This window comes from Ceratotherium simum, chromosome X, assembly GCF_057802395.1.
Source record: "Ceratotherium simum simum isolate JZ-2026a chromosome X, ASM5780239v1, whole genome shotgun sequence".
In the NCBI taxonomy this organism is placed as follows: Eukaryota; Metazoa; Chordata; class Mammalia; order Perissodactyla; family Rhinocerotidae; genus Ceratotherium; species Ceratotherium simum.
In genome coordinates this window covers 89,368,508-89,491,003 of record NC_141940.1, presented here as the reverse complement: position 1 = coordinate 89,491,003, position 122,496 = coordinate 89,368,508, and the positions used below count along the sequence as shown (strand labels likewise).

Sequence of the window (122,496 nt, the reverse complement as noted above, 5' to 3'; positions counted from 1 at the left end):
GCGGTGGCGGTTGCCATGGCAGTCGGAGGGCAGTTGCCGGGGCAACAGATCTTGCTCTCGCCTTTGCAGACAGACAGAAAAAATGGACTCGGTGGAGTGGAATGGGGGTCTGGTCCCCACCTCTCCCTCCTTGGGGAGGAGATATACGACTTTGTTCTTTGGATAAACAGTTACAGATCCCCTACTATGGGCCAGGCCCTTTACAGGCGATGGGTTCAATCCAGGTGATGTGACCATGGAAAGGTCAGTTCACCATTCTAAGGTTCAGTCCCGCACCTGCATAAAGGGATTACTAGTAACTGCCCCTCAGAGTAGCTTTGAAGGTTTAATAACAATGACGTTCGGTAGAGCTCAATAAACGCTCCTTTCTGTCCTCTCGTTTATTTGCCAGTATCGTCATCTCTCCATGGCTCTCTATTTCTCTTTCTGCCCTTATGTGCCCATAGCTCACGCTGTCTTTCTCTCCCATCTGTCTCTCCTTGCCTCTGACTCTTTTTCTCCCTTCATCTCTACAACCCTCCTCCTGTCTCTGTCTTTATTTTACTGTCTGAATCTACTTGTTTTTCCATAGATACATGGATAGATACATAGATAGATTTTACCCATATATTGTTTCAGGGGAGATTTCAAGCCACTTAAAATGATACATCAAAAGAAACAAAACTTTGTTAAAATTTATGTATCCATGGGGAAAAAAATGTTGGGAAAGGAATGTTAGTGGTTATTTCTGGGTGGGGAGATAACTAATGGTTTGTCACTGTCTCCTTTACATTTTTCTGTTTTCTGAAAAAAATGTTGCAATAAATATGTATTACTATTATAATCAGATAAAAAATAAAGATATTTTCGTTTTGAAATTAAAACAAAGTATGGTAACACCGCATCAATTAAAAGTGAGGAAAAGAAAGATCCATTTATGTTGCTGTGAGTATATCTAATTAATTGATTCTAACGGCCTCCATCTCCTCAGTATTATAAACAACTTTACAATGAAAATTCTTATACGTATCTCCTCATGGACTTAAAGATCATATACCCAGGGATGGTGTAATGGACATACACTTAAGGTGGCTCCCATGACCCTTGCCTCCTGGTGCTCACATCCTTGTGTAATCCCTTCCCCTTGACTGTGTGCATGACAGAGGTGACCAGATGTACGTGATTACATGTACATGATTATGTTAAAAATGAGACTGAAACAATCATCTTGTGAGGCGACTCCCACTCCCTTTCTGGCTTTGATGAAGTAAGTGGCCACTTTAGGGAAACTGACATGGCAAGGAATAAAGGGTGGCCTATAGGAGCTAAGGGTGGCCTCCAGCTGACAGCCAGCAAGAAACTGAAGCCTTCCGTCCTACAATCACAAGGAATTTAATTCTGCCAACAACCTGAGTGAGCTTGGAAGCAGATCCTTCCCCAGTCAAGCCTCAGATGAGACTGCAGCCTTAGTCAGCACCTTCATTTCAGCTTTGTGAGACCCTAAGCAGAGAACCCAGTTAAGCCATGCCCTGACTCCTGACCCACAGAAACTGTGAGTTAATGTTATTGTAAGTATGTTGTTTTAAGCTGAGAAGTTTGTGGTAATATTGTTGTAAAGCAATAGGAAAGTAGTATAGGGGCAAGCCTGGTGGCATAGTGGTTAAGTTTGTGTGCTCCTCTTCAGTGGCCTGGGGTTCACAGGTTTGGATCCCAGGCACAGACTTATGCACCACTTATCAAACCATGCTGTGGCAGGCATCCCACATATAATAGAGGAAGATGTGCACAGATGTTAGCCCAGGGCCAATCTTCCTCAGCAAAAAGAGGTAAGGATCTTCCTTACCAAAAAAGGAAGGAAGGAAGGAAGGAAGGAAGGAAGGAGGGAAGGAAGAAAGAAAGAAAGAAAGAAAGAAAGAAAGAAAGAGAGAGAGAGAGAGAGAGAGGGAGGGAGGGAGGGGGGGAGGAAGGAAGGAAGAAAGAAAGAAACTAGTATAAATGGGATAAATAAGACCTCTATAGAGAAAACGTTAAAACTTCATTAGAAGTTGTAAAAGATGATCTGAATAAATGAAGACATGTTTCATGCTCTTGGATGAGACTATTTTATATTATAAAGATTTCAATTACCTCCAAATTAATATATAAATTCAATATAATCTCAACTTAAATCCCAGCTGAATATTTTAAGGGAAATCAATAAAACTTATTTTTAAATGTATATAGAGTCCACACAAAAATTTGTAGGCAAATGTTAAAAGCAGCATTTTTCATAATAGCCAAAAAGTAGAAACAACCCGAATGTCCATCAACTGATGAATGAATAGAGAAAATGAGGTATATCCATACAATGGACTATTACTCATCCATAAAAAGAAATGAAGCAACGACACTTGCTGCAATACGGATGAAACTTGAAAATATGCCAAGTGAAAGAAGCCAGACACAAAAATCCACATATTACATGATTCCATTTATGTGAAATGTCCAGAATAGGAAAATCCATAGAGACAGAAAGTTGACAAGTGGTTGCCAGCGCCTGGGGGGAGAGGGAATAGGGAGTGACTGCTAATGGGTACAGGGTTTCTTTTTGAGGTGATGAAAATGTTCTGGTACTAGACAGTGGTATTGGTTGCACAACTTAGTGAATATACTAAAAACTATTGAATTGTACATTTTATTTTTTTTATTTTTTATTTGTGAGGAGATCAGCCCTGTGCTAACATCTGCCAATCCTCCCCTTCTTTTGCTGAGGAAGACTGGCCCTGGGCTAACATCCGTGCCCATCTTCCTCCACTTCTTTATATGGGACGCCGCCACAGCATGGCTTGCCAAGCAGTGTGTCGGTGCGTGCCCGGGCCCCGAACCTGCAAACCCCGGGCCGACGCAGCGGAGCGCACGCACTTAACCGCTTGTGCCACTGGGCCGGCCCTGAGTTATACATTTTAAAATGGTGAACTTTATGCTATGTGAATTATATTTCAATAAATAAATATCTATATAAAAGTATAAAGGTCTGTAAATAGCTAAATCAATTCTGAAAAAGAGGAGTAAAGAAGATGGACTTGACCTACCAAATATTAGGATGTGTTACAAGGCCAGAAAGGTAGATGGTGTCAGGAAAATAAGCTGGAGCCCTACCTCGCACATATACAAACAATAACTCCAGACAGGTTAAAGACTTTAATGGAAAAGGAAAAACTATAAATTAATAGAAGAAAATATACTATGTGACCTAGGGATGGGGAAAGACATCTTGAACAAAACTTCTAAAGTACAAAGAACAAGGAAGAATGTTAATGACAATGTACACATTAAAATTTACAATTTCTGTTTAATGAAAGACCATACACAAAGTTAATAGACATGACAGGCTGGGAAATGATATTTGCTATGTCTGAAACGACAAGAGGTTAAACAACCAGAATATAAAGGTGACTTTGGGAAATCAGCAAGAAAAAGACAGGAACCCCAAAGAAAAATGGACAAAGGATAGGAACAGACAGGTCACACAAGAGGAAACCCATGAAGCTACGCAGGCATATGAAGACATGCTCAATTTTACTAATGATTAGAGAAGTGCAAACTTTTTTAAAGGCAGTAAAATATTACTTTAGATCTATCATACTGGCAAAAGTTAGAAAACCAATCACACAAGATGTTGGCAGGCATGTGGGGATATAGGAAGCCTCATGTACTGTTGGTGAGAGTCTGGGCTTGAGCAGCCGTTATGGACAGTTGTCTCGCAGTACTTAACCAAATCAAGCCTCTACACCAGCATTGTCAAGGCCCCAGTGGTAAGAGAGTCTACCACCCATAGTGGAGGGGGTCTGGGAAAATTCCCCCGAGAAAGGGTATCTATGCTGAGAGCTAGGGGTCAAGGAGGAGCTACCCAGGGAGATGAGTATAAGGGAAAAGCATTTCAGGCAGAGGGAACTGCACAGGAAAAGCATCTAAGGTGAGAAGCAGTGTGGCATATTTAAGGAAGTGAAGTACAGCCGGGGAGGCTGAAGCACAGCAGTGCCATGTTCTCATTTGCTGTATTTTTAAGCCTTCTGGGAGAGTGTAGCAAAATGATCTGGTGAGCGCACACATCTATCTTCCTTTCTTCCCCAAATCCCCTCAAAGCAACCCCAAAAATACACTGAAAAAATCCTCAGTGGTGCTTTTCAAGAAAGGGAGCCATCAGGGGACCAGACATTCTGAGACATTCTCTAGCAGAGAGATTGTGGATGGAATCAAGCCATATGGAAAAATGAGCTAAGGGAAGCACACCCAAATGCAGGTGCAGCGGGTGGGGGGTGGGGGAAGCAGCTTTTGCAGAAGTAAAAACAAGTCCATTGACTCTTGGTGGTGGTCATTCATGCTGTGCGCCGGTCTTTTCACTTCTTCCTCCCTTTCAGCACCATGGCACATGGTAGGATTGCACTTCCTCATGACTGAGTGGGGCCATGTGTTGTGAGTGGAAGTGGCATGTGTTGCTTCGGGCTGGAGCATTTACTTGCCAGTATGAGACCCTCCAGAGCTCTCTGTCACTCTAATTCATTCAAATAACATTTATTCACTCTTACTCCCAAATTCATATCTCTAGCCTGGGCCTCTCTAGATTCAAACTCCAACTGCCTCCTCAACATTTCAACTTGGATGTTAACTTCCCCCAAATTGAACTATTGATTTACTGCCTCCAAGGCCTGCCCCTCCACCACGAAAGGAAACCTACTCCTCTCTCAGTCTCCCCCATCTCAGTAAATGGTCTATCATTCACCCAGCTTCTCAGGTCAGAAACCATGAAACATCCTTGACTCCTCTCTTCTTTCTCACTCCCACATCTAGTCTCTGAGGAAATCGTGTTGACTCCACCTTCAAAATAGATCCATAATCCAACCACTTCTCACCCCATCCACTGCCAGCACTGTCATCAGTCCTTTGGACCCTTACAGTAGCCTCCTCAGTAGTCTCCCTGCTTCCTCCCTTGCCCCCTTACAGTCTTTTTTCCTCATAGCAGCCAGAGGGATCCTATTCAAGTAATGCCCCTTATCTACTTAGAACTTTCCCCTGGCTCCCATAAGAACAAAAGCTAACATTCATGGTCCCACATAAAGCCCATGGTCCACAAGGCCCTATAATCTAGCCCCTGTCACCTCTTCAACCTCACTTCCTACCACTGTCCTCCTCACTCACTCTTCCCTCACCACAGTGGTCTCCTTTCTGTTCTTCATACATGCTGAGTGTGCTCACAACTTCAGGGTCTTTGGACTTGCAGTTCGCTTTGCATGTAGCTTGTTCTCTCATTTCATTCTGGTCTGTTTAGACAGCACCCCTTCAGAGAGGCCTACCCTGATCTCTCTACCTAAAGTCTTCTGTCTCTGTAGTATCCTTTATTTTCCATTGTAGTGCTTATCACTGCCCTTCATAATATCATCCCCATATTTCTTTATATACTGTCTTCCCAACTACAATGTAAGTTTCACGGGGACAGAGTCTTTGATTTCCTCCCCATTGCATTCCCATGCCTGGCATATAGTAGGTGCTCAATAAGTATGTATGACGTATTGAATTAATTAATTCAAGAAAAAAACAAGGGCACAAGACAGAAGGACTAAGAATAAATGCAACAAGAACAAATGAGAAGAAACAAAGATAATTGAACAAACATGGACACTTCTTAAATATTGATACTACACTCATGAAATAAGAGAAGGCCATGTGTGGGGGTAGGAGGTATTGGGAAATCTCTGTATCTTCCTCTCAATTTTGCTATAATCCTATAATTGCTCTAAAAAAATTAAGTCTTTAAAAAAAGAGGCTGCTTGGGCCGGCCCGCCCCGTGGCTTAGCGGTTAAGTGCGCGCGCTCCGCTACTGGCGGCCCAGGTTCGGATCCCGGGCACTCACCGACGCACTGCTTCTCTGGCCATGCTGAGGCCACGTTCCACATACAGCAACTAGAAGGATGTGAAACTATGACGTACAACTATCTACTGGGGCTTTGGGGAAAAAAAAAAAGGAGGAGGATTGGCAATAGATGTTAGCTCAGAGCCGGTCTTCCTCAGCAAAAAGAGGAGGATTAGGATGGATGTTAGCTCAGGGCTGATCTTCCTCACACACACACACACAAAAAAAAGACAGAATTAGCAATCTGGAAGATAATTTTGAAGAAGTATCTTAAATATGAGGATCCAAGAAGACCAAGAGATAGACAATGGAAGAGGAAAGTTAAAAGCAATGAAAGATTGATGTTGAAAATTCAACATGCAGCCTTCCTTCCTTAGTGCATTTGCACATGCTGTACTTATTTAGAATCACCTGCGCCCTTGAGCACTTTATGTAAATAGTAGCCCTGTCCTCCAGACATTAGTCTCTAACATTAGACCTTGTTCATTCCCTTTATTGCATTTATTGAAACGTCTATTTATGTATTTGTTACTTGTCTGCCTCTTTCCCCCATTAGAATGGACGTTCTATAAATAGGACCAGAGTCGCCATCTGTAATGTTCATGGCTATATCCCCCTGTCACTGTAACCAACATAAAGTATGAGTGTAATATTTGATTGACTGATCCTGGGGAAATTTAGAACTCCAAGGGTAAAGAAGAAGCTTCTAAAGGCATAAAATCACCTAAAAAAATTAGAGGAGCATCAGAGTTTTCTCAGTCGATGCAGGTACTAGAACACAAGGGTGCAATATTTTAAAAGCTATAGGGGTGGGGCCGGCCCAGTGGCGAAAGCGGTTAAGTGCGTCCGCTCTGCCTCGGCGGCCCAGGGTTCACAGGTTCGGATCCCAGGCACGCACCGACGCACCACTTGTCAAGCCATGCTGTGGCAGCATCCCATATAAAGTAGAGGAAGATGGGCACAGATGGCAGCCCAGGGCCAATCTTCCTCAGCAAAAAAAAAAAAAAAAGAGGAGGATTGGCATTGGATGTTAGCTCAGGGCTAATCTTCCTCAGAAAAAAAAAAAGAGGGAGAAATTATACATTATGTGTATTTTACCACAAGTAAATTTTTTTTTAAATGAGGAAGAAGTGAAGACATTTCCAGGTAAACAAAAACATCACTAACAGACTTGACCCACAAGAAATACTAAAGGGAGTCCTGCAAGCTGAATTGAAAGGACACTAGATGGGAACTCAAATCCACACGAAGAAATAAAGAACAATGGTAAAAGTAACTACCTAGGTAAATATACAAGACACTACAAATACATATTTTGTAACTCTTTTCTTCTATTATCTGATTTAAAAGACACTTGCATAAAGTAATAATTATAAAATTGTTTTGGTGTACTCATAATGTATAAAGATGCAATTTGCCAGATAATAATAGGGCAAAGGAGGAGAGAAGGTACAGAGCTATATTTCTGTACACTGCTGAAATTAATTAATAATAATTTAAATTAATTATTAATTAATAATTTTAAATTATTATTAATTAATTAATAATTTATAAATTGATTAGTAATTAATTAATAATTTTTTAATTTAATTAATTAATTTTTTTTGGTGAGGGAAATCAGCCCTGAGCTAACATCCGTGCTAATCCTCCTCTTTTTGCTGAGGAAGACTGGCCCTGAGCTAACCTCTATTGCCAATCCTCCTCCTTTTCTTCCTCCCCAAAGCCCCAGTAGATAGTTGTATGTCATAGTTGCACATCTTTCTAGTTGCTGTATGTGGGACGTGGCCTCAGCATGGCCAGAGAAGCAGTGCGTCGGTGCGCACCCAGGATCCGAACCCGGGCTGCCAGTAGCGGAGCGCGCACACTTAACCGCTAAGCCACCAGGCCCGCCCTAATTAATTAATAATTTTTAAACTTCCCACAGAGATGCTCAGGATGAGATGGGTTCACTGGCAAATTCTACCAAGCATTTAAAGAAGAATTAATAGCAATCCATCACAAACTCTTCCAAAAAACTGAAGAGGAGAGAACATTTTCCAACTCATTCTATAAGGCCAAAAGTAAAATCATACAAAGGCATCACTAGAAAACTACAGACCAATATCTCTTATGCATATAGACTTAGAAATCCTCTAAAAAATCCTGGCAAACCAAATCCAGCAACATATAAAAAGGATTATACACCATGACCAAGTAGGATTTATCTCAGGAATGTAAGGTTGGCTTGACATCTGAAATCTATTATTGTAATAGACCATGTCAACAGAATATAGGACAAGAACCACATGATCATCTCAATAGAAAAGCAGTTGACAAAATTCAATACGCCTTCATATGTTTTTATCATTAATCAACATATCAACAAACTAGGAACCTGATAAAGGACAGAAACCCCACAGCTAACATTATACTTAATGGTGAAAGACTAAAAGCTTTTCCCTCAAGGAGCAGGAACAAAACAAGGATGTCCCCCTCACCACTTCTATTCAACATTGTACAGAAGGTTCTAGTTGGGCAATTAGGCAAGAAAAAAAAGCATCCGTGTTGGAAAGACATAAGTGAAATTATTTCTATTTGCAAATGACATGATCTTGTACATGGGTAATCTTAAGGAATCCACAACAAAACCATTAGAGGTAATAAATGAGATCAGCAAGATTTCAGGATACAAGACTAATGTTACAAAACTCAATTGTATTTCTATACACTAGCAATGAACAATCCAAAAATGAAATTAAGAAAACTTCCATTTGCCATGGCATCAAAAAGAATAAAAACACTGGGGCCGGGCCGGTGGTGTAGCGGTTAAGTGTGCGCGCTCTGCTGCTGGTGGCCCGGGTTCGGATCCTGGGTGCGCACCAACGCACTGCTTGTCAAGCCATGCTGTGGCGGTGTCCCATATAAATTAGAGGAAGATGGCCACCGATGTTAGCCCAGGGCCGGTCTTCCTCTGCAAAAAGAGGAGGATTGGCAGATGTTAGCTCAGGGCTGATCTTCCTCACAAAAAAAAAAAAAAAGAAAAGAATTAAAATACTTAGAAATAAATTTAACAAAATAAGTGCAAGACTTGTGCACTGAAAACTACAAAACCACCCAACATAAGCTCAAATCCAATGAATTATTTCTAACACCCCTTTTTCAGATACTCCATGGTTCCCCATGGTGCGTGGTCTCCCTCATCGCAGCAAGCCAATAAACCCAACTTGGTTTGACTACAGCTGTGTTCCTGATGGTCTTTGACCAAATGGAGGTTTCACTGAGATTCAGCTGAAGCTCTCACTGCCCTGGACTGTGACCTTCAATTAAGTAATAGTGCACGTATCTGAAACTCCTTATGTCTCCAGGTAATTGAGTAACCTCCCTGGGAGTAAGTTCACAGTGAATTAAATACAAACATTTCAAGTTTCAGTGAGGCTTTTCTGCACTGGATTTGTTTGTTTTTCCTAGGAATAAGCGACCCGGGACTTTGTTTATCTGATAAGATAAGTATTGGTACTTCGTGAAATTGTTTTCTAGCTTTGTACCACCTGCTTCTATGGTCTTTCCACTTGTATAGTATGAGTGTTACACTTAGTTACATAGTTAAGTGTTATTTTGCCAACAAAAGGAAAAGTCCATAGGGAGAGAATGAGCATAGCCCTGATGTATCTTTTCTGAGCTGGCCCTGGGGGTGTGGAGTTCAGAAGGTCTCCTCAGACCAGCGTCCTTTGGACAAAGATGCCTTGAATCACCATTAGAAAACCTTATGTGGAAGCAGGGTCTCAGAGAGATTTTTTTTTCCTTTTTCTCCCCAAAGCCCCAGCAGATAGTTGTATGTCACAGCTGCACATCCTTCCAGCTGCTGCATGTGGGACACCGCCCCAGCACGGCCAGACAAGCAGTGCGCCGGTGCGCGCCCGGGATCCGAACCCGGGTCACCAGCAGCAGAGCACGCGCACCTAACCGCTAAGCCACAGGCCGGCCCTCAGAGAGATATTTGTACACCCATGTTCATAGCAGCATTAGTCACAATAGCTAAAATATGGGAGTGTCCATCAGTGGATAAGCAAAATGTGGTATATACATATACTGGAATATTATTCAGCCTTAAAAAGCAAGGAAATTATGGGGGCCGGCCCCCTGGCTTAGCGGTTAAATGCGCGCGCTCCGCTGCTGGCGGCCCAGGTTCGGATCCCAGGCACGCACCAACGTACCCGCCTCTCCAGCCATGCCGAGGCTGCATCCCACATACAGCAACTAGAAGGATGTGCAACTATGACATACAACTATCTACTGGGGCTTTGGGGGAAAAATAAATAAATAAATAAAATTATTAAAAAAAAAAGCAAGGAAATTCTGACACATGTTACAACATGGATGAAACTTGAGGACATTATGCAAAGTGAAATAATCAAGATACAAAAAAAATACTGTATGATTCCACTTATATGAAGTACTTTAGTCAAATTCATAGAGACAGAAAGTAGAATGGTGGGTGCCAGGGGCTAGGGGGAAGGGAGAAGGGGGAGTTGTTGATTAATGAGTACAAAGTTTCAGTTTTATAAGATGAAAAGAGTTATGGAGATGGATGGTAGTGATAGTTGAACAACATTATGAATGTATTTAATACCACTGAACTGAACACTTAAAAATAGTTAAGATGGTAATTTTTGTGTGTGTGTGAGGAAGATCAGCCCTGAGCTAACATCCACGCCAATCCTCCTCTTTTTGCTGAGGAAGACTGGCCTTGGGCTAATATCTGTGCCCATCGTCCTCCACTTTATATGGGGCACCGCCTCAGCATGGCCTGACAAGCGGTGCATCCTTGTGCGCCCGGGATCCAAACCCGGGCCACCAGCAGCGGAGCACATACACTCAACCACTACACCATGGGCTGGCCCCTAAGATGGTAAATTTTATATTATTTCACCACAATAAAAAAATTTTGGAAAAAAAATGCTTATGTGAATTTCTCCGTCAGTCTTGTTTTTGTGTCCCTGAGAACTGCTTTGTTTAGTTTCATCTACCCAGAATCAGGAGGGGTTTTATTCCTGGCCCATAATCAGTGATGATTGGCCTTTGGCCAAAATCTGGAGACACCAAGTCACACAAGCGCCACCCTTATGGAACATTGCAATTCTCATGGGATCGTCTCAGTCTGAAACTGTGCCTTTTCCAGGCCAAGTACCTGCTTCCTTCATGTTTTCTCACTGTAATGTCAACACATATGTTTATCTCTCTAACTGGCATAATTTCACCAAGGAAATTTGGGAATTGAAGTAACCACTTTGGGAAACTTTTGCCATGAACAAGATTGTTCATTTGTGAGATGCCTTAGAATAAAAAGGGCAGAAATCCTCATGAAGAGACAGTTTTATCTATCTAAATGAGAGAGGTCAGGGGCCAGCCCAGTGGCGCAGCGGTTAAGTGCGCGCACTCCGCTTCGGCTGCCCGGGGTTCGCAGGTTCGGGGCTCGGGGTTCGCAGGTTCGGGGCCTGCGGTTCCCAGGTTCAGATCCCTGGCACGCACCGATGGACCGCTTGTCAAGCCATGCTGTGGCGGCGTCCCATATAAAGTGGAGGGAGATGGGCACGGATGTTAGCCCAGGGCCAATCTTCCTCAGCTAAAAGAGGAGGATTGGCATCAGACGTTAGCTCAGGGCTAATCTTCCTCACAAAAAAAATAAAATAAAAAAGAGAGAGGTCACCTAAAAGAGAGAGGTCACCTTGTTTAACAAAGGAGACACCCTCGTCTTCACTTCTGTATTTGGGGATTAAGCAGTCCTGACTTTTTAATAGTATGCCTTGATCTAATTGTCAAGGGCCTGAATTATTGTTTAAATCAGATGTAATAACTCTCTTTTGAGTATGTTTATGTCAAATTGTGTTTTCCTGCAGCCAAAATTCTTCTCCTCTCCTTTCGGAGGGAACATAATTAGCCTTTTATGGCCATAATTTCATATTCATCTGAAGCTACTCCAGGAACTCTTATCAAAATGGACAACAAATGAAAGAATTTCCATATAGCTTGCTATTGCTTGAGATATTCATAAGAGGAGTGGAGGTTAGCAAAATGCTTCATATTAGCTGTGATAGCAGAGACAAATTGGCCTCAATACTGAACCAATATTGGTGGGGTAACTTTGAGGGTCTTGCTGAGATGGTCCCCTTGCATGTCATACCTTAAATGACACAATCATGGCAAAGACTGTAAAGGTAGGGCGTGGATAGGAACCAAAGACTTGAGGCCCTTTTGAACACCTCCCAAGGGGCTATGAGCACACTCTGGTTGTGGTTTATTTTCCAGGTGAATTTTTTACTGCCAAAAGGGGTCTTCTACTTGCCGCAAAGACAAGCCAACAGTCAAGAGGCAAAGAGGTAGGGGAGAAAGAGTTTTTATTACAGCTTGCTAGCAGGGGGGAACATGGTGGACTAATGTCCCAAAGAACCATCTTAAAACTACAAAAGTTTGAAGCAGTTATATAGGGCAAATGGGCTGAAAAGGGGTGTCTCAGAATGTTGACCATCCGGTGTAGAAGACCTTGAGACGCCAGATCATCACTTTCTCCTGTCACTGGTGATGGATATCAGCATAGGGCTTTTTCCTGGAGGTTGTTAATTCCTGAGAAAACTTAAAGAACAAAGTTATCGCCTTATCGCAATAGGGAGGTTTACGTAAAAGCCAGGGCTACGAAAATAGAAGAACATCCATATTTCTCACAAGGAGGTGCTTACTTATCTAGGCTATGTGCAAACTAAGGCATTACTGACAAGGAAGGAGGGGGTGTCTGGTGAATCAGGGTCATTTACAGTTCCAACATGGCTTCCTTCTACAAGATGGCTTCCCTTATGCTAACCTATGTTAACCATTGGCTGTATTTATCTCAGCTACTTAGGCAGGGCTAACAATTTCCCCCTTGTCAGTTGTACCCTGGAATAATCATATGCTTGTGTGGGGAATAGGGCCGTCATGTCCAGTCTGGCTATTTCCTGCTGAAGTTGGGCAATGTAAGGGGACCAAGGTGTGGAAGAGATTTACTCTCTTCTTTTTTTTTTTTTGCCAAGGTAGATTCGCCCTGAGCTAACATCTGTGCCAATCTTCCTCTATTTTGTATGTGGGTCACTGCCATAGCGTGGCTGCCCATGAGTGCCCGGGAACTGAACCTGGGCTGCCGAAGCAGAGCGCACCAAACTTAACCACTAGGCCACGGGGCTGGCCCATTCTCTTCTTAAAACAAGCCGGGGGTTGTCTAAGGGGGAACTGTTGCACTATTGACTTGAAAGCCTTGGTGGTTAAGGTGGATATATATTTTATTCCAATTTTAATGGCTCAATGTATTAGTAAACCTATTAATATTAATGTTAGGCCACCTTCTATGATATCCACAAGAATGGATTGAATTCCCACCGGTATCCAGAAGAAAAGGTTAGTAAATCAGTCACTTGTTCCTGACAGGAAAGGGGTCTGATGATCTAAGGTCATCTGTGTCCAGGAGGCTTGTTCTCTTATTTTATTAATACTGTTTTCTATTTGGGAAGAAGTATTGACGTAAGTGCAGCAGGTAGTGTTAGCTACCATGCATACACCAGCTTGTTCAGCAAGGCTGTAACCCAGAGCTATTCTGTTATCCAAGACTACTTTAGCTAAAGAGTCAAGAGAGGTTTGTAAATTAGCGAGAGAGTTAGTAGTTTCACTAGCTATAATTTCAAGAGTACGAGATAAGTTTCAAAGAACATGTTGGTGGGCTGTGACTCTCCACCAAGCTAACAGACTATACCCAAAGAAATAAGGGTCCCCATCAGGAATTCCACCAGGTAAATCTAAGCTGACTCTAGTGAGTAGTTTTAGGGAGTTTGTCCAATGTTTAGTTTCTTCATTAGAATATAAGTTAAAAGGTATTTTTAAGGTGCCCAATAGACATTGTCCTGAGTCCTCTGGGCTCCACAGAGAGTTGTGTGCCCAGGGTATTCCATTATGACTGCATGTGAATATACACTCTTCAGGGGGACAATACATATGGTCAGTGTCTATGCTGATAGCCAGTGCAGCTTTTTCTACCCAATTGTGACCTGGGAAATTTGAGTCTGTAGGTTCTCCAGGGGTGATTTGGATTACCGAAGAGGACGGTTTGGTGTTCATAATAAGTTGTGTACCTATGCCAGATTTAATCATGATATCTGGATTGCCCTTTTGAAACTTTGTACAGAAATAAAATCCGGCATCCAGGGAGGTGACATTTTTAATATGGATTGAAAAGTCCAAATTATTTCTTTCAGTGTTATCTGTGACATTTGTGACCCGAGGGAAATGGTGCCCATTAAAACAGAAGAACAGTTCTAGACCCCTTTCAGGGTCTCTAAACCATATCATGGGACCCACTGGGGAGGCAGAAGTTAAGGCCCAGTGCAGGGTGACAGTGCTGCCAGGTATTACATTGAGCACCATTTTTTTGCTGACTTTTGAGCCTTAGTGTCTGATATTTGAGTCCATGGGTGAGAGTTCTTGTTTGAAAATAACAGCAAGGAATTCCTTCATTCTTGCTGACCAAATCCATATGTGGGGATTTCAACAGGGGAAGTTTCACATATGGGCAACATATTGATTTCTGGAGAAGACATAACATAATTGTGTTTTCTCTTTAAGGGTACAGTAAGGCAGGGAAGAGTTCCCTGTCTTTCAGTGGAGAACTGGGTTATTCTAACCTGGTATATAACTCTTTTGGTTATTGGCCTTTTGGTCCAATCTGGAGGAACCTAGGAAAAATTATATATGGGATCCCCGTGCTCAAGAATGGAAGAGGGCTTCGGATGGCAAACCCAATAGTCTGTGACATTAGTAGAAGATGAATAACCTGAGTGATGCGGACCAAAGCATTATTTTTTCAGGCTAAGGTGACAGTAAGGAAAGAAAACAAATATAAAAGGCTAAGGTTTTTTCTTGAATACATATTGTAACTCTTTAAGGAGCTCGATTTGCTAAGTATCCCTTTTATTATGAGGTATACTTTCCTGTGAATTTGGAGCCGCCTTTATTCGAGAGTGATGTACCCTTGGCTTTATTCTGGCGAGCTTGACAGATGACTGTATGGTCAGCAGTATGTCACAAGGGCCCGTCTACCTGGCAGCTAGTTGATTTTCAGGACCTTGTTCCCTCCAGGTCCTCAGCAGTACTCGGTCACCAGGATGGAAAGGATGGAGGGGCACATCAGATGGGTAAGCTGACCTGTTAGAGGCAAACTCATGAATAGAAGTTAGTACGGCACTTAAAGATTTGACATAAGCCACGGGTGCGACGTCCTTTAGAGCCTCAAGTGATTGGCCTGAAAAGGAGAATCCTGAGTCTGTATAAAATTTCAAAACGGCTCAATTTAAGCCTACTTTGGGAAGCCACCCTAATCCACAGCAGGGCAATAGGCAATGCTTTGTCCCAGGTAAGATGAGTTTCTTGACAGATTTTAGCAATGTTCTTTTTTAGAGTATGATTCATATTTTCCGTTTTTCCAGTGGATTGGGGTCTCCAAGCTGAATGTAGTGTCCATTTAATATTTAATGTCTTGGAAACTCTCTGAGTGACTTGAGAAACGAAAGTAGGTCCATTGTCACTCTGTAAGGTATTAGGCAGGCTGAATCTGGGAATGATCTCCTTCAATAGAACCCTGACAACTTCAGTGGCCTTCTCCACCTGGGTGGGAAAAGCCTCTACCCGCCCAGAAAAGGTATCCACAAATACCAGTAAATCTCAGTTATTTCCAGTAGTGCCGCCGGGGCACTGGGGTGAAGTCCACCTGCCAGTCTTCCGTCGGCCATTCCCCTTTGTGCTGCACTCCTAATTGTGGAGGCCCCGGAGCAGCTGTGGGATTATGTTTTGCACAAATCATGCAATTTTTAGTTACTTATTATACAGTCTTTTTAAAATTAGGTCCCAAAAGATATTTCTGAACCCAATGTAAAGTATTGTCTCTCCCATAACAGGTGCTCTCACGCACTCATCTCAGGAGTGGGTAGAGGGGAGCCTCAGGCACGAGAATTATCCCTTGGTCGCTAATCTTCCAGCCTATCTGTGGGTCTCAGGTAAAATCCCAGTCTTTTACACATTCTAAGTCCCTTTCTGAGTACGTTGGCTGATATTCGGACAAGTTTATTTCAGGAAGCAGAGGGCCAATTATGGCAGAGCCTTTTGTTCTCATTGCTTTCTTGGCTGCTTGATCGGCCAGCCGGTTTCCTTTAGCGACAGGGGCCTCGCCCCTTTTGTGACCAGCGCAGTGCATTATGGCCACTTGCGAGGGCTCATTACCTGTCTCTAATAACTGTAATATTTCTATAGCATGTTTAATTTCTTTTTTGTCAGTGGCTAAGAGTCCCCTTTATTTCCACATTGCCCTGTGGGCGAGGACCACTGAAAATGCATAGCAGGAATCTGTGTAAATATCTACTTTTTTTCCCCTGAGGTAGGTGTAAGGCCCAGGTTAGGGCTATGTTTTCTGCCTTCTGAGCTGAGGTTCCTGGAGGCAGGGCTTTGGCTTCTAAGGTCTCATGCAAAGTCACAACTGCATATCCCATGCTTCTCTTACCTCCGTCCATGAAGCTGCTGCCGGATGTGAACAGTTGCGGTTGAGGGTCTTCAGATGGTTGATCCTTTAAGTCTGGTCGGCTGGAATAAACCATTTCTATAACCTGTAAACAGTTATAATCTGTTGCTTGTGAAGTTTCATTGGGGAGCAAGGTGGCCAGATTCAGAGTTGAAGAGACTTGTCACCTGACATTTGGGTTATCTAGCAGGATGGCCTGGTATCTGCCCATTCTGCCTGAGGTGAGCTGGTATCCTCCTTTCTGCTCCAGTAAGGTGAGGACATGGTGGGGGACACAGACAGTGGTGGGTTGGTCTAGAGTGAATTTTTCAGCCTCTTGTAAGATGTCACATGTAGTAGCCACGGCTCTGAGACAGGGAGGCCAGGATTTCACTGTTTGATCTAATTGTTTGGAGAAATAGGCCACAGGTCTCAGAAGAGTCCCTAACTGTTGGGTGAGCACTCCTAAGCTTATGCCCAGCCTCTCATGTACATAAAGATTAAAAGGCTTTTCCGGGTCCAGCAGACCCAAAGCTGGGGCTGTTACCAGTTTGGTTTGGATGGTGTCAAACGCCAATTGACATTCTTTAGTCCAGTCCAGAGGTTCTGAGTCTAAGCCTTTCAGGGCTTCATATAGAGGTTTTACTATAAGTCCATAATTAGGGGTCCATATCTGGCAGAAGCCGGCCATTCCCAGAAACCTTTGCAATTGTCAGTGGGTCTTGGGAGGGCCCAGGCAGGCAACTGCCCTTTTCCTATCGGGTAATAATTCTCTTTGTCTCTTAGAAATAATGAACCCAAAATAAGTGACCTTTTTTTTTTTTTTCTGTGAGGAAGACCAGCCTTGAGCTCACATCTGTTGCCAATTCTCCTCTTTTTGCTGAGGAAGATCGGCCCTGGTCTAACATCCGTGCCCATCTTCCTTCACTTTATATGGGACGCCGCCACAGCATGGCTTGACAGGCGGTGCATCGATGTGTGCCTGGGATCCGAACCTGCAAACCCCGGGCCGTCAAAGCGGAGCACGTGCACTTAACCACTGTGCCTTGTTGCAGATTTGAGCTTTCTTTTGAGAGACTTTATATCCGCATTCCGCCAGGTGATTTAGAGTTTTGATGGTATTTGTTAAGCATAGTTCATAAGAGGGGCTCGCTACTATCAGGTCATCCACATATTGTAACAGCAGTCCGTCCTTTAGTTTTAAGTGACTTAAGTCTCTAGCCACGGTTTCCCCGAATAAAGTGGGGGAATTTTAAAACCCCTGGGGGAGGACAGTCCAACAATATCGTTGTGTTGTCTGAGTGTCTGGATCGTGCCATTCAAAAGCAAACAGCTGTTGGGCTTCCTCAGCCAATGGGACACAGAAGAATGCATCTTTTAAGTCCAAAACTGAGAACTAACCATATTCTCCCAGTATATTTGTCAGTATGGTATAGGGGCTAGGCACCACAGGGTGCAAGTCCTGAACCACTTCATTTATAGCACGGAGGTCTTGGACAAAACGGGACTCATTGGAGTTAGGTTTTTTCACTGGGAGAGTAGGGGTATTGTATGGAGACTGACAGGGCCTAATCAGCCCTGCCTTGAGGAATTTCTTAAAAGTGAGTTGGTACGCCTTTTTGGGCTTTTAGCTGGAGAATATACTGTTTTAAACTAGACTTGACTGTCTTTTCTTTTAATTAATCGTATTTGTATTGGCTCGGCATTCTTTGCTTTACCTGGGCATCCATTTGCCCATACATTGGGCCTTACGTCCTCGTAGATTTCAGGCGGTAATAGTTCTGGCTCCGATTCTGAGATTCCCAGCAAGGCCATCTGTAATCTTAAGGACTATTCCAGAGGAACTCATATGTCTAGCTGCCCTGGAGTAAAAGTTACCTGGGTGTTTAGTTTGCAAAGAAGATCCCGGCCTAAAAGTGGGATGGAGCATTCTAGCATATACAGGAAACTATGTTTTAGAGTTCGGTCTCCCACTTGGCATTCTAATGGCTGTAAAAATGATCCATCTTGGACTTCGCCAGAAACCCCAGTTATCGGACTTGACCTGGTTGTTTTTTTGGTCAGTTTTGTATTTAAAATAGAATAGGTGGCGCCAGTGTCCACTAGAAAATCAATCAGGTTTTCCCCCACTGACGATTGTACCCGGGGCTCCTGTGGCGAAATAGGAATAGGTTGTTTTAGGTTCAAAGGAGCCCCAGGGCACCTTCAATCTTCGTCAGAACAAATACCTCTTTGCACCATCAGGGGGGCTTTTTCCTTGGTTTTCTCACCCTGGGGGCAGGTTTTGTTTCTTTTAAGACACTCTCTTCTCCAGTGTCCTTCCTCCATACAATAGGCACATTGGTTTTTCCCCGAGGGGGTGCTTAGCATCTTCCTGTTGTCCCGGTTTCTTCTTCTGGTAGTTTACATTCTTGCCGCTTAAGGCAGCAGCCAGGAAGGTAGCACTTCACCTCAAATCCTCTTGTTTACTTCGGCCTTCTCAGCTATTATAGACCTTGAAAGCAATATCTACAAGCTGAGAAGGTTTCATTCCTAAAGCCCCATCCAATTTTCGCAGCTTCCTCTTAACGTCTGGGGCACTTTGTCCTGTGAAAGTCATGTTAACCATCCCGAGGTTTTCAGGGGCCTCAGAGGTGGTGTCAGTGTAACGCCTGTAGGCCTGATAAACTCTTTCCAGAAATTCAGAGAGGTCCTCATCAGGGTTTTGTTGGAGTTTCTGAATTTTATTTAGACTCTTTTGTTTGGGAACCCCATTTTTGAGGCCCATTAGGATACACCGTTTATAATGTTCCAGTCTGGTTCAACCTCCAGCCTCATTGGGGTTCCAATCTGGTTCCACTAATGGGACAGCCACATTAGATTCAAAGGTGTTATTGGGGTCTTCCATATGGAGTCTCATGGCTTTGTCTCTAGCTTTATCTAACACCAGTCTCCTTTCATCCCATGTTAACAGCATGTTTATCAGAATGTGAATGTCTGCCCGTGATGGATGATAGGTGGCAAAAATGAAAGAGAACAAGTCAGTCAAGTGGTGGGAGTCCTCCCGGTAGGGTAGGTTATTATTTTTCCAGTTAAACAGATCAGAGGTGGAGAAGGGGTTATGCATCCACATGAAGCCCGCAGGTTGTCCTTCAGCATTAACTCCTATTGGATATTGCCTTGAGGGAAATTGCCCAGCTCTGGGGGTAGCCCCCTGGCCGAATTATGTTCCCTGTCCAGTCCAGGATGGTGGAACCCAGTTGACTGACCCTGGGTCCTTTTCAGCATTTTCCCCACAAGCTGTTGGAGCCTCAGCTCCCATGGCTAAAGGTGCTTCTGAGGGCTGAGGTGCAGGAGGGGCAGCGGCAGCCACTTGTGCTTGTGCTGCCAGGGGAGGGTGGAGGCTTTGAATGATTGTCATATCCTCCTCATATTCCTGAGTTTCCTATAAAATTGGTCCCTTTCCCCTTTTATTCTATGTACCATAAGAAAATCTTTTCCCTCCCTTTTCTTATCCTGATAGAACAACATAAAGACCTGGATATATGGGATCTCATTATCTTTACCAGCTCGCTTACAAAACAATTTTAGCTGTAAGATGGTGTAACAATTCATTGAGCCATTAATCGGCCAGTTCTCACCTGACCTTAGGGAGTATTGTGTCCAGGCAGTATTGCAATAAAAAATCATCTTTTTCTTAGTCATTGGCTCATAGCTATAATCAGACCATTTGTTGAAAATCTGCCACAAGGAGCTTTTTGGGGAACTGATGGTGAACTTCCTATTATTATTACACAAAGTCGGATGCATCCCACACGTGCACACAGACACAGAAACACAAATAAGCACCAGATAAACCAGACACCAGTCAACCAGTTCCCAGATTTCAGGTAAAGTCCTACAACTGTTCCCACTCCAAATGCTTGCCCACATGGTCCTACCATAAACAGCAAGACTCCAGATGGCGGGGAAGGGAGTTCTTGGGCATCCTTGAGGTGACTTATGCTATTCCTGATTGAACCTGTGGACTTGCCAGAGGTAGCTGTTTCTCTCTTTACCACAGTCAGCATAAGCAGGCAGCCGGCATCGGTACAGGAAAGCAGGAAAGGCAAATCCCTGAGACTAAAGGGCCTCAGCAGCTGCTAGGGACTTACCTATCAGGTTGCCCACCCAAGGTCGACTAGCCACGAGCAGGACTTGAAGTCCCATCTGGGTCGCCAAATTTGTTACTGCCAAAAGGGGTCTTCTAATTGCTGCAAAGACAAACAGCCAAGAGGCAAGGTGGTAGGAGAGAAAGAGTTTTTTATTACAGCTTGCTAGCAAGGGGGAAGATGGTGCACTAATGTCCCAAAGAACCATCTTAAATTTTATTTATTTATTTATTTTTCCCCCACAGCCCCAGTAGATGGTTGTATGTCATGGCTGCACATCCTTCTAGTTGCTGTATGTGTGGGACGCTGCCTCAGCATGGCCGGAGAAGCGGTGCGTTGGTGCACGCCCGGGATCCGAACCTGGGCCGCCAGTAGCGGAGCGCATGCACTTAACCGCTAAGCCAGGGGGCCGGCCCCCAAAGAACCATCTTACAGCTACAAAATTTTTGAAGCAGTTATATAGGGCAAATGGGCTGAAAAGGGAAGGTCTTGGAATGTTGACCATCTGGTGTAGTCTTTCTGCCCCCTTGAGATGCCAGATCATCTCTTTCTCCTGTCACCGGTGATGGATACCAGCATAGTGCTCTTTCCCAGAGTTTGTTACATTCCTGAGAAAACCTAAAGAACAAAGTTATCACCTTATTGCAATAGGGAGTTTTATATATAAGCCAGGGCTACAAAAATAGCGGAGCATGCATATTGCTCACAAGTAGGTACTTACTTATCTAGGCTATGTGCAAACTAAAGCATTACTGACAAGGAAGGCTGAGGTGTTTGGTGAATCAAGGTCATTTACAGTTCCAACATGGCTTCCTTCTACAAGATGGCTTCCCCTATGATAACCTATGTTAACCATTGGCTGTATTTATCTCAGCTACTTAGGCGGCACTAACAAATTGAGCTTTTTCTTGCCGGAGAGTTATCGCTGTAACGGTAGGTGAAATCACTTGCTTTTTTTTTTTTTTTTTTTTTAAAGATTTTATTTATTCAGTTTTTTCCCCCCAAAGCCCCAGTAGATAGTTGTATGTCATAGGTTCACATCCTTCTAGTTGCTGTACGTGGGACTCGGCCTCGCGTTGGATGGAGAAGTGGTGCCTCGGGGCGCTCCCGGGATCCGAACCCGGGCCGCCAGCATCAGAGCGCGCGCACTTAACCGCCAAGCCACGGAGCCGGCCCGAAATCACTTGCTTTTATATTCCTGACTTGGGGAAATCTCAACTTATCTCTCCAGTAGCAGGGACACACATTGCACTTATTTAAATAACTCTGTTATGTAAAAACTCTTTAAAGTTTTAACTTTACCAGAAACTCTACAGCCATTATCATCCACAATCTTCAGAAAAAGTAGAAAGACCTAATGGAATTCTAAAACTAAAATCAACAAACTTCCGAGAAACTCTCAAACTTCCAGAGACTAAAGTATTGCCATTAGCCTTGAGGGCAAAAAGATCTATTCCCTCTGGGGACCACCTCTAGTTAGTTACTTCTGAGTTAATAACAGACTACCCCACATGTTTTGTAATTTCACTTTTCTAATCCTAGATTCTACCTATTACATGCCAATGTAATTTAATACTACTAGAGATTCCTATGATGCTTCCAGAAGTCTCCCTAACAAGTTCAAGCTGCATTTCCAAATTATTTACCTAAACAAAGCCTGCATGACCAAAGGGAAAACCACCCTTGAGCCACAATGAAAACGACCTTATTAACTGGCTTCAAACTGAGGATTCTTAGGAATTTTCTAGAAGCTGATGACAGCAGAGGTGGACAGCTTCTGCCCAAGATGACAGAACGAGATTAATTTCCTGATTCTTCAGCACCCTTTTTTTCTTTTTATTCCACTATTAATCTTGACTATTACTATAACTTGACATCCTCTAGTAACCAACTAAAATATCTTTCAGTATGATCTCCCTTATTCTCATCCTGTTACTTTTGACCTCCCATGGTCTCTCTCTGTCATTTAAGAAAAAACAAAATTCTCTTGTGTATTTTCTCAGTCCCTGGCTACTACTCTGAATTTGATTGCTGGATCTTTCTCCCCTTTCCCCAACGCACACACACATCTTCCTGAAACTCTAACAAAAATTTAATAGCTGTTTCTTTGTATAGGTCCCTTCTGGTACCTACATTTCCCTCAAAAAATGAATCCCAAACTTTGATCTTGTAAAAATTGGATGTTGGCCTCACAGAATGCTTCTGCTGAGGTCATTACAACCCTATCAGCAAGAGCTAGCCCATCAGGACTGGGAGCTAATGCTGGGGCAGTTTGTTCTCTTCAGAGACACTCCAGCCTGTTTTGCTGCTACTGTTTAACTCCACTCAACAAATCTGCCCCACTAGGCCGACCCTGTGGCCTAGTGGTTAAGTTCGACACGCTCCGCTTCAGCGGCCTGGGTTCGGTTCCTGGGCATGGACCTACACCACTCATTGGTGGCCATGCTGAGGCAGCAACCCACATACAAAATGGAGGAAGACTGGCACAGATGTTAGCTCAGGGCGAATCTTCCTCAAGCAAAAAGAGGAAGATTGTCAACAGATGTTAGCTCAGGGTGAATCTTCCTCAGCAAAAAGAAAGAAAAAAAAAAAAAAGAAATCTGCCCCCCTTGAGAGACACAAATCACCTTTTTCTGTTGTGATAAATAATACACATATACTCCGAATACAGTCTGTGGCCCACTAGGATACTTATCATCGCTCCTTAAGTAGACAGTGGGCGGGCCGGCTCCGTGGCTTAGCGGTTAAGTGCGCGCGCTCTGATGCTGGCGGCCCGGGTTCGGATCCCGGGAGCGCCCCGAGGCACCACTTCTCCGTCCAACGTGAGGCCGAGTCCCACGTACAGCAACTAGAAGGATGTGAACCTATGACATACAACTATCTACTGGGGCTTTGGGGGGAAAAAACTGAATAAATAAAATCTTTAAAAAAAAAAAAAAAAAGTAGACAGTGGGCTTACACTTGCCTGTTGCACACTAACTTATCCTGTATATTCAGGGTATTTGTTCCAGTCAGATATTTCCAACCACCACCCTCCTGTGGGCCATGTTTTCCTGAGGATATCCAGAGATCTCCAAAAATGAGGCAGGTGTAAGCTACTCAGAAGACCTCCCAGGAGGGATAGCTGGCTCCCTCTTTGTGTGAGCTGCAATTCCTGCAGTGGTGATAAGACAATTGGAAAAAGTGGTCTTAAACTTGTCTCTGACCTTAGCAGATGTCACAAATGACAACTTCTACTCTAGAAGCCCAACAAACCAGTTTAAATTTAAATTCACTAGCCAGAGTTGTCATGAGCAATCTCATAACCCTTGGTTTCCTTTTGGCTAGCCAAGGGGGAGGTTACGCTTTAGCGAACACTTCTCACTGTAATTATATAGATACTATAGGTCAAGTAGAACAATTTCTGATGAGGCTAAAAGAAAAAGCCACGTGGCTCTCACCAAGAGAGCAGCTGGACTTTGGGACATGTTTCCATGGCCTGGGTTTGACCATCTACTATGAGCACTGATCACCATCCTATTTCTAGTAACTGCCTGTGGTGCATTTGGCCCATGTATCCTGCTCAGAGTCTTAAATGCCACCGTGCAACCCTTGTCACATCAGAGGATTCAACACAAACACATCTAACACAAACTGAAGTCTTGTAATGTTTATTCTAACACCCTTAACTGAGATGCCCATGGTTCTCCATGATATGTATTCTCCCTCGTTGCAATGAGCTAATAAACACAACTTTGTTTAACTACTGGTTTGTTTCTGGTAGTTTTTGGCTGAAGCCCATTGACGTTATTTACTTAGAAAATCCAAGAGAATCATCTAAAAAACTTTTAGGCCTAATAAGAGAGGTGAGCAAGGTGACCAGAAACAAGATTGAATATGAAATTGAATGGCCTCTCTTTACAGACACTTAAAATTAGAAAATGTAATAGAAAAGGATATTGTTCATCATGGTAACAAAATCCATCAACTTTCTGTGAATATATTGAGCATGAAAAGTATGAGCTCTACACATTTTTACAGAAGAAAAAGTGACCTGAATAAATGGGGAGAGATATCATGTTCCAGGCATGAAGAATCAACATTGGATAAATGTGTCCCCTAATTAATCTATAAATTCAATTTAACACCAATATGATTCTTTCTAATCTCCTAAATTATGAAATATTTCAAATTCACAATAATCTGTAGAAGAAAATAATATAATGAATACCTGCAAACTGTCAATATCTTGTCACTTGCTTCAAGTTTTTTTAAGAAACAAAATATTTCACCTCCAGCTGAAACGTGCTAGGTTCCCCTACCCAATTCCATCTTTCTCCTTCCCTCCTCTGAGGCGACTGCAATCCTGAATTTATCACCTATCATTCCCTTGCATATTTTTATTCTTTTATTATGTAATTAGGGATCCATAAACTGCATATATTGTTTGCATGTTTTTTTTTTTTTTTTTGCTGAGGAAGATTTGCCCTGAGCTAACATCCGTTGCCAATCTTCCTCTTTTTGTATGTGAGCCACCACCACAGCATGGCCACTCACAGATGAGTGGTGTAGGTCTGCACCCGGGAACCGAGCCTGGGCTGCTGAAGCGGAGTGCGCCGAACTTAACAAGTAGGCCACCAGGGCTGGCCCTGTTTGCATGTTTTCTTTTGACTTGTTTAAAATACTCTACACAGGGCCAGCCCCGTGGCTTAGCGGTTAAGTGCTCGTGCTCCACTACTGGCGGCCCGGGTTCGGATCCTGGGCGCGCACCAAGGTACCGCTTCTCCGGCCATGCTGAGGCTGCGTCCCACATACACCAACTAGAAGGGTGTGCAGCTATGACATACAACTATCTACTGGGGCTTTTGGGGAAAAATAAATAAATAAAATTATTAAAAAAAATAAAAATATAAATATAAATAAATAAATAAATAAATAAAATAAAATACTCTACACAGCAGTCTTCAACTTTCCATCTTCTGTCTCATGTTGTAGGTTCAGGAATTATCCACGTTGATACATGTGGCTCTAGTTCATATTTAACTCTTTAGTAAGGTATAATATACATATAGAAAAGTGCATGTTTTAAGGGTACAATCTGATAAGTGTTCTCCGACTGAATACATACATAACTGGCAACCAGATGAAGAAACAGAACATGACAGCACCTCATCTCACTGCCCACCTTTTGCCCACTTCCAGTCACTGCCCACTCCAGGGTATCCACCATCCTGACTTACAACAGCATGGTTTCATTTAGCCTGACTTTTAAACTTTTTGTAAAGGGAATCATATGGTATGCATTCTTTTATGTCTAGCAGCTTCTTTTGCTCAACATTATGAAATTCAACCATGTCACACACATGGAATCATTGTTTGTTCATTTTCATAGAGTTAAGTCAGAACTGTGAAGGGTCTGAGGTTTTACCCTACTCTCAAGCTAACAAGTTAGACTGCCACAGTTTTGCACGCACACACACACACAAGACCCATGTGTCAGAAAAATAGACCATTTATTACTTACAGCAAAAAGCACCAACCAGAGCAATACCTTACACTGGTTCCTCACACCCCAATCTGCACAGGGCCAGATGTTTCCCTCGCATGCAGTTGGTTGCACTCCAGGAGAGGAACCTGAAATTAGGAGACTCTGAGCTTTTATGAAGCTGCTGACACATCTGGCTGTCCTCCCCTCTGTAGACAGAGACGACTCATTACCCCAGAATTTCAGCAATCTCCTGGTTGAGGGGTGGGAAGGGCATTTCTAGGTTTATTACCCTGAATTGTCTCTAAATCTTCCCAGAGAGATACACTATATTTAATTTTCGAAACTGCTGTTCAAACATGCCCTCTGCTCAGAAGGCCTGGACCACGCAGGAACATGAGAAATCCGTGGAGACTTGTCTCCAACACATTGCTCTATAGTATACATTCTACATTGTGTGAATACACCACAAAGTATTGGTTCATTCTTTGGTTGATGCAAATTTGGGTAGTTTTCAATTTGGGGTTATTATGAATAAAGCTGCTATAAACATTCTTGTACATGTCTTTGGTTAACATTTGAACACATTCCTGTTAGGTATATACCTAGAGACGGCATCACTGGGTGATAAGTGTGCATATATATGCAGCTCTAGTAGATACTGCCAGTTTTCCAAAATGATTGTTGTCTCCATTACACTCCCATCGGCTGTGAATGAGACACCCTGTTTCTAGAAATCCTTAGCAACACTTGGTATTATCAGATTTTATAATTTTTGCCCATCTCATTGATACAAAATAGTATTTTGATGTTTTAATACACAGCTCTCTGATTTACTGTAAGCATATTTTCATATATTATTGGCCATTTGGGTTTCCTCTTTTGTAAATTTTTTTCCATATCCTTTGTCTGCTTTTCTATTGGGTTGTCTTTTTGTTACTGTTTTATAGGAGCTCTTTATATATTGTGGCTATTCATCCTTTGTCAATTATATGTTTTGAAGCTGACTATGTCTTTTGGGGGTAGATATGTCTGTATGTTGGTCTAGGCAGATGGGCCACACAAAACCATCAAGCTCCCATTATGCTTGGGAAGAGCAAGCAATACTTCCTATTGCCCTGAGGGACACAGATTTAACCAAGAGAGAGAGCTGGACCTGGAGCTACCCTATAGCCAGTTTTAGGGATAAAGCAGAAGCATCGGGCATGGATCAACACCTGAAGACCACACGGCATCTGGCACATCTCAGAAGATGCCTGTGTGAAGAGATGACCTCCAAGGACAGCCCATTCTCCCAATGTTCTCTTTAAGCCTCCAGAAGGTAGACTCTAGCCTGGAGAAAATGAGGAGTGTGCAGAGAGCCTGTGTAGACTGAAACAACTAAGGAAATGGGGTTCGGTGGGGCAGATCCTAACGGAATTGAGATGTCCTTTTGTAGAAGGGAAACACAGCATGTTTATTATTTCACTGAAATTCAAAAAAAAAATCCTGTTTGGCTCTATCCTTCATATTTTGTAATAAAAATTTAGCTGCATGGGCCTAATTGTTTTTTCTTTCTAATGCTCGCTAAATAAAATTCCAGAGCCCAGCCTTATAATCGTCTTCATAATTAACAAGGAAAGGAGATGCTCCCCTCTCCTTTGGCTGTGGAGGGAGAGATTCCATTCTGCATTATCTAGTTCACACCATCTGATTTGGTGAGGTGTTCAATTGAGAAACTTTGTCTTGAGTTCCTGTACGAATACAGAGCCCTGTGTGAATGCCCAGGATTGTTGCCAACTTGATCTCCTGTAAGATAAGTCTGTCCTTCAAATTATTACTGTAACAAAGGGGGCTCAGAAATTGGTGCTATGGGCTGTGAAAACCTTCAAATGACACCTGTAATTATGATTGATAACGTGTTGTCCTGGAAATTATGTTGCCAATGACATCTTGGCAACTCTAAGCACTATAAATAAGGATGCAAACCCCAGCTTTGCCACTTTCAGGCAGTACAATCATGGGCAAGTTGCATGGCCTCTTCATGCTTTCCCTTTCCTCGTATGTATAATGAGGGTAACAAAGGAAGGTTTCTCTGTCACCTCTGAAGTGATCATTGGCACAGCGTTCCTCTTCCACATGCTTGCAGTTGTAATCTGATGACACTGCAGATTCCCCAGAGATTGCCCCCATTGGTCAGCTCCAGAGGTTGGCCCTAAATGGCTCCTTGAGATTGTTCTCAATTCCCAATCTCAGAGCATTGATCTTTAAAGGTGTATCCCAGGGGAGGCAGCCCGCCCACCCCCCTTGATGACCTGGGGTGGAGAGGTGGGGATATCAGAGCTGTCCTGCCTGGTCAGGCCATGCTCTCCAACTGCCGATAAGAGAATATAGGAAATAAGAACACTCAGATCAGCATCCACAGACCGAGGGTAAAGTGTGTGCGCGCCCAGCTCTCTGTCTGGCTTACTTTCTCTCTCCCTCTTTCTGCTTTGACTCTCTGCTCCCTCTCACTTCTCTGTCTTGTTCTGACTCTCTCTGCCCGTTTCTCTTGTTTGATATCTGTCTCTCTAACTCTCCCAATCTCCACCTCTATCTCCTCACTTTCACTCTTTCCTCTCTTTTTTACTTATTGTACTGCTTTTTCTCTCTCTTGGTATCTCTCTTTCTCTGCATCTGTCTCTCCTTTGATGTCTCTGTAAACTCTGGCTTCTCTTTCTCTTGGTATCTATGTCCCTCTCCCTACCCTTTCTATTCTCTCTCTGCCCGTCTTTGATTTCCCCATGTCTTTCTTCCCAGCCTCTCACGGTCCCTGCCTGAGGAAGTGGATAGGGTGATTCCCCCAACCCAGTCAGGGCCAGACTCCCTTGTTCTTCCCTGATTCTGTCCACCTCGGTAATCCTCCTAGTTCACCAAATATTTTCCCTTCCCCCCTATCCGGACAGGTGGATGGCAAACCCAGGGGCCCCAGGGAGAGCCACCAGCCAGGGAGATCACCTGGTGGTGAGAGCCACCAGCCAGGGAGATCAAAGCAGAGAAATGGGGAAGGAGGGCTCAGAGACAGACCAAGCCAGATAGAGGCAGAGTTGAGGCTAAGGCAGGGAGGAAGCAAGAAAGAAGACAGGAAGGATGAACCTGAGGGAGAGCCACTGGAATCCTTGTTGGAAGCTGATGGGATTAAATTAGAGATGAGAGGCCGGCCTGGTGGCGCAAGCGGTTAAGTGTGTACCCTCCGCTGCAGCAGCCCGGGGTTCGCGGGTTCGGATCTTGGGCGCGCACCAATGCACTGCTTGTCAAGCCATGCTGTGGCGGCGTCCCATATAAAGTGGAGGAAGATGAGCACGGATGTTAGCCCAGGGCCAGTCTTCCTCAGCAAAAAGAGGAGGATTGGCAGATGTTAGCTCAGGGCCCATCTTCCTCACAAAAAAAAAAAAGGAAAAAAAAAATTAGAGATGAGAGTGAGAGAGACAGCCAGAGAGAGAGAAAGGACGCAGGTCGGGCATCTCTCTCCTTCTCTGCGGCCCCTCAGCTAGAGAGTAAGTGGGCAGGCGGCCTGAGGAGGCCTGGCCTGACAGCCCTCTGTCGGTCCAGCCCCTCAATCCAGCTCACAACTCTACGTTGCCTCCTCGCCCTCTTGCCTTTTCTCCTGCGTTTGCCTCCATCTGACGATGAGGGTCTTCCCACGTCCCTACCTGCATTTCTGACCCTCACACAGCTGCTGCTTCTTTCTCTTACTGTCTCTGCCCTTTCTCTGTGTCTCTGTCTCTCTTTATTTCTTTCTTGTACGTCTCTCTCTGCCTCCATCTCTGACTTTCTACATCTCCATTAGTGTCTCCATCTCCCTATGTGTGTGTCTCTCAGTTTCTATTTTTCTCTCTTCATGTCTCTCCATCTGTCTCCCGCCTTCTCTCAGCCTCTGTAGTCCCTCCGGTGGAAACCACCCAGGGGCTGACCCCACATTCTCTTCTTTGGGGAAGAGAAGCAGGCGCGCGCTCAGGTGCGGGGGCGGGGCCTGAGGAGCCGGCCCCAGCCCCGGAGACCTGGGCAGCCCCAACCAGGGGCCGGGTGAGGCCCTACAACACTCGCGCGAAGCCCCGAGCCTCGGTTTCTAAGCCCGGTCCTCTGCTACTAAAGCCGCTACTGGTCACACCTCGCGCCAGCCAGCGACCCGAGGAGCCAGAAGAGGCCCTGAAGATAGCCATGAACCGCACCACGGCCCAGCGGGTCGACGCGCTTTCCAGAACCGGAAACGGCGAACGGGGTCCCAGGGGCGGGAGAGGAGGGCGGAGCGCCCGGGGGGTTTAGGTACCTGAAAGGGCGGGGCCTGAAGCTGTAACAAGGTAGGGTCAAGAAGCTGCCGAAGAGGGAACTTGTAGGGTCGGAGCCCATTTGGAGAGGACCAGGGAGATACAGTAGGGACGGCCTCAGAGGTGCCCGAGGCGATATATAAAGGAGGCAGGGCCCGCAAGAACCTTAGAGCGCAAGGCTGAAAGGTAGGAAGAGGGTAGGGCCTGAGGGGGCGGAGCCTGAAGACACACGGGTCTGTGGGCACCGCCGCAGCCTGAGAGCTCCTGGAAGGGAGAGGCCCAGAGGAGCTAGTATTTGATAGGAGCAGGGTGGGGTCTGGAAATACAGGGTGGATGGAACCTGGAGGTGAGAAAGGGCAGGACCAAAGGGAGTGGCCAGGAAATACAAGGGTCGCAGCCTGGGATACCCTGGGTCTGATCGGCGCCCCGGTCCTACACAGGCGTGCGTGTCGCTGCCGCTGGCGTGCTTGTGGAGCCGCGAGTTTGTGGCCGGGGCCCTGCGAGAGCTGTGTGCACGGTGCCCACTGTCCCCAACCTACCCTCCCTGGGGCCCTCAGTCGGGTGGCTCTGCACTGCCTGGCACTGAGTCAATCAAACAGGCAGTGTTGCAGTTCTGCTGCCACTAGGGGCCGCCAGTTCCCCGCTGGGGCCTTAGGAGGCCCAAGGACTCAGCATTTGCAACCCCAGGGAGTGACCCCAGGGCATTTCCACCTTTTTGCAATGGCTTACACAAAAGGGAGTTTTTATGTCTCTCATGAAGCCATTTGCACTGGAGCATCTGCACCCCAGTGGACACAACGTTTGCCCCACACGCAGGGGTTTGCATGGGAGAGACACATTTGGGGCTGACGCCCATGCAGAAAAATCTTTCCCATAACTCTCCCATCCCCAAATGAAAACTCATTTCTGGTTATTTTGTGGTCGCCCTTAAAAAGAATACTGACAACACTGAACATCACAGAACAGAAGCATCTCTATAGTGCAGAAGAGGAAACTGACACAGTGCACCTTCAAGGAAGCCAGGTCTCCCTGACCCTTGCTTCCATCCCAGGTCCATGGTGAGGCCACACGGAGGGGCACTACCTTCACAAATGGGGTGACTGGTACTCAGACAGTTAACTGTGAGGTCAGATTTGTCAGCCTTGGCAATGAGGGCACAGGGGGAGAGGTGAGGGGTGTTGGTGTGCACGTTTGTGGGGGTTGGGAGTGCAACGTGCAGAGCTACCCCCTCTACCGTGGCAATCCTTGTGTTCACTCACTTCTTTCCCAAGCCTGTTCCTCTATCTGCTTATGATTCATCACTTGGCCCCCACACACCATTATTCATGTCCCTATTCACATCTTGATTCATCCTCCCTCCTGCTCATTCATCCCACAAACATATACTAGAGCCCACTCCATGTGTGATACCAAATCCTAGGGCTTCCCAGCCCCTGAAGAGGGCTCTGCCCGTTATCCTAAGGAGGGGCTCCCATGGTTAGCTCAAGGAGTACATACATAGGCATTTCAAAACTAGCTTTAAATACTCATCAGGGCATCACAAGAGGGACTGGGGTGAGAGCTTGTTACATGTGAGTGTGAGGCTGGGGTGCCCTGAGAGAGAAGGGGACCTATCCGTCAGGGCAGCTGGAGTGCCCCACCCCCACCCTGGGACAAGGCAGCAGAGTAGAGGCCCTCTCTGGAAGGTCCCAGGGCAAACTGGGAGCCAGCCCTCCCTTCGAGGTAGATCATCGGGGAGGGAACCGAGGAGGCGCTCCCACGGTGGCGGTGATAGGCGGTCACTTCCTCAGTGGTATTGCTGATAGCTGGGGTAGCCTGGGGCCGGGGTACCCTCCTTAGGGGGCAGCTGGCTGGGGTCCTCCAGGAACGGGGGTGCTGGAGAGGGGAGAACCAGGTAAAGGTGAGTGGAGGAGGCTAGGCAGAGGATTTCCCACCTCTCCCTGATCAGCTTCCCTAGGTACTCACCATTGCGGAACTGCTGGGCAGTGTAGCGAGTGAGGAGGATGCCAACACCCTCGATAAGGGCCAAGAGAATGCCCCCCATCATGGCCGAGCCCACCATGGCCAATGGGCCACCTGGAGGAGAGAGGAGGCAGGGAAAGAGAGGTGAGGGCAGGCAGAACAGGGTGGAAGGGGCTGGGGCCAGGGACTGGGGCACTTACTGCGGGCAGCCAGCACAGCCCCGGTCAATGCTCCACTGGTGATGGAGTTCCAGGGATCTTCCTTGCCCCGCAGCCGTACTAGGCCGCAGTCGATGGTGGAGAACAGGCCCCCCCACACCGCGAAGCTACCTGCAGGGGGACCAAGGCCTAATTAGTGTTCCTGGGGAATCCTGAGAATCCACGGCTCAGGGTCTGGGGACTTCCAAGGCCTGAGTGCTCTGGCAAAGAATGGGGAGCAAAACCCAGACACAAAGGCAGAGAGCAAAGGGGGTGGGGATAGTCCCCATCTGTCCCTGTGGGAGCTCCTTCTTCAAGCTGTCTATAATCGTCATCAACACTCCCTTCCCCTTCAGAGCGAGTTACAAGTGTTCAAAAGAGGTCTATCTTCTATATGGCTTTGAACAAAGCAACTCTGATCTTCACAACTACCACAAAGAGTTGAAATTCTGATCTTGGTTTCATGGAGAAGGAAAGAGGTTAGGAAAGCCCGTTAACAATATGATAGTTAAAATGTTTACTGAGGCCTTACTGTGTGCCAGGGCCTGATCTAGGCACTGCATGCTATTTGACTTCTGAAATTTCAAATTAGTTAATATTATTAAAGTGCTCAGCAGAGCAACCGGCACTTAGTAAGTACCATGTAAATTACATACATTACAAAACGACTGAGGTGGTTATTGTTATCATCATCCCCGTGTTCCAGATGAGGTTCAGTGAGGTTAAGCCACTAGCCCAAGGTCACACAGCAAGGAAGAGCCAGGGCCTGGATTTAAACCCCAGAACTCACTCATATTAAATTGTTGGGAAACATCACTCCCCAAGGAATTCCTAGGCAGAGTTGAGGCTAGAATATGGACCCCCAACTTGCAGTCTAGACCCAAAGGAGGAACCACCCCCAACTTTGCCATAACATCTCCTATGTCTCCCCAAGCCTCTCACCTCCAATCTGGGGGGCTCGGATCCTCACAGCGTTGACACTACCTCTCAATCGGTGCCGGACTCCCTGGGAGAAAGTGAGGAGGAGGGGAGTCAGGGCAGGGTTAAAGCGACTGGCAGACAAGGTTTCTAGCTTTTAACAGAGGAAAGGGGGTGGGAGACCTGTTAGGGGTATCAAGGGTAGAGACATGGAGAAGAGGCCAAGAACAAGGGGACTGGGGAGCACCTCACCATAGGTGTTCTCAGAGCTGGGTTGGGAAGTTCTCATTCATTCATTCAATGATTACTCAGCTCCTATGTGCCAGGCACCATGCTGTCCACAGGGATACAGCAGTGAACAAGGCAGACCTGGCCCCTGCCATCTCAGAGCTCACATCATAGTGGCAGAGACAGATCTTGGGCAAGGGTACAGATAAACAATAGCTTCAGACAGCACTACGCACCCTAGAAGAAATAGAATGAAGAGGTATGGTAGTGGCTGAGGGGTCAGGAAAGACCTCTTTAAGGAGGGGGCATTTGTGCTGAGACCTTGAGGATGAGAGGGAGAAACTCAGGCAAAGATCCAGGAAAGAGAGTTCCAGGAGATGAGGGGAGGGACAGGGCTAGATGTATCAGTTGCAGAGACCCTGGCAAATGGATGGCATTTAAAGCCATGCCATTTGATGAGATCTCCCAGGAGGAAGGGTATCAGTGAAAGAGACAGAATTGATTATGTTAAATTAAAAGCATTTTCTCAACTTTAAGGCTGCCCTCCTTCTGCCAATTTATCTCCTGTCACTTCCCTCTATCCAGGTTTCTGACCCAGAATCTGCCTCTAGGTAAAATCTTTGCACACACATTTAGGATTTAGCGATGACCATTTTGACAGCACAAAATTTCCACAGAGGAGCTCCAGTTGGGTGCGGGGTGAGGGACAGAGGCCATGTTTGCAGTTCTCCCAAAACCCCTCATCCTGGAGCCAAGCCTGGCACATAGCAGGCGATCAGGAACCAGAATGAGTAAGTGCATGTGACTGGCAGCTCCAAGCACTTTTCAGAGCAGTATCCCAAGCGGACAGGGCAGGATCCTGGCACCACCCAGGGAAGGCCAGGACTCACGACAGGGGCGTTGCGGAAGCCCTTGATGGCCTGGAAGACTCCGCCGCCGATGACACCCATAGTGAAGGCTCCACCGCAATCATCCACAATTCGCCATGGGCTGCAAGCGGGAAGGGGAGATGGGGTTAATGTGTGCCCTCCCCCATGCCATGTCACATGGACTCTTTCTAACTGGAAGAAACCAAGTCACCTGAAATGGAAGTAGCACTTCAGATAATGAGATTATTTTTCCCCTCATTTAAGCAAGAAATAGTGCAAAACGGGAAAAATATTAGTCTTTGCCCAGTCCTACCCTCCCCTTCGCAGTCAACCAAGGAATCAGCTTTACTACTATCAAAGATTAAATGAATTGATACAAGCAAAGAGTTGGCACGTTTAAACAAGCGCTATAGAAGTGTTAACTAGCTAGTATTATTATTAAAGCAGTACAGGGTCACAGCCCCTTCTCCGACAACGAGCCCATCCAATCAAGCCCCGCCCTTTCCCCCTTTTTTAACCGCGCGCGAATGGGAAAAACCGAGAGCCGACCGTGGGGAGGATCCAGCACCCCCTCCTTGCCCAGAATAGGCTCATCCAGGCCCCGCCCCCATTAACTACAGCGACCTGGGAAAAACCACGCGTGGTAACCCTGGGGATTTCCGCTCAACACCGCACCACCCCCCAGCTGGAATGGATTCGACCAGCGTGTCTTTTCGTTAACAAAGAGGGGCTGGGAGATACGTAGTCAGGGGAAACGTGGGGTGGCTCGTCCTTCACTTCCAGGCACACAGTTGGGGCCCCTCTTAACGGAGCCCGAGTGGGAGGAATCAAGTGGAGGGGAGCAAAGGAGACAGATTTTAAACGTCTCCCGAGTCTGGGATGTGGCGCTGTGTGGCCGGTGCCTCCCCCGCCCGCCTCCCACAGCTGGCCGTGGCACCACAGCAACAGTCCCGATGCCTGTGCCCATCGCCGTACCAAGGCTCCCGAGCGTACTCCTCCATGGCGCCAGCGTCCGGCCGCGCAGTCTGGCTAAACCCCGGCCGGGCCACGCCCTCACTGTAAACGCACACAGGCGCTCGAGCTTTCCACCTCTTCCAGGGCGACGATTGGGTCGCTTGGCCATACGTCAGGCCAAGGGCGCGCTCTCATTGGTCACCCCGGCTTGCGTCGTCTGTTCACCGCAGCCTGAGCGTCATCCAGTTACTCCAAGGCTCGGGGAGAGAGGACCTCGTTCTGTGCTTTGGGAGAAGAGAGTCGTGGGGTCCTGGTGATCAAGGGGCGACAAGAGAGAGGCGGCCGGTCTGACAGCCTTCCACTACCCGCGTGACTGTATTGGTAACGTCGGAGTGGGCGCATTTTTTGGAGTGGGAGGAAGTACTGCATTCTCCTCCCCCTTCTCAGCGCTTTGGTTCCTCCTACCCGGCAGTCTTTGGGGGACGTTGGGTGAACCCATTTCTGGGGCGCGGGGGAGCTGCGCTGGCCCCTTCAGCTATGGGTGGAGCCTGGGCCTGGGATAGGAACCCGGTCATGGAGCACCCGGCCTGGAGGGGAGGGTTGGTGAGAGTTTTGGTGATGTTGCCATCTATCTCTTCCGCCTTTTCCCGCTTAGGTTCCGTCCACCCAGCTACTGTTGCAGGTGGGTAAGGTGGGGGTCCAGATGAGTACATGCTCGGGGGAGGCGTTTGGTTATGGGCTCCAGATTTGAGTCCTCATCTGAGCTGGTTTTTAGTCTGTCCATCTGTCCCTAGGTCTGTCTGCTACCCGCTATGCCGCTGCCCGTTGCGCTGCAGACCCGCTTGGCCAAGAGAGGCATCCTCAAACATCTGGAGCCCGGTGAGAGCTAAGAGCAGATGGGCCTACCATGTGCCAGGCTTGAGAGGCACTTTGTTGTTGAGACTGCCACTTGATAACTAGCATGGGCCTACTGTGCACCAGGCAGTGGGGTGGCAGGCATTTCACTGTTAAAAATGGGGATTCCTGACACCCATTCCTACCATGTGCCAGGCATGGGGGAGATAGATATTTCATCCTTAATACTGACAGCTGATGACTATTTTGGGCCTACTGTATGCCAGGTTCAATCCATCAATCAATCTATGGAAGTGGTTACAAAGTATCTAATAGTGAAGATAGCTGACATCTGCAGTCTCCTGTGCGTGCGCCAAGTACAGTGGCAGGATGCTAATACTTTGTTCTTTACCATACTAATAACATTATTTCAGACCTCCCATGGTGTCAGGCACTATGCTGATGATACATACCTTATTGTTCACATTAATAGCTGACATGTATTTTGGGTTTACTAAGTGCCTGGCATACACATTATGGTTAACAGTATAAAATAATGATAGGATCTATCATTTAGGCCTACTGTGCTGCTGCTGCTAATATTTATACCTTGTCAATAACAGTAAAAGCTGGCATCTATTTTGAGCTATAGTATGCCGGGCACTGGAAAATACATCTTATTTTCACCGTATTGATAAGTGACATCTATTATAAGCCTACTGTGTGCCAGGCATATATCTTGTGGTAAATAATACTGATAATGATCATTGATATTTATTTTAAGCCTATTGAGTACTAGGCCCTGTGCTGAGAGTATATATATCTTATTAAAAATACTGATGATTATAGCTGATATCTATTTTGGGCCTACTGTGTGACAGGCACTATGCTGTTGCTGACATATACAGGCATACTTCATTTTATTGTGCTTCGCAGATACTGTGTTTTTTACAAGACCCTCCACCAGCAAAAAGATTACGACTCGCTGAAGGCTGAAGAATGGTTAGCATTTTTTAGCAATAAGTACTTTTAATTAAGGTATATACATTGTTTTTTTAGACATAATACTATTGCACACTTAATAGACTACAGTATAGTGTAAACATAACTCTTATGAGCAGTGGGAAACCAAAAAATCCGTGTGACTCACTTTATCGCAATATTCACTTTCTTGCGGTGATCTGGAACCAGATCTGCAGTCTCTCTGAGGTATGCCTGTGCATTTCATTGTTAGTTATTTCTGCAGCTGAAATCTGTGATAGGCCTACTGAAGGTCAGCTACTGGGCTGACAATATACACCCTTTTAATTTTACTGATATGAACTGACAACTGCTGCATGCTTACTATGTGTCAGGAACTGAATAGATTCAGAGCAGTGTTTGGATAAATCCCTTGGTATCCAAACTCTTGCTACTCAATATACAGGCGTCAGAAACCCCATATTTGCCAAGTTTGGGAGCTGAATAGATTTGGACATATTTTCAGATAAACCCCTTGCTGTTCAAACTCATTTGATCCAAACAGATTTGGATAGTGTGGTGTCACATACTACCTGAACTCAGGAACTGAATAAATATGGATACATTTGTTGGTGAATCCCTATCTAAACTCTGAAACCAGATAGCTTTGGGTAATAGCTTTGGGTAACATATCTTATGTGAACCCAGAAACAGAACAGATTTAAGTACAGTTTTTCGTAAATCCCGATATCCAGATAAGTGGCTTTGGAATGTGAGCAGTATCTGCCAGGGCCGGTGAGACCTGGCACACACACGTGGTCTGTGTGAATGCTAGTGTCTCTCCAGGCTCTAACTGTAGGATGAGAATCCCCCTGCTCCTCACTGCTCTCCTCCTCCCCCCGCCATGCCAGAACCAGAGGAAGAGATCATTGCCGAGGACTATGACGATGATCCTGTGGACTATGAGGCCACCCGGTTGGAGGGCCTGCCACCAAGCTGGTACAAGGTGTTCGACCCTTCCTGGTGAGCCTGGGGACCTGGCCAGGGGGGAGGGAACTGACTTCTGACTTCATCCTTCCTGTGCTGTCCCTGACCTCGGGGTAAGAGATCTGGGGGTCCTCCCCACGGGGTCCTGACATGGGCCAGGTAGAGGCGGAGACTGGGGAGACAAGAGTTGAGGCTACAAGGAGGGAACATCTGTGCTGACATTCCTTCTCTATCCCTCCCTCCCTCCCACTGCCCCACAGCGGGCTCCCTTACTACTGGAATGTGGACACAGACCTCGTGTCCTGGCTCTCCCCACATGACCCCAACTCGGTCGTTACCAAATCTGCCAAGAAGCTCAGGAGCAGTAATGCAGGTGAGTTGGCAGATCCAAGGGTGCCTCAAGGGCTTCTAGTAGTTCTCAGAGAGGGATCAGGTAAATGATAGTGAATCCAGGAGCGTCAGGTGCGATAGGCAGGCCCAGCCCCAGGCAAGGGAGGTGGTCAAACGCAGAGGCTGCTGGATCCTGAGATGGGAGAAGGAAGGTCGCTTCAAAGCTTTCCTGTCCCCAGATGCTGAGGAGAAGTTAGACCGGAGCCATGAGAAATCAGACCGTGGTCACGAGAAATCAGACCGTGGTCACGAGAAGTCAGACCGGGGCCACGAGAAGTCAGACCGGGGCCACGAGAAGTCTGACAGAGACCGAGAGCGTGGCTACGACAAGGTGGACAGAGAGAGAGAACGGGACAGGGATCGGGACCGGGACCGGGACCGTGGGTATGACAAGGCAGACCGAGAAGAGGGCAAAGAACGGCGCCACCATCGCCGAGAGGAGCTGGCTCCCTACCCCAAGAGCAAGAAGGGTAAGCTGACAGGGCCAGGACTGCAGTGAGGCAAGTGGGGCGCCAGGGACGCACAATGTAAGGAAGCCCTCACTTCCCTTCATGCGAGTGCCTGAACCTGGGGCCTGGGAGAAGGTGCTGTGGGCCATGGCAGCCGCGGGCTCCATTTCTTCCTGGGATGGGGAAACTCATTGATGAGAGGCTCCTTGTGCCTCCACTGAAGACCTCACTCTGCCACCTACTTCCACAGTGGCAAGCCGGAAGGATGAAGAGTTAGACCCCATGGACCCCAGTTCGTACTCAGATGCGCCCCGGTAAGTGACAACGCCTCATGAGCACTTCTCTTTGCTCGTGACTCATGGTACCAGTGACCATTCCTTTCTTCCTCACTATGTCCTTTCTCTGTTCGTCAGTGTTGTGGGGGGTGCCTACCACATCCCACATTCCCACCCCCGATCCTCTGTTACCTCCAGGGGCACGTGGTCAACAGGACTCCCCAAGCGGAACGAGGCCAAGACGGGTGCAGATACAACAGCAGCTGGGCCCCTCTTCCAGCAGCGTCCCTACCCGTCCCCAGGAGCTGTGCTCAGGGCCAATGCCGAGGCCTCCCGAACCAAGCAGCAGGACTGAACCCCACCCACACTGCCCCAGGGTTTTTAATAAAAGCTTTTCAGTGGATCATGCCCATGAGGCCTGAGTGCTTCCTTCTCTTGCACTTTCGAGGCTTCCCAACCCAAGCCGGCAAGATGCAAAACATTTTATTTGCAAAAACTCACCTAAGAAATAGTGTGGGGGTGGCAGGGACATGGGGGCAGCAGGGGCTGGAAGCCAAAGTGGGTCCTTTCCAGGCCCTCATTACCAGAGAGTTTAGTCGTGTCTGCCCTGCGTGGGGGGAGGGGGGACGACAGGAGGTTCGGTGTCTACCTCCCCCCACCCCTAATACTGATCAGAGAGTTTGGTCCCGGCTGAGCCAGGGCAAGAAGGGAGAACGAGGCCAGGCCAGCGTCTTCAATCCCAGCAGCTACGAACCCTTCACCTTGGTGAGCAACCTGTGGTGGGAATGGGGAGGAAAGAAAAACACAGACAGCTGGGGTGGGCTGGCAGGTGGGCGTCGTGAGCAAGCGAGGGCGACAGTAGTGCAGCTGGTAGTCCTGCGGTTAGTAACAGCCCACGCGGAGAGAGCGGGTCCCCTGGGTCAGAGAGCTACACGTGGACTAGATAAATACAACATCTTTATTTGGCATTGGGGATCCTGACATTTGTTCATTACAATTCCTTAGAAAACAAACCCAAAAATCAGAACAAATTAATCAAAAATAAAGATCCAATGGCCCTATTTACACATAGCAAAGACAGCCCAGGCATCTTCCGTGCACACGCACACACACACATACACACACACCCTGGGAGACAGTTAAGGGGTTAATAAGCTTTGGGGAGTGCAGGGGGCAGGTTCCACATTTCAGCAATTTTAAGACACCCCCCCTCATGAAGAAGGGTGCTTCATATAGCCAGTGGGGTATCAAGAGTGTGGTTGGTAGCTTTCTTCTTCCTCTCAGGACATCTCAGAAGATAACCCTGCATCCAGCAACTGACAGTGTCTTAGATTCAATGAGATTCCGTCACTTCAAGGACCTCCCCTCCCCGCTTTTCCCACACCCTTAATTACCTGATTACACCACAAATCCCCAAACCACTAAAAACCAAATGGCCCTGACTGCACCTTCCCCCTGAATGGGCTGATGCAAAAATCTCAGCTTGCACCCCTTCCTCCCCCTGGGCACTCACAAGAGGCCCATTTTCAAGGGTCTCTGTATCAGGGAAGCTGCCCTAAGGCCACAAAAAGAGCTGCTAACATTATCCAGTGTAGTGGTGAGGGAGGAGAGAAGGCCTCTAGCTGTGGGAAACGGAACCCCACAGGTAGGCGTCAATCATTACCAAAGAGCTGGAGGATTTTTGTCCAATTTGTCCTTACAAAGGTTAAGGGACTGCTGGGAGGGACTCTCCTAGGCATGAGAGAGAGGACACCCCGCCCCGCCGAGGGAGTCAGACACAATACCCCTGACCCGGTCCCCAAAGGGCTTAGACTGGGACAGAGGAGGCAGCTCTAGAAACCCCCTCCAGAGGAGGAGGGTCAGCCTACAAGGAAGGGTTCATGTGACCCCCCACCTAGTCCCACGCCTCTCCAGAAGTCGCAATGACCTGGGAGAAAAAGACTCTTCCAACCCCACAGGGGCCAGGACCCAGTGGTGACTTGGGTCCTGCAGATGCCCAACACCCTCCACCCAGTCCCCCTCCCTGTCTCCCCCCACCACCACCAGCCCTCACTTCACCAACACTGACTTTGGCGGAAAGGGCTCCGTGCTGAGGTCTCCACGGTGTGAAGACAGCTGCGGTGGCGGCGGCTGCCCCGGAGGCTGCTGGTGAGTGCAGGGCGCCGAGGCGGAGGCAGAGGCGGAAGCTAGGGCTTTGGCTGCACCTCGGGGAAGGCTGTAGAGGTAGACGGCACCGATGACCAGCCCAGCGCCAAGGGTAAACAACAGGTCCACGTGGAAGCCAAAGAGGCGAACGGAGGCAACAGTGGACAGCACAATGGACAGGGAGGTGGCAAAGCCCTTGAGGATGTTGTCAGCGTACTTGACGACAACGGCCACCAGTAGCCCACCAAAGGCCTGGTTGAGTACCACACCCCAGACGGCAGGCGTGTACCCGAAAAAGAAGCCACGGCGGGCCACGGCAGTGCCCTCTGCCCACCAGAGCCCCACCAGGCCCAGTGCCGTGCCAAAGAGGCCCAGTTGCAGGTTGCGCAGCCACACAGAGCCTGAACTGCCTTTGAGGATCTTCTCAAAGTAGACACCTGCGAAGCCTGACGAGAGACAGGAGGCCACGACAGCCGCCAGGCCTGCCCCAGGGTTCTGATCCAGTGGCCGTGGGCCCCCGCCACCGGCTTGCTGTGCCTGGACAATGGCGACGCCAGTGAAGAGGAGCAGCAGGGAGGCCCACTGCAGCCGGGAAAGGCTGCGGTTCAGCATGAACACGGAGAACAGTGCCGTGGTCAGGATCTTCAGCTGGTACGTCACCTGTGAGTGGCATGTGGAAGGCACTGAGGGCTGCCCCCAACCCCCAACATGTGCACACGGGGGACAGCACCCACTGTGGGCCCCCAGGCACAATGGAGGGACAGCATGGGGTAGATGACAATAAAAACAGCAGAAGTATCTAGCTACTGGCCACCGACTGAGATGCAGCTAAATAGCTCTGAGATGCCTCCCAGAAGGTACACAGGAGGATGGCTGTGCAAGGCAGTCCCAGGCCACACCCGAGTCCACATCCCAACCCCATTTTCTGGCCGTGTGACGAGGAACAAAGCATTTGCCCTGTCTGAGCCCTGACATCATCATCTGTAAAATACGGCTGATGTATGTGAAACATCTCACACAGCAGGTAATGAATGAATGGTAGACTTAGTGCTGAGGGAGGTGTGATAAATACATGTTGATACAAATAAGTCAGCCACAACAATAATGTCAGCAAACAGTTACATAGTGTTTACTACATGCTGGGTGTGGGTCCAAGCACTTCACATGAATTTGTTCATTTAATCCTCATGTATGAAGTGAGCACTATTGTTATGTCCAATTTAAAGATGAGAAAACTAAGGCACAGAGAGGTTACGTGACTGGCCCAATAATCACACAGCTGGAAAGAGCAGAGCTGGGATTTACACTCAGGCTCTTGAACCATTTCACAAGGCTGCCTGCAAATAACCTAAAGCTTATTTATTGCCAACCAAGGGCTCTTCCAGGTATTATTTCTTTTAATCATCCCAGCACCCCAGTGCACAGTTATTACCATTTCCATTCCCAATTCTCAGATGAGGAAACCAAGGTTGAGGGAGTTCCAAGGACATTCTGAAGATGACACAGCTCCCACTCTCTGCAGCCCCCCACAACATCCTATATACCCCACCCCAGCCAGTTCCTCTGGGGCCAGGCTGGGCTTGGGGCTCACCTGGAAAGTGGCAGCTGGCAGGTTGGAAATGGCAACATACTGGAGGTTATTCTGCAAGGTGTAGATGAGAGAGGGCACTGCGAGCTTGAGTGTGTCCACATACTGCACCAGGACAGCCTCGTGGAGGAAGAGAACCAGGTGCTTCACGTTACCTAGGTGGGGGGAGAAGAGCCCTTTTTAGCACTGACTACCAAAGATGGGGATCTCCTGAGGGCCAGGACTGGGCCTGGTCCTGTGTCTCCCCACCACACTCTGACTCCCTAAGGGTGACAACGAGGTCTGTGCTCTCAATTTCTCCACAGTACAACCACGTCTCCAGTAGGCCTTTCGGATACTCAGTTTAATGGACACAAAAACATCACCCTTAACACTGTGTCGAAGAATCACAGACCATATTTCACCCATCTCAGAGCCTACCTCCCTGGCACAGAGCCCCATTCAGGGCAAGCACTCAACACACGTTTGTACAATGCAATTACCAGCATTAACTAGGAGCTTGTGCAGTAGAAGCCCTAGGAGTGTGGGTGGAAGTCTGTTTACCAAACAAAGGGGAAGTTTTCGACTCGACTTTTAGACTTATCCTAGCTCCTTACTGGCCCCTGAGCTGCCTGAGAGCAGGGGCCATCTCCCACTCGGTGGCATCTTTCTGTCAGCCCTACCCACACCAAGCAGGTGCCCCTGCCACATGGAAGAATGCAGGCTTGACTATTAAGCAGACAGTCCGGTTGGGACCTGCTCCAATCAATCAATAAGATATACTTTCCTATATGATGAGGCCCTTGCAAAGTTCACCCCACTTTTTTACAGTTCATCATTTAAGTCTCAGCTGGGTGTCACTCCTCAGGGAAAACCCCAGAGCCACTGCACAAGGTTATTGCAGGAACTCCTGCGACAAAACCCTGTCCTTGCCCTTCCCAGCATTAATCCCAGGAGTAATTACTGGTCTCTAACCACTTACCCAAAATCCCTGGGCCCAGAGATTTTGGTGTTCAGAAATTTTCAGGTGTTAGAAAGGTAACATGGTAGATATACCATATATTTCACATAAAACACCCCACATATATGGGGCTGCACACCATAATCAAGCACATTCACATTTCTGCAGTGACTTGTATAAATATTCACACAAAATGGGAAAAATAAAAAACACAAACATACCAATAGCTCCACATCAGGTCAGGCCAAGTTTTACCACCAAACTAATTCAGGAAAAAAAAATGGGGGGAGGGGGTTTGAAATTATAGATAAAATATGACAGCCTGTGATTAAGTCTGTAACTATTTCTTTTTCCCCATTGAAATACAAGCCCTGTGAGGGCAGGATGCACATCTGCATTGCTAACACGTCCACCTCCACAGCCAAAGCAGGGCTTGCCACACAGTGTTCTCTCAGCAGTGTCTCAGAATCAATCAAGAACACGGCAGGTGCGTTCCTAAACTGCTGCCTCTCAGGGCCCTGGAGCTAATGAGCGAGTAAGAATGTTTTCTTCGTGCTGATAGCTATCATCAATGAAAACTGAAAGATCTGGTGTGGCACTCCCGGTCTGTAATACCAGAGGGTCAACATTCCTAACCCCCTGCCCTATAACCCACCGGCCTATATAACTGCTGTAAGATTTTGTGCCCCCTTAAGATTATTCTTTTGGATGTTAGTCAGCCATCTTCCCTCTTGCTAGCAAGCTGTAATAAACTGCCCTTTCTCTGCCACTATCTTGCCTCTTGATGCTTGGCTTTTGTCTTGAGGCCAGCAGACCATGCTCTTTGTGTGGTAACAGTTTTACAAGATGTTACCGTTGTGGGGAATAGGTTAAAGGGTTCAGGGGATCTCTCTGTATTGTTTCTTAGAACTGCATGTGAATCTACAATTATCACAAAGTTTTTAAAAGTTTCATTTTTTAAAAAATAGAGTAGGGCCGGCCCCGTGGCTTAGCAGTTAAGTGCGCGAGCTCCGCTGCTGGTGGCCCAGGTTCGGATCCCAGATGCGCACCGACGCACTGCTTCTCCAGCCATGCTGAGGCCACGTCCCACATACAGCAACTAGAAGGATGTGCAGCTATGACATACAACTATCTACTGGGGCTTTGGGGGAAAAAAAAAGAGGAGGATTGGCAATAGATGTTAGCTCAGAGCCGGTTTTCCTCAGCAAAAAGAGGAGTATTAGCACGGATGTTAGCTCAGGGCTGATTTTCCTCACAAAAAAAAAAGAAAAAAAAACAGAGTAAAGATTTCTATTTAAGGGAAAAAAAAAAGAATGTTTTCTTCAATGTAAATACCAAGGGTAGAGCCGCATGCAAGGCCTTTAAAATAGAGAAACAACTGGGCAACATTTTAAAGAAGGCAGCCTTCAGGGAAGTGTTTGAATTAGTAGAAACCCAACTTATAGGAAATATAGAGGACAGAAGAACACGTGAAATGATACCACAAGAAGGCAGTCAGCTCAATGCAGGCTACCCAAAGTATATAAGACAAATAACCTGATTTTTTCCACAAATTAACTGCAGAGAGTAAAAAACAGTTGGAGGGGCACCTAGAGGTTAACAGACCCAGAAGACATTAACCAATCACAAACGCTGAACTTATATAAACCTGACTCAAACCAATTTTTAAACACTTTTATGACATTTGAGAAATCATTATAAAATCTGAACATTGGATATTTGATTATTTTATTAACTAAATTATTGGTAATTTTTTGATATATCGTTTTTAGATATTGCAGTTTTTTTTAAATGTACCAAAATATTTATTCAAGATAATAAGGGAGGATTTACTTCAAAATAGTACTTCCTGTGGGACATAGTTCAGTATAATAAGGCGGGGGGATAGGTGGGCAGACATAGACTGGCAGTGAGTGGATCATCATTGATGCTTTTTAATGGCAGAGTGGCCACGAGTTGATAATTGTTGAATCTGGGTGATGGGTACGTGGATATTTTACTATTTTATTATTCTCTCTGATTCTGTATATGTTTGAAATTCTCCATAATGAAAAGTTAAACAGAAGTAAACAAGTCACCATGTAAGGGTCGCCTGCTGCACAGACTGTCTCAGTCCCACAATCCACACGGGCCAGCCCCCCGGGGGCTTAGGGCTATAAAAGTGTGGCTGCAGCTACTCAGAGCTCAAGGGACAAGGCAGCTTAGCTGCACTTCACACTCCCTAGGCAGTTTCACAGACATAGAAGTACTCCCACAGCAAACCCCACATGTGGGTGTGGGTACGTATACACACACACACACACACACACACACACACACACACACTACGTAGAGTCTCGCCTACAGACCCCAGCGCAGCCCCCCTGCCTGGCTCGTACCCCTCTTCTGTGCGAAGAGCAGCAGCAGGCAGGTGAGACCTTTGAGCACTTCGGCCATGACCACAGCAGTGGTGGCAAAGAAGCGATCCCCAGGCAGCGTGCGGGCATAGCGGATGCTGAGGATGAGGGAGGCATTCTGGACCACCAGCACGGCTAGGGATATGTATTTGAGGCGCCGGTGAGCTGTGGGAATGGAAAGAGCAAGGGGGAAGAAGGAGTCAGAAGCTGCCGGGATATAGCCCCACCGCTACCCTCTCCTCTCCTTTCTCAACCAGGATCCTCCTAGCCACCACCACTTCCTCCCTCGGCCTGCCTATCTGACCCAATGAAGGTCTGATCCCGCCTGCTTGCTTCTACTGCCTCAGCCACAGGCAGGAAGAGCCAGAAAGGGGGAAGTGGGCCCCGCCCTGCCCAGCCCATACCTGGAATCCTTGCTGGGGTATCAGGAAACGGCTGAAGCAGGCACTGGAGACCCACCTCAGCCCCCTCTCTCCCTCTCCTGAGTGAGAAACAACCCTCCTCCAGACAGAATACCAACTATATTCTCGACATTTATTGACTGCTTACTGTGTGCCTATCACTGGGCTAAGGGATTTATATGGATTACCTCAACAGACCCCTATATCGCTCTGATCTCCAAAGGAACTATAAGGATTCTCATTTTATGGATGTGCAAACCGAAGATTTATATGAAATGATGCTTCTATTAAATGAGGGATTGTCCCATGTAAAGAATGATACCCCAATACAGGGAATGGGACCACTGTATAAGACATGTCCACCCCCTAAGGAATGGTCTTTCTCCCATCTAATAAATTATTCCATTCCCTCACACTCAGAATGGTCTCTCCAGCCCCTCTGTCCTATGATGACTGATTCCTCCTGACCTAGAATGGTCTAACAAATATAAGAAATGATTCCCCCACTGTCCCAAGGATTGAATCCTGTATAATGAATGGTTATTCCACCAAGAATGGTCTGGTTCCCTCAATGATATAAGGAAATATTTCCCTACATTCCACATGGTCCAGTCATCCTCCCACCACCGCATCCCCCTACCTCCAGCCAAGGAGTTATTCCTTGTTCCACTCACACTCACAATGAACTCTCCCTACTATAAGGAAGGGCCTAGCACACTCAGAACGTCCTGTCTCTGCCATATAAGGAAGGACCCTCCCACTCCAACATACAACTAACCCTACCTCCATTAGGAAGGAACCGCCAGAACGGTCTCTCCGTATAATGAAGCACATCCCCATCCTCCAAATGGACTTTCTAAATCATGCAAGGAAGGACCTGCCCCACCTTAACTCACAATAGCCTCTGTCCCTTTATAAGGAAGAAACCATCACACTCAGAATAGCTTCTCCCTTCTATAAGGACGAACTCTTCCACTCGCAGAATGGTTTCTCCCTTCTATAAGGACAGACCTCACACACACTCAGAATGGCCTTAGTGGTCTCAGCCTCCCCAAAAGAAAATACTACCCCCAGACTCAGAGTGGTCTCTACTCTCCATATGTGGAAGGGACCCCCCCACCCTCAGAATGGTCTCTTCCCCGCCCCCAACACTCACAATGGTTCATTCCGTACTCCCTACCCCCTCCCCCTCACACTTACACATAGGTCGGTCCATATGGGATGCTGTCTCTCGCTTCAGTAAGGAACCTTCCTGACCCCTCCCCCCCCAGCGATGCCGACCCCCGCCCCGTTGCCGACTGCTCGGCCACAGCCTGTCTCACCCGCACTCGCGGTTCCAGGCTCCAGCGTCCCCGCAGAGACCGCCCCTGGCCCGGCCGCCGCGGTGGAACCGCCAGACCCAACCGCTGCCATGTTGGCATCTGCCTGGCCCGTCCCCTCGGCAACAGCAGGCCACTTCCGTGTCCGTCACTTCCGCTTCCGGGCCTCCGGGATGGGGCTGGGGCGAATGAGGGGCTGGCCCTAGCAGTGGCTTTTCTCCTCCGCTCCTGAACACGGAATCTAAGACAGCGGTCTCGGGATTTCCAAATTCCGTCGAGATCTGGAGACCCGGCACGCCGCCAGCTCAGCCTCCCGCCGTCCTTGCAGCGCCTCATTGGCCCATTCTCGTTAGTAGACCCGCCCTCGTCCTCCTTGATTCCGCTTTCCATATCACCCGCCCATCCCGACTCCTCGTCTCATTGGTTCGGCTGCCCCTCTTCTATCTTGGCTATTTGTTGGCACCTTCTTCAGATGGCACCGCCCTTTCCGCATCAAAACTCGTAGGTCCTTCCCGGTTGGCCTGAAGTTCCTCTTTCCCCTCTTCTGGCGAGGGCCCGCTCCCTGGAGAGCCCGCGGGCATCTGGGAGGGCAATGAGACTTTGAGGGGATGGGGCAGGTGCCAGTCAGGCAGGTAAGCCAGCAGATAAAAGCAGAGCAGCAGAGGATATACTAATGAAAAGGCACAGGTGAGTTGAGACTGAGAGAAGGGAGGACAAGTTAGTCACCACTGAGGATGGAAAAGTGAGAAGGGGACAGGTAAGCCAGCAGGTGAGAGGCTTACAGGTTAGCTTTTGGAAGCAGGGCAAGAAAGGGTACAGCTGAGGTCAGGAAAAGTGAAACCAAGATAGAACATGGCAGGGCAGGTAAGTCAAGAGTTGAGAAAGGAGAGATGACAGGGATGAGCAGGTAAGAAGGCAAGGGAGAGGTGAAAAGGTAAGGGCAAAACAGGAGTACACCTGGACGTTATTAAAAAACAAGGACGGGCTGGAAAGATTCCTCTCAGCGCTCAACCCGGGCCGTCCTCACCAGTACCCTGAAAGTGCTTTTCTTCTCCCATGGGGAAGGGATTTATTTCCTCCCTGGGACTGGGGGAAAGGAGTTTTCTCTGCCTCTGAGCTGGCCATCTTTGATTTGGGGATGTGTCCCAAACATCTTCAGTGTCTACAAAATCTGCAGTGGAGCCCTTCTGCACATACTGGGTGCTACGTAAGAGCTGGGGGGGATCAACAGTTTTTCTTTGTGGTCCTGCTTAAATGAACCCATAAAAGATCTTTAGGATGGCACCACAAGACTGAGGCTTCCTGAAGGCATAGAGATCCAGTCCATCTCGCTCTTGGCTCAGCATACAGTAGATGCTCCACAAATGCCTTGCTACATACATCTACACATGGCCAGTCGCTTGTGATTCTATTACATTTATTAAACAGTGGGTTTCCTTGCTGCATCCACAAATGGCCAGTCACTTCTGATTCTATTACATTTATTAAATAGTGGGTTTCCACACATGGCTTTTTAAATAATCCAGGCAGGGGGAGAAGGGAAGAGGACACAGTTGGAGCTCCCCTCCCCCTAATACATAAGTATTTACATTTCAGCAACTGGACAATCCTGGCTCAGAAGGAGGCAGCAAGAATTGAAAAAGGTGGAGGGGGGAGCCCCAGGAGAACAAACAACAAGACTTATTTCCCCCACCCCATCCCTCAAAAAAAAAAACCCATTCACCCCATCCTAGTGGACTCTGGTGGTGTCCATCTCCCATTCCTTCCCAAATCATGGAAGTAGGGTTCTCCTCACCAGAATAAGAGCACTTGGGATAACAGAGTAGGGTCCCCTCACAAAAAGAAAGAAAGAAAAAAGAAAGAGCCCTGGGATAACAATAGGGCATTACCTCCCCCAGAATAAGCAACCCTGGGCTGAGGTAGGCAAGCAGCTTAACTGAATATGGGACCCTAGGCTCGGGGAAAGGGTCCCTTTGCTAAAATATGAGCTGCTGGGTTATTAGAAGGAAAGCACCCTTGCCCAAGTAAGAGCATTTGAACTAAGTTTGTGTGGTGGTAGCAGGAGGTGCTAGTGTAGGGGTTATAACATCACAATAAGAGTCCTGGGGCTCAGAATGAAAGTAACTTCCAAGCAAATAAACATCCTTAGCAAAATGAGAAGTCCCCGCTCCAGAATAAGAGGCCATAAATTCTGGGAGGAAGGCTCCTTAGCAGGATTGGGATGGGGACTGGGCAGACTTGGCTTATGTCTTCTGACCTTTGATCCCCAATCTCTGACCCTAGTAACACTGAATTTTTAGTGACCTGTAAAACCAGGTCAACATATGTCCATCTATCCCTGCGGCATGGCCATGGGATGGCTATTCCAACTAGTGGGGGCCTGGCCAGGACTAGGGCATCAGGGACCAAGCCAAAGGAGTGGGACCTCCTTTGGGGGCACTGAGGGGTGCATCCTCGGCTGGTGTCTGCATCCAGGGGTCCAGCAGGATCTCCTCCAGTGAGGGTCGGGCAGAGGGTTTGGGGGCCAGGCACCGGCGGATGAGGGCACAGCAGTCTGCAGGGCAGAAGCACACAAGAGATTAGCAGTTGCGAGCACTAGTCACTGGGAGGGATGGAGTCCACTGGGCTGGGGCCAGTGAGGGCCTCACCTGGGGAGACATGGGCAGGGAACTGGAGCTCAGCCTCCAGAATCTCTTGGTCCCTCTCGAAGGGAATGTCCCCACACACCATGTCGTAGAGGAGGATACCCAGTGACCAGACAGTGGCTGGGAGTGCGTGGTACTGGTGATGAGAGATCCACTCTGGGGGGCTGTACACCCTTGTCCCTGCACGCAAGCCAGAGGTTAGACCACTCTCTGTTAATGCCCTTCTTCCCACCCCACTCTCCCCAGGAAGTATGGTCCCCTCACCTGAATTAAGATAACTCACTCTATATGAGGGTCCCCTTACCAGAATAGGAGCTCTTTATAACAGCAGGGTCTCATCACCAGAAAGAGAGCAATTAAGATAAAAGATTACTCTCAACGGATTAAAGCACTTAAAAGTAGGATCCCCTTACCAGAAAAAGAATACCCAGGATAATAACAGGATCCCCTCAGCAGAATAAGAGCCCAGAACAAGGAGAGGGCGCTGTCAGAAGATGGACTTTATCAGAGGGCAAGGCTTGAGAGTCCCCAATATTAAAAATCAAGAACCTTATAAAGGTACATTATAGATCAAGGGTTACAGCACACCTTACCACTGGAAGTCAAAGGTCAAGAGGCCATCAAGATAAAAGGTAAATCCCCCCCCCACTGAGATTTAGGGAAGCCTTACCATCAAAGTCAGTGTAGGGTTCATCATGAAGCAGGGCGCCAGAACCAAAATCGATGAGTTTGGCACAGCCCCGGCGGAGGTCCATTAGGATGTTCTCATCCTTGATGTCACGATGGACAACTCCACGGGCATGGCAGTGCCGAACGGCTGCCACTACCTGGGCAAAGAGGCAGCGGCTTCGGGCTTCACCCAATGGGCCCTGCTCTGTGATGTAGTCAAAGAGATCCTGGGCGGGCAAAGGCCGCTCGAGGACCAGCATGAATCCCTCTGGTGTCTCAAACCAGTCAAGCAGGCGAATCACACCAGGGTGTCCACCACCTGCACCCACCTTCCATAGCAGGGCCACTTCTAGTGGGCATGTGACCGAGTCTGACTGTGGGGGGAAGCAGGGAGAGCAAAGAGAACACAGACATCAGGCCAGCAGCTCTGAGGCTGACTTTTCACCTGAACTTAAATCACAGACCCTCAGCCTCCTGACTGTGTGGCCTTGAGCAACCTGCTTTCCTCCCTGGACCTCAGTTTCCTTGTCTTAAGGGCTCAAACTCACACAGCCACTGGGAAGGTGAATTGAGCCTAAAGCCTGTGCACATCTGGCATGTAACAGGAGCTCACTAAATATTTGAAGAATAAATGAAAGTGGTTCTTAACAAAAGGCCTTTGGCAGAAGCAGCAACTGATGAACACTATTGTGTAATACTTTATCTGTTTTGTTCAATGACATCTCCAAGGAGAGTAGAACAGTACTTTACACGCAGCAGGTACTCAATAAATGTCTGTCCAATAGATGAAAGTATAGCATAGAGTCTGGCATGGAGTCAGCACTCAGTAAATACTATTATTGTATAATGGTGTTGGGGAAGAGGGAGAATCCCCTCCCGCCGCCGCCGCCCTTTCCCTTAAGGCTCTATAGCTGGCCAAATAATTAAAAGACAGGTTAGCAGGAAAAAATAATACCAAGTTTAATAACATGTATACATGGGAGAAACCAGGGAAACGGAGTTTCTCAACAAAATGGCAGAGATTCTCATCTTAAATACTATCTTCACCTAAAGACAAAGGAGGATGTTGGGGGAGGGTGGGAGTCAGTTGTGGGAGATTACCAGAAAAGCACAGTAAACAAGAGTAAGGTTATGCAGATTTAAAGGCCTCCTCTTCCACATTGATAAGTTTCTAGAAATGAGGTCATCTCCCGTCTTCCCAGTAGGGAGGGAGGTACCTTTACAAATGGAGATTTCCCTTATAAATGTAAATGTTTGTCTGGCAACTCTTTGCAGGACCATCTACAGAATGTGGCCTGGGGGAGACAGAACTTTTGATAAGATGGGCTTGTTGGTGCCTTTCCTATTGTAACATCTATTTTACATTATATTACACCCATCAAGAGACAGTGGCTCCTTCCTGAAACAGGTTTTCTATGTTAAATTCTTTAGGCAGTTTGGGGGAGGTCAAATGTCCATCAGAGAAAATAATCAAGGTAAAGAGATATATTTTGGGGTGGCCAAATTTTGATCTCCCACAATGGTTTGTCTGTTTTGTTCACTGACATAGCTCAAGCGCTAGAACAGTGCTGGCTAACAGGGCTCAATACATATTTGTTAAATAGGTGAAAACAACTAGTAGAAAAGGACCTAGCACAAAACGAGCTCTCAATAAATGTGGTATTTTGCGAAGTGCCTAGAATTGTGTCTGGCACACAGCAGGTGCTCAATATACAAATGTTAAATAGCTGAAAGTGAGTAATTGCAAAGGAACTGGCACAAAGTAAGAACTCAATAATGTTATCATGTGATATTTTGTCATTGTCACCAAGCACCTAGAACCGTGTTGAATGAAGGTCTTAGTGGGATTTGGAATACTATAAGCTTTTATAATGAAGCAAAAAGCCTGAGGCATACAGTCAGTGCTCAATAAAAGGCATAAATGTTACTGGCCACAAAGCCACCCCACTCTAGAAGCCCCGCGCGGGCACACAGACTGCCAGAAGCAGCCTTCCTGCCTGAGGTGGAGCCCTCTCCTGGCCAGTCCACTGACTTGCACAGCCCCAGACAGGTTTTCTCACAGTGATGAGAATGCCGCTACTACGCAGGCGCATTTTCTCCCTCTGAGTCTCACAGGCTGCGCAGGCGCAGCTTCCCAGAGCCCGCCAGGGGGCGCTCCCGCCTCTACAACTTACCCAGACCCGCCCTGTTGTCCGTTAGCGCTCTAACGGCAGAAGAGAAGCAGCCACGGTCACCATGGCAACCAGTGACCTCTGCCCCTCTTTCCCCACCAGCATGCCCTGCGGGCAGCCCCTGAAGCAGTGTTTGGAGGGAGCATGAGAAAGGGGGGTTGGAGGGGAGAATCCAGGGCTCTAGGAGAACTGGGGTGAGTCAGAACTGTATGGAGGTGTGGATGTCACCATAGGGGAGTAAACATGGGCTGGTAGGAGTATTCTCCTCACCATTTCAGGGCCCAAGGAGTCACAGGAGCGTAGAAAGGCAAGGGGGTAAGTCCATCGTCAGAGATGGCGTCGCCAGGTCAGGAAGGACTCCAAAGATACTCACCAAGGGGGACCAGCCCAGCACACGATTCCGGGGGATCACTTTGATGGCCACCTGGAGAAGACGGCTGAGGTGAGGGGGCCAGCAAATTACCCCCCCAGACCCCTCCCAGTCTTGACTCACACCCTAGTCTTTCTGGTCCTAAGCACACCACACTCCAAAAGGAGCTGGGGCTTCTCCCCTGCCCTCCAAGTCCCCAGAACCAAATTCACCTCTCTCACCATCCTTAGCCCTGATCTCTCCCTTCTCAGGCTTCAGGACCCCTCACTCAGGACTCCAGGTCTTGAGTTCTGAATTTCCTAACACCCCAAGCCCTCGATCTTCCCATCCAGCTCTAGGACACCCCAACTCTGTACCGGGGTCCTAGTCCTCCTGCCTCCCAAATCCCCAAAAATCTCAGCTCTTAGGTCCCCATCTTCTCACACATAAACACATCCCCTGGATACCAGGGTCTAGAGACCTCATGACCCCCACTCCCAAGTCTCACTCCTTGGACCTCCAGAAGCCCTGCCCTGAAACCCCCCCTCCCCTACATACCCACCTGGACCGCCACACACTCACACACACATACGCACGCGCGCGCGCGCCCGCCCGCGCACTCTCGGACACCCTCAGCAACCCGGATCCTGGTCCTTATGACCCTACCACACACACATTGTAGGCTCATTCCCCGGTCAATTAGCATCCCAGCCCCAGGACTCCCGCCCTCGCCACGCGCACACCTGATCCTCCCAAGACCCTCGTGGTGAATACCTGGAGTCGGTCTGCGACGCGATGCCCTGCGAAGACGGTGCCAAAGCCCCCCTTACCCAGGAGGGGGCCGAGTCGGTACTCGGCCTCGAACGCTTCCCGATTCTTGCCTCCTACGCAGGCGGAGACGAGGAATTCAGGGTGGGGGCGTGCTGAGCCCGGCCGCGACCCTCTCCCCCCTCCCCCTCCCCCCCTCCCCTCCTGCCGCCCTCAACCACTTCAGCCCTCCCGGCCTAGTCGCGGTAGGGGAGCCTCGCTCACCTGGCGGCGTCGTGGGGGTCACGGGGGCCACGGGGAGCCCCTGCAGAGGCTTGGTCAACATGGAGGAGGCGCTGCGCAGATTGAGCCCGCTGAGCCCGCAGGGCGTGGACGCCCCGGGCAGCGAGGCCGGGGAGCCAGGACTGGGGGGCGCCAGGGTGGAAGGCAGAGAAGCTGGTGGCCCAGAAGCGCCCACAAACGGCGCAACGTTAAGATTCGCCGTGCGCGCCAGCCCCAACGCTACTGATCCGGGGCACGCGCCTCCCGAGAGAGTCTCCCTGGACGACAGCCCCGCCTACTTGGCTTTGATCAATCCGGACGCGGCACCTGCTGTCCCCCAGCCAATCGGAGCCAGTCCTTATTTGCATACCACCCTCAACGTTTCAAGTACTCTCTTATGCAAATACATGCCCGGATCTTCCGTGGGGGCGGGGCCTGCATGCAAATGAGGGGGGGCGCGCGAAGAGGAAACTGGTTCTGGGAATCCCTTTGCAGCAACCGCATTTGTTTTGGTTGTTGCGCGGGGTTGTTTTTATATATGTGTGTGTATGTGTGTATATATCGATATAAACTTAAAAAAATAACTGCACCGCCTCCTTTCCTAGGAAGTTGGTTTGCCGCCGCTGCCTCGAGATTAGCGCGGAGATACCACCAGGCCCGGCTTCTAAGAATCCGGGCCTGTGGCTTGGACCCTTGTCTTCGAGGGGTGCTCCTCACCCAGGACCAGAGAGCCTTCTAGGCGACCGGCGGCCTCTGCCCTGAAACTCAAGCCGAGGATCCTGGAAGAACCTGTCCCGCTGCCAAGGAGGGATAACCCCCTGATCGCCACCGCAGGGGACGCGCTGGTCAAAGGCAGTGTTCCCACGCCCGGAGGCAGTGGCCTGTGGGATGTTTCTGGAGCCCCTAACCTAGACAGACCTGGTTAGACGTGGCCGTGACCCCAGTCAGCAGGTCTATAATCTGGAATGGCAAGGGGTGGGGTGGGAGCAAACCAGAGTGTGGTTTAGGGGGTGTGCTTCCGGATGAGAGAGACAGGAATGGAGAGAGCTCAGAGAGGTAAAATACCCTAGTCACAAATTTGGGAAAAATAGGCCTCACGCTGCAGGAAGACAGACGTGCACTCCAAAGACACACACAGAAGTACCAGATGAGATACACATACATGTACTGTCAGACACATTCATATAAACTTGTCCTAGACACACATGCAGACATGCACTGGCACAGAGACTGACATCCACCGTCAGGCAGGCATGCTGCCAGAAAAAGAGTTATGTCCCAGAATGACACTCAGAGATACACTATTACAAAAGACAGGCATTCCGGAGATTCACATACACCTACATCGCCATGTGACAATGCCACAGAAATGTCTTTGTCAGACACACCACCAGAACTTGTCATAAAGACACTGGCACCATCAGACATGCACTGTCACAGAAAGACTTGTACTGTCCCAGAAACGAGACCCAGAATCTGTCACAGGAAGACACACAGATGCTCCAGAGACACACATGCACTGCTCCAAAGGCCAACATATACTTATATATGATAGAGCCACAGAGACGGGCAGCGTCACAAAAACAGATGTGGATACACCCAGTCACAGACACACATCAGCAGACATGCAGCGTTGTCCCTGAAACTGTCCAGAAATAGCTACCCAGAACGGACATTCATTCCATCAGAAAGAAATCACAGATGCACTGTCACAGACAGACCCACGCAGACATGCACTTGTCTCAGAAACAGACACAAACTAGCAGAGTCCCACACTCAGTCACCATCTGACACACCTGGAAACAAGCCCTCATCACACACACGACTAGACACTCCAGTGCATGAAGTGCACGAAGACTTGGACTCACCACAGTCACACATACACAGACAACACTCAAAAAGCAAATACACACATATATTCTCCCTTATTCATCCAACATTTATTAGGGGTCTACCGTAAGCCTGGCAGGCCCTGGTGGGGGTGCAAATATTAGAGATACACAGATAAGTCAGGCATCACAGCCCTCACCCAGGAAGTTGACAGTACAGTTACTGGGGAAGGAGTAAAGACGTATTTGTAAATAGAGGTGAGAATGTGGATGGGGTCACAAAGGGCTTCTCAGAAGGTGACCCTCTACCCAGGTAGTCTTGAAAGACAAGGGTGGGGGCTCGGGACAGGGGAAGGACAAATTCTAGGCAGAGGCCAAGGAAATTGGACAAAGCAGCAAGAAGAGATAGACAGGGGCCAAATGGTACAGAAAATTCAACATTAGGATAATAAATAATAATTGCTAAGATTTGAGCTCTCAGAATGTGTCAGGCATTGTGCCATTATACATTATATTGACCATACGCGTTCTCTCAATGCTCACAACCAGAGAGCGTGAGGTAGGACACATTAATCACCCCTGTCGTACACATGGGATACTTGAAAGTCAAGAGAGCCTGTGATTTGACCAAGGCCACATAGCTAGAAAAAGCCGAGGAAGGTTTCAAACCAGTTCTCCAACGTACACAGGCTTGAGCAGGATTCCACAGAGACATCCCATAGACAGCCACTCAGCCAGCCACGCCCTCACCTGCAGAGCTGGATGTGCATCCTTCCACAGGGGCCCCATTATTGAAGCACAGCAAAAAAAGACATGTGACAAAACTTGGGGGCCAGCCATCCTTCTCTGCCTTGGCTTTACCCCTAGGAAGGGCAGGGACAGAAGTGTCAGAGCACTGAGGGACATGAACAACAAAAAAGGGTTTAGCCATTCCTCAGCTTCTAAAATCCAGTGGGGGAGGCCCCACTGGTAACTTCCACTAAACTCATGTTGCTATGAAGCGTCCGTTGTGCCTTTCCAAGGCATTTCATCATCAAGCAATCACAAGGAAAAGGCGAACATTTATGGGGTGAGGCAGGCAGAGAAGCTGGAAGTTCAGTCCCTGTCATTAAGCTCCCAGTCCTCTGCTCCCATCACACCCCAGGAAATAAGGTGGGCAGGCTACATCCTGTACCAATACTGAAGCAGGGACAGCAGGCAAAGACGGAGCTTTCTTGGTGGTAACAGGACCAGAAGGTGGTTTAGTAAGCAGTGAGTCAAATATGAACAAACTCTGGGCCCCAAGACAGATCCTACTGGAGAGCACATAGCCCTCAGAGGTCAAGCCAAGGCCTATGTCACTGCCGCCTCTGCCCAGAGGCCCACCCACCTCCTGCCCCACACAGAACAGAGGCTCTCAGGGGAAACTGACATTTGGTTTTATTGTGCCAAGGACATTACAGATGGCGGATCTTGTCAACACCTGCAGGGCACGGGTGTCCCATCTGCCGAGGCTGCTCCCACTCCCCACACTCAAATCCTGGGTGGTGGCCATGATCCTCAAAGTTGCCCCCCACCCTGAGATTCCAAACAGACTGGTGGTGATGGTGGTGGAAGCAAAAGGAATGCAGCGAGGTCAGAGTCTCATTGTCCAAAGCCCATGTGACACCTGCCACCCCTGCCCCCCGACCCTGCCCCGGCTCACACTCTAGACCCTGCCCACCTCCACAGAGCTGGAGGCCAGAGACAGCAACCACATCTTTGTGCCCCCTCTGTGCCCCATGGCCTGCCTGCCCCCAAACGAGAGAGATGCCGCCTTCATAGAGCCAATGCTGTTGTCTACATCATTTTTGATTGGTTGATTTTATAAGATAAAAGTATACTTTAATAAAGAAAAAATTCAACATTGAAGGCTCAGACATTCTTGGGGTACTGGGAAGGGGAATTTCCCACTTCTTCCTCCCACCTCCCTGGCATCAATGCAGAGGTGGGCTAACAAGTTTATCTGATCTTGGAAGGAACAGGGGGCAGGGAGACTTTCCTCTGTCTGAATGTGTCTCCTCAGGGCTGCCTGGCTGACAGATGGTTTGTCTCTGTGTGCCTCTCGCCTACCTTCGGCACCCTTGCCTGAGTCCCCTGTGGAATGCAGGGATGGTGCTGTGCAAGGGGCAAGAGGGCACGTCAGCTGGCGAAGAGACAGGTGATGGTGGTGGTGGCAGCGATGAGAGGAGGCGCAGGGGTAGGCCAGCCAGAGTGAAGTGGGGAGGAGGGAAAGGAGGGGAGAGAGGGAAGAAGGAAGTAGGCAAAAGGGAAGAAAGCCACAGAAGGTGGGGTGGCACCGGAGGGCAGGAGTGGCGAGGGTTGGGAGGTGGTCTCCAGTCTCTGGGTCTCCATCAGCTCTTGTCTGGGGGTGGATCTCTGTGCACTTTGTTTTTCTTCATACTGTCTAGGTATTCCTGTTGGGACACGGCCAGCACCGACGCGAGGATCTCATCATCATCCCAGTCGTTCAGACCTGCTGGGCAAGAGGAAGGAAAAAGGATGACGAAGCACTCAGCCTGCCTTCTCCTCACCTGTCGCTGATCTTCGACCCTGGAGACATCCCATCCAGGCCCCTCTCACTCCTTTCTCTAAAGAGAAGGCTCCTCTGGGCCTGTGAAACCCCACTCAGATCCCCTCAGGGACAGATCCCTAGGGCCTGAAAAATTCCCTTTTCTTGGGGAGCTAGCCAGAGGCTTCAAAATCCCCCTCTCAGGACTTGCTGTTTCTTCCATCTCTCCCCAACTCCCAGGTGGCCCCCGGCCCCTGGACAGAGGAGGCTTACCAAAGGCGGAGGGGGACATCTGCTGAATGAGGGCTCGGCACTCCAGAGCAGGGTACAGGGACACGAGGGGGGAAGTAGCTCGGTCGGCCCCTGCCGAGAACTGGCTGCTTGTACCTGGGGCAGATGGACAGTCAGAGGCAAGGCCCAGAACCTAGCCAGTACCTCTTAACCCCTGCATACTCCCTGTCAGTAAGTCACTGACCTGGTGCACAGGGCGAAGGAGGTTTGGCAAGAGCTAAGACAGTGCTTGGGGAAGGGGGCTTGATGCCCAGCTCGGCATGCAGCTCAGGGTGCTCAGGTGACGAGGCTGAACTCCGCTGCCGCGGGGACCGGCTGGTCCACTCTTCCAAGCCACTGGAGGCTGCTGCTGTGGCAGAACTGCATGTGGCGCTGGCTTTCCGGGGCTGCGGTGCGGGGGGAGGAGGAGGAGGTAAGGACCAGTACCAGTCTCGACCCTCCTCTGCTCCATCCCTGAGGGCTTACTCCCTCCCGGAGTCCTGGCTATGATACAGCCTCTGCATAGGCCACCATCATTCCTGGTCACACAGTGTACCACAAGATGAAGGTAAGCTCCTTAACCCTCCCTCACACCCTTAAAGCCAATCTGACAGGCAACCTGTTACCTCCACCTTCAAAACAGATCCAGAATCTATCCTCTTCAATACTGTGAACTCCCACCCTCCCTTGCCAGCATGGTCATCAGTCACTGGGACTACTGTAGTAGCCTCCTCCTCGCTAGTGTCCTGCTTCCACCCCAGCCCCCTAGACTCCACTTGGCACTCAGTAGTCAGGGAGAACCTGTTAAATCCTAAGTCAGATCCAGTCTTTCCTCTGCTCACAACCTTCCCACGGCTTCTGCCTCACTCAGAGTAAAAGCCAAAGTCCTCACCAGGGCCCATAAGCCCCTTCCCAATCTGGCCCCACCACCTCTCTGACTTCATCTACTACAACATTCTGTTCAGTCACACTGACCTCCGGGCCACTCCTGAATCACACCAGGTATGCGCTACCTCAGGGCCTTTGCTCTAGCTGGCCCTCTTCCTTTCCCGGCACATGCACTTAGCTAACTCCCTCACCTTCTGCAAACTTTTGCTCAAATCTCACTTGCTCTGAGGCCTACCGTGACCATGCTATTTAATACTGTGAACTCCCACCCTGCTCAGCCCTACTCATCCCTTTTACCCTGCTCTACAGTTTTCATCCATACCACCTCTCAACTAATTTATTCATTGTGTTCATTGTTTATTTTGTCTCAACATTGTGTTCATCATTCAGTTTGTTCCACTCTGCAAAAATGTAAGCATCACATTGGTGTCCTGATTCCACCCTTGGGTGGGTGGATCTGGACAGGGATCTGGGCCTGCCCAGCTCACCAATGTACCCCCATACACTGAGAACAGTGCCTGGCACGGACCTGCAATAAATATTTGTTGAACCATTATTCAGCTCTTGCCAACATCTAAACTCACTCTAAACTCCTTGTGATTCCTCCAATGCCTATCTGCCCTGCCCCCTCCCTGTCCTAAAAATTCAACCTTCATGTATGAAGACTGACCAGAGCCCACATCTCCACTGGTCTCCTGGCCAGGGTCAAGGGCCCCACTAATGTGTCTGTCTCCCTCAATAGACAGGGGATCATTGAGGGTGGGGGGGTGGGGCGGACCTGATTTTACATCCTCAGCAAAGAGCCTGGCACACAAGGACATTCAACAAAAGCTTGTCTCTCTGAAACTATTCATCAATCCCACATGTCACCACCAGTGGCTGCCCTCACTCACTCCTTAAGAGCTTGTTCTGCACCAATGTTGAGAGTTCTAAGGTACAATGCCAAGACTAAGGCCAAGATGAGGTACAGATAGGGCTGAGAGCTTCCTTCTCTCCCAGATGTCAAAACTGCTTAATTTTTTCTGTCTGTTTGGGGACAGAGCATGGGAAGTAATGGGTTCTTGACCAGGCCAGTGACAGAGCCCAGGACTGACCTGGCTGGGGCCGCGGACCTGGCGGGCCTGTTTCTCCTGATCCCGCAGCCACTGCAGGTAGGATTCCCGAGCCACTTGCTCCTCGATAGCCTCATTTGTGGCCTCCCAGTCTGTGGCCCGCTTCTTGTCTTCCAACATCTGCTGTTCAATCCATGACTCCTCTGATGTTTTTATGGCATTCTTCATCAGAGACTGCTCCGCAAACTGCAAGGTGGGGGAGGAACAGGGATGTGGGGTGACACTCTGGTCAAGAGCCAGAACTGGCTCAGGGATGTGGTCCCACCGGCCCAGAAGAGAGGAGACAGGAAGGCAGGTACTCTTACTAAACCCCCCAGCGTGGGCAGGCTGCCTATTCATCAGGGACTGGGGGAAGGCAGGCTTGGTTTGTAGGACCTGTCATTCCAACCTCCTACACTCAGAAGCCCTGCTCCCAATCCCAAGATTCCTCAACTGGAGTACTAAGTCTGGGGCAACCAGGTGCCCTCCAGCCTAGGCCAGAATTTAAAGAAGCCTTACCCAGCGATGACTCAGTTTCATAATGCTGAGGCCTTTCCCATCTATGCCCAGTTAGGACAAGGAGAAAAGTCCACCTGAGAAGTTAGCTGTGTGTGTGCAGGGTAGAGGGAGTATTCAGGCATTTAAGGGATGAGGGGACACTATGAGCCTGGTACGGGGTGCTGAGTTCTGGGACACTGTATGAGAGTGCTCTTTGTCAGGCTGTGTGATACAACAGCATTTTAAAAAACAAAATAATAAAAAATATCAGAGGATATTCCAGGGAATAAGTGTAAGTATTCTTCAGTGAAACTCTAACATTATTATTATTTTTTTTTGGTGAGGAAGATTGGCCCTGAGCTAACATCTGTTGCCAATCTTCCTCTTTTTGCTGAGGAAGATTGGCCCTGGGCTAACATCCGTGCCCATCTTCCTCTATTTTGTATGTGGGACGCCACCACAGCATGGCTTGATGAGCAGTGCATAGGCCCACACCCAGGATCTGAACCTGTGACCCCTGGGCCACTGAAGCGGAGTGTGTGAACTTAACCACTACACTACCAGGCTGGCCCCTAACCTATGGATAACAGTCCAAAAAGTATGTAAAACTCTGTTAGAACAAGCCAATTTAAAAAATGGGCCAAAAAATCTAAACACAATTTCATCAGAGAAGATATACAGATGGCAAATAAGCACATGAAAAGATGCTCAATGCCATTTGTCATTAGGGAATTGCAAATTAAAACAACAAAGAGGTATCCCAGTTGGAGATATCAGTAAGAACTATAGCTTCATATATATAGATATATAGATGGTTACATATAGAAATATTTCTAGATATGTATATACACACAGATTAGTATACACACATGTATCTCCTCGCTCTGTCAGCTCAAAGGGCCTAGAAGAAAGGACACCCCAGTAGCAAGGAGCACACTCAGCACTGAGATCTTGGTTTCTAATACTATTCTCCAATAAAAGGAACCAGGACTCCTTGGAGAAATGGCTGGTTTTAGGACTGGGGCAAGAAATATACAAGATGAGCCTGGAGCACCTTGTAGTGCCAGAAAGTAAGAAGTGCCCAAAACGAATAAACAAAAAACAAAACAGAATTTTTAAAAAGCCACCACCACAATGATGGGGGTATGTCACAGACATGTAGGAACCTAGTAAGAGAGCTCCCAATAGTCAAAACTGGAACAATATGAGCATCAAAATAAAAATAGTATTGGATTATAACCCAAAGTATAAAAGTATAAAATAAATACCTGTGAGTCTATATTGATATAAATAAATGACTGAATAATAAATGGGGGACAAGAGACAAATTTCCCTTGTAGAAGAATTCCAAATAATTTAGGTAGATACTTTGCCCTCAAGAGATGGAGCTTATATAACCCCCACTTAAGTGTGGGCTGGACATAATGACTTCCTTCCAGATGGTACAGTATGGAAAAGGGGGTGGATGGAGAGAGTAATTTTACAGTGGAGAAAACCTGACAAACACTACTTCTGCCAGGTGATCAAAGTCAACATCAACAGTCATAAATCATGTTCATAGTACATACTATTGATATGATGTGATGAGAATGGCACTTTACCACTGTGATCTTCCTCCCTAAAACCCATAACCCCAGTCTAATTATGAGAAAAACATCAGACAAATTCCAGAAAAGAAACATCCTACAATATACTTGACCAGTACTCCTCAAAACTGTCAAGGTTATCAAAAACACACAAGTGTGAGAAAAGTCACAGACAAGGGAGCCTAAAGAGACATGATGACTTCAGTTAATAATAATGTATCAATATTGGCTCATATATTGTAACAAATGTAGCAAGTCATCTGATAGGTTAATAATAGTGAAACTGTGTGCAAAGAGGGAGGAGGATATATGGGAACTCTGTACTATCAATTTTTCTGTAAATCTAAAACTATTCTAAGCAATTAAGTCTATAAATAAAATAAAACAACTTAAGGCATTCACATTTTCAAAAACAGGAAAAAGAAACAAGCGATCAAACCACAAAAAGTCATGGATCAATCTTAAACGTACGGTGTTATGTGAAAAACATAAACACTCTGAAAAAGCTACGTACTGTATGATTCCAACTATATGACATTTGAGAAAAGGCAAAACTATAGAGTCTGTAAACAGATCAAAAGCAAAAACAAGGAAATTCGGAGAAACTGTCACAGCCAAGAGGAGCCAAGGAGACATGACAACCAAATGTAATATGGTATCCTGCATGGAATCCTGGAACAGATAAGATCATTAGGAAAAAACTGAGGTAATTTGAATAAAGTAAGGTCTTTAATTAACAAATCAATATTAGTTCATTAATTGTGACAAATGTACTATTCTAATATGTTAATCACCGTGGGGTACATGGGAATTCTCTAATCACAATTCTGTAAATTTAAAACTGTTCTAAAATTAAAAGTTTATTTAAAAAACATAACAAAAAAAAACCCTATGTTGGAGGGTGTGTTGGTGTTAGGGTGTGTGTTTCCTAAAATGAGGCAGGAGCACTTTGTTTGTAGGAAGTGAAACCTGAATACAAGATATCAAAATCCCCAGCAGATGACTGTTTTTGAGAGAGAGAATGAGAATCTGTCAGTGTGTGCTGGGAAAATGTACTGCCACCTTCTGAGCACCTACTAGGCACCAGGCCCAGTGTTAGGCGCTTTCTGTATTGGCTGAGCTGCCAGCCCAGATTACTTGTATAATCTGCCCTAGGTCCCACAGTCACTAAGTGGTGGGGCCAGGCCTGCACTCCAAGTCTCTGTGACCACAGCTGTCTGTAACTGCTGAGTTTCAGAGGAGGATCCACGAGGGTGCCAAGACACCCAGACCAAGCCCTGGCTCACAGTTCCCAAATGTGATTCCCTATCCCAAAATGCCAACCCTCAATAGGCAAGAGAGATAGGTGGAGCCAGCTCAGACAGGCAAACCAAGACCACAGAATGAGCCCTGACAGATCATCTTGGGTAACTCCCTAATTTTACAGAGGTGAGACCTCAGGAGCAACTCAGAGAGGGGACAGGCCATTTCTGTGGGCTAGGGGCAGAAGTGAGACCTCAACAGTGGTTTCTGGCCTCTATATCCAGTAGCTTTCCTAGGCAAAGTGACCCACTTACCCCTGGTTTGAATGACGGCAGGCCCAGCCCCACACCAATGGTGGCCTTGTTGGGATTCACCACTGAATTGTAGTGGATATTCCGATGGTAGCTGACGCGGATGGGTTCATCCTCATTTTGATGGATCCCATGGAATGTGTTGATGGGTTCTGCAGAGAAAGACAAGGAGGGAGCATCCACAGTGGGCCAGGTAGGGCAAGCTAGGACCAGGTGCCATCAGTCGCTCACCTACCCACCACAGAAGTACCTGTGCTGTACTGGTACACCTCCACAGGCCGGTTGTACATCTCCGCCATGGCCTGCATCTCAATGTGGTTGCCATGGCAATTGTTTTTCCGCTTCCGGTTGATGTAGGTGGTGAAGTCCTCTGTGACATAGTTGGAGAAGTAGTCAGCATTCTTCATCTGTAGAATAGATCAGAGGGTCAAGGTCCGTGTGGGGAGGAAATCCTCCCACTCTGCCCCCGCCCCAAGGCCTCTGTGAGGTCTCACCAGATAGTCCATGCAGTGCTTTCGCACAACCTCATGCATGTCCTGGTCTCCATACACCTGGTCAGCTGTGGGGACAGAAGAAAGGAGAGGCGGGGGTCAGAGCTGCCACCAGAGAAAAGTTCCGAGTCATGGAACAGCCTTGGGGGTGGAGGGCTGGGGGTCAGGGAAACTCCCTTTCCTACACCAAGGCCTGGAGAGTTCTTGGCCTTGTGGGCTGGAATGGGGTCGTGGAAAAAGAGGCAGGCAGGGATAGTCTTTAAGAACAAGAGAGTACAGGTGAGAGGGACACAACCACAGGCCTCTCCGACAGATGCCTTTGTTTAGGGCTTCCCCAACCACTCAGGCAAGTCAACAAACATTTTAAGTCCCATAAGTGGCCTCAAACACCAACGATTCCACATTCCCCCCTTCACTCTTCACATGAGGAAACCGAGGCTTAGGTAGAGTTTACGGCTTGACCAAGGTCACAGAGAAAGTTAGTCTGTGACAGATTCAAACTCTAGAATTCAGTCTTCCCAGCTCCTAGGAGTCAGCATGGCCTTTGTAGGTCTAAAAAAAAAAAAAAAAAAAGAAAGAAAAGAAAAAGAAGAAGAAAAAAAGAAAAATAACTGGGCTCTAAGCCCAATTCTGTCAGGTACTAGTGAGCTAAATGACCAGAGGCAAGCGACCCAAGTGTTCTGAGCCTCATAAGCCTCACATGTAAATGGTAACAAGCTGGATAACTCCCTGGCAGGCCTTTTGTGGGATTAATGAGATAATGGGTATAAAGTGACTAGCACTGGGCTTGGGACAGAGCAGTAAATCAGAGTTCCCTTCCCCATAATGGGGCGTGAATGTGGGGTACTGTGAAGGTGACACAGTAAAATCCTGCCCCTGCCCACAAGAAGTACATAGTCTAGTAAGCGAGACAAGGCACATTTGCACCTAACTTAAGCTTAATTCAGGAAGGGCAGCCTGCGGCCCAAATGGTCCATGTGTCACGGGGTTTTCGTCAAAATAAGAACCAGGCTCCCTCTGCCTCGCTTGAGGATCTTCACATCTCATTCCCTCTTTTCGGGATGTTCTTTCCATCTTCCTTGGTTGCCTACTTGTCAAACACCAACGTGCTCTTTAACACAGTTACCCACCCTCCCCACCCTCCAGGGCACGTCTATCACCACATTTATCAAAGGTGTGTACTGACTTCATCTGCCTGACACACTGGGCTCCCACAGAGGACAGTTCACATCCAAGTCCACCCCCAGCTCAGGACCCGATACAGTGCAGGAAATAAGGAGCAGTTTGCTGAGTGCATGGATAGGCTGGAGGAGCCAGGGAGTCTTCTCCCTAGGAAATTTAACTGGGCTTGAAGATGAGGCACGCCTGATGTCCACTGGCTAAGATGAAGAGGGAATTTCCCTTTGTTTCCCCGGAGGACCGTTGCTCTGACGGGATCTCCCTGGGGCACTGGGGCAGGGTCAGGTCCTGTAGGAAACACCGCAGAGTTCTTCCATGACAGCCAGTCTACCTCTGTGAAGAATCGCCAGAAGAACGCCTTCACCGCCCTCCCCTTCCCTCCCTGGAGAGTTCTGTGAGATAAGGAGAAAAAGGCTGCTCTGAGATAGAAAACGGGGCCCATGCCTGTCTCATGTCCTCTTGGAGGTGCAGAGACCTAAGGGTGAGGGGGAGTGGAGGTTGTGAAGGCGGGAAGGGGTAGCCCCTTCACTGATGTAAACAAGGATGTGGGTTCTGCGGCCACACTCTCCCCCACCCCCCCAGCGGCACTTCCAGCAAGTCACATGCCCTGCGCACAGGCTGGGGGCCCCCTGCTGCTGTCTTTCTTAGAAGCCAGGACCACAGAGCCCGCTGTGGCTGCCGGAGCTGCCTGAAGAGCTATTTCTGTAGAATGAGCTTGGGGTGCCGGGGAGGCAGTGCTGTTAGCAGCTGCAGTAAACAGGAACTGAGACGGGAGCGAACAGGTTAAATAGGGGTCGGCCTGCCAAGCTCAGGGAGGTGGCTGAGATGTTCCTAGGGAAGGGTCAACTGGCATTTCCAGGCCTGGGAGGCAGATCTACCTGAGCTAGATGCCAGATGCAAGAAAATGGGGGAAAGAGGGGAAACTGTGGGACAGGGAAGGGAGCTGGGGAGAACCCCATCCATTTCCCTTCCATTGACCCCTCTGCCTGGCAGAAAGGCTCTGCTGCCTCCTAGCTGTGTGGAACTGGACAAGGCCTTTAACCTCTCTGGGCTGCAATGTCCTCATCCATAAAGTGCGGAGAGCAACTCTTCTTTCTCTCACAGGGCGCTGTCAAGACTACAGGGGATAGTTTGCCAAACACCTGAGGCACACTAGGTATTCAAGAAATGGGGCTCCATTTGTCATGAGGACGACGACGGCTCCTTCAGCTAGCTAGCTACCCTCAAATCAGCCAGAATGTCACCAGAACCACCTAGTAAGCCCTTCCTCGCTTCTGCTTCCTCAGCCAGAGGAAAGCCCCAAACTCAGAGTCTAGGCTGTCCCTCCTTGTGCAGGCAGGACTGGCTCTCAACCTTTACAGAATCCAAAGGTCCACAGGCCTACCTTCTGTGCCCGTAGTTCAAATCTTTAGCAACCAAATTAACATCAAATCAATAATATAGGCTTCACAAAACAGGGTCCTTAAGTGTGGGCAAGGTATGACCTTCTCTACTTATCTGTAAAATGTAAAATACCACCTTCTCTCCTCAATTCTATGATGCATTGATAGGTGGTACAGTACATGTCACAGCTTTTGCAGGGGGGACCCACCTCACTGATTCTAAGATGTATTCTAGCTTAGGGATCACTGATATGGAAGAAAATGTGCATCTCTGAACCAAGGAAACAGAGCAATAGTACCTCCCCAATGAGGGAGGGTAGAAGGATCTTTTCAATGATAGAAGGTGGGGAAAAATATCCAGCGCAGGGCTAAAAACACAGCAAGTCCTCACTGAGGAGGTGCTTTTCTGACTTTGCTAGCCCCACCTCTGTCCTCCAGAAAGCCCTCCTCCTCCCAGAAGGTTGGCACATGGGAGTAGGGGCCGGACTGGACTTCCCTGTGGGGGCTGAGGTGGGGAAAAGGGCCCAATGGACCTACAGAGGTAGGGGAATTCAGAGAACTTGTTTTGATAGAAACTGAAACTCCTCCTCTTGCTGACGCTGCACTTGTGGGCAATCTGCACCTGCTCTCTCCTCCCAGAGTCCAGCTGGAAGGGAGTCCCCCACTACCTCACCTCTGTCCCCAATCCAAACATGGCTCGGAAATCCTCAGTACAATGCTACGACTGGTTCCACCAAGGCCTTTTCACATTCCAACTCATTCCATCCTCACCCAAAAAACCCTCCTTTACACAGGAGGGATACTGAGGTACAGAAATGCAGCACAGCCGGCCCAAGGTCACACATTTGGGAGGGTGAAGGTGAGGCCAGGATCTCAAGGAGTAACTGGTGACTTTAAGCACTGATGCCCCAGGTGACATTACCATACCCCCCAGTCCAGCTATCACCTTCGCCATTTGACTTCCTGGGGCCAGGCCTGATCCCGTCTGCCTCAGTTTCCCCACCAGCACAAGCAGCAATCAGCTGGAACCCAGAAAAGGTCTGGGAATGGGCAGAAAATACAGATATCAGGGGCTGTACCCTTCTCTAGGGCCACAGAGGTCAGCATGAACCTTACCTCCCCATACCCCACTTCTGTCCTTTCTCTGAGCATACAGAGACACCAGCACAGAAATGCACATGTGCACACCCACACAGCCAGCAGATCCTGCCAAAGAGGTTCCCTGAGGCCAAATACTCACACAACAACCCTCACAACTACAAAGAACTATCACATTCAACATGTAGATGCCCTTGCCACCAACCAGGCAAGACTGAAGGCTGGACAAGATTCGAGGCTGTACGAATGGAGGACCCCCCACCTCCTGCCTAGCCTTTGCCAGGGGTGGGTGGGAGGGGAGAACAGCCAATAGTTCTAACAGACTTGCTCCAATCTCCCTCTCCCCTGCTGCCTGGGGGAAGGTCCCCCAAACCTCTGTAATCTTTTCTCCTCAGCTTCCCTAAAATGTCCTCACTATTTGCCGAGGAGTTATTGGAGAAGCAAGACAGGAGAGCCTGGACTATCTAAAGGAGTTTAAGTACAGAGCCCTACCATTTGTTTTAGAGGCACCTGGGAACTGCCTCTCTGCCAGGCTGCTGCCTGCCTGCCTGCTGAAAGAGACACAGCAAATTCTGCTGAGGACAGAAAAGGAAGCTTGGTGTCTGCAGGGAATCTAAAAACATACCACACAAATGTGTGTACACACAGCAGCAGGAGGAGAGAGGGACCTGGTCTGTTTCCCACTTCCCTCCTGGCCCAGTGGGAACCCTGGCCCCAGTGAGGAGATGAGCCAGGAAAAAGTCCTCACCTGCCTATCAAGCAGCTGTGGTGTATACCTGGCCGGTGGCCCCAAGTACCCCAACTGGCACACTCTCAGTGGGGGGAGACAGAACTCGGCCCCCTCAATAGCCTGGTCTCTGAGATGCCTGCTCCTCTACTCAAGGATTCCCATGGCAAAGACGGGAAAACTGAAGAAAGCAAGGCAGAGAGAGGCCAACGGAAGCTGGTGTACCTGGTGGCCCACGGGAATCTTCTCCTTCTGGCCTGGTTCAACCTCAAACACCGATGTTCTGACACTGGCCGTGTGATCTAGATAACAGGGTCTCGGCTTTCTCTTGAGGCTTCAGTTTCCCCATTTATAAGACAGTCAAAATTGATCTAAGATCCATCCCTCTGATGCTAATGGTCCGTGTTCCAAGACCAAAAGGCCCAGAAGAGTGGGCCTGGCTAATGTCTCTGGACCCCACTGCTGTAATACGCGTAGCCCCCAGCTGCTTCCCCATGGCCCATGCAAACACAAGCACATGCGGCCTCCACTTTTCCCACAGAAGCCAGCGCCAGGGCCAGAGGTTTTTGCTGAATCAAAACCATATGGGGAGGGCCGGCCCCGTGGCTTCGTGGTTAAGTGCGCGCGCTCTGATGCTGGTGGCCCGGGTTCGGATCCCGGGCGCGCACCGAGGCACCACTTCTCCGTCCATCCTGGGGCCGAGTCCCACATACAGCAACTAGAAGGATGTGCAGCTGTGACATACAACTATCTACTGGGGCTTTGGGGGGAAAAAATAAATAAATAAAATCTTTAAAAAAAAAAAAAAAAAACCATATGGGGAGAGGGAGGGAGAAGAGATGCAAACTCACGTTTCCAAGAGGAGGTCATCTGAGCATAGCAGAGGCAGGGTGGACCACAGGATACCTCTGGGACTCAGGCTCCCACTTCCACTCCACCCAAACCTTCACTGATGCTCATGAGTCCCCAGTAGGGGGTAATGGGAGAGATTTGGGCACAAACAGTGGGTACTGGTTCACACAGGGACACCCAGACCTCAGAGGCAAAATAGAGGGTAGAAAGCCATCTGCCTCAGGATTCCCAACAGTAGAGGGCCACAGGCCCCTAGCTGGAGGAAGTGAGGCCCAGAGAGGTCAAGAAATACATCCAAGGGGCCGGCTCCGTGGCTTAGCGGTTAAGTGCGCACGCTCTGATGCTGGCGGCCCGGGTTCGGATCCAGGGCGCGCCGCGAGGCACCACTTCTCCGTCCAACGCGAGGCCGAGTCCCACGTACAGCAACTAGAAGGATGTGAACCTATGACATACAACTATCTACTGGGGCTTTGGGGGGAAAAAACTGAATAAATAAAATCTTTTAAAAAAAAAGAAATACATCCAAGGTCACTCAGCCATTCGACAGCTAAGCTAAGAAACCACGGCTTTCCTAAGGTCATAGAAAGAATGTGTCCTTCAGACACCTCTGAGTTCCTATGCCAGTTCTGCCACTAATAACCCCGAGCATGTCATTTCCCTTTCCCAAGCCTCAATCTTCTCACCTGTCTCATGGGATAATGATCCCAATTTTGCAGATGAACCTGAAGCATCCTGATCTGAATGCCTAGCAATCGGTCAAGGGTCAAGGAACAATGGAGTGGCCCCTATGTCCGCAATCCCTCCCTCCACCTACAACCCTCAGTTATGTGCTCCTTCCACTATTCAATGTGTGGCAGGAAGTTAGAACCTGAAGGCCTTCTCACCAGAGCCTAGGGTGACTACCATCTGTCCCTGTCCAAGCTAGGCTGGAAGCAGAGGGGCAGCAGAAAGCCTGAGGACAAAGGCCCCTTCACAGGCACGCTCTGCCCCAGGGAAACCTCCAGATGAGGCCTAGAGACTCAGGGGCCATGTACTTCTGGGGAGAGACGATGGGGCTTCTGAGGTTTTACAGAGAAAAGCCAAGGGTAGCCCAGTCAGGGGAAATGGGTAGCCATGGTGCTGATAGGGAAAGGCCTTCAACCTGCCATGGACAGCTCTTCCTGTAAGCTCAGGCCCCTTACTGGAAGGCCCCAGTGGGGAGGGAAGGGTCAGAGGGTGTTCGGAGAGAACAGCTAGATGGACATACATGCAAATATTGCTCTTCATATCGGTTACTGCACAAGCCAAGTCCTCACTGGGCCCAAGGTCTGCCTCAAAGACCGCCCAAGACTCAGATGCTCAGCTGCATTCTCTGACCCTCACTCCACCCGCAGCCCTCCTTACCTCACATCCAGCCTAGGTCTCAGCACAGGGCCTAACACCTAACAGGCCCCCATCTATTCTTTTTTGCCTTCCTTTGGTCCAAGATGCCCCCAAATCTAGCTCTTTCTCTAGGAAACATCCCAAGGAGAACACAGACTTGAGCCATAGGCGTAGCAGGTTTGGGATTTTCCCAGCCCAGAAGAGTCCACGCCTGAGCCTCTTCTGCTTGGTAGAATGAAGAGGCAACTGCTCACCCCACCTAACTTTCTTTCACCCATTTAACAAACATTTGTGGCTCTGAGGCACCACTGAGAACAGCACTCAGGCTTTACCAATGCTATTGTTCCATGAGGGCCTACTATGTGTCAGGAACTAAAGGGATTTACTGAAGTAATCTCATTTAACTGTTACAACACTGGGTCTTTTAGCCTCACGTTACAGACGAAGAAACAGGCTCAGGAAAAAAGGGCTGCTTGCTTAAGGTCACACCAAGAATCAGTGCCACAGCCAGAAGTGGAGCCCGAATCAGTCCATGCCACCAGTAGACACCGGGGGTACCCACAGACTGAGGGAACAGCAGATCCAGAAGGGATTCAAGGCGCCCTTCAGAATCAGCACCATTTCACAGATGGCAAAATGGAAGTCAGGGCCAGAACTAGATGAGGCTTCTGAATCCCAGCTCAAAGATCCTAACAGACAGTACTTTTCCTTAGTACGTATCAGAGCTCCAAAGGGAGGATCAGATCACACTCCCAGCTTCCCCTGGACACTAGCACAGGACCGCATGATTGCTTGTTGGATCACAGATTCAGAGCCAGAGGGGCCTCAAGATGTAGCTCAGACTGGAGAGTAGATGGTATTAGGAATTATTAATTTTGTTAGGTACAATAATGGCATTTTGGTTATATTAAAAAAAAAGAGAGAGAGAGAGCCCTTATCTGTCAGAGAAACATACAGAAAAATTTACAAATGAAATGATCCAATGTTGGGGTTTTGCTTTAAAAATACTCGTTTCAGGAGAGTGAAAAAGAGTAGGCGGGGTAGTGATGAAACAAGGCTGGCCATGTGGCAATGACTATTTTGAAGATGAATGATGGGTACACAAGGGTTCACTACTCTACTTTTGTGTAAGTTTAAAAAAATTTCTATGATCTCAGGGTGACAGCAGTGTGCTGTGGTTAAGGGCACAGGCCTCAGACTAACCTCACCCAGACACCGACTCCCGACTCTACTACGTACTATCAGACCCTGGGCGAGTCACTCTCCATCTCTGAGCTGCTTTTCTAATCTGACAAATGGAAGCAATAGTCCCTACACTTATCTAGCTTGGGGGAGAATTAAAAAGAGTTTCCTGTAGTGCCTGACAGAGCGATCTGTCCCTAAGTAACGTTATTTTCTTTATCACTATTATTGCTGTTATTACTCTCACAGCACACCACACCACCTCATAACCGAGGGCTAGAGGCCAGATACTAACTTGAGGCTGGGGCCTGGAGTTCCTAAAAGACTAGGTAACTCTTCCCCCAGCCCTGTCTCAGGGCTTATTCCTGACAACTGGGACACAGCTCAGGGGCAGCCCTAGGCCCTTGAGGGCTGAGGCAGAGACTCACCTACGGCCCGGAAGAGACAGGCGCCGTCCTCCTTCATCTGCTTGATGATGAAGCCCTTCTTGTCTCGCAGGGCCTTTTCAAACCAGTGCTCCTGCTGGAGGGAAGAGGTGGGAGTCAGCAACAGGAAAAGCCTGTACCCCCTCCCCAGGGCCCTGTCCTCAAGCTCCCGAGGGGCCCCACTGATTGGCTGAGAGGACACTGGGCAGGTCAAGTTCTCAGCCCTGCTTAACCACTCGGGGCATATGGAGCAGGAGGAGACCCTTTCTTCTAGGGAAATCAGTCACTATGTGAGCAGACTTGCTCCCAGAAGGATCCCAGCTTCCCTGAGGGCAAAGACCCCATCTGCATTCTAACCCCTGCTGGCCATGCTGGGAATCCAATGCTGGGCCTTCCCCTACGCAGCCAGAGGCCCAGACCTGGCAAGTACCTGGGGGGAGAATCTGGCTCTACCTCAAGGAGTTTCACCTGGGGACCCTCTAGCCACTTGGGAGAGGAGAGATGTTGAGGAGGGAGTGACTGGCAAGAGCCTAGATCCTAAGCCCCACATATAGCTAGGGAATTCAAGATATATTGTATATGGCAAAACATGCAAAGTAAGATGTCACTTGTGACTGAACACATTTAACATATATGTATATGCATACGTATACAAACACACATGCACAGAAAGTTGAGAAGGCTTGGGCCGGCCCCGTGGCTTAGGGGTTAAGTGCGCGTGCTCCACTGCTGGCGGCCCGGGTTCGGATCCCGGGCGCGCACCGACGCACTGCTTCTCTGGCCGTGCTGAGGCCGTGTCCCACATACAGCAACTAGAAGGATGTGCAGCTATGACATAAAACTACCTACTGGGGCTTTGGGGGGAAAAATAAATAAATAAATAAATAAAAGAAAGTTGGGAAGGCTATACAACAAAATATTATCCCTAAGCGTTGGTATTACAGGTGATTTTACTTCACCTCCTTTTTTATAAAAGATATACAATCCCTTGTCCAAAAATTCCAAAACTCAAAAAGCTTTCAAAGTCAAAAGTCGTTATCTAACTCATTTGGCATCATAACCTGACCTGAGCTGAAAAGAATGTATTTATCTCACTTGAAGGTGAATATTCAAACATTTCCATGCAGAAACATGTGGATGTTTGATTATGAGGTGCTGCCATAGACCCCCCCCGGGGATGTAACATAATACATAATATACACACCAGGTGACTTTTCTAAATTCTCAAATTTTTCTAAATTCCAAAGCACATCTGGCCTTGAAGGTTCGGGTTAAGTAAACCTGTACAAATGTGTATTTTCAGATGTTTTTTCAAAAAATAATGGAGAGATGAATAGGTGGAAGACATAGGATTTTTAGGGCAGTGAAACTACTCTGTATGATACCATAATGGTGGTTATGTGTTATTATACATTTGTGCGAATCCATAGAATGCACAACACCAAGAGTGGACTCTAACGTAAACTATGGACTTTGGGTGATTATGATGTGTCCATGTAGGTTCACTGATTGTAACAAATGTACCACTCTGGTGAGGGACTTTGATAATGGGGGAGGCCATGCATGTGTGGGGGCAGGGGTATATGGGAACTCCCTGTACCTTCTGCTCAATTTTGTTGTGAACCTAAAATTGCTCTAAAAAATAAAGTCTATTCAAAAAAATAACGTCCACGTGTCACTTAAAACATTTCCATTTCCTAACAAAACAAATCAGAAGCAGCAGACCTTTCCCAGGCCCCTGACGCCCTCTGCTGGCCACCAGAAGAAGCTAGCCTGATCCAGCATCAGGGCTAGGGACCAGAAATCCCAAGCCTGCTCCTTGGGGACACCACCCTGCCCAGGGATTTATAGGATCCGAGCTAATGCTGACCAGATAGAGGGGATCATCTCTCTGCAGGCCATTTTCCCCCAGTTCAACTGAGAGAAATTCCTGGCAAAGGAGGAAGCACAAGGTTTGGAGGCCAAAAGCTCTGGGTTCCAATCCCTGCTCTGTCACTCACTTGCTGCATGATTTCAGTTAAGCTACCTATCCGAACTCTCCAAGCCTCAGTTTTCTGTCAAATGGGGGATATGTGATCTACCTGATAGAGCTGTCAAGAGGCTCAGAGGAGCTTCAGGGCCTGAAAAGGCTTTGTAAATAAAGTACCGTACACTGGTGAGGTGGCCACCAGTCACAGAAGAAGGGGCAAGACCAACACAGAGATGATGTACAACTGCGAGGCCCTCAGAAAATCCCAGGTGAGTGGATGGACAGGAGGGGATGAAGAGGGAGTGACAAGGGAATACTCAGCAGCCCCACCATCAGGGCCCACACCCCAGGAAGGTGTGGCTGGCTTTCCAGAGATGACAAGGCAACTGGAAGCCCTTAATGGGCTTCCATGGGCAGCATAAAGTGTCTTGTTTGTGCACAACATTCCAGCAGTCCAGGTGCCCCTCCTGCCCCAGAGGCTGCAAACTAGCACACTCAAGCCAGTTCCCCCAAGTCCATCCCTGCCCTGCAGGGTCAGCCATCTCTCAGCACCAGGGCACCTGCCCTAACCAGGGGTCTCCAGAAGGGAAGCTACAACTTATGACTATGCCCCACACTGGACAGAAGGAGAAGTTCTAAAAAAGAAGGGCACACAGCAACCTCCTGCCCTTGAGCGTTGGGGGGAAGGAAGACCGAGAGGATCAAAGAGGATGAGAGGGGCTCTTACTTATTCATCCAACAAAGGCTTACCAGGCAGCTACTAAGTCAGACCCTGGGCTGGCAATGAAGACAGAGAAATGAATCAGACTTGGTCTCTACCCTTGATAAGTTCACAAACTGCTAAAGGGGCAGGGAACCAGGCAATGACCACACAAAGTGTGAGCAGGGCTGTGAAAGAGATGAACACAAGGGTGCTGTGAAACACTGAGGAAGGGACCTGGCCAGTCATTAAGGCTGGCACCTGAGAGGAGATGCCACCTGAGCAAAGGATTAAAACACCAAGACCTCCAGAAATGCTTGTTAAATGGATAAGAAGTCACTTCTGCCACAAAGCCCCAGGGATGCCAGAGGCCCAGCAATGAGTTCTGCAGAACTAAAATCCTGGGTAGGACCAGGCAGGTAAGCAGGGCAGGGGCCAGGAAGAAAGATAAACTCATATAAGCTGAATGCCTGCCCCACACCAGGTGCCAGATGCAAAAGGTGACCTCATTTAATTGTCCTTACCACAGTCCAGGTGGCAGGAAGCATTATCCTCGTTTTACAAAAGCAGAAAGGATCTAGGGTTTGGGCACCAGCAAAGCCTAGTGTAAAGGCAACAGGGAAGGCCTCATGAGCCACAGCCTGGAGACACACCTGACAGCCCATCGTGGGAAAATCCTGGTTTAGCCCTAAAAATGAAGGAGGCCTCAGCACACCCCTGGGGCAACCAGATTGGCATCTAGGCCTGCATCTGGAGGCCAGACCACTAGCTACCCACTGGCTTTGGCACCAGAAGCCTTAAGAGCTTGGGCTCTGGCTGAAACGCCTTCTCTCTCTCCTTTTGGAGAGAGAAAACAGGGAAGTCATGGTCCTGGGCTCCCGAAAGAGTTTAGAGAGTCCTAGGAGCTCCTTGCACAGTCTACTCCTTCCCCTAGCTGGACGGCAACCTCCAAGAAAGTGCCAACCTGGGAGTTGTCTAGGAAAATGGCCCACAGGGCTGGCCCCATGGCTTAGCGGTTAAGTGCACGTGCTCCGCTGCTGGCGGCCCGGGTTTGGATCCCGGGCGCGCACCGATGCACCACTTCTCCGGCCATGCTGAGGCTGTGTCCCACATACAGTAACTAGAAGGATGTGTAGCTATGACATACAACTATCTACAGGGGCTTTGGGGGAAAAAAATAAATAAATAAAATTATTAAAAAAAAAAAAAAAAAGAAAATGGCCCAGGAAGGAAGGACGGTGGGAGTGAGGGGTGGGGGCTGGCCCAGCCATGGGTAAGTTTAAGCTACAACAATGCCCTGGCCTGAGAAGTCCAGACAGTGAATCTCGCAAGCCCACTGCTGAGCCTGTGTGGGTGAGTCTATCCACATCTCTGAGCCTCCACAAAAGGGCTTGGCAAAGCTTTCTGACACCAGGGATTCCCAGGTGCAAGACTATGCAACCTACTAGTCCAAAGGCCCAAGAGACGTTGAAGCAGGCTGTGAGACCCAACTGACTTAGATTTCAATCCAGCTCCACCAATTATTAGCCATGTGATGAACTGCTCTGAGCCACAGTTTTCCAATCTGTGAAATGGGATAACAAGCCTCCCAATAACAGGAATACTGGGCAGACTCAAATATTACAGGACTTTGCCTAGTAGAAGAGCACTTAATAAGTTCCCTTCCCCTCCCTGGAAGGGAAACAAGAACACACCTGTAGTAGGCTATAATAACCATCCAAAGATATCAGGCCCTCATCCCTGAAACCTATAAATGTTGTTTTATAAGGGAAAAGGGTCCTTGCAGGTGTGATTAAGTTAAGGATCTTCAGATGGGAAGATTATCTTGGAGTATCCAAGTGGAACCTAGATGCAATCACAAGTGTCCTTAGAACAGCAGAGGAAGATCTGATACAGACAGAAGAGGAGACCACACATACACAGAGGAGAAGATGATGCAAAGATAGGCAGAGGCTGGAGTAATGTGGTCACAAACCAAGGAATGCTGGCAGCCACCAGAAGCTAGAAGACTGGATTCTCCTCTAGAGCCTCTGGAGGGAGTGAAGCCCTGCCAACACCTTGATTTTGGCCCGGTGAAACTGATTTTGTACTTCCGGCCTCCAGAACTGTGAGAGAATAAATTTCTGTTGTTTTAAACCACCCAATTTGTGGTAATTTGTCACAGAAGCCATAAGAAACTAATACAACCTTCTTGTAACACTCCCTGGTGTGAGCTGTGAGGTAATGTGGCATGGTTCCCATCCCGCAAGATCCACCTCTCTAGCATGCCCCCCAAAGAGAAGGTTAGAATTAAGGCAGCAGGGGCTTGGAATCCCCGCTCCCAGCCTGGGAAGCTGCTGACCCTGCCTATCAATGACAGGAGGGACAGGGGGCAGGGGAAGATGGCAGCAGCAGTGGCAGCTCATAGACAGATGTCTTCCTAGAGCCCATGGCCAAAAGGTGTTTAGTATTCTGGGCTTCACAGCTCTGTCTCAGCAAGCCCGGTGCCAAGACCACCCCTCTATCCTCAAAAACACCCAGGAACACTGGCTCAGCTCCATGGGCAAAACACAGGCAAGCCACCTAAGGAGAAACACAGACAAATGCACTGCTTTCTAAGGACCAACACAAGCTCTCCAGGGCGAAGGAATGGGAAAAGAGCAAGGCCCCAAACCTACTGCCAGGCCACTGAGATTGGGGGGATTATAAAAAGGAGATTTATTATTCTGCAACAAAAAGAAATGAAGTACCGATGCATGCTATGACACAGATGAGCCTTGAGAACATTATGCTAAGTGATAGAAGCAAGTGACAAAGAACTGCATATTGTATGATTACATTTATATGAAACATGCAGAACAGACAAACCAATCAAGACAGAAAGTAGATTAGTGGTTGCACGGGGCTGGGAGGGGATGAGGGGATTGGGGAATGATGCTGCTGCAGGGGTTCTTTCTGAGGTGATGAAAATGTTCTAAAATTGATCATGGTGATGGATGCACAACATACAAAAACACTAAAAGCCACTGAATTGTACACTTTAAACTGGTGAATCGTACGGTGTGTGATTTACCTCAATAAAGCTATAAAAATTAAAAAAAAAACCCAAGTCCCTACAGCACTGGCTGGGGAGAAAGAAGCTGAACACCGCTTGAAACTTCACAGCACACCCCTAAAAGCGAAGGGGCCCCTCAAAATTTTCAAAATGGGTGTGGGGAGTGAGGAGCAGGGAATTAAAGAAGAGATTACAACTAGCTTTAGAGCAATGAGTCCAATCTTCCTCCTCACCACTACACATTTTACGGATGGAGAAACTGAGGCCCAGAAAAACAGAACTGCCCAAACATACAAGACTCAAACCCAGACTGCCTGGGCAGGGACCACTTCCTGCTATACCAATCTGTCTCCTCACCAGAGGAAGTGGCAGGTTCCTAGATGCCAAATGAAGGATCTCTGCTAACAAAGATCAGTTCGTTACAAAGGTTCCTAGGAAGAACCCAGATGATCTTGGGGAAACTGCAAGAGAAGAATCAGTCAAGGTCTGAGCTGGGCCAGGTCATGTATTCACACTCAATAACCCTGGACAAGGATGGACTTTTGCAAAAAAGGCGGCCGAGAGTTTGCCAAAGCCATAAAGCAGCCAAGCAGGAGACCCTGGGGTTTGAACTCAGGCCTGCCCAGCTCCAAAGCCCGAACTCTTTCCTCACACAACCCTACCTCCACACCACCAGACAGGCCCCCTGGCAGGCAATCTCTGAACTTCTTCATAGCACACCTGGCCACAAAAATCATTGTCCGCCAACCCCAAGCCTCACAGTGAGCAGGCTGCTTGTCCTGCCCACCAAGCTCGGATGGCTGGGAAGGCAGAAACGGGCAGGGAGAGAGGGAGAGGAACGCAGTTCTTCCTCAAAAGATCCACCATTCTCTGTCACCTCCAGGTCCAGAGGGCTTTGGTGTGAGTTCCCTAAAATCCCAAAGCTAACTGACACTTCACCAGCTCCTTACCTGACCAATGAGGAAACTGAGGCCCAAAGAGCAGAGGCAAAACTATTCTGGTTCATCCAGCAAAGCCCCAGCAGAGCAAGGGTGGGAACTCGGGCACCCTGGCTACAGTGTCAGGTCCAGCTTCTCCTACCACCTCAGCAAGCATGCCCCCTTCTCAAAATGCTCTGTGGGGTCCTCAAGCTCAGGATGCTTGTAAGCCATTCTTTTCCTAGGGTACTCTCAGCAAGGCTGCTGTGCCTGGGAAAGGAAACCCCTGACATCCCCACTTCCTCAGCACCGGGACCCCAGGGGGCCAAAAGGACTCTTAAAGGCAGTAGAGGTACAGTCACAGCATTGAGACAGACAGGAAGTCTGAGTACTCAAAATAAGGACCAAATTCACCATCTGGGCTCCCTTCAACAACTCCCCTCTTTCCCAAGGGATCTAATTGGCCTCCAGGCTACAAATGCCCCTAGTGACAGTTCAGGACCAAGACTGGGGTGGCAGGAAGAATCTCCCCTCTTCTCATCCCCAGAAGGTCCCAAGTTGGACCAGATGAGGCAGAGAGAAGCATCTTCTTCCTCCTTTTGTCCTAGGAAGTGGGAGGACAGGAAGCCTCTCCTCTGTCATTGGGAAGGGAAGGTATCATGCAACCACAGAGCTTTACTTCCATGTTCTTATGGGGACAAGAATAGGGGAGGAACTCCCAGCCTAAGAGATGCAAAGGGAGTGTAAGGAAGTGTCTTTCTAGTCACCATGGCAGCACACAACTTTCTTCCTCTCTGTCCCTGGAACCAGGAACGTATGGCTCCCTATTTCTGTGGAGGAGGAGGCAGCAGACTTTACCCCAACCAGGGAGAGAAGAAACAACTCCTGGTCCTGGCCCTGTGGGGTCCAGATGAGGTTTATCCTGCCTGGAGAAGGAGTAATGGGTGGAAAGGGAACAAGGACAGGAGACTTAAGACAAGGCCCTGGCCCCTGTGAAATACAGTAAGATTTACCTGAGTCAAGGGGGAGAGGAATATAGGTGGGGAATTTCCCTGGAGTGGGGATGTCCCAAACCCCCTCCCTGTCTCTGGGAAGGAAAAAGCTTGTTTAAAGCAATTCAGGAAGCTCAGAAAATTTCCCTGATCCTGGAAATGAGAAGCAAGTGGAGCTGGGTCAGGGAGACTCAAAATACCTCCTAGTTCTTGAGGGGATGCCTCAGTCCCCATGTCCTCAGTACCTGAAAACCTTCTCATAGAAAGTAGGGGGACTTTCCTGGTCGGGGGGCTCAGGTAAGGGGTTCTTATGACTGTGAAGAACACCCAAGTCCTTCTGTCCAATGGGGGAGGCCTCAGGCCACACGGGGGAAGACCTCATGTCCCTCTCCCTAGTGACAAAGGATTGCCTGGTTAGGGGGAAATGGAGAGTCTCATACCCAAGGAGGTAGGGGGCTCAGGCCCTTCCCTAAGGTGAAGGATCCTTAGGGAAGCTTGTCTCTAAGAGGAAGCTTAGGCCACTGGGAAGACACTCAGACTCTTTTCCTTAGAATCCCGCTTTACCCATGTCCCCAAAGGGAGTCAGCAGTTCTCAGGACTTAGTTCACAAATGGTGGGTAGTCTTAGGCTCCAGTCCCCAAGGCAGGAAATCTTACGTCTCTAAGAGGCCCCTATGACTAGAGTATACGTATGCTATCTGAAGTGAGGTGACAGCCAGTACTCTCGGGGCAGGCTCAGGTCCTAAGATGGGGGAGGTGTCTCATGCACATGAGGGAAAGTGTAAACTCTTGAGGGGAGATTCAGGACACTATTCTCCAGGGACTCTGTATCCATGCCCCAAGGGAAGGGTCTCAGGGCTCCATTCTGGTGGGGAGAGTTTTCCTGTTCCTGAGGGGTACCCTAAGTTCCTTGAGGGGGAAGCTCAGACCTCATCTCTAGAGACACACTAGTCACTGGGGTATATAAGGGTCTCCTGTCCTTGAAAGAAAGTGCAAGCGTCCTTAGCACACTGGGTCCCAGGCCCTTGAAGGCAGGCTTAGATCCATGGTGAGGCCTCAGACTAAATCTCTGGGACTCCATGCTTCCCATGTCCCCTGAAGAGTGGTCTCAGTCCCGAGTTCCCAAGGCAGGGATCTTACGTCCCTGACAAGAAGCTCACGCCGTTACGTGTGGGGAGTGTGTGCTCAGATGCCTGTTATAGGGGAAGAGGGGGCTGTTATGTCCCCAAGGTGTGTTTCAGTCCTTCATAATTGGGGTAGAAGGATCTCACATCCCTGTGTGTGTGTGTGGAGGGGGGGTCTCAGATTCCTAAGAAGAACACTCAGACACTAGCTCCTGAGGAGAAAGGTCCCCTAAAGACCTCACCTTGCCTGGGACCTGTGGAGGGGTATCAGTCTCCTGAAGAGGCTTCAGACCCAGTCTCTGAAAGCCCCAGTCCATAAGCAGGGGGATCTTAGGCTCCAGTATCCAAAACAGTGAGTCTCACTTTCTTGAAGCAAGGCTCAGGGCAGGGAGGAAGCTGAAAGTCTAATGCTTAACAGAAGCTTAAGAGAGATTCACTCTGGTCCCCAAGGACGTCTCAGACCACTGAGAGGAAGCATAGACCCTTGTAACTTAGAAAGGAGATGAGTTTCATATGCCCTAGTAGAGTTTCTGGTCCCTGGGTGTTTTGACCCTTGTCCCCAATGGGAAGGAAATCTTATCTCCCTGAAAGAAGTCTCATATACCTGGAGAAAAGCTCAGAAGATCCCTCTCTCTAAAGAAGATGTATATGTGTGTGTCAGGCCCATGATTCTAGGAGAGGGAGTCTCAGGCCCTTGAAGGCAGGCTTAGGACCCTTGAGGAGGTCTCAGACCCCACCACTGAGTGGTCCTGCACTGTGTTCCCCTGAGAAGAAGGTAGAGGAGATCTGTCCTATATAGTGTCTCAGACTCCCGAAAGGATTTAGGTATCTTGGGGACACTCAGACATCTCTGAAGTCTCCACCTTACTTGTGTTCCCTGAAGAGGGAGTCTTAGACTCTTATCCCAGAGAAAAAGAAATCTCAAGTCACTGAACACAGACCAAAGTTCCTTGGAGAATCATGAGACACCCTTCTCAGAAAGCATTCCATCCTGTCTGTGTCTCCTGGGGAGTTCCCACCTATTGGCCCTACATGATGAGGTCCCAGGGCCGGAAATGACGACCATGAGTCCTCAAAGTAACCACAGACCTCATCTTTAAGTCCTCCATCTCATCTGGGGCCTCTAACACCAAGTTCTTGAGAGGAGAAAGAGGGTGTCTCACACCCCTACCACCAGAGAAAAGAACGCCAAGCTCCGGGAAAAGATGTTAGGGCCCTTGGGCCGATCTCAAAAACCTTCCTCGGGTCCCTACCCAGCCCGGGGATCCCATCGACCAGACCCACTCACCTGCCACCCCCAGCCCATACCTGCTCGACGGTGGCAGGATCCATGGCCTCGATGCGTGCTGCAGCTGCTTCATACTCATCCTCGCTGTTGTAACCTGCGCCGACCTCCTCACGCTCGGGACTGCCCCCGCCAACCGCGCCAACCCCAGGCGCTTGACGCCGCCGTTTGCTGTGACCCGGCCCAGAGCAGCAGCTGCCCACGCCTACACCACCGCCCACGCCCACCACCACGCCCGCCGCGCCCACACCCGCCGCCGCTGCGCCCAGCGCGTCACCGGCACCGCCGCCGGGTCCGCCTGGGCCCCCGCAAGGAGGAGGAGAGGCCTGCTGTGGCCGGGGGCCTGCCACAGCGCCTGGCGGCACGGCCAGCGCCCAGCGGTGAAGCGCACCCGGTGGCCCCGGTAGCGGACCCTGAGGCGGTGGCGAGGCCCGGGAACGGGCCCCCACAACGCCCGAGTCACGGTCGCGGTCGCCACCGCCCACGCCCGTGCCGCCGCCGCCCACGCCCACACCCCCGCCGCGGCGCGGCGCCGGGGGCAGCGGCCCGGGCGGCGACGGCTCGTTAGCGGGGTCGGAGTCGGGAGGCGGCGGCTTCTTTTTGGGGAGAATAGTCATGGCGGCACCGCCGAGTACCCCCCAGCAAACCCGGCGCGGGGCACGCCGGGAGAGAACCCGGATGAGGGGGCTACTGTGGTGCGCGAAGCACGATGGGATCGGCGGGACCCGGATAAAGAGATTGAGGCACCGGTTCGAGAACTCTCGGCGGCGCGCGGGTCACGCGGCAGGAGAACCCGGATGTGAAGTCCAAGCTGAAGGCACCCCGGCGAGTTTGTCGTAGCCTTCTCTTCAAGTCCAGCAAGTTTACTCCTACGCTCGCTCCGGCCTTCTGCTTCAAAGGAAACAGAACCAAAACAAGCACCTCTTCGCCCCGCCCCCTCGCAGGTTCTTGAACTACCGGGTGGGGCCCCGGGACGCTGCGCACGCGCGCCAGGGCACAGCCCCCGCCTCTCGTGCGGAAGTACGTGGGCAAAATCTTCGCCGCCGCCACAACAATTGCGGGCAGCAACCAATCGAAGCAGCTGCGTGGGTCTTCGATGACGCCCACAGGCCAATCAGAGACGATCGCTCGCCCTCCCGTGCCCTCCGTCTCAAATTTCAGTCAAGTCGGCACCCTCGTTCCTTGCCTTCTTGTCGGCCCTGTCCCGCTCTTTACTTCTCTCTCCGAGGCTCTGACTCGCAGGCAGGAGTACTGCGACAGGACAGCGTAGCCTGCCCCACGCACGATAATTTTAAAAGTACCTCCCTACCAGGCTTCTAACTTGGCTGCAGTCAGCCGGACCGACGAGAATATCAACACTCCCAGAGCATAGCAATCCCCTGAAGCGTCAGTTCCGGTCCCACCCACCTGCAAATCCACATCCGACGGAGAGGAGGGCGCCGCTTCACCCTGGCAACAGGCTGACTTCTGCGATGATTGGTTAAGAGAGGCCGTCATTCAAGTCGGAAGGCCAACCTTGGGACAGACATGCACCGTGGGGACAGTCGGTGTTTGGGAAACAGACACGCCCACTTTGGCACCACCGCATTCTCGCCCTCGGGTTGACCTCCCCGCCCCTGTAGCTAGTGCGCAGGCGTAGCGCAGCCTTTTTTTTTCTGAAACTGAGTTTACCTGGATCGAGAAGTCTATGAACCAGGTCTGTCGCTGGCCAGCGTCTCGCAATGGGGTTGGTAAAATCCCTGCTACTGAGCTACTGGAGAGCTACAAGCTAATCTTAGCTCTGACCCTCCTGTCTGAGTGATCTCCGGCAAGTCATTTAACACCCTCCATCCTCAAATTCTACTTCTCTGTAAACTGGCAATGATAATTCCATTTTAATGATCAGAGATGAATGCTTGTAAAGGGCTTGGTGCTGTACTTGGCACGTAGTAAATGCTCAATAAATTAGTCTGCGTGACGGTACAATGGAATGGATCTCAGGCTTTGGAGTCAGGAAGACTCCAGTTCGAGGCCTCAGTTCCAGGCACGGATGGACCCTTACCAACTGTATGACCTCGAGCAAGTCATTGTGTCTCAAATTTGGGGTTAGCCATGTGTAAAACGGGAGTGATAATGCCTGCCCAGACTCCCTCAGAGAGTAGTTATGGGGTTCAATAAGCTCATGAACCGAGAAGGTGTTGTGAGAGGTGAGGGCTCACTACCAGTCTTAGGAGCCGAGCCATACAAGAGGTTGACAGTGAGACCATCAGAAAGCCCTTCTGAGTGCCACCTAACCTTCTCCCTTCAGATGCTGACCCTAGTTGAAGTTCTTCCCTGAAGGATGTCAGTAATAAACGGACTATTGTGGTGTTTTCTGCTCGAGACAATGAGAGGAGAGGACTCACGTTTACTGGGCCTGTTGTGTTCAGGGCACTGTGCCAAATGCCTATGCACATTATCACATGGAATCTTCTCATGACCATCTCACTTGACCCATACATCCCACTCCCTACTGGATATTTGGTCAGCACTACATATCTAAACCTGAACTTATGATAAGAATTGTAGCTAACCTTCACCGAGTACTTACTATGTGGCTGGCACTGTGCACTAACAGCTTTGATGTTCCCTTTGACAGTGAATGGCACCCCCATCCAGCCTTTCCCCAAGCCAGAAACCAAGAAGTCAACCTTGACTGTTCCCTCTTTCTTAACTCCTGCATGCCTGTCAATCCCAAATTCTGCCCATTCTATCTCTCAAATCTCTTGACTCTCCAACTCTTACTGCCACTACCTGGTCCAAGCCACCATCACCTTTCTACTGGACTTCTGCAAAAGCCTCCTCACTGCTCGTCCTCCCTCTGGGACTGTTTCTCTATAATCCACTCTCCACAGACAGAATGATCCTTCTGAAACACAAACTTAAGAGTGACTTTCCTGTCTATAAGCCTTCAGAGGTCCCTATCATTCTTAGTATGAAGTCTAAAACCTGTATCATAGCTTCAAAGGCCTTTTATGATCTGGCCTACCTCTGCATCTTCACCCTCCTCACAGCCTCACGCTCTCCTCCCCAGCTGTACTGAACTAATTTCAGTTCCCCAAAGGCCCTGAGCTCACTCTCTAACCTTCCAGCTCATTCATTGCACATGCTGTTCTCTCTGCCTGATACATTTTCATACTTTTGTCTTTTGCCTGGCTAACTCCAACTCATTCTTCGTGTGTCGGCCAGATTAGGTTCTCCTGCCATCTACATGCTTCTATAATCTATCCATCTTAGTTCTACTGTACTGTATTGTAATCGCTTAATTGCCTGCCTTCCATGCTCACCTCTGTAGATGAGAGATGATGTCTTCTTTGCCCATCTTTGTCTCCCTAGGGCTAGCACATGATATGAAGTTAATACTTGGTGAATAAATGAATGATTATTTCGCAGATTAGCAACCTGAGGCAAGAGAAGTAATTTTCTCACCCAGGGATTGGAACCCAGGTCGACCTGAATCCAAGGTCTGTCTTCTCAGTGCTCCACAGAGCTCAGTCACACACTAGCCTAGTGTACCCGGGAGCTCAGAAGAGAGAATGTAGGAGACATCCACAAGGAAGGGGAATTTGCCAAACTGAGAGATGCTTTTCATTAGGGTTCAATTCAGAGCTGTTTGCTGTCAGGAAGCCTCGGTTTAAGTCTCCTCTAATCAAGCGTGTGCTACTCTGGGTCTCAGTTCCCCCATCTGTGAGTGAGGGAGCTGGAGCAGATGAAGTTCAAGGGGCATGTCTCACGACCTCCTAGCCTGCCTTGCTGGCTGTAGATTCAACTCTTCAAACCACCCTCTTTCATTTCTCCTAGATCCCCATCTTCCAGAACACGTCACCAACCATCCACCTCCCGTACCTTTACCCACAACCAGCCCTTCTCCAGCAATACTTTGAAATCATAGTATTGTTAACCCCCTAGCCCAACCCAGCCCCCAAACCCACAAAGCCAGGAGGTGCTCAGCCTCATCTCTCCTCTCAGATTTTATTGACTGATGGAAACTACATCTTTGTCAGCCTCCAACTCCACAGGGACAGTGCTGGGGACAGGGAACCTGAGATGATGCCAGATTTCAGCCTGAGAGCAGACACAGAGTTCTGGAAGGTGACCCAAGAGGGAGAAGAAAGAGGAATATGTGAAAAAGCATTGTGGGAGGAGGAGGAGGAGGAGGAGATCAATAAGTTCCTCCTGCCTCCTACAACTCCCAGAGTTCAGGAACAACCCAGGCCCCAGCCCTGATGCTTCTGGACTCCTGCCCAAGAACATGGAATTAGCCCGTGATCTCCAAACACAGCCCTGCTCTTGCTAGCTGCCAGGTCTTATCTCAGCCAGTCCAGACTCCAGCCCAACCCAGGAAGGGAGCAAACCAGAGAAGAGAGAAGGAGGAGTAGTTAGAGGTGACCCCTCTGATTAGGGCAGATGTAAATGCTGCAGCAAACTGGGCAAAGGCTTTGCATAATGTCATGGCAGCAACTGCTATTGCTAGAGTTGGCTGGGGGCCCAGCAGAGGATGGGGTTGTGGGGACCCATTTCCAGCAGCCAGGGAAGGCGGGTGGTGTTTGTGCTATCTGTGTGTGTTGGGAGAGGCAGCCTGACCCCTGAGCCAAGGTCTGGGGGTGGCAGGTCACTGCTGAGGCACAGCTCATGAAGCCTGTGGTTGCATTCCAAGCTTCAGAATCTGGGAGTTATTGGGCCTGGTGGAGGGTGGGGACCTCTCCTAAAGGCCAGATCAGAGGTGAGAGTTCTTTTCTCTGAACCTCCAAACCTCCACAGCCCGGCCAGAGAGAAGAGGAAGCCTCATCTCTCCTTCTTATGCCGGAGCTCAGATGTCAGGTGGGAGCCCAACGGCCCGAGGGGAGGAGCATGCAGGAGGCCAGCTCAGGGAGAGGGGCCAGTCCCAGTGTGCTGGGGCAAGGAGGCCAGGGGCGCGAGGAAGCCCAGCTCTTCAGCACCCACCAGGAAAACTGTCTGGGCTGGGGGAAGTTTCCCATTCCCTGGCTACTTCCCCACTAGGTAGGCCATTCCATGAAACTCCATTGCATAGTTCTCAGTGCGGGGCAGAAGGGGTCCCCAGGCCTGCCCCTCTCTGCCTCTCCAAAATATGGCTTTGGAAAGGAGTCCCCAAGAATCAAGAGGGCCCTCTGGATGGGCGAGGCCGCCCCTCACAGGGAAGAGATCTTGACAGTCTCAGGGAGGAGGCAAGGGGTACCCAGGCTGGAGTTCCTGAGGGTGCTGCTGGCCCCACCGCCACCACCAGGGGAGGAAGGTTGGCTCTCATCTGGGGTGTTGGCAGGAGGGGTAGGGATACTGATGATGGCAGCCACGAAGTCCTGGCTTTCACAGTTCAGGTCAAGGCTGTCATGGGGCTTGGCATTGAGGCTTGAGCGGCTGTGGATAGGGTGGGAAGATGGAAGCTTCTTAAAAAGTCATCTTAATACTTGCCACATCAATCATGACATTTATTGGGTGCCTACTGAGTCCCTGGCACTGTGCTAAAGGCTTCCCCTGACTCCTCAATTATGGTGGTACAGAGTGAGGGCTCTGGAGTCAGTCCTGGGGTCGAATTCTGGTCCCACTGTAACCACTCTCAACCTCTTTTTTCTCTCATCTGTAGCATGTGAATAACAGTATTTCCTCTTGTAGGGTAGTTGTAGAGAGTAAATGAGATAATAAATGATACAAAGTGCTCAGAATAGTGCCTGGAACATAATGAGCACACACACAAAAATGTTATCTATTATGGTTACTCTTTACAATGCCAAAGTCCTCACAATAGTTGACAGTAAGATCTACAAAATCTGGTCCCTGTTCCTTTCTGATTTTACCTGCTATCATTCTCCCCCTCATTCACTCCACTCTACTCACAGTAGCTTCCTGGCTGTAACATGGAGATGCACTCCTGCCTCAGGGCCTTTGCCCAGGCTGTTTGCTATGCCTGGAAAGCTCTTCCTCTAGATATCTAGATGGCTCACTCCATCACCTCCTTCAGGTCTTGGCTCAGACATCACCTCAGCAAAGCCTTCCCTGAGCACACTATTAAAACTGCATCATAGAGGGCTGGCCCAGTGGCGTAGTGATTAGGTTTGCATGCTCTGCTTTGGTCGCCTGGAGTTTGCAGGTTCGGATCCCAGGCATGGACTTACACACTGCTCATCAAGCCATGCTGTGGAGGCATCCCACGTACAAAATAGAGGAAGACTGGCACGGATGTGAGCTCAGGGACAATCTTCCTCAAGCAAAAAGGGGAGGATTGGCAGCAGATGTTAGCTCAGGGCCAATCTTCCTCACCAAAAACAAAACAAAATAAAACAAAACAAAACACAAAAAAACAAACTTAGAAAAACACAAAACAAAAAACTGCATCACACTCTGTTCTATACTCTCTATCCCCCATCCTTCATTTATTTTTCTCTTTGGCACTTAACATACTATATCATCTGTGTACAGTATTTGTTTATTAACTGTCTCATCCCACTAGAATATAAGTTCCAGAAGGTCAGGGATTTCTGTCTGTTCTACTCACTGCCTAAAGTGACTAACCTCCTAAAGTGAACTCCAAAGTGCCTTAAACTGTGCCTGGCATATAGTAGGTGCTCAATAAATGTCTGTTGAAAGAATGAATAAAGAATGAGGAGTTCCATGGGCTGGCCCCATGGCTTAGCGGTTAAGTGCGTGCGCTCCGCTGCTGGTGGCCCTGGTTCGGATCCTGGGCGCGCACCGACGCACTGCTTCTCTGGCCATGCTGAGGCTGCGTCTCACATACAGAAACTAGAGGGATGTACAGCTATGACATACAACTATCTACTGGGGCTTTGGGGGAAAAAATAAAATAAATAAATAAAATTATAAAAAAAAAAAAGAATAAGGAGTTCCAGGACAGATAAGCCCAAGCTCCCAGCGTGGAGGAATTTGGGTTCAAGCTTGACTTGCTAGGCCTGGAATCGTGAAATCTCAGAGCCCCTGGTCCAAGCTCTGAGCTTCCCCAGGGGTGGCCAACAGGTGAGGGGTCCTTACCTCTGAGGGGCAGGGCTCCTCCGCAGCCCTGCCAGTGTGTCCAGCTCTTGCATGCTGCCACGGCTGACCGAGGCAGTGGAGTTGGCAAGGCGGATGGCACGGCGCTTGGCCCTGCGGGGGCAGCAAGAGGACAGCAGGCTGCCAGGCCCCACTGGCTGGGAGGACACAGAAGTGCTGCGGCTGGTGTGGCCACCCAGTGAGACAGCCCCCAGAGTCTCACTGAAGGTTAGCTCATCTGTGAACTCATGGCACTGTGGGCAGAAGGTAGAGACTATCACAAGGCACCACACAGGAGCTGACCCCATGCCCAGGCCTTTGCTTAGGCTGTTCCTTCCTGTCTGGAAGTTGCTCTCTCTTCCCTTCCCTTGCCCACCCTTCAAGGCTCAGCTCTATTGGGGCTCTTCCAGGAAGCCCTGTGTGATTTCCACAATTAGCAGTGAGCCTCCCATCCTCGGGAGGGGGCTGGCTTGGCAGCAGAGGGACGCCCTTCATTCTGCCACGCCACCTCTCGTTAGGCCTCACCGTCGTCTTCTCTAGACAATGCAGCAAGTGGTGATGTTGCTGCTCGAAAGCAGAACGGTTCCTGACACACAGTGCCTGTTCCTCCCCACTGCCACTGTCCTGGAGTGGATGGAGCAGAGGGATAAGGTCAGCACCTTGCTCCTCCCATCAATGCTCACCTGCAACCCCAGTCCGGGCCCTTACCCACCTCAAGGCCCCCGTTCTGCTTGTACTGCAGGAAGGCATTGGTGGTACCACTCTTTGCCAACCGGATCCTTGCTAAGCGCACCTTCTACAGAGAGAGGAGGAGATAAATGATCAGGTGGGTAAAATCGAGAGTAGTAGACTGGCTTGGGCTATGGGGAACAGGAGGCACTCAGATGGAAGGTGCAGTTACCTGCTGTGCTCGGCGCTTGTCAGCACGCTGGTTCTGGTGGTAGATGCGGCTAAAGTTGGACACAATGACTGGCACAGGCAGGGCAATGACCAAGACGCCACTGAGTGAGCAGATGGATCCGAAAATCTTGCCAGCGATGGTGCTGGGCACCATGTCTCCATAGCTGGGGTGGTGGGAGGTAGGCCAAGGTCAAGAAAAGTGCCCACCCACCTCTCAGTCACCCTCTCCATCCCATCCAACCTAACTCACTCTGCGACCCTGGCCAGGTGCTCAAACTCTCTGAGCCTCAATTCCTTGCTCTGCAAAATGTGAGGAATGACCTCTCTGGCCACTAGTGGGGGTCAAATGAGAAATGGTCCCTCAGCCCCTACCCTCTGCTGCCCCCATCCGAGCAGCACACCAGGCATCTGAGTCAGCTTGAAATCTATTAATACCAAGCATAGGGGAGAAGGAGGAAATCACAAGCAGTAATTATAACCTCCTGGAGAGAGAGTCCCACCACCACAGGCCAGCTGAGGGGCTCTGAGTCCCGAGAGCAGTGCTCTGTTACTTTTGCATGCATCTGTCTTACCTGCTGTAAGGTAGGATCCCTTCTTATTCTCCCAGGGGAAGCCTTGAAACTGTCCTCATATGAAAAAATAAGGTGGCGCCTTGAAACTCCCCCTTCCCTTTCTCCATGCCACTCCCTCTTCCCACAGAGATGGAGCAGAACCAACCTTACCAACTTGTTTCACAGAGGGGAAAACCGAAGCTCAGGGAGGTTCCATAACTGACTTGCTCAAGATCACACAGCATACTTTTGTTCTAACCATAGGACCAATCAGATCCCCTCCACAGAAACGCAGCGTCTGCAGTTTTTGGCCTTTGCTCAGGCTGTGTCCCCCTCCCCCGCAGGATGGCTCTTCCTTATTTCTTTATTTTAACTCCCTTAAAAGTCTCTCCAACTTGGCCATTTCTGGCTCTGTGATGTGTCATCTCAGACAGTGTCCTCAACTATGAGACACGGGCAGCCACCCACTCTCCTAGGGTTGTTGTGAGGCCTGAATAGGGTAAAGGCATCAAAATACCCAGTTCCAACCCATTCTCAGGGCTTAATATTTGTTTGTCGATCCAATCCTGAACCTCCAACCAGAATTAATTTCTACTCCTTAGAAACCTCATCAGTTTTCCTGTCTCTCTATCAAGGCACTGAGCAGGCCCAATTCATGCATTCAACAGATACTGAGCAGCAACTGTATCCCTAATCCCAGTGATGGAAATTTAGAAAAGGATCACAGTATCTGCCCTAGACAATGTTTTTAAGAACAACCTGAGTTTGGTGATTCCATTTGATGCTTTTATCCCAACTGTTCCCTCTCAAGGATTGGCAGTAAAAAATTAATGCTGAAAATATCTTGTTCTGGGGAACATCAAGGAATCACAAAGCCATAGAGGTAGTGCCCCACACATCAGATGATTCTAGAGGGTTGGGAAACATGGGGTGCTCAAGATGGAAAAAGGGGTGATAGAAAGCCAATACCTTATTTATCCTGTGCTAGAAACATTCAGAGAACTTTCACTATCGTGATGTCATTGGATCCCCTCTACATGATGAAGGGATCATCATTTCTCATTTTAGAGAGGGGAAAACAGGCCCAGAGAAAACAAGTCAACAGAAAGAGTGTAGCTAAGACAATCCTTGAATCTAAGTCTGTTGTCCTGGAAAATCAAGGCATTGTCAGAGCTGGGAAGGATTTGAAGATTAGTCCAACTCCCTCAGTTTTTACAGATGAGCAAACTGAAGCTCAAATAGAGACCATTTCTCTATCCTTAATTTTACAGAAAGGTGAGTGTAATTGACTGATCGGGCAGCTCCCAACACAGAGTCTGCACTCACCCAAGTGTAGTCATGGTGACAATGGTATACCAGAAGGCCGCAGGGATGCTAGTAAAGTTGGTCTTGTTTGTGCCCTTCTCGGCATAAAACATGACAGTGGCGAAGATGATGATGGCCATGGTAAGGGAAAAGAGGAGAAAGCCCAGCTCAGAGGCACAGCTCTTGAGTGTGTAGCCCAGAATCCGCAAGCCCTGTGAGTGCCTGGAGAACTTGAAGATGCGGAACACCCGGAACACACGCAGGGTGACGAAGGCGCCCGAGACATCCTCGTTCTTGGGCACGAAAAGCCCAATGTAGTAGGGCAGGATGGCCACCACGTCGATAAGGCTCATTACACTCCGCAAGAAGCGGCAACGGCTGGGGGCAGCGAACAGCCGCAGGAGGTATTCGCCCGTGAAGATGAGTACACAGGCCGTGTCCATGCAGAAGAAGGCCAGGGGGAAGCGGTCACCACAGGGCTGCTCCCGCGGGGGCCGCCGCGTGGGGCCGCGGCACGGGATGGTCTCGACCACGTTGGCGATGACCGACACAGCTATGAAAAAGCCGGTCACATAGTAGAAAACGAGGGCCGCGGTGCTAGTGTGGGGGTTCTCGAAGGCCCGCCAGAGCCGCTGGCGCAGGGACCTGCCGGCCGGCAAGGTGGGGCCGTCTCCGCCCTGCTCGGCCTCCTCGTCCTCCGCCAGGCGCTCGGCGTTCTCCTTCTTGCGGTCCCGGTACTCCTCGAGACAGCAGTCTCCGACGAGCTCCGGTACCAGGCCGTAGAAAGCCAGCTCCTCGTCGAAGGCCTGGATGCACTCCTGCCGCGGGCAGTGCAGCCTGCCCGTGCGGTAGAAGTTCAGGACGTGCCGGAACATGTCCGGGTCGCGGTCGAAGAAGTACTCGCCCGAGTCCGCGTCAAAGAAGAATTCCTTCTCTGAACTGCCCAGTAAGGTGTCGGGGTAGCGGTCCAGAGTGTTCTTCCAGGTCTCAAAGCGTCGCCCGCTCACGTTCACCACCAGAACCTCATCCCCTCGAGATGCCTTCACCCCTGGCGCTGGCGGCAGGGGCTGCTGGGCCAGCGGCAGCCAGCCCACTGCGGCCGCCCGTGCAAAAGGCAGCCACGTGGCCACACCTGCCGCCATCCTGCCGAGCCCCAGGCTCTCGGAGACTTGGGGGACGGTGGCCTTTAGGAAAATGTGGCTGTCTCCAGGATGGTGGGGGTTGGAGAGGCCCTGGGCCACTCGCACAAGGAAACTGGGGACGTCTAGAGAGGCCAAGGTGAACCAGGAGGAGGAACTAGAGAGAAGAGCAGGGGCTTGGGGGGCATTTAGAGGGTCTTGGAGGGACCTGGGGGATGTCTTGCCTAACTGAAAAGGGGCGTCTAGAGGGGCCAAGAAGGATCTGAGGGAGTATTTAGAGCGACTGAGATGATTCTAGAGGGGTCGGCATGTGCCTGAGAGATGGCTGGGGAGGTCTGGGGGGCGGGCAAGAAACACTGGGGAGTTGTCCACACTCTCAAGAGTTCTGACGGAAGGAAGAAGGGACTGGACCATTTAGCGGGGTTGGGGAGGGGATTGGGGCATTCAGACGGGTGAAATGGGACCAAAGGGGTTTGAAAGAGGCTGAGAGTGTCTGGAGGGGGTTCAAGAGGGTCTGAGAAAGGTGAGGAGGGTTGTCTACACCCTCAAGACTTCTGGGGAAAAGATAAGGGGGTTGGAACCCCCTGGTGGATCTAGGAAAGGGGTCGGTGCATGCTAAGGGGTGGCTATAGAGCCAGGAGGTTGTAAAGAGGCTGAAAGGTGTCTTGGGAGTGCCTAGAGCTGCGAGGAATAACCTGGGGGGGTGCTGTCTACACTCTACAGGAGTTCTGGGGAAGGGGGGTGGCCTAGTGGGGCTGGAGAAGGGAGTGGGGTATCTAAATGGGTAGATGTGGGGCTGGGTTATTTTTCAGAGGCTGAGAGGTGTCTGGGGAGAGGGGTGTCTAGGGGGGCTGAGAAAGCCTGCTCTATCCTCTCAAGAGTTCCAGTGGGAGGAAAGGAGCCTGGGGAATCCCACAGGGCTGGGGCTCAATTGGAAGGAAGTTGGGCACAGCCACAGAGCACCCAGAGGACTGAAAAAGACTAAGATAACAGGAGGAGGGGGTCCCCCCCAAAATAGGTTGGATAGCAAGGTGGGGTGTTGAAAAGGAGTTGGGTGTGTCTCCAGGGAGGGGGTGCTGCTGGGCCTTGCAGGAGTCTGATGGGGGAGGCCAGGATAAGTCTGCGTCCCACCGTTGGGGGCTGGTCTGGGGAAACCACACCCCGAGGGGCTGGCGGTGTGTGCTGGGCAGCGGCAGTAGCAGCAGCGGCAGCAGGAAGAGAAGGAAGAGGAGAAACAGCCACAGCCACAGCCAGGCCTGGGAGAGGAGAAGGCAGCACAGGCAGGGGGAGGGGGCTGGGTCCCTGGAAGGAGGCTCTGGAAGGACAAGGTCCAGCAGGACCCCTGGGGACTGTCCCAGGATGGGCTAGGGCGTGGGGGCTGGACCAGGGAAGGACAAGGACAGCGCTGTTAGTGGCCCCCTCCCCCTCCCCATAGGGCCGTCCTCACCTGTGTCCCCGCTGCAGCAGCGGCCACAGCGGTGGGGCTGGGGGTACCAAACACCGGAGCTCCTGCCCCCCTCTGCAGAGCTGCCCGAGTTCTCCTCCTCCTCTAGCTCTCACTCCCCGCCCCTCTGAGCTTGCTGGGAGATGGAGAGAGAAGCAGGGAGGGGCCTCGTAGCTCCCAGAGCCCCCTCCCCTAGGACAGCCCAAGAGGGACCCTGGGGAGACTCCGCCTCTTACCAAGCTGGTTGGGCCTCAGTAGCGTCATCTGGAAAATGGGGGTGGCAGGGAGCTTTGCCAGTTCTCCCCACCTCCTTCCTGGACTCCCCCCTCTTCCTGCCCGGCTCCTACCCCCTCTGCCCCCAGGGGCCCCCACCCCCACCAGTCTGAATCAGCAGCACTTAGCAGATCCAATCGATGGAGAGGCGTCCGTTAATGGCCCCAGAGCGGAGTGCCATGGGGAATGATGCAGCGCTGTGTCCCCTCCCTGCCCCCCCAGGCTGTAAAAGAGCTGGAGAAGGCGGGGATGAGGGGAAAATTGGTGGGGGGCATTTCTCTAGATGGCCAGGCCCCCGAAGCTGCTCCCTGGGGGGGGCGTGGGTTAGCGCCCAGCTCTAACCAAGACTGCTGCTGTGGGACTGGAGCCTCGTCCTTCTCTCTGTTTTTGGATGTAAAAGGGGGGGCGTAAGGGGAATGCAGGTGGGGACAAGACAGGTCTCACTCCCATACCAGTTTCCCTCCCAGGCAGGCCCCAATCTGAGGGGCAGTCTCCCTCATCTGTCCACATCCAGGAGCCTCAAATCATGCCTCTTCCCCTAGAGGGCTCTGCTCCTGGCTGGCAAGAGTACTGGGTACCCAGTGGCTCTAGCATGGGTGGGTTCTTTTTTTTTTTTTAAAGATTATGTTTTTTTTTTTTGAAGTGACTTCTATTTATTTATTTATTTTTTTTCCCCCATCCTTCTAGTTGCTGTATGTGGGATGCGGCCTCAGCCGGTGCACGCCCGGGATCCGAACCCCGGCTGCCAGCAGGGGAGTGGGTGCACTTAACCGCTAAGCCATGGGGCCGGCCCTGCATGGGTGGGTTCTAACCCCAGCTTTGCCATTGACTTGCTGTGTCCTTGACCAAGTGACTTGCATTGTTTCCTCAGTTGTCGGACAGTTACCCCAACTTGATAGTGTCATTGGGAGCGTTCAATAGAGTGATGTGAAAGGGGATGGCACAGGGCATGGCACACAGAGGCAGCCTCATCTTTAGTAATTAAGGGGTGTGGCAATGGGAGAGCAGTAATGCAGGGCCAGTTTTAGCCTTTCAATCGATTTACCCACCCATGTAATCCTCCATTTGCTCACTCATCACACTCTTGGTTTGTCCATTTCTCCATCCCTCCACCCACCAACCACCCACCTATCCATCCATTCTCCCACCCACACAACCAATCACTGGACCCATCCCTCTAACCACCCATCTGTCCATTTAGTCATTAATCCACCCACCCACTCACTCATCCATTTGTATATTCACCCCATCCACCTAACTATTCACCAACCTATCCATATGTATCCCCCTCCACCCATCTATCTGTCCCTCCATCCATAGCCCTGCCCATCATTTATTCACCTACTCTTTTCTCTTCCCATTCATTACTCACCCGTCCATGCATTCCCCTAGCCATCCATCTGTCCACTTACATCCCCACCTGTCCATCCTCTGCCTATCCACCTACCAATCCATCTATCCATTCATTCATCCAATCACCTATCCATCCATCTGTCCATTTATTTCCCAACCTTTCCATCATCGATCCATGCAACTTTCCACTTATTTATCCATCAGTCCATCCAACCACTTATCCATTTTCCCATCTGTCTACTCCTCATCCACACCCACACCCCATACACATCTACCCACATACATATCTGTAGATATTTCTGCTCCACTCAGTTTGGGGGGCTGGGCAACATTAACCGGAGACAGGCCGAGGGTGGGGTAAGGAGAGTAAAGTTGCAGCCAGAGACCACCCTCCTCATGCCAGAGACCTCCCTCCCCATTCCAGTGGTGTGACCTCCCCTCGCCCCCCAAGCACATCCCTCCTGGTTAGAAAGAATGAGAGCACACAGTCAGTGGGTGGGCCTGTCTGGCCAGATGGTATTTTGGCTGCACAGCCTTTACACACACACACACACATTGCTAGAATGCTGAACATGGACCGTGCCCCACCCAACATCCCCAATCCCAAATGCAGAGTAGCCAGGCTTCCAGACATAAATTAAAAAATAAAATAAAATAAAAAAAGAGTTGGTCTCTGGGAGGGAGAGTTCATGCAGAGATGAAGGCAAAGGCCCCTGGTAGCCAGGGCCAAGAAGGAGGAGAAATCCCTGCCCCTCCCTTCATGATCCCCACTCCCCAGGGGCCTCTGCCCTAGGACAGGGTCACTAACACCAGCCATCAGGCCTCCAACCCCTTTAATGTCCAGTCTCCCAACCTATTTGATTTTGGTGCTGGCCCCATTTTCCCACCGCAACCCAAGGGAATGGTGTCCTGGGGAGTGGGTAGGGGAGGGAGTGGGTGCAGCCTGTAGGTCTTTAGCTGGCTTCTCCGGGTTCTAGGTCTGGGTCAGGGGACCCCACGCACTCCTTGCTGAGCCGCACAATTTCCTGGGACAGGACTTCCATGTCCTAAGAAACAAATGAGCCATCAGGGGCCAGAGGAGGTGGCAGGGGAAGCATTAATCAATGCCCAGCTATGTCTAGCCTGGGACAGGAAGGTATTTGGAGAAGCTCACAGAGCCCCGAGCAGTGGCCTGGGCTCAGAAAAGTGTGTGTGTAGGAGGGGGTAGGGAGCCTCTGGAGCTAGGGATATGGAAGGCAGAGTGGATCACCTGCTGTGCATGCTGTGGCTGGAGGATACAACCGCCACCCTCGCCACCTTCTTTTCTACTAAATGGTGAGCTTGCTTCTCAGACGCAGGGGCTGGGTCTGCATCCTTTCTGACTCCCCCAGAGATGGGGGAAATATTTGGGTGGCAGGATGGGCAAGTGGACATGTGGGTGGACACATGGGGGATCCATGGTAGGCAAACAGGTAGACAAATGAACTGTTCAGAGGACAGATGGAGGACAACAAGCAGGTAGGCAGGTTACTGGGCAGGTGTGTAAAAGGTAAGACAAGGGGTGATTGAGGATTAGGTGAAAGAGAGAGCAGTATGTCAGGAAATGAGTGGAAAGACACGGGGCAGATGATCAGATGCGTAAGGGGCAGATGGGCAAACAACAGGGTGGGTCGATGGGAGAGCTGGGTGAACGTGTGTTTGAATGGATGAGTGGGTGGAGGCAAGGACAGAGGGAAGAGTAAGACTAAACTGACAGTAAGGTGACTGGCGGATAGGAAGATGAGGGTGAAGGAGTGGTCAGTGAATGGGGTGGGTGGATGGAGGCCTGGCAGATGACCCACGGGCTGTGTGGCTGGGTTGACAGGTGGCTAGATGGACCGACGGGTAGGCTGGTAGGTCACACTCGCCTTGTGCAAGTGCATATTCTTGGTGAGCTGCTCCTCCAGCATGTTCTGAAGCTTCTTGTTCATCTCCCGAAGGTTCTCATCACCTGGCTTCACTAGGTCTCTCAGGACGCTGCCCAGCCCGCTGCGGTCTGTGTGGCCTGCTGCCACAGATACATCTGCAAGGGCCCAGGCTGAGAACCACCCCCTCGGCAGAGCCGGAGGAGAGACGGAGAGAGACAGAGCAGAAAAGAGGGAAACAGAAAGCAGGGAAGAAAAGTCGGGAAGAAGCCAAGTAAAGTAGGGAGCAGAGGCTTTACCATGTGAAACCTGGCTGTCACTAGCTGTGCAGCCCTGAGAAATGAGGATAATAACTAACTCATGGAGCTGGAAAAATGTATACGATTGCATGTGAAGCACAGAGCACACAGTCAACTCTTAGCACGTGTCAGTCGGTACTATTCTGATTAACAAGGAAAAAACAGGGAGAGGAGAAGGTTTGAAAGAAAGGAGCAAAAGAAACAAGGTTAGGGGAGGAGGGAAAAAAGAAGAGAGAAGGTGGGAGAGGGGAGGGAGAGGGGAGAGGACGAGGTAAGGACCCCAAAAGGGATACACGTACAGAGAATGACAATTTCCGGAGATGGAACAACATAGACAGGCAGGGAACAGTGAGACAAGATGGAGGGGGATGGGGCAGAAAGAAGAGACAGGGAGAAGAGAGAAGGGAGCGAGAGAGAAGAAGAGACACAGGGAGAAGGTCAGAGAGACACACTAGAGATCGGAGAGTGGAGAGATGACAGAGACACGGAGAGAGGGAGGAGCTGATATAAGAGACAGAACAGAGAGAAAGACACACAGGTACGGGCTTGCCCTGCTCTCCCCTCTGCTGGCTGTGGTCTTATCAGTAACTTTGCTGAGTTTCAAGAGGAGAGGATAGAAGCCGCAGCACTGGACAGTGGGGAAGGAGGGAGCAGGTGAGACGCCGGATGAGCCGTGAGGGCTGGGGAGGGGCACTGACCGATCCGGCTGTCCATGACGTAGGTCTCAATGATGGCGCTCTTCCGGCAGAGGTCCTCTGCCATGGAAGCGCTGCTCACCTCCAGGTGCTTCACCTGCAGAGTGGCCCAGCCCACCTCAGACCCCTCAACTGTGCATGTTCACACGTGAGGGGGGGCCCAGCCAGACATCCCCCCCACCCTAGCCTCCTTGCCAAGGGCACGCCAAGTGGGGACGAGCAGGCAGACAGCACCTTCTCCTCCAGCATCCATTTCTCCTGCTGCGTCTCTGCCAGGCGCTGAAAGAGCTCAGCCACTTCCTCATCTGACAGCTCTGCTGGCCGTGGGGGCTGGGCCTGTGGGCTGCTGGATAAGGACTGCAGGGAAGAGGAGGGGAGAGGCCAGCCCAGGCTCAGCAGCACTGCCTGGATAGGATCAGGGGATAAGGAGAACCAAGCCAGGGGCAGGGGGTGGGCTCTGCAACTGGGGTTGTAGGCAAGTTTTGGCACCCTCAGAGACTGTGGATCCCCCTTTGCCAATAGGGCGGTGACAGGAACCACCACACCAGAGGTATATTGAGAGGATGAAGGGAGAGCCTGCAGCAGATGAGATCTACCTTCCAGTTGACAGGAAAACTAAGGGAGAGAAGAACAGGCTAAATGATACCACTGGGAAGCCAGCAGGAAAATCCAAAAAGTGGGACACTTTCTGCAGGTGAACTGGGCTGGTCTCTTCTACAGATTGGTGTCATGAAAAAAAGGGACCACACCAGGTTCAAGAGACTTACAGGACATGAAGCAACCAGATGCAACATGTGCTCTGAAACAGAATATTGGTTTTCATAAAACCAGCAATAAAGGATATTTTGGGGCCAACTAGAGAAATCTGATTAAGGTCAAAGTATTGGATGAGATGAAAATTTACCAAACTGGAAGGGTGGAGATCAGCTGAACAAAAACAGGTTATTTACAATCTCATTTAGGTTTAAAAAAAGAGAGAGAGGTCTGTAAGGATATGAACTAAGGATCTATAGTGGTGACCTCTAGATGTTGAAGATGTGATTTCTTTGGAATTTTCAAAAAATCTTTGCTTGTTTGTGTTTTTTAAATTTTTCTACAATGCACACATACTACTTATGGAATAATAAAAAGTTACTTCCAAATAAAAATGTCTGGCAAGGATGCTGACATGATAGATGACAATAACAGTAAGTGATAATTATGAGTTGGGAAAAAGGACCTCCTACATGGATGATGCACCTACTATGAGCCAGATATTTTATGGCACCAGGAAAGATAGAATTAGCTCACAGATGATGAAACAGCGGGTCAGAGAGAATAATTTGCCCATCCTCCATGTAGCAATCTGAATCCAAGTTGGTGAGCTTGGGGAAAAGTTGACAAGAAAATGTGTGTGCTGGGCCCAGAGTAGGAGACAGTTGCAGGGGAGGGAAAAAGGAGGGCCCCAGAGTTTGGGCAGGAGAAGGTGGGGCTCTAGGCTTTTCCCTGCCCCTTACCCTGGCTGGAACTGTAGAGCTCTCCTTCTCCCGCAAGACCTCTCGATAGCTGAAGGAGGAGACGCTACTGCTGTCCCCAGTCTGGGTCCGGCTTGGTGAGTTCATCTCTGAGAGAACCAGCTCCTCGAGGCCTAGGTAGAGGGAAGAGAAACCTGAGCCCCAATCCCCCAGGGTCCCAGGGCAGGAAGAGGCAGAAATAGATTTGCCAGAGATGCAAACAGGCAAAGAGACACTCAGACATGGGGAAAGGCAGAAGCAGACAGGAGGGTAGGGAGAGGAAAAAACAGAAAAAGGAGCCGTCTCCCTAGGCAATCACACATGCCAGAAGAGAAACAAAGGTGAAGAGATGGGGAGAAAGATGGTGATATGGATACATACAGGCATAAAGTGGCATACACACTCAGTCTCAGGGTACAGACAGCTGGAGAGGGCATGGGGCACACCTACATGCAGAGAGAAAACTCCAGAGAGACAGCAAGCTGGAGCAGATGATAGAGGCAAACAGAGACCCTGCATAAGGACACGAGTCAGAGTAGAGACAGTAAAAGATGGAGACAGACTCTTGTAGCCATGTACCTAAATCTGAATTTCATCTAATGGACAAGGAGAATGTATGGCACACAAATCGAATCTGTTCGTTGGTTTGGACATTAATCTGTAACAAAACAGAAACAAAACTCCTTCTTTATAAGGAGAGGTTACTTCAGGAGACTGAGTGCCTTGGAGAGACACTGATTGGTGAGAGAGACATCCGTTTTTGCCATGTCACTTAAAACATGGCCACTGAGCTTGGGCCTCTGCTCTTGCAGCTGCTTCGCGGAGGGGGGCTGATGCCACACCCCCAGGATCTCCAGCAAGGGCCGGGTGGCTGCAGGGGGGGACAAGGGAGCAAGTTTCCTCTGAGCCTGTGATGTGGGAGATGCACCAGAGACATTATTGCATCTCATTTATTTATGTAAATGTATGTATAGGCCATTTCCTTCTAAAAAAACTCTGAAGCAACCCAAGTTTTTTTCTTTTGTCTTCTGCCTAAAGTGGCAGAAATAACATGGATTTTAGCTGCATAATGATCACACCAGAGTGCTGCTGCCTGTTTGTAAGTCTGTCTCCCTAGCTCAATGGGAGCTCCCAGAGGACTGAGACTCGGGGGTTTCCTATCAGGGATGTGAGCATGGGGGCTCAGTCCATATTTATAGAATGAGAGAATGGATGCAAGACATTTAAACACCAGGTGAGGTGTGGAAGTCTGTACGAGGGGGTGGTGGGGAGACAGACAGAGATATACATAGACAAAAGACAGAGGGAGAAGAAAGACAGAGAAAGAGAGAAAGACAGAAAGAGATAAAGGAACAGAGAGAAGGAAAAGGTGGGAGGAGAAAAGGAAAGCACTAGAGAAAGAAACCAGGGAGAGAAAAGCAGAGACAGACAGAGATGACATGAAGAGGCAGAGACAGACAGAGAAGAGACATAGCAAAAAGGAGAGAGACAGAGACACAGAAAGAGATAATGCAGACAGAGATGGAAACAGAGGAGAGACAGACGGAGAGAAAAGGTAAAACACAGAGCAAGTTCAAAAGGGACAGAAGACGCGGGACAGCCCGACGGAGCGAGCTATGTGAAGCAGCTCCGGCCTTTAGGACCAAGCTCTGCCTCCCCTACACCTCAGCCTCCCCTGCCTCCCCTGTGCCTCCCTCCCCCGCCGGTCCCGTCCCTCACCGGAACGGCTCTTGCTGTTGGTGAGGATGTCCTGCAGCCGCTCCTGCAGCTTATCTGCCCGTTTCCGCTCCAGGTGCAGCTGCCGCTTGAGGTCCTTGAGCTGTGGGGGAACAGAGGGAAAGATGGGGGCTGAGGTCCGGTGGGCCCACAGGTGGGGGGCCACGGGCCAGGAGGGGGCCATGCTTGGATACCTCCCCATCGTACCGTGGCACTGCCCTTCTTCTCCAGGATTCGCTGCCCATCCACCGTGTCCTTCACCTCCTGTGGGACAGAGAAAGCATGGCCGAGGGGTGCTGGAATGGCTGCATGCAGTGTGCTCCCTCCCTGCCCCCTCACTGCACGCTGAGGCCTGGGGTGGGTCTGAGGACCACGGAGGGACCAGTGACCTGCTTCAGGCTGCTGATGGTCTTCAGGTGGCAGTCCCGCTCCTGCTGGGCCTGCTGGAGCTGGTCCCGCACACTCTGTAGCTCCTCCTCCTTGCTCTGCAAAGCAGAAGGCAGCTCAACCCTCAGCTTGGGAAACCTCAGTCTCCCCAGCAGGGCCTGTCCCTCCCCGGAGAGAGGAACATCATCATGTAAAAGGCACCTTCAGCTCGCCAGCGTGCTGCTCCCGACACTGCTTGAGGGCTTCCTCTTGTTCCTGCTGCTGCTGCTGCAGAGATTCCTACAAAACAAGTCCCAAGCCTGGCCACGGCCCCCAGAGGACATCACACCCCCTAGAAGACACCACACCCAGTGAGGGGTGTGAGGGACTGCAGCAGGGTCTCTCAGGTATGTAGAAAAGACATGCCTGCAGGGAATACCACATGCCTGTAGGCAGGACGCAGAAGGGGCAGATCTAGGGCTGCGCCGTTCACATCAAAGACTGACATTTGCATTTATATTTTATTTTAATAAAACATAACACAGCACTTACTGCATGCTAGGACTGTTGTAGGGATTTTACATATATTAACTCATTTTATAGAACCTTCCCATGATACCTAGACAGCAGGTATTACTGTTAGCCCTTTTTCACTGATGATAAAGGTGGGCCACAGAGAGGTCAGAGAACTTGCCCAAGGTCACACAGCTAGAAGGTGGCCCGGCCAGGATTCAAAACCCAGGCAAACAACTGGTTCCAGCATCTATACTCTTCACTGCTATGTGACACTGCCTCCTATATGTTATCATGAGTTTTCCAGAAAACAGTAGTAAAAGTTCTTGTTTGAACAAAATCAGTATATTACGATAATTCCTTGACAGAAGTACAGTTTGAGAAGGAAGAGGTGCCTTTTCAAATTTGCAGATCTGACATTCTGCCCTACTGTTGGTCACTCCCAGATCCCCTCCAGAGGGCTGCTGTTGAGCTAGGGGGGCTGCGGGGTTGCCCCCAAGTCCAGGGCATCTCAGAAAGTTCCAAGGCTTGACCACTACTGCTCCCCTGGTCTGGCACGGGTGCCCCTCAACCAGCCCGTGCCTCACCGGGTACCAACTCACCTCGGCCTCCTTCAAGCGGCGTTCAAACCAGCCCTTAGCTCCATCCATAGAGTGTACCTGAGCTTGAAGTTCTTCCACTGTCTGCTGGAGATTCTCCAGCTCGCGTGTTCGGGCCTGGGAGAGGGCAGAGCGTCAGGGGCCAGCAAGGGGAGAAGCGGGCACCTCACCTCCACCATCTTCTGCCCCATCGGCAATACTGTGGTCCCAGGTTTTAGGGGTGGAAGGGCACCATCAGCTACCCACCCACCTTCTCCTCACGAATCTGCCCCCGCAGCTCCTCCTCTTGCCGCTTCTTGTCTTCATGCAGCTCGCGGAGCTCGCGCTCATAGCGGGCCCGCACACCCAGCACCTCCTTCTCATGCCGTAGTCGGACTGCTCCCAGCTCCTCTTTGTGCTGGGACTTCTCCTGCAGCGTCTCCATTGCTAGCTCATCCAGCATGGCCTTCCGCTTCTCAGCACTCTGCAGGCAGGGAGGGTGGGACAGGAGGATGTCAGTCAACCCCCTCCCTCAAACAGGGCCCACCACCTCTCCCCAGGCCCAAGGAATGAGCCAAACTCCACCTCCTCATTCCCACAGAACTGGCTAAGTCACTCACCCATCTTCATGGAACTGGTCACTTTCCGTCTCCTCCCATTCCCATGGGTTTGGCCACATCACCTGACCCATCCCTGAGGACCAGGCCAATCCCTCGCCCCGTAGCCTCCCCGCCCGCCCAGCGCTGCCCACCTTCCGAGCCTCCTGTAGTTCCTGGGTCAACTGCTCCTTCTCCTGCCCAATTTCTTGAAGCTGTTCCAGCAGCCGACTATTGGCCCGTAATGACTCCTAATGCAGGGACAAAGCAGGTGACTTTGATCAACAGTGTCCAGGAGGTCCTGGTCACCCAAGACACTTCTGGTAGACCATCTCCCTTAATCCTGGTAAAGTGAGCGTAGGTCTCTCCATTGCTAGATGAGAAACAAGGCAGAGATTGCTAGCTGCTCCCTCTCCTTCCCTAGCAATAGACTTTGTAGTTGGGCACATGGTTGTCCAGCTGATGCTTCCCTGCCTCCCTTGCAGTTAGGTGCAGCCATGGGATTAATTTCTGTATGTAGAAGTGGTGAGTGTAACTTAGATTATGTTCATAAAGAAAAGGGGCACGCTGGGCCCTTCCTCCTCTCCTCCTGCCTTCCAGACAGAATACAAACATGATGGTAGGAGAGCTTGAGCAAGCATCTTGGATGCCAAGATAGAAGTCTTGTATTGAAGGTGGCAGAACAGCAATGTAGAGGAACCTGGGTCACTGGTAATGAGAAAGCTATCGTTCTATCCCTGGACAACCTACCTGGACTCTTACGTGAGAGAACTAAACTTCTATCTTATTTAATAGAAACCATTATTATTCTGGTTTCTATTACGGAATCAGAATGGCTATCCTTACTGAAGAGGCTCAGTCTCAGAGAAGTGAAACAACTCAGTCTAGGACACACAGGTGCTAGTAAGTTAGGGAGCCAGATTGGAACCCAGGTCCTCCTGACTCCAGAGTCTTCCCACTGCACCTCACGGGAAATTCCACTGAGCCAGAACTAGGGAACAAGGAGAAGACAGGTCGGAGCCAGAAGTGTCACCTGGAGCTGGGAGTTGAGGTCATCTTTCTGTCCCATGAGGTCCTCATACTCAGTCTGCCGCTGCTGCAACTCAGCTGTCAACCCAGTAGTCTGTTCTCGGAGCATATTTAATTCTTGGGTCTTTGATGTTTGGATCTGGAGAAAGTGGTGGTGATGGAAAGTAGAGTGAAAGGGGCCCCAGGGGCCAGGCACAGGGTGTGAACCTCCCGGTCCCAGGGAGACAGGGACAGGTGGAAAGAGAGCCAGGAGGAGAAAGAAGAATTTCAAAGAGAAAAACAGTGAGAGAAAGAGATCAGTGGGGGAATGGATAAATGTGGTATATTCATACAATGAAATACCGCACAGAGATAAAACAACAGACCAGTGCCACATATGGATAAACCTCCCAGATATAATGCTGCAGGAAAGAAGCCAGACACAAAAATGGGCGTCTGATTCCATTCACATGAAGTTAAAGAACAAGCAAAACTAATCTATGTTGCTAGAGGTCAGAGGAGTGGTTACTTCTGGGGAAGTATTGATTGGGAAGGGGTAAAAGGGACCTTCTGAGGTGCTGAAAATGCTCTATATCTTGATCTAGGTGGTGGCTGCATGGAGATAGATAGACAGATAGACAGACAGACATATAGACAGAGATGATTCACTGAGTGTACACTTAAGATTAGTACACTTGCACTTCACTGGAGAGAAACTAGAATGCAAGAGGAGCAGGAATGGATGGCCAGAGAGAAGAGGGGTGGAAGCCAACAGAAAGGAGAAGCTGAAAACAAAATAGAAACAGAGGCAAGAGAACAGCATGAGGCCAGATTACCCTGCTCTGATGTGGATCAGAAGCATAGGGAGACGGGGAACTGGGGAGGGATCAGAGAGGGCTCCCAAGTGTCCTGTACCTGCTCCAGGGCAGCCAGGCTAGTCCTCAAGGCATTGTTCTCAGCCAAAAGCCCTTCCACTTGTTCCTGTGCATCTGCATTCTGGATGGACACCTGGCCTCATCCCAAAGACAGGTGAGAGTGGTCCAGAACAGGGGGACAGGACTTACCCACAGCGAAGAAAGAAAGGACACACACACACACACACACACACACACACACACACACACGCAAACCACGACCATGGGAAGAAGGACCCCTGGGGCCTTGCCTGCCTATACGATACCCACTGTGGCTGCCCCCACCCTCACCCACCACCTCCCTGAACCCACCCAGTACGATGTACCTGATCTTGTAGGGCTCGCAGAGCTGCTGCATGCTCCAGGCGCTCCCCCTGCCGCTGATCCCTCAGCTCTGCCAAGCTCTGTGGGGACCAGGTCAGGGGAGCCCATTCCAGATCGCAGTCTCCCCTGGGGTGCATATAACCACACAGACTCCCTCTTTGACCACATGACAGCACTTAAGTGTCTTGGACTACCCAGCCATCAGAGATCTCAGGCTCACCCAGACTCTAGATCATTACCACCAGGGACCTCAGATACCCCTATATCTCAGCTCCAAGCATCTCAGAAAACACCTAGGTTTATGGGGATTTCAAACTCACTCAACCTCCATCCATGAGGTCTCACACTCACCCAGATTCCAGCTCGGAGGCCCCAGGACTCTCTGACACACTCAGCCCCCAGGGACTATAGTTTCACCCAGACTCCTGACCCCAACCCCTAGGGGTTGCAGACACACTCAACCCCCATGTCCCTAGCTCCCAAAAGTCTCAGACCCACCCAAACTCACAGCCCCAGACCCTAGAGGTCTCAAACTCATATAATCTTCTAGTTCCCAGCTCCTGGTGAGGTCTCAGACTGACCCCCTATCTGCTACTCCTGTCCCCAGTCTCTGGGGATCTTCAGACCCAGCTAACTGAAGACTCAGCTTTACCCAGACTTCTGCCCCTGGCTCCTAGGGGCCTTAGACCCACAAGCCACCATATCCTGCCATCCAAGGGACCTCAGACTCATCCACTCTAGGGGGAAGACTAGAGGCTTTAAAGTTACCCAACCCCCAACCCTCAGGAGCCTCAGACACAGCTAGACTTTTGTTCCAGTCTTTGGGTGTCTCAGACTCACCAGTGTTTTATTCACAGCCCCCAGGGGTCTCAGGACCACTCAGCCCATGTGACCCAACTTCCTAGGTGTCTCAGACCCAAACCAGCTCCCATACTATGAGGGTCTCAAATGCACTTAGCCTCCAGGCCCAACTGTCCCACCCCTGAAAGTCTTGTATCTACCCAGACCTCATAGGTCTCAAAGTCACTCAACCTCCAGTGAGTTCAGATTCACTCCAACTCCTGGTCTCAGTCCCCAGTGACCATGGATTTCTCCAGACTCCTGTCTCCAATCCCCTGGAGCTGCAGATTGATCCAAACTTGTGGCACACAGCTCCCAAATCCTCAAGCGCCCTGAGATCTTTGATTCATGCAGACTCCTAGCCCAACTCCTCAGGCTTTCGGGGCTCCCTAGCACCCGTTTTCCTAGCTCCTGGGGGGCCCAGGACCCACTCAGTCCCTATATTTCCAACATAGGAAACATCAGACTCCCCAGCTAGCCTCCGTAGACCTCAGAGCTCCCCAGACTCCCAGCCCTGGGCCCTATCCCAGCGATCTCAGAACCCAGCCACCCACTTGATTGGCAGCCTCGAGTTCCTGCTGCAGCTTCTGAGTTCGAGCCAACTGGGCTTTGAGATCAGCTTCCTTCCGCTGTTGTAACTCCTCAATCTTGTTCCTGGGAGTGAGGGGAGGGTGCAGTGACCATGGCCTGAGGCCCAGTCTCCCACCTCTGCCCCTGCGGTCTTCAGTTAATTTTGCTGGGCACTGTTCCCATTGTCCACCAACACCCCCAATGCTGTAGTTACCGGCTGTCATTGAATAGTGTCTCCTTTTCTGTCTGCAGACGGCAAAAACTGGGCACAGAAAGACAGACATAGATGGGTCAGTTCCACAAATCACTCCCCTCCCTAGTCCCCCAAAACCCCTTCCCCCACCTCTGGAAAAAAGAAATTTACCTTTCTTGTTTCTTTTTCAGTTTCTCGGAGAGCTGGGGTGGGGGAGGGTGAGTGCAGACAAGTGATAACAATGAGAATATTAATAAAGACAAAAATAAACTTAATATTTACAGATACTTCTTACTAAGTCCTTTTTGGAAGCCATAATTTACTTATGTTATCTCGTGGAATCCTCAAAACAATCCTGAGAAGTGAGTACTACTGGTTTGACAAATGTGGAAACTGAGTCTCAGAAGGGTTAAGTAATTTGGTTGCCCAGCTGGTAAGCAGCAACAACATGATCTCCAGCCAGCTCCCTCAGGCTCCAAAGCCCAGTATTTATGCCCCCAACATATCGACCGATGGCCACATCACAGAATGGCTAGGCTGGGAGGCCTGGAAGGCAGGATCATGACTGGCTGCCTCACCACTGGGTCTCCAGTTCCTAAGATAAAAGCCAGCAGTCTATAATTGCTTAGATGGATAGATGGATAGATGGATGGATGGATGGACAAACAAAGCAATGAGGACACAGAAGGAAGGGATGGGGTCTGCCACGCACAAGACAGAGAGAGACCACATTAGCCCATTCCATGTTGAAAGCAACTCTGAAACATAAATGTGAGTATCTCCATTTTACAGATGATGAAACTGAGGCTTTGAGGGGGTACTCTGTCCCTTCTGCCCTGCCAGTGGAAGCATGGCAGCTGGGGAGTGGGATGGGGCAAAGTCCAGGGAAAGCTCGGCAGCCCCACCTTAGCAAGTTCCTCCTGCAACCTGGACGTTTCAGCCTGCTTCAAGCTCTGCAGGGAAGGATGAGGGAGGGGGTTGTTGTCAGCAAGGGGGAGGTAAGGCCTGTGCTTTCCCATGCCCTCCTGCTTCCCTAATCCGTCGACCCACAAGATGGTGATGTCACAGACATCTCCATGGGACCACGGGCAGAGGTAGGGCATCTGCCTGCCTCCTGGTACCCCAGTCCCAACAGACCCAGATTCACCTCCAAGCCTTGCAGTTGCTCCCAGAGCAACCTCTTTTCCTCCTTCTCCATTTCCCATTTCAGTTCCACTTCTGCCAACGGCATGGGGGCCGGGGCAGTGGGGGCTGGGTCTCCCGGGGGGTCCCCTTGACCCTCACTGGCAGCTGGGGACCTCCTGGCCTCTTTCCCGTAGCGCTCTTGCAGGGCTGGTGGATAGAACAGAGATATACGATGGATAAGGTCATATCCAAAGAATGCCTCAAATAGAGGGAGAATTGGCCTTCAACCCCTCAGGCAGCAGACACCCTGCCCCAAATAATCACAAGCCTACAAAACGAAGGTTCAGCCCCATCTACACCTCTCAAATCTTTTAAGCCCCACCAACCACTGAAGCCCTGTCTACCATCAAATCAGTCCAAACTGGTTTCCCAAGTCCCACCCTCCATCCCCCAAGCCCTATCCACAGCCCTCCAAGGTGATGCCCACCATCCTCCAACCCCTACTCACAGCTGAATCCTCCTATAACCTCCTAATCCCCAGCCACATTCTACAAAGTCTCTCTCCTGATCACCAAACTACCACCCAGCACCCCACAAGCCTCAGCTACTCTCCAAAAGTCAGAATCTTCCCAACGCTCCTTCATTCACTTTCTTCATTCAGCACACATCTCCTTTCTGATGTTCAATCTGCTAATCGGTAACATTTGCTAGGTAACAGGCATGGTACTAAACTCAGAAAGATACCACCTCCTCTCTCTACCACAGTCTTCCAGGTGGTGGACATCACTACATGCACTTTATAGATGAGGAAGGTTTGGCTCAGAGAGGTGAAATGGCTTGTCCAAATTCATACACTCGTTCACGGCAGGACCAAGCCTGATTCTGAAGCCTCTCCCCTTCCCCCAGGAAGACAACACCCTACTCAAGCCCCAACCTCCCACATCCCCAGGAGGGCCTCCATGTACCTGCCACGTTCTTCTGCAAGGCTGTATTCTCCGCCTGCAGTCTCAGCAGCTCCCCATCCACAAGGCTCCCAGCTTGGGCAGCCCCTGCCGTGCCAGCCCCATCCTTCAGTCGCTGGTTCTCCTGCTCCAGATGTTCCATCTGGCTGCAGAGCTGAGCAGGGGAAGAATGAGGTAGCAGAAAAGCAGAGAATGAGAACAATATTCGCTGAAGTATACATAGCACTTGGTCCATGCACTTTACAATTCGTTTAATTCCCATAGTGCCCCTGTCATGTAGATGCTTTCATTATTCGTTATCCCCACTTCATAGATAAGGACACTGAGGCACAGATGTTAAACAACTTCAAATTCACACATCTGTTCAGTGGCAGAGACACAGAGGATTGAGAATATTGAGAACAATCTTCCACTTGCCCACTCCCAACCTCACAGTGGCAATCCAAGACCTCAGGCTCCTCTGGAAGTTGCTGGTCCAACATGTCAGCATCATGGACAGCCCCACTGCCAGCCCTCTTCTGTGGAGGGGTCTGTGTCTGGGAGGCTAGGCACCACAGACAGCTTTTAGGGCATTTCCAGGGCCACCACTGCCCACAGCTCCCCACCGTCAGCCTTTGGCCTTGGAGAGGTGTACAGTGAAAATAAAACTAAGCCAGCCCCTTGCTCAACTCCTGGCTACACAGTTCTCACAGCAGACCTGACAAGATCCTCTGTCCCCATTTTCAGATGAGAACACTGAGGCCCACAGAGATTTTTATTTTATTGCCTGGGATATTTTCTACTGAGAACATTATTCCTTTCATCCAGTTCTTCACATGACTGGCTTTGCATCCTTCAGTGCTCTACTCAAATGTCACCTTTCAAGTAGTATTCCCCAACACAGAAATTCCACTACTCTCTAGCACAGCACTCCGTTCATTTCTTTCTTCGACAGACCAATCACAATTAAGTTTACCTAATGTTTGTAATTTCTTAAAGCTCTGAAAAATTTTGGATCATAAATGGTGATTGACAATTAAATTCTACTTTGTAACAGGGTCACAGGCACAGATTCTGAAACCAGACTGCTTGGATGTGAATTTCTACTCTGGCATTTACTAGCCGTGTGACCTTGGGACAAATTACTTCACCTCTCTGGGGTTGTTTTCCTCATCTGTTAAATAGGGATACTAATAACATCCCATAGGCTTGTTGCGAGGATTAAATGAGTGAGTTATGTAAAACACATCGAACAGGACCTGCCACATGGGAAATGCTATGTAACTGTCAACGATCAGTACAATTACTATTTGTTTACTATGTTTTCATCTGTCTCCCTATCCCACCCCCAGAATGTAAGCTACCCAAAAGTGGGACCATTCTGTGCTGCTCACAACTATTTCCACAACACAGAGCACACAGCGGGTGCTCAATAAGTATTTTTCTGTGTGTGTGTGTGTGTGTGTGTGTGTGTGTGTGAGGAAGATCGGCCCTGAGCTAACATCTGCCAATCCTCCTCTTTTTTTGCTGAGGAAGACTGGCCCTGGGCTAACATCCGTGCCCATCTTCCTCTACTTTATATGGGATGCCGCCACAGCATGGCTTGCCAAGCAGTGCGTTGGTGTGCACCCGGGACCCGAACCGGCGAACCCTGGGCCGCCACAGTGAAGTGCGTGCACTTAACCGCTTGCGCCACTGGGCCGGCCCTCAATACCTATTTTTTGAAGGAAGAATTGAGTGGAAATATCTTGGCAAATAAGTGGTGGAGGCAGGACTTGATCCCAGGTCTCTCTATGAGCACTTGCAGTTCCTGGGAGAAAGTGGAGGGGGACTGTGAAGGAGGTTCTATACCTGGCCAAGAGCCTTGGCCAGGGAAGGTGCTGGGAAACACAAGCTGGATTTATGGAGGAATGCCTGCCCCTTCCTCACCCCACAAGAACCATGATATCATCGAGGCTGGAGGCACGAAGCAGTGAGAAGTGAGGCGATGAAGTATGCTGTTATAGGAGCACAAGGGGCTCTGAACTGTGAGGGGCGAGGACCCACTGGGAGGTGTTGTTTAAAGGAGTGATGTGGTAAGACCTGCAGGTCAAGACAACCTTTATGGGTTGGACTGGTAGAAGCAGCTAGAAGTGAGGAGACCCGCGAGGAGGCTGTGGGAATAGAGCAGGTGAGAGGTGGTAAGGGCTGAGGCAAGGCAGAGCCACAGAATAGACATAAAACTTTTAAATAGTCAAGAAATATTTTAGAGGGAAAGTGAATTAATAAAAGAATACCATTAGTAGATAACACCTACACAGCTGATACTACATGCAAGGCTCTGCTCTAAGTGGTTTACAGACATTAACCCATTCAATCCTCACAAAAGCTCTCCCAGGAAAGTACTGCCATTATCACCATTTCCATTTTAAACATTTGGGAACCAATAAACTGGCAGGACAAGTGACCTGCTCAAGGTTACAGTTAGTAAGAGGTAGAGCCAAGAGTTTAATCTAGGCCTTCCGGCTCTTAACTACGACTTGCTAAATTGCCTCTCCTGGTATCGTACCTGCATAAAGGTTGTTTTTTTGGTTTGTTTTGTTTTTTTTAAGGTCTTAAGCTCTACATTCTCAGGTAGAGCCTTGGAAATACCATTTTTGTTGCTGTGAGACTTTTTCCTTAAAATGCACTAAAAACTTAGAAAATTCTTGACCACAGATACAGAAGATAAATAAGGGAACAAAAGACAATGTTTCCAACTGCCCAGTCAGTTTAGAAACAGCCAGGATGCTAAAATCAGTGAGGAGGCAGAATTACCCAATCCAGGATGAAATATCTAGAAGAACCAGAACCCCAGGCTCATGTCAGATGAAGTGAAGGAAGAGAAAAGGGAAGCAGCTCGAACGTCTTTCTATCCCACATTAAGCATAAGAACTTTATCTAAGACCACTCAACACCCTGGGGCTCCATAGCATCAGCCCCAAAATATACACAAGACTTGTAGCTCAAAGAAAAGGAGTGACTTGGCCAGGAACCAGCTGACCTCAGGGCTTGCAGTCTTCTCATCCCAGCACAGTGGGTGGCCCCATCTGTCAGATCGCTGCCCCCCAGCACAGATCCAGGACCTGTTTCAGCACCATGGACAGTGGTCCAGGGCCAGACTCTGTCTTAGGAAGAGGTCTTTACTACGGATCCTACAACCACTCTCGGCTGCCCTCTGGCTTCAGCCCAGGTGGCCCCTACTCCTTGGAGCCTCCTCGGCTATCCCGGGCACCAGTACCTTGCTGAACTCGGCCATAAGTGTGCTGTTCTGCAAACGGAAGTCTTCCTCCTGGCTGTGCAGCTTTGCCTGCAGCATCTCATTTTCACTCAGCAGCCCTTCAACTTCCTGCAGTGGCAGACATGGACCAGGTCCCCAACAAGGGTGGAAAGGATGGGGAGGTAGGGTAAAGAAACAGAGAAAGGAAGAAAATCACATTGGGGGGAGAACATAGGGCACAGAGAATGAGATGGGTGAAACCAGGAGATAGAAGGAGAGAGAGATACAGGGAGGGATAAAAGAGGAGACAGGGAGGGAGAAAGAGAGACATGGGGGGTAGAGAGAAGGAAAGATGGGGAGGCGAGAGAGAGGGACATGGGGAGAGAGTGGGAGGAAAGAGAAGGGTAGATAGAAATAGAGGAGAGGGGAAGCAGAGAGAGATGTGGAAAGGGGGATAGATAGGGAAGGAAAGAGGGATGGGCAGGGAGAGAGAGAAAAAGAAAAGGCAGGAAGACAGAGAGATAGGGACAGAGAGATCAACAGGAGGAGAACAGAATAGAGAGAAAAGAGAGAGGGGTCAGGGAAAGATACGAGTCAGGAAGAGACAGAGAAATGGGGGTGGGGAACAAGGAGTCAGAGAGAGAGATAAAGACAGGGAAAGAGGAAAAGAGAGAAATGATGGCGGAGATAGGAACAGATGAGGAGAGACAAAGAGAAGGGAGGGAGAGAAACAAGAGTCAGAGAGAGAGGAACAGGAAGACAGAGACAGAGAGAGACTTGGAGAGAAGGATAAAGAGAGAGAAAGGGAGAAGGAAAGACACACAGAGAGAGGCACAGAGTGAGAGACAAATAGAGGAAAACAAAGACACAGAAACACATGGCAGTGAGGTAGTCACAGATGCAAGCACACACAAAGAGAAAGAAAGGCCAGTACAAGGAGATCCCAGCATCCAGAAACATCCCCGCTAAGACACAGTCTCCCAGACACATTCACCGGCCATTGCTCCCCTTACCTGAGCTTTCTTGCTCTTGCTCAGTGCCTAAAGGTAAGAAGGGTGAGAAGAGAGATAAGGTGAACAGAGATGGACTCCCTCACTAGGGTATGGTGACATTGTGGCAAGTGTCAAGGGGGCCAATGATAACAGGGGTTGGGGGATGGGAGTGTCTTCAACCACAGAACTTGCTTGACAATTTGTAGCCCACAGGAATGATGGAGTGATGGAGGGAGGGAGGGAGTGAGTGAATGAGGGGACATCCTGCTTATATCCTTTCCTCTAAGCTCTTGAGGCTGTTCATGGGTTTTAGTATTTAACCCTTCATGGGCTGGGTCTCCGGGCTCAGAAATTGTGGCTTCATTGCTACATCTCTCCAAACACATCTCTGTGGCTCTCTCCCATGCACCGTGGAAACTGCTGCTCCCCTGCTGGGCAGCCAAGGGCATTGCCAGGTTGGGGAATCAGCACTCTACCAAAGGGAAGGTCAGCTTCCTGACTGCCAGACTTTCTGCATTCTGTATTCCTTCATCTAACAAATATTTATGGAGCACATACTATGCATAACATTGTGCTATGCAATGGGACAGAGCAGTGAAGAAAGAGACCAAAGGAGGGCCCTGAATGCCTCGAGGGGCCATAATATGTTCTAGGCTATCTCATTTTCAGAGAATCTGAGATGTAGGTTTAGTCTCACTTTACCAACAGGACCAGGACAGGGATGGGAAGTAGGAGCGCAAGGCAGGAGGGTGAGTGGAGGACAGGAGGCAGATTCAAGGCAGATTTACCGATAGATTTGACTAGTTAGTTAAAAGTTAGTGAATAAGAATGAGTAATTGAAATAAAAAATGAATTGAGAGTAAAATAAAATTAATCAATAAATTAATCAGGATTACATAAAATTAGCAGACTAAAGAGACTTCCATGAGAACTTTTTGAATGACTAGTGACAGCATGTAACATGAGGTCTGGTTCACTGTAGGTGTTCACTGGATAGATGAATGAGTCAGATGGCTACATGGAAGCATGGGTGGGTGAGTGGGTGGAGGGAGGTACCTTCTGAGCTTTGCTGAACTCCTTATCCAGGTAGGTGACCTTCTGTCGAAGACTGGTGAGTTCTGGTGTGGAGAAAGCAGGGAGTCTCAGCCTCAGTCTGTGGCAAGGACCTGAAAAGTCTTCCTGCCAGGCCTCTGAGGTTTCTTCCCTCAGCCTCTGTCCCCCAAAGCCACCCCCATCTAATGAGACTCTCTTGGCTCACCAACACCATTCTTGCGTAGTTCATCTGAAAGCTGGTAGTTGTTTGTCCGGAGTTCCAGGAGCTGAGCCTTAGAGGGAAGCAAGGAGGAGAAATGACTTGGTCAGGAATGTGCCCCTACCCTCACCATGAAGGAACAAACCCCCTGAGCCCCATGGACCCTGCTGCCCTCCATGTGCCTCTTTAGTCACTCCTTAAGACCTGTGCATGCTCTACCCTAAACGACTTTTCAGCCCCTCAGCCCTTGTCCCACCTTCTCCAGTTCTACTTATAACCACAGCCAGTCTCACCTCTCTGTCTCTCTGCTGCTTCCATTTCTCCCTTTCCAATCCACTCTGCACTCAGGCCATGAAAGAGCCCTGACCCAGTCAGGCTCTTGCTCATGTGTGTTCCATGGCTCTCCATGCCCACAGGATAAAGTTCCTCCTTCTCATCCTGGCTGACCTCGTCACATACTAAACACTGTTCTGTCTTTCTGTCAGAAGTGAATGTTGTCTATCCTCTTGGCCAGAGTAGGGGGCAGGAGCTTGCCTTCCTCCCTCTTTCCCAAGGGAAAAGGGCCTGGTATTCTCCCGACCAAATTCACCTAGTAAAAGGGGGCTGCTCCGGGTCCCCACCCCCAAGGCTCTCAAAACATGGCCAGACCTCTTTCAAGAATTGAGGGAAAGTGAACGATGGGCCATTCCAAACAGCACACCCCTACTTACCAGTTCTTCCCAGAACCACTGCCCCTTGCCCCACTAGGACCTTTCCCTCCCTCCCATGGCACCAGCCTCCACCCCCTGGTGGTCTGCTAAAGGTCAGAAGACTTGGCTTCTACAGCATTTTTCCTGCCCCTGCCCTCTCCTGGACCCAGTGATCTGTCTCCCCCAGTCCTGATCCAATTGGAACACCCTTGGCACCCACTTGGAGTCCCTATCCCTCAGAGCCCAATGGTTTTTCCCTCACTCATGGCCCAATGGAATCAATCTTCCTCACCCCACACCCCTCAAGATCTCCCCAGTTATGATCCAACGGGATGGTCCTATATCCTTCAGTGTCTTTCCTCCACAAGGACTTGGGTGGGCCAGTTGGATTACTCTTACTCACTTAGAATCCCCTGCACAAGTTACAGAGGTCTTCCCCTTTCATGGCCCAGTGATCTCGCTCTTCCACCCTCAGGGCCCCTCACACAGGGACAACAATTCTCTCATTACCTGTCTTCACTCAGAGTTCCTCCTCTCCTCCCATAGGACCCTACTCAGGGTTTCCCCCTTTCAGAGTCTCCCCACACACAAAATCCAATGGTCTTTCCCAGTAAGGAACTCTCCCAACAAGGGCCCACTCTGGCCTTTCATTCCATCTCAGACTCCTCCCCAACAGAATCGAGTGGTCAGAGTACCCAGTCAGGGTACCCCCCCCCCCAAACCTAGTCCTCCACGCTGTCCAAGGTATCACTCATTCACCTTCTCTGGTCCTCTCTCCAACAGGGATTAATGGTATTACCTATTCAGGGCCTTCACCCCAGGCCTAACGGGATCACCCCTAATCATCAATGATACCACCTCTTCTTGGGATACATTACCACCACTCGCACAGGATCTCCACCTCCTAGGAACAATGACACCATATGGGGTCTTTCCCGAATCCCCTGGCACAGTGGTATCTCCCACAAAAACTTCCACCTCCTACCGGGTAATGGTATTGCCCTCTCAAGGGCTCCCCAGACCATGACGCAAATGGCCCAACGCCTGCTTCCTTCCTCTCCAGACAAAATGGTTTCGCCCTCTCAGAATCTCCTTCCCTTGAAGCCCAACGTTATCATCACCCACCCATGGTGTCCCCCACACGGGCCCAAAGGTCTCGTCTTTGCTAGGTCTGAGTAAGGTATCGGCCACTCTAGGACTCTCTCCTCCGCCCACAAGGCTAATAGAATCCAACCCCTCAGAGCCGAATAGTATCTCAGAATCCAATAGTCTCACCACTCAGAGCCTCAGTTTCCCTTCTCCAGACCAACCCTTTAGGCCCAAAGTCCATCCCAACCAACCCCTTCTCAGAGCCAGTGGCACGACCTCTCTCTACTCCGCCCCCCATCGCCTAGCCTGGTGGTCTTTTCCCTGGCGAGTGGCACCTGCATCCGCTGAAACTCCTCTTCAGACAGAGCTTGCGCCATGTTCCTCCCCCCACCCCCCCCCGACAGCTTTCTGCGCAGACGCAGTTCGTCCCTCCTGTCAGTATTAGGGTCGGACCAAACCACTGGCCAGGAATGGAGGGGGAGGAGTCCACTCCGGAAGTTCAGCATTTTGGAGACGGAGAGAAGAGAATGAAACTGACAGGTCAAGTGAATTGCAATTTAATGTTTTACCAGAATCTAGGTCATCTGATCTGACTTTTGAGCTCTTATAGACTACCCATTGTGATGCGACACTAGGGCATCCCTGTGTTATAGTTGGACTCGTCGCTAGGGAAGTGTTTGCCGACAGAAAATCACCCTTCCGCGGTACTCCTTTAATGAGAATGGTTGACTTAATAACCGTAGAAATGAAAGCGGAAGCTTTGCGCTGGGCTTGTTCCCGCCCTCCTCCGGGTGACCCCAGAGGGGAATGCCGCCTCTTGTGAAGCCCTTGGCCATGTTTTTTTAAGATTTGAAGCTGATTTTATTAACATGATGCTGTACATCATGTTAAGTAAACGCCTAGCCACCAATAAATTTAAAATACCTGAGAGAAAAGGATGGCAGTGAGTCAAACGAAAAAGCTTCATTTAAAAAACAAAACAAAAACAGGATGGCGAAACACCAGGAACAGTCAAATAAGTATTAAAATGCATTATAAGCCTCTCTTAAGTTTTCCTGCCCCCTCTGCTTACCCCGCCACCCAAAGAGTAGTTTTTATTTGAGAAAGAAAAAAATTAGGAAGCATGGTTAGCGACAACATTCCAGCACTAAAATACTCCCTATTTTCTTTATCTTTCTTTGTTTTGGAGGAGGGAGTGGTAACTTAATTTTGATATCAGTTTAAACGTACAAAGAAGCAAGGATGATACAAGGAAATTCCATGTACCCTTTACACAGATTCATCAATTGTTTACATTTTGCCACCGTTACTTTATCATTTGTCCCTCTATATAAAATTTTTTTTTTTTTAAAGATTTTATTTATTTTATTTTTCCCCCCAAAGCCCCAGTGGATAGTTGTATGTTGTAGCTGCACATCCTTCTAGTTGCTGTATGCGGGACTCGGCCTCAGGATGAACGGAGAAGTGGTGCCTCGATGCGCACCCGGGATCCGAACCCGGGCCACCAGCATCGCAGAGCGCGCACTTAACCACCAAGCCACAGGGCCGGCCCTAAAATTTTTGAACCATTGGCTTCAGCATCTGTTGATGATTTTCTAACACCAACATTCCTTTGATATTATTACTTGCTATTCTACCATAAGGAAGAGCTTTCTCTTCTCCCCCGTTTATTTGTGTATTTATATCTGTACAGACTGGTGTTATTTTTTTATTCAATGAATTATATTTGATCACTGTCATTAGTTCCTTTAACGCTCAAATTGTCCCAGATTTGGCCAGTGGGAGCTTCTTCAAGTTGACTTCTGTGTCCCTTTGACATGCCGCATCATTTTTTGTTATTTTTTTTAGCACTTCCTTGCTTTCTGGCACTACAAGATGCTCCAGACTCACCTTATTCTTTTTTAGCCCCAGTTGAGAAAGTGTTCATTGCTACTAGGGTGTAATTGTTTCTATGCCCTCTCAGTGTACAGAGCTAGGAAATATATGTACGCATTCTAATCCATCTATACACACATATCTATATCTACTTATATATTTTGTTATAGGTATATATATTTTAAAAACAGAAATTCATTATTAATACCTTCCATTTCTTTTTTTGTTTGTTTTTTGTTTTTTTGTGAGGAGATCAGCCCTGTGCTAACATCTGCCAATCCTCTTCTTTTTGTGCTGAGGAAGACTGTCCCTGGGCTAACATCCGTGCCCATCTTCCTCCACTTTATATGGGACGCCGCCACAGCACGGCTTGCCAAGCAGTGCGTCAGTGCACGCCAGGATCCGAACCGGCGAACCCCGGGCCACTGCAGCAGAGCACACTCACTTAACCGCTTGCCCCACCGGGCGGGCCCCTAATACCTTCCATTTCAACCCAACAACACAAGGTTCATTCTAGTTTTCTCACTTTCCACATTTGTAAATCCCTTCTCCAACAGAAAGAAACCTGGCTCTCATTATTTACAATAAGTTTACTTATTTGTGTAATCATATAATACAAGTTAAGTAACCAGAATTGCTAACCCATAAGGCTGTGAAAATCAAATCTACCAACTGGAAGTCAATACTTGTTTTTACAGTTTCTTTTCTCTTTAGGCTCATGGTGGTCTATAGTCAAAATACTGTGTTTAACAAGCCTACTATGGTTTCAATATTTGATGCAGTTCCTTTTGTCTTTAATCTGATGGTAGTCAAAATACTGTGTTCAAAAATTACTTGGGTTAGTTCTCCCCATCCTGGCCCCTTTCAATGAGGCTGTGTGAATCATTTGAAATGCGGTTAGGTTCCTTTGTTTCTGTTTGAATTCCATTTTGCCCCTTCCAGCCTTGTTGAGGTAACCAATCTATTTACTTTCTGCCTTATCCTTTCTGTGTTTCCTTTTGCACAAATGAGCAGATACATTTATATCTTACTTATCCTATATGAAGAGTAGCATACTTTGCATTTTTCATTTGATAATATCTCCTCTCTCTTTCTCAGCCTCATAGTACCCCATTTTATAGATGTATCATAATTTAACCGCTCTCCTATGTTTGCCCATGTAGGTTGTTTTCAATATTTTGCAATTACAAACAATGCCAAAAAGAATAAACTTGTACACAATAGATGTTAGCTCAGGGCCAGTCTTCCTCAGCAAAAAGAGGAGGATTGGCATGGTTGTTAGCTCAAGGCCGACCTTCCTCAAAAAAAAAAAAAAAACCTTGTACATATATGTATTTTTGTATTATCTGAGATGTATCTTCAGGTTAAATTCATAGAACTGGGATTGCTGCA

At 49.4% G+C, this 122,496-nt stretch overlaps 7 protein-coding genes across 15 annotated transcripts; 1 reads left to right on the top strand and 6 right to left on the bottom strand.

The window, feature by feature from the left end:
* Positions 1-31,795: 31,795 nt before the first annotated feature.
* On the bottom strand, positions 31,796-35,550 carry TIMM17B (translocase of inner mitochondrial membrane 17B). The gene is made up of 6 exons (XM_004434952.3): positions 35,445-35,550; positions 34,491-34,590; positions 33,397-33,460; positions 32,458-32,586; positions 32,261-32,371; positions 31,796-32,170 (listed from the first exon to the last, which is right to left on the bottom strand). The coding sequence occupies exons 1-6, from the start codon at positions 35,468-35,470 to the stop codon at positions 32,082-32,084; spliced, it is 519 nt and encodes a 172-aa protein (XP_004435009.1). The 5' UTR covers positions 35,471-35,550; the 3' UTR covers positions 31,796-32,081.
* A 111-nt stretch (positions 35,551-35,661) lies between these two features.
* PQBP1 (polyglutamine binding protein 1) lies at positions 35,662-39,726 on the top strand. 2 transcript variants are annotated; one of them, XM_087427232.1, is made up of 8 exons: positions 35,662-35,804; positions 36,079-36,105; positions 36,218-36,302; positions 38,129-38,240; positions 38,465-38,577; positions 38,774-39,064; positions 39,294-39,357; positions 39,517-39,726. In XM_087427232.1, the coding sequence occupies exons 3-8, from the start codon at positions 36,236-36,238 to the stop codon at positions 39,671-39,673; spliced, it is 804 nt and encodes a 267-aa protein (XP_087283358.1). In that variant the 5' UTR covers positions 35,662-35,804; positions 36,079-36,105; positions 36,218-36,235; the 3' UTR covers positions 39,674-39,726. The 2 variants fall into 2 exon arrangements, with proteins under 2 accessions (XP_087283358.1, XP_087283359.1); XM_087427233.1 differs by lacking the exon at positions 36,079-36,105 and having other exon boundaries at positions 35,667-35,804.
* A 1,601-nt stretch (positions 39,727-41,327) lies between these two features.
* SLC35A2 (solute carrier family 35 member A2) lies at positions 41,328-49,363 on the bottom strand. The gene is made up of 4 exons (XM_004434945.3): positions 48,111-49,363; positions 46,370-46,552; positions 43,055-43,206; positions 41,328-42,123 (listed from the first exon to the last, which is right to left on the bottom strand). The coding sequence occupies exons 1-4, from the start codon at positions 48,199-48,201 to the stop codon at positions 41,368-41,370; spliced, it is 1,182 nt and encodes a 393-aa protein (XP_004435002.2). The 5' UTR covers positions 48,202-49,363; the 3' UTR covers positions 41,328-41,367.
* Positions 49,364-49,571: 208 nt separating this feature from the next.
* PIM2 (Pim-2 proto-oncogene, serine/threonine kinase) lies at positions 49,572-55,210 on the bottom strand. The gene is made up of 6 exons (XM_004434944.3): positions 54,974-55,210; positions 54,716-54,825; positions 53,966-54,016; positions 51,423-51,795; positions 50,756-50,932; positions 49,572-50,661 (listed from the first exon to the last, which is right to left on the bottom strand). The coding sequence occupies exons 1-6, from the start codon at positions 55,032-55,034 to the stop codon at positions 50,498-50,500; spliced, it is 936 nt and encodes a 311-aa protein (XP_004435001.3). The 5' UTR covers positions 55,035-55,210; the 3' UTR covers positions 49,572-50,497.
* A 2,988-nt stretch (positions 55,211-58,198) lies between these two features.
* Positions 58,199-85,307, bottom strand: OTUD5 (OTU deubiquitinase 5). 3 transcript variants are annotated; one of them, XM_014790986.2, is made up of 9 exons: positions 83,957-85,307; positions 73,917-74,007; positions 65,710-65,774; positions 65,466-65,622; positions 65,219-65,367; positions 61,582-61,785; positions 59,805-60,006; positions 59,603-59,716; positions 58,199-59,296 (listed from the first exon to the last, which is right to left on the bottom strand). In XM_014790986.2, exons 1-9 carry the CDS (start codon positions 84,548-84,550, stop codon positions 59,172-59,174), a joined length of 1,701 nt encoding a protein of 566 aa, XP_014646472.1. In that variant the 5' UTR covers positions 84,551-85,307; the 3' UTR covers positions 58,199-59,171. The 3 variants fall into 3 exon arrangements, with proteins under 3 accessions (XP_014646472.1, XP_014646470.1, XP_014646471.1); XM_014790984.2 differs by having other exon boundaries at positions 73,917-74,010; positions 83,957-85,306; XM_014790985.2 differs by having other exon boundaries at positions 58,199-59,293; positions 73,917-74,010; positions 83,957-85,305.
* Positions 85,308-87,909: 2,602 nt separating this feature from the next.
* On the bottom strand, positions 87,910-96,515 carry KCND1 (potassium voltage-gated channel subfamily D member 1). Of its 4 annotated transcripts, none has more exons than XM_014790983.2 (7): positions 93,728-96,515; positions 91,852-92,014; positions 91,663-91,746; positions 91,476-91,574; positions 90,954-91,204; positions 89,149-89,327; positions 87,910-88,036 (listed from the first exon to the last, which is right to left on the bottom strand). In XM_014790983.2, the coding sequence occupies exons 1-7, from the start codon at positions 94,846-94,848 to the stop codon at positions 87,924-87,926; spliced, it is 2,010 nt and encodes a 669-aa protein (XP_014646469.1). In that variant the 5' UTR covers positions 94,849-96,515; the 3' UTR covers positions 87,910-87,923. The 4 variants fall into 4 exon arrangements, with proteins under 4 accessions (XP_014646469.1, XP_087283485.1, XP_087283487.1 ...); XM_087427359.1 differs by lacking the exon at positions 87,910-88,036 and having other exon boundaries at positions 88,201-89,327; positions 93,728-94,970; positions 96,293-96,514; XM_087427361.1 differs by lacking the exon at positions 87,910-88,036 and having other exon boundaries at positions 88,201-89,327; positions 93,728-94,890; positions 96,293-96,514.
* A 1,891-nt stretch (positions 96,516-98,406) lies between these two features.
* GRIPAP1 (GRIP1 associated protein 1) lies at positions 98,407-119,626 on the bottom strand. 3 transcript variants are annotated; one of them, XM_004434940.3, is made up of 26 exons: positions 119,565-119,626; positions 117,458-117,524; positions 117,256-117,317; positions 116,221-116,247; positions 115,229-115,336; positions 111,994-112,144; positions 111,051-111,235; positions 110,809-110,856; positions 110,075-110,106; positions 109,925-109,972; positions 109,695-109,794; positions 108,303-108,380; positions 107,978-108,070; positions 107,088-107,222; positions 106,210-106,305; positions 105,730-105,942; positions 105,483-105,596; positions 104,590-104,667; positions 104,391-104,486; positions 104,209-104,265; positions 104,005-104,104; positions 102,289-102,419; positions 101,027-101,149; positions 100,796-100,889; positions 99,802-99,956; positions 98,407-98,961 (listed from the first exon to the last, which is right to left on the bottom strand). In XM_004434940.3, the coding sequence occupies exons 1-26, from the start codon at positions 119,604-119,606 to the stop codon at positions 98,869-98,871; spliced, it is 2,526 nt and encodes an 841-aa protein (XP_004434997.1). In that variant the 5' UTR covers positions 119,607-119,626; the 3' UTR covers positions 98,407-98,868. The 3 variants fall into 3 exon arrangements, with proteins under 3 accessions (XP_004434997.1, XP_087283123.1, XP_087283124.1); XM_087426997.1 differs by having other exon boundaries at positions 99,802-99,938; XM_087426998.1 differs by lacking the exon at positions 99,802-99,956.
* Positions 119,627-122,496: the final 2,870 nt, after the last annotated feature.

Coding starts and splice junctions, on each gene's coding strand:
- TIMM17B (XM_004434952.3), bottom strand. CDS start 35,470: ATGGAGGAGTACGCTCGGGAGCCTTG. Junction 33,461..34,490: donor GCTTCCGCAACGCCCCTGTC/GTGAGTCCTGGC, acceptor ACTTTCTCCCAG/GGAGTCCGGCACCGATTGAG. Junction 32,372..32,457: donor GGCTGTGCTGGCTGCCCGCA/GTAAGTGCCCCA, acceptor TCTCTCCTCCAG/GTGGCCCATTGGCCATGGTG.
- PQBP1 (XM_087427232.1), top strand. CDS start 36,236: ATGCCGCTGCCCGTTGCGCTGCAGACCCGCTTGGCCAAGAGAGGCATC. Junction 36,303..38,128: donor CCTCAAACATCTGGAGCCCG/GTGAGAGCTAAG, acceptor CCGCCATGCCAG/AACCAGAGGAAGAGATCATT. Junction 38,241..38,464: donor AAGGTGTTCGACCCTTCCTG/GTGAGCCTGGGG, acceptor ACTGCCCCACAG/CGGGCTCCCTTACTACTGGA.
- SLC35A2 (XM_004434945.3), bottom strand. CDS start 48,201: ATGGCAGCGGTTGGGTCTGGCGGTTCCACCGCGGCGGCCGGGCCAGGG. Junction 46,553..48,110: donor GCCTGGAACCGCGAGTGCGG/GTGAGACAGGCT, acceptor CCATTCCCACAG/CTCACCGGCGCCTCAAATAC. Junction 43,207..46,369: donor GCTCTTCGCACAGAAGAGGG/GTACGAGCCAGG, acceptor CCCCCCACCTAG/GTAACGTGAAGCACCTGGTT.
- PIM2 (XM_004434944.3), bottom strand. CDS start 55,034: ATGTTGACCAAGCCTCTGCAGGGGCTCCCCGTGGCCCCCGTGACCCCC. Junction 51,796..53,965: donor TGCTGGGCTGGTCCCCCTTG/GTGAGTATCTTT, acceptor TTCCCCCCACAG/TCAGACTCGGTCACATGCCC. Junction 50,933..51,422: donor ACCCTACACTGACTTTGATG/GTAAGGCTTCCC, acceptor GCTTGCGTGCAG/GGACAAGGGTGTACAGCCCC.
- OTUD5 (XM_014790984.2), bottom strand. CDS start 84,550: ATGACTATTCTCCCCAAAAAGAAGCCGCCGCCTCCCGACTCCGACCCC. Junction 65,775..73,916: donor CTGTCTCTTCCGGGCCGTAG/GTGAGTCTCTGC, acceptor CTGTCCCCACAG/CTGACCAGGTGTATGGAGAC. Junction 59,297..59,602: donor GATGTCCCCCTCCGCCTTTG/GTAAGCCTCCTC, acceptor CCTCTTGCCCAG/CAGGTCTGAACGACTGGGAT.
- KCND1 (XM_014790983.2), bottom strand. CDS start 94,848: ATGGCGGCAGGTGTGGCCACGTGGCTGCCTTTTGCACGGGCGGCCGCA. Junction 92,015..93,727: donor GTCACCATGACTACACTTGG/GTGAGTGCAGAC, acceptor CCACCACCCCAG/CTATGGAGACATGGTGCCCA. Junction 89,328..90,953: donor AGGAGCCCTGCCCCTCAGAG/GTAAGGACCCCT, acceptor CCCTATCCACAG/CCGCTCAAGCCTCAATGCCA.
- GRIPAP1 (XM_004434940.3), bottom strand. CDS start 119,606: ATGGCGCAAGCTCTGTCTGAAGAGGAGTTTCAGCGGATGCAG. Junction 117,525..119,564: donor AGGAGTTTCAGCGGATGCAG/GTGCCACTCGCC, acceptor CTTCCCTCTAAG/GCTCAGCTCCTGGAACTCCG. Junction 102,420..104,004: donor CAACAGCAAGAGCCGTTCCG/GTGAGGGACGGG, acceptor CCCTCTACCTAG/GCCTCGAGGAGCTGGTTCTC.